Source organism: Semicossyphus pulcher, unplaced genomic scaffold, assembly GCF_022749685.1.
Source record: "Semicossyphus pulcher isolate SPU_LCO1_2020_fin unplaced genomic scaffold, fSemPul1.0.p SCAF_15, whole genome shotgun sequence".
Taxonomy (NCBI): domain Eukaryota; kingdom Metazoa; phylum Chordata; class Actinopteri; order Labriformes; family Labridae; genus Semicossyphus; species Semicossyphus pulcher.
The window spans coordinates 15,502,734-15,646,912 of record NW_027211659.1 but is presented as its reverse complement, the minus strand read 5'-3'; the positions used below and the strand labels follow the sequence as shown (position 1 = coordinate 15,646,912).

The 144,179-nt window shown below is 41.3% G+C and overlaps 6 protein-coding genes across 8 annotated transcripts in view; 4 read left to right on the top strand and 2 right to left on the bottom strand.

The window, feature by feature from the left end:
- The window catches only part of tmem198aa (transmembrane protein 198aa), an 18,604-nt gene extending 12,256 nt beyond the window's left edge, over positions 1-6,348 (bottom strand). Inside the window, exons 1-3 of the mRNA XM_069663733.1 lie at positions 6,210-6,348; positions 483-721; positions 176-388 (exon numbers count right to left, since the gene is read on the bottom strand). Of these exons, the coding sequence (XP_069519834.1) occupies positions 176-388; positions 483-721; positions 6,210-6,348 (591 nt within the window). The remainder of the gene's footprint in view (positions 1-175; positions 389-482; positions 722-6,209) is intronic.
- Positions 6,349-29,312: 22,964 nt separating this feature from the next.
- LOC138592274 (myc box-dependent-interacting protein 1) lies at positions 29,313-44,838 on the top strand. Of its 3 annotated transcripts, XM_069663017.1 has the most exons (19): positions 29,313-29,619; positions 30,577-30,657; positions 30,918-30,972; positions 31,112-31,206; positions 32,010-32,105; positions 32,550-32,660; positions 32,746-32,838; positions 32,926-33,011; positions 33,188-33,263; positions 33,717-33,772; positions 34,657-34,701; positions 35,662-35,731; positions 35,981-36,103; positions 38,472-38,492; positions 40,522-40,896; positions 41,410-41,463; positions 41,849-41,923; positions 42,031-42,132; positions 42,213-44,838. In XM_069663017.1, the coding sequence occupies exons 1-19, from the start codon at positions 29,533-29,535 to the stop codon at positions 42,312-42,314; spliced, it is 1,803 nt and encodes a 600-aa protein (XP_069519118.1). In that variant the 5' UTR covers positions 29,313-29,532; the 3' UTR covers positions 42,315-44,838. The 3 variants fall into 3 exon arrangements, with proteins under 3 accessions (XP_069519118.1, XP_069519119.1, XP_069519120.1); XM_069663018.1 differs by lacking the exon at positions 34,657-34,701; XM_069663019.1 differs by lacking the exon at positions 40,522-40,896.
- A 2,984-nt stretch (positions 44,839-47,822) lies between these two features.
- LOC138592424 (indian hedgehog B protein-like) lies at positions 47,823-52,480 on the bottom strand. The gene is made up of 4 exons (XM_069663230.1): positions 52,175-52,480; positions 50,802-50,959; positions 50,396-50,499; positions 47,823-48,586 (listed from the first exon to the last, which is right to left on the bottom strand). Exons 1-4 carry the CDS (start codon positions 52,478-52,480, stop codon positions 47,823-47,825), a joined length of 1,332 nt encoding a protein of 443 aa, XP_069519331.1.
- Positions 52,481-76,833: 24,353 nt separating this feature from the next.
- LOC138592295 (sorting nexin-4-like) lies at positions 76,834-86,589 on the top strand. The gene is made up of 14 exons (XM_069663047.1): positions 76,834-76,936; positions 77,744-77,868; positions 78,246-78,387; positions 78,475-78,624; positions 79,009-79,056; positions 79,305-79,360; positions 79,564-79,636; positions 80,547-80,608; positions 80,786-80,851; positions 81,002-81,091; positions 83,479-83,578; positions 83,762-83,907; positions 84,225-84,339; positions 84,536-86,589. The coding sequence occupies exons 1-14, from the start codon at positions 76,844-76,846 to the stop codon at positions 84,581-84,583; spliced, it is 1,314 nt and encodes a 437-aa protein (XP_069519148.1). The 5' UTR covers positions 76,834-76,843; the 3' UTR covers positions 84,584-86,589.
- Positions 86,590-88,196: 1,607 nt separating this feature from the next.
- LOC138592626 (protein TsetseEP) lies at positions 88,197-111,195 on the top strand. Its single transcript, XM_069663458.1, has 13 exons — positions 88,197-88,470; positions 95,331-95,449; positions 96,013-96,229; positions 96,397-96,497; positions 97,558-97,672; positions 97,813-97,847; positions 99,348-99,477; positions 100,870-100,962; positions 102,273-102,299; positions 102,887-102,907; positions 105,640-105,756; positions 107,566-107,625; positions 107,737-111,195. Exons 1-13 carry the CDS (start codon positions 88,407-88,409, stop codon positions 107,763-107,765), a joined length of 1,128 nt encoding a protein of 375 aa, XP_069519559.1. The 5' UTR covers positions 88,197-88,406; the 3' UTR covers positions 107,766-111,195.
- Positions 111,196-113,170: 1,975 nt separating this feature from the next.
- Positions 113,171-121,950, top strand: arsh (arylsulfatase H). The gene is made up of 11 exons (XM_069663124.1): positions 113,171-113,258; positions 113,804-113,956; positions 114,046-114,167; positions 114,272-114,394; positions 114,797-114,999; positions 116,500-116,720; positions 117,100-117,236; positions 118,031-118,168; positions 118,622-118,781; positions 119,312-119,433; positions 121,459-121,950. Exons 1-11 carry the CDS (start codon positions 113,254-113,256, stop codon positions 121,866-121,868), a joined length of 1,794 nt encoding a protein of 597 aa, XP_069519225.1. The 5' UTR covers positions 113,171-113,253; the 3' UTR covers positions 121,869-121,950.
- The last annotated feature ends 22,229 nt before the right edge of the window (positions 121,951-144,179 follow it).

Below are 144,179 nucleotides of genomic sequence, written 5' to 3'. Positions count from 1 at the left end.
AGACAGTGCCGGGAGGTGAAGTGTCGAAAATCATGGTGGTTGACAGCTCTATAAATATATAATATCATATCAGAGTATTTCTCTCTCTCATGCAAACACATGAAAAAGCTGCAACGCAGGCAAAGAGCCGAATACCAAAGTCCATGTAATTGTGTAAACACACAGACGAGCCTACCCGGAGTCTCTCGTAGACGTAGTGCACCAAGGCAAAAAGCTCTATAAAGTAATCCACGGTGACGGTGATGATGGCGGAGCCGAATGTGGCGGTGGAGAGGGTGACGAAGCAGCGCTGCCACTGAAGAGTGAGGACGGCGAATAACGTCCCGGAGCCCAGGAGGATACCCAGGGGAACCCACACGGTTCTCGGGTGGTAGAACTCCTCCATAACCTGTGAGAGAGAGGGGGAAAGAAATCTTTATGTTCAATATATTTGTATCCTTGGGGATTTATGCAATGACTATAAATCAACTGTGTTTCCTTACCACCAGTGAAGCCACTCCGACCAGCAGCCCCAGCAGCAGGCCCACCATAAACAGTCCCACACTGCGTACCAACATGGTCACGAGGCCGCACAGGGTCCCGATGCCCAGGCCGATGCCCACTGACGCCTCGACGCTGAGCTGCGTGTCCATTACCCTCTCCTTGTAGCACAGCATGAAGATGACCACGGAGCCGAACATGAGGCCGGTGAGGAACAACACGGCCTTGAAGCATCGATAGCCTGGAGGAGAGACGGGGAAACAGAACACTGAGAGGCCGTCACAAGCATACAAATGCTGATGCATGCTGGGATTCCTGTATCTGATGTTCAGTTTAATAAAGCATCCATGCTTTACCGTCTTATTATAAGCTATTTAAAAGAAAAGGGTTGCAAGGCTGTGAAGATAATTGGCTGATGTCTATCACCCTCCATCATGCTTACTTCCTGGAAACGTCTGCAGAGGATCTGAATAAGAGTGTGTTTACTTAGAACATCTTAAAGTTTTTTATGCATGCACACACACACACACACAGAGAGGCTTCTCCTTACTGGAAGATGATGGGAAGAGCAGATAAACCGCCTCTATATAAGCTGCTTAAAGTATGATAATCATCGTATTACAAAAGGTCATCCACATTCATTAGTCAACAGGCCGGCTGAGTAGAACAGCTGCTCCCCTTCTACTTTTTTTCTGCGCCCTTTCTATGCTCCCTCCTGTCCTTTGCTTTCTCTCTCACCACTTTTTGTGCATTACTGCGATAAAAACAGGACAAAAGACGCATAAGTATTAGAAGCTCACATTATCAGCAGTTCAAATCTCATTGGCTCGTGCGTCTGTGTTTATTAATGTTTGCGTTTTCTTTTATTTTCTAGCTCTTTATTCTTCCTTCTCTCTGACCGGACTGTGTCTCGAGGGGAGCCGACATCAGATAGTTATCTTTGTGTAATCAAGCGTTGCAGAGGCGGGCCACACAATACTCTTCCCCTCATGCAGCCCAGCGTCCATGCTCCCTCCCTCGAGACTACACCTCTTCCTCGATATCTCTCAGCCACCAGGCCCCTCGAATGAAGGCGGATGTTGACATGCGCTGTGTTTTTAACTGGATGGCTTCCAAAGCATCAACAGCCACCTGGGCATTGGTTTGATTAACCGTCTTGCCGCGCAGATTTTTCTTCCATATGATAAAGTTGATGAATACATTTAGAACTGTCATACTTTTTGGTCGACTTTTCCCTGACCAAATCTCCTCATTATTCTACTGCTCCACTCTTCCTCCTACTCCCTCTTTTGTTCCTCATTGCTTCCCTTACATTCCCCCCCCAGCCATCAAAACCTCCATCCCATCTGTTCAGTCTGGCTTATTCAGCTCATGTCTCCCTTCCCCTCCCTCTGCTTTTGCCTTGTCTATCTTCTCCCCATAACATCCCTCATCACTTCTACTGCATCATCATTTCTCGGATGACAGCTAACCTTTTCTTCTCAAGACCCTTCAACTAAACCGAATCCAATTGCAGGAGGCATCCATCAGCGCGGGGGAATCAATTCAACAACCGAAAAAACCAACAAGAAACAGCTTTTTCCCTGATGTCTTTAAATGTGACTGTGGGGTTTCTGTGAAATGTCAACAATATGTCTCATTTGCAGAGCAGTGATCTGGTTTGGTTATAGAGCAAGATCTGGCTCTGAGGGTGAAATGCTGTCGGAGTTTGCTGTAAAACAGACAGACACATAGACGGCAGATGGTGGAGAACTATTTGAAGTATAATGGTGCCATTCTCTCTTGTTGTTTGACACTTTTTTTGGAAGCGTACCAAACAAACATTTTAAGTTTGTTCTTTCAGCACTCGCGTTAATTGGACAGTTACAGAAAACAGTCATTTATTTACATGATAGCTTTGGCTCGCTAAATGCAATGAATCTTCTGTTAGCATCATCATGCAGTAGAGGAAGATTTAAAGGGGGAGACAACATTGTCTTCCACACTAGAGGAGAGACAAATGCAATGTTCCTACATTTTTATCCACCCTACAATTTGTAAGTTGACTGTAAAATAAAGTTGTTGTTTGCAATGCAGATACTGACGCTGCTGATGCCTTACCGGGACATATACAATGAATGTTAATGTCGCCTGTACGCTTCAGCGAATCTGTGTCGGCCGATTTGTATGCAACATATCTGCTTACAACATGCATCAATATTCATCCAAAAACAGCACAGAGAGCTTTCCAAGACTGAAATCTACATATTTTCTTCCCAACATTATTCTCTGTTTTTATAGCATGAATAATGACCTTGTTGTTTTTCTTTTTTCTTTCTGTGTCTGTATCGCTGGTTTTTAGATATTAACATAACTGTGCAGGTCTGCAGATACACGGTGTGAGTTCTAATGAATGTGATTTTAAAGGGATGTTTTTAAGTCTACATTACTGACTAGCAGTGGGTAAGGTAAATTAAAGTAATAATCTCAAAGATTTTCATTTAAATAATTGTCTGTTAAGTCACTATCTATCGCCGAATGAGGTAACACAATGGTGATTGAGCCTGTTGTCCACTGATGAAAGCCTTTGCATTTGCAGTACATATTATTATTATGGGCTGGGTGTCTGTGGCGACTTTTGCGGAAAAACTCATAAGCAGCGCCCAGTTAGTGACGTGTTTTCCATCACCCAGCAGTGGTTGGTCTAACAGAGAGGTTCGTTTGATTAGTGTGAACACTGTGTACCGTACTCGCTCTGGTTCGTTTATCCGTGCCGGGGTCCACTTGAAAAGGTGGTCTCAAGTACGGTTCATGTGTACTCGGGTACGGTACGCATCAGATGTGAAAGCTAACCGTACCAAACCACGGAAGTGGACTGCTTTTTATAACGTCTCCTCCGTATGCGCGCAGCACCGCCAGTCTCATCCTCTGAACTGCACAGCCATGGCTGACACTGTAGGAAGCGGCGTAGGTGGAGCTAAGCAGCTGCTTTTCCGGTCTCTGCTAGTGTTGCGAGTAAACAGTAGTCTACTATAATCGAACTTCAAAAATACATTAAATCCAAAGAAAAAGAAACAAATTTGACGCTCAGATGAAGGCAAACAGTCTAAAAAGGAAAGCGACCGTCAGCGAGGAAAATCAAGAGTTACAGCCTAGTAACTCCGCAATTACCGTTTATCGCCATAGGTGCCGCCGAAGAGAACGAGAACTGAGATCTTTGAGATCACAACTTTAACACTGAAGAGCGTTAAAGTCTCTATATGAATTATAAAGACGACATTAAAAAATGCATGTATAAGATCTTATGTGGCTGTTTGTTCTCACAGTCCCAAGGCCACAGCAAGATAAAAATCTCATTTTAACTAGTAAATAGCTGCAAGGCCATTAATACACATGCCTGTAAGACACCCCAGGGCAATGCACTGAAATCAATTGTACCTTTGAGCAATATTGCACTAAAAATTCTGAATGCAATGTCATTATTTGATATTTTTTAGAGGGATTTGTTATTCTCTATTTTAGTAGAAATAGAATTTTTAATAATATTTTTTTTGCAATTAAAACTCGTGTAAAATGCCTGTAACCATTTCTCCCGCTCTAATTATTTATTTTTACACATTCATGTAATGGCTTTACAGCCAAACTCATTAGAATGAGCCCTTAATACTTCTGATGCAATCACATGCAGTCACTCACAGGCACAAAATTAAGCCTCAAGTCAGGACTTTGTGTCTGAACATATGAATGGACCCATACAGTGTGTGTCGGCTCAGAGGGATCAAAATAAAGACAACGGGGGGTCCAGTAGATTAAACTCTGCGCTTCTTTTTTCTTGTTGCTGCTGCAAAATTAAGCAGGGAGAAACTGGAACATGTGTTTTAATAAGCAGCCGAAGCTAACATGTTTTTCTTTAAGAGTCAGCGGGCAGTCTGTTTAATACGTCTGACAGCTGTTGGGGATAGGGTGTAAGGGTTATGGAGATTTAAGGATTTGATAGGAAGTAATTCTAAGAAAACATCTGAGTCTGAAAGTGCAAAACACGAGTTAAACACAGTGTTCGAAAACAAGTGAAAGCTGCATGTTACAGCAATGCAACAGCAGCTTGGGCTGGAATGAGATTTCAATATTGATTCAAATTGCCAGAAACAAGGTAACCTCTTAGTCCACCACGGCTAAATCAATAGTATCATACAGCAGCAGAGCAGAATGAACTAGAAATGACAGAAAAATGATAAACAGTGGAGATTTCAGGGCTCTTTGGCTACATGTTTCAGCACTTCCAATTATTTCCTGGCACAAACACATATGGGAAATATATCTCAGCTTTATGCCCCCTTCAGTGTTTCCATCAGGTCCGTCATTTATGCTCCTGGCAGACGTCCCTTTTCTTCCTTTAGATTATTAGAACTGATGTCCAGCATCTCCAGTTTTTCGCTTTTGTAACAGACTAGTTTAGATTCACAAATATAAAATGAATAGCTTTTATTTTACTGAAAATAAAAGCATACAATGTATAAAACTTAAGTATAACAATTTTGATTGAAGATATATGTACATATTGGCTTTGTTCTAACAAGATAAATCATATGGGAATACTTTAAAATTACGCTAATTTGCTTTTTTAATAGTTAAGAGTTTATCAGTGTTAAGAGTAAGATAAGGAGAGAATGCCATATGTGCATGATGTAAACTACAGACATGGCAACACTCAAGGAGGTTACCTTTATGTTAATCCTGAGATCACAGCAGAATTTTGTGGACAATTGATCTCAGTGGCACGGTGACTGACAAAATTCCATAGCCAGCTCAGGCGAATGTTGACCGGTGCACACAACACATCATCTGCACCGTCCTCACTCCATTTCTGTAACATTTCCCTCCATGCACGGAGGTAACAGTCTCGAACTTGTTTCCATTTAGTTCAGCAGGTTTCTACATTGACTTATCTTGGTGCCAGATATTTTAACAGGCATGTTTGTCGCTGTGCAGTGGCAATGACACATCGTACGGATGTGGATAATTGCGGACTTGGTTTATCAGCTCTTCTTCAAAACGTTCTGCCACTGTTATCCCTGCTGCTGTGTTTACATGGTCACATCCCCTCTGCCTCTACACTGCCCCTACTGTTCATGTGCATACTGCACTAACTCACTAACTTAGATCTTCTTTATTAAAGTGCAAAAGCAAAGTGAAAAACAAGCTAGCAAAGAAGCACAGGAGCAGCAGAAGTTGATCAAAGAAAATGTCTTACTTGGCAAAAACACATTGTGGGTGCAGTAACTTTCTGGAGTCTTCCCTGTTTGCCTGGCAACCTCACATGGACTAATTAACGCATCAATTAGTGAGATTTTGATGTGTTGTCTGGGCAACTTTCATTTAATTTGCATGGAAGCAGGCTATCTGTTACCAGTGCGACCTGTCTTTTTGCTAGGCTAAGTTAACTAGCTGCTGGTGGTAGTTCATATGTACAGTGCATCCACCAGAAGTGTATTGATCTTTTGAAATTGAACTCTTGGCAAGCTTACATACTTTAATGTTCTCATATTGTCAAACTGTTCCTTTAAATGATAACTGTAGGTTTTCAAAACAGGACTATAATTAAAAGTCTCATAGATGCTAATAGTAAAAAAGCTTGCTATTTTTAGCATTTAGATTAGAGAATTGAGAGATTAGAGATTTTACATACATTACATTTTAGCGAGTTCAAGCTCAGGTGTCATGAGCAAAGCTTTGGCTACATCATCTCTTACCAAAGAAGCAGTAGATGATCCCAAAGAGGCAGCACATGGAGCAGACCACAGAGGGCACGATCTCATATCTCCTCTCGATCTCCTGGTCGCACTTCAGCCCCATCTCTGCCAGGCCCAGCAGTTTGCTGGTGGAAGTCATGTTGACTGACGTGAAGGGGCGGCAGCGTTTCGGAGAACACAGGAGGGCAGGGGTGGAGGGGGTGTGTACAGACGACTGGATCAGTGGGCCTCACCCATTGACACGTGCCTACCTACAAATGGGAAGTATGGAAAGAAAGAGAGAGGTAGAGAGAGGGCAGGAGTGAGAATGAATGCAAGAAAGAAAAGACAGAGGAGAGAGTGATTATTGATTACTCATTTTAAGTCCTCAGCTGTAAGTGCTGACTGAGCAGTAAGCACGCATTACAATGTTGAAAAAAAGAAACATCTCCGCTCAGCACAGCGACTCTAACAAGTTCTGCTGCAGATGAAAAGGCCGCATAAAGAAAAACTGCAATTCAGCTACTATCATTCACTTGGATTTACAGTTAAGAGGCTGCAACAAATTGTTGCCAACACTTTGGAAGTACTTGACTGGTAGCTGAGGATCTGCAGCACATACGTTAGCGTTGCCATGGCGAGATCAACAGGAGCATTTACATAAATTTGCATGTTGTGGGAAATCGTGGCACAAGCAGAAGACTGTTGATTTGAGACATAAAGTTCAGGTTGTTTCAAAGGATTAAAAAAAACCCTAAAGCATCAGTGCTCAGTCCTGATCTGCTGCTCACTCAAGTACGTCAGCACTTATACAGTCACTGCTGAAAGACTGCTGCAGTGTTGACCATGCATAGTTCACTTCCATTATGAAAGACTCATCAGGAATAGAAATAGTAGAGTTTTATGTGTTTTATTGTTTGGGCTGCAAATTCGGAATAAATGCATTAAAGGGGACATATTTTAGCTATGCAATCAATTTTCTATTATTCTAAAGTTTGTTCGCTTTTAATAATTGGATACATATTTTAATTTAATAATTTTTCGGAGCCTCTCCTTCCTCCTGAGGCAACAATTTAAAGGTTAGACCTTAGCCACGATTGGCTGACAGTATTTGGAGTGACCGTGTAGCCCCTGCACCGTCACTCCAAAGTTGTAGAAAACATGGCTGCTCTATGATCGGTTATTCAGCTTTATATGTACGAGCAAGAATCGCCAGGAGGTTTTGGGATGGTAAGTTGAAGTCTTGACAACAACTGAACTACAAACAAGCACAAGAAGGCAGCCTGAGGTGAACGACGGTGAATGACGATTGGCCAGTTTCAGCGAAAGCAAGGCCCATTTCAGAGGCGACCTTTATAAAAATGTAATTTTGGAAAAACACAGAATTATGCCGTTTTCATTTTTTCACTGTGAACGATAAACACCCAAAAATGTGAAACCCATGCAAAATATGAGAATGTCCATTCAAAACATACGGCCACTTTAAATACTGGGGCATCTAATGCAACACATGATAGACTTTTGATAAACCAAACAATACAAATAGAGAAATTGTGTTATCAGTCAAAAAAACAGAAAAAGGATAGTTGAGATTTTAATAATAAGTAAGCTAGAAAGGCTTTCGATGGAATCAGATGTATGTAAATATAAAGATACAACTACAACTAAAACACGAGCTAACAGAAGACAATAACATGGGCAGGAAAACAGCCTATTTTGGCTTTCCGTATCATTGGAAGTCAGGAACAATAGCTCCTGAGACACAGATCTATGAGTGCAATATGCAGGCGAAACCTTGCGCTGGAAGAACAAAAGAATACATTTCTCATTTTGGGAAAAACAAAGGGCAGAAGTTATGAGACAAGAGCAGCTGCACCAGAAACACATCGCATCAATACATAAGGAACAAAAAAAAAAATCTGTGCTGCAGTCTGCTCGTTTCACATGAAAACAATGTGTTCATTGTGACCTCAGGAAAAACAAAACACTGTGTTTATTTAATGCAACATTAAAATTAATGTCAAATGTTGCTTAAATTGCAGCAGTAGTTCTGTGTGAGAACCTCGCGTAAAAAATGAAGCCACTGACTTAAACACGAGCTTTTGCTATTACACTATTTGTCAGTTATTATACAGTTTATTTCACCTACACAGTGTTATGCAGAGATGTACTGTTATATTACACAGCCCAGTATTGATACTCTAGTCTTCATTGATCTCCTCGAGTCCTCTGGGTCACACAGAGACACAAAGAGATCAATTAGGAGAGAAGTCTCAGCTGCAGACCTGCTGCTTGGAAATTCCAATCCTTTGCTTTTTCTTAGAGGACTTCTGACGCATAAAAAAAGTGCTCGGGGCTTTTACTTTAAACCTCTTTTGCTCCCATCTGTGCCATCAGCTAATAAAAGTGATCAAAGTCACATCTTCTGTGTTAAGATGGCTGAGGGCAAAGTCAGTCAATCACTGTGTCACACTCTGTCCTAACATTATAGCATCATAAATACAGTTTCAGTATGAAAAACAGCGTTAAGAGGTTAAATAAATCTTGCACAAATGCCCATACAGCTGCAGTGTATGATTCCCACACTCAGCTCCTGCTTATTCAAGCAGTTAGGACACAAATTAGGAGCCACGATGCACACAGACTAACTCAACTGTGCATACCTGTAAAAGGAGGCATAATTTAAGTGGCATGAATGGCTGCCTTTTACTCCACATCATCATTATTTCACGAAACAAGTGCTACACTACATCTTTTATGCAGGCGTCAGGGTTGATCTCCGTCTTCATCGTGACATCTCGTGCTAAGTCGCTCATGCAAAGGTGTGAATGTGCGCTGACACACACACCGTTTCTTAGTCTTTATAAATCTGTCCTTGTACAACAGTTTCCATGAGCCATGTCTGATTCCCAGTGTCGTCTGTCAGGACCTGTTATATTTTCTACTCAAACCTGCATTTACACTTTCTTTCTTGTCACCCCTACAGCTTTGGAAAGGACATAACATCTTGAAAGTGGCTTTACAGATGTAAAAATTGTAGTCTGAATTGCAATTAATTTGCAATTCTATTGCCTCTGTTCAAAAGTGCATCAGCTGCAACATCTGCACAGCTGCATCTCTAGCTTTAAGTCAATTACATTCAACCTCAAAGGTATAATCAGTAGGCACCCCGCCGAGCTAACACAGACAGCATCACGGTTACCTTTGTGCTGGCATGCTAAGCGTCGGTTAGCTTGCTTACTGCCAGTTAGCTTGTCCTACCCGTCCTAACCTACCTACCTGTCCAACAAAAAGAAGGCCAGCTCTGTATCGCTCTTTCGCCATGTTTGTCGGTCTGAATGGGGCCCAGTTGCTAATTTGAACCACTCCCACACTCACCTATACGCTGTGATTGGCTCAGGGAACCAAGACAGCGCCCCTCCTGAAAACATCCAGTGTAAAGCAAAACAACAGAATAGCTGCAGACGGAAGGGTCTCACAAGGGTCTGCACACACACTCACCAACACGCATGTATAGAGGCCCATAAGTGATGATTTACATTATATTTGTAAAAGGCTATATTTTATTTTTCTAAGAAAATCCTACTTATTTTACATTTAAGTATAGTTTTTATACATCCTAAGCATGTTTGCATCTTCCACTGTAGTAAGAGAATGCACTTAATCCATTCTGCTCTTTTACAGTCTCTGTGGGTTGTAGGTTGAGTATTAATTTTTAAGTTCTGTGACTCTGGATCCATTACTTTTGTCTGTTTTTTACTTCAGGTCACTGCACTTGTCATGTCAGAGTACATACGACAAACTCACACACCCGCACTCTCTTTTGAGTTTACCCTTTTACACACACACACACACACACACACACACACACACACACACACTGTACACAAATACTCACCTGGATGATTGCACAGGGGAGGTATTGATTTAGATGCTGATGCAGTGTGGCTCTCACACACACACACACACACACACATACAAACCTGGATGCACATGTGCAGCCCTGGTGAATTTATCAATATAAAACCTCTTCAGTCACGCACAGCCAAACTCGAAATCATTTTTAGGATGACATGTTGAGCCGCATAAATCTTTTAACCATCGTAATCGCATTGTGCACACGTGCAACAGTCACATCACAGGACGAGCGACTGTGAGGCAAATTAACTGCAACACGTCAAGCTGCTACTTTATTGGTGCTTGGTGCAAAAGAAGTACTCGCCATTTTCTCGTTTTCCATCACCAAACTATAACAAACGTGCGTCTGATATCACATCAGTGCTGCCCTTTATGAGAGGAACTGCCACTGAGCCTGTGTTTCGTCTGCTTGTAAAGGTACGCACAACGATGTTGCCAGCACAGATAATGTCGGCGGGATGACCGATCGTTATCAGCGGCACCTCATACAGGTGCTTGTTAACGCTGTGGCTACATGCGGGCGGGTTACGGAGCAGACTTGCCACGGAGTGTTTACTTTTAGCAGCTACACCTGCAGCGCACAGATGCCTTGAAGTTTTGTGTGTCGACAGGAAGTAGGAGACGGTGAGCTTTCGTTTTCAAGTCACTGACACGGGGCTGGTCACGCTGATTGAACATACATTTGAACACCACTAGAAATGGTGGATGACATACCATATAAGTAACGTTACTGCAGCCCACAAGTCTATTTGTATTTATTTTATTTTATGTTCATGCGGGTGTCTCTGAACGAACAGTGGTAAAAGTATCGTGTGGCTCCAGTATAATGTGCTTTGAAGATGCGTTCAGGAAGAAATAAAAAATGTTTATATATTCTAGACTAGATTTTAAAAGGAGATGTAAAAATACAAGTTAAACATTGGTCAGAATGAAGCTAGGTCAAATTATAATGCAGGTAGCATCCTATTGAGGCTAGCCAAATAGGAGCAACTTGCTAATGGGCAGATTTCACTACGCCTTATTGGTCGAAACAAGAACGCCATCAGCACCGCAAAAACTTCTTTGCACTCTTATTGGAGCAGACGAGAACATCACCAGTTCTACATAGTTAAAGTCCAGAAGCAGTCATTTGCAATAACAAGTCAAATTACAAGGAGGGCAGCGTGGAAAGGGATGAGCAAAGTGAAATGAGAAAGTGTTGAGTTTAAGGGCAGAATTACCAATTAACATTCAGTGAGCTATGATCGTGCCAGTGTATAATAACCAGTGTCTCTATAATTAATTGCATCAAAGTCCCAGGTATCATTGAGACATCTAAATGTCAGCCGCGGTGGTTAATTACTGTGAAGCCCTCACCACACGATCTCTCATCAGATGAGTTTCTATATGTCAGCAGCACCGGCCTGAGTGCGCCTCTGGGCTTCCCTGTTGCTACCGATACAGAATTAAAAGCTTTCACCTAGATTAACATGAAGTATAGGCTGTACGATGATACGATGTAAACGATGCTGCCTGTGGGGGAAGTTTGGAGCACATGAGTCAGAGCTAAATGGAAAATGATTAGCATTGATTCAACTGTGTTTGCTTCCCTCAGTGGCTACCACGTTAGCTAAATAACTCGTACCATACAGCCATGTCAAAAACAATCATTACTATTACACAGGAAATACTTGATGCTATATTAATGTCTGAAGTCAAATCCTCAGACCTAAGTAAAGAGCAGCACTCCTACAGCAGGAAACTTCAAATGAACCTGTATCGACAGGAGAAACTCAGCTGTCTGCTTCATTGAGCAATCCACCTACACATCACAGCATCCCGCTGCCCTGCAGGCTGGTGATTCACATTTTAAGTTGCCGCAGATAAAATGTGCTGAATATATTTGACACTCAGAGCCAGAAATAAAGAGCATACCTTTGTACGATGCCCTAATTTTAAAGGAAATGTTAAGAAGCGCGTAATCTGCTCCTGGATAGATATTGAAATACATCATGTGATAGAAACTCATTGGATTCATGTGCCAGATGTTATTTTCATTCTGTTCAGTGCAGTTGTTCAAACAAAAATAGGGGAAAAAAATCCCAGAATCTGCAAAGCAAGTGGAAGATTTCCAGTTGTTATTTGTGTGTCTTGGAAAAGACAAACTACAGCGTGACATGATTGTGAAGGCTGCAGCTTAGTAACACCTCGGGCCTCCGACTCAGGAGGAAGATCCAACCGAGACTGCATGACGAGGGACTTTACCGCTCTGCCAAAAAGAAGAATGACAAAGTGAGAATGTGTTAAAATGGTTTGGTCTCTGGTCTCGTTTTGTTTTTGTCAATCAAAGCATCAAAAGTGATGAGGGATTTTACTGCTCCTCAAGGTATTTTTAACTTCAATCCGCAGTGATTTACCAAACAAACAGATAAAGAGAGGCTGATGTTGCATTAGGCGAGGAAGTAAAGTCTTAACAGCTGTGGGTGAATAACTACTGAAAAGATGATTTTTACTACAATGGTCATGAATTGTTCGTGTTTGGTTTCGTGTTCGTCCTACTGTCACAGTCCGGAGTTTGGTTTTTAGAGTTTCCTGTTTTATTTTGTAGTTCTTGCCCCGTGTATGTCCTCCTTCCTTCCTTTGTTTCATTTCCCGCCTTTGTGATTGTGAATTGTTTTCACCTGTGTTTGATTAGTCTCACCTGTCCCTGGTTCCCCTCAGTGTATTTGTCTTCCCCTGTTTCTCTGCTCGTTCGTTGTCGCCTTCTGTGTAACCGTCCTCGAGTCTCCTGCGTGTTTGGATTATTGGTCGGACCTTTTTTGTTGAATTTTGTTACCTTGGACTCTTGCAAGTAAGCCTTTTGTTCTATTTTTCTTTTGTACTGATGAAAACCAAACTGCATCTAATTGTTACTCAAACTCACATGTTGATGAAAGGGTTTCTAAGTTACACAATGCTTCCAAACAAGCGAGCTAGGAGCGACAATTTCAATCATTGAAATCGCAAAAGTAACAAAAAGACATGAAGGTTTGTGTTGCACAATTAGTTGGATACGAGTGGGACTTAAAAACATATCCCCTTGAGAACAAAGGGAAACAAATCTTTTTAATAAACCACAAATCTGATATCAGAAATGTGTTATTATAGCCACTTTGAGGATTCATTTCTTGGGGGAAAACAAACCCTGCATTGTAACAGAACAGAAATGTTTCATTGATGCTGATGCATGTGCACCATGTCCTCCTCTGCCCTCGCACTGCACCAATGTTTATGTCCACGACAGCTTCATCAAATCAACTCTCACAATGATCCTCAGTTTACACCTCAGGACTCAGTTTGAATGTTTTGCCAAATCCCGTTCTGCGGCGACCTGACGCTACCTCTGTTAAACTGCTGCCTCCACCGAGAGATGACATGATTAGAAAATAGCAAACCAATAAGATCAGAAGGAAGAGAGGAAAAATAGTGTATTATGCAACAAAGTCACGTCCTGTCTGTTGCTATAACAACCAGCGGCGGTACACGGACCCTGCAAATGGGAAGGGGCGCTCGTCTCCATGGGAATGTGGACGTTAAGAGCCAATCCTTGATGGTTTCTTTGAGGCCCCTGGCAGCAGATGGTCGTGACCTCTGACCCCATTCAGCTAGTGCCTCCTTAGAATTCACCAACAAATCAGGGCATCCACTGAAATGAGCGTACTGAGCGGATTTGTGCCAAAACAGTTGTTAAAGAATTTGTTTATATGTGGTATGTAGTGAGCAGTGCTAAAGACTGCCTCAGAAACATGCGGGGGAAGACGTCACACTGCGAATCAATATCAACACAGGAGAACAGCTCCGTTACTGTTGGCTTCTCTGCGTGACACAAACACCTGAAGGCTTCTGTTGAGGCGCAAAACACTATTATCTTCTCTGTGGCGCCATGTTCACGTAGAAACTGCACCTGCATGTTCGTACAGAGCGCATCAAAGTTTGCACTTGACTCCTGTCTCTTTGCATGTTTTCTCTCTTTAACTTGAGCTACAAGGAGATCATGATTGTTTCAGCGCAGGTCAAAGTGTTTCCACATCAACGCACACCCTCACAGATTTCATTTGAAGCTACGCAGTCGGGTTAAGTCTGTAACTGAACCAACATCTAAATGCTGTATCACAGGCTCGTTCCTCCTCCCCGCTGACAAACGAGGAGCACTGAATCGCAGCGCGGCATCTCTGACACAAATCACAGCCGCATCCTTGCTTACATGCCTCTGTCAGCCCGACGGGCAAATAATGTTCGGTTACATATCAAGCCCACTGGCAGTGTAATAACCTTTCTGCGTGCTGATGCGCTCTCTGTTGGAGGTTAGCTCCGGTTCCTCTCTCCACCAGATGAGTCGACAGTCTGAGGTCACAGATCAAATCGCAACTCTGCCGGCACTATAATAAGGCTTTCATGATTTGTTCTGCTGTTCGCCTGCGTGTATCTCTGGCCTCAAAGCTGTGTTTGCCGCCATGCAGTGTAACTTCACCTTCACTTTTATGAGTGTGCTGCCTCCTACAGAGATATGATCTTTGATCTGACCTATTGTCGAGGAAAGAGCCCTTAAAAATGATACAAATAGCTGATATGAAACATGCTACTCTCCCTGAATGACTGTAGAAATACATAATTCGGTGCTCTGCAGGAACATTTTGATTTCAAATGCAGATTAAAAAATAGGACTATCAAACTGTATTCTGCGTAAATTCAGACGGATGTGAAGAGGAGTCTCTCTGTGAAAGCACATGTGCAAATCTTTTTCTCCCCAAACCTGCTGCGAGGTAAATTATATTTTCTAATCTTCTATTGATACGTGCAAACCGAGAGGCAAAATATGAAAGGTTTGTGCCAGTGTTTCTCTAGGTGTGTGCGTTTATGTGTGTCGACATAAATATTTCAGAGGCCCCACGCTGAGCGGTGGCGACAGAGCATCGTCAGAACGAGGACACTCTGCTCTCCGGGGTGGGGGATTGGAAGGGTTTGGCAAAGAGCGAGAGAGGGCTCTGACTGAACGGAATAAATAGGAAGACTCAACACAAATACATGCGTTTTAACATAATGAGGAAGTGTCTGCACTTCTTTTTAAAGAGTTAGCAGGGAAATCAAAGTGAAAAAGAGTCGGACCTGACAGAAAAATCAGAAGAAAGTATTTTTTCATCCTCACCGTTTGAGGTCAACTTCCTGTCTTTTCAACCGGAGTCAAACCAAACTTCAGGTCGACTCTAGTTCCTGCGCCAAGGAAACAAAAGGGATTGCAAGCTCCGGAGGCGAAGGTATAGTTCACTCAAAGGAGCTACTGCTGCTAGGAGTGTACACTGCATTGAGCAGAAAGAGTCTCTGAAAGTCTTCCTCCCATTATTTCTTTCAACGTTACAAAAATCAATACAGCAGTAGGTATTTTGTGGGCTGCTCTTACTTGTTGTTTTGTGGAAGTGAAAAAGCTGACTTTGATTCATGCAAAGCTCCACTACAAGAAGAAAAGTTCTAGTAAAATCCATCACGCCGACGGCTTTGGTTTCATTTGATCGGGGTGTCAGATATTTGTCTCGGAGATTTCTGCCGCCGCTCCAACACAAAGACTTTAAATTGAATTCTCAACAGCTGTGTGCCTTCACAGAAACACTGGTGTCACTACTCTGGATAATAAACAGGCCTCGCTGTGTACTGCTTCACTGGAACTACTTTCTACTTAAGATATAATCACCAGACAACTCTCGACTGTGTGTTCTGTGGACAGAAATAGGGCAATGTTTTGAGCGCCACAAACAAAAATGCATATTCATACAGACTTTCGGGCTAGACGACCGTCTCTCTTTACTCCGGTATAAAGTGCTGTTATTGATTTTTAAATGCACCTAAGTGTACTCAGCTCATCAGATCAGACAGAATATTAGATCACGGCTGTAAATAATAAGTTAAAATTCTTGTGCGCGGATCCACTGCAACACAACTATTAAAAGAGTTCAGTTGGGTTATAGGTCAGTAGGCTAAAGTGGGATAGAGAATTAGCTTGGTTAGTCTGAGGTGAAGTGTTTGAGAGGTAAACCTTTCTAATACCACTAAAGCCATTACCGAGATATCAAGCCTGGTCCCCTGGTGAGGTCAGCAAGATACCACAGACGGGATCGCTGGAGGGTAAACACCGCAAGCTTTTCTCCTGTGTATCTCAATATTACATGTTGTGGTTTAGTCTATGTAGATTAGAAAAAAAGTCTGCTTTAACCGCAACTTTAATCTCTTCATGGTCCCAGAGAAACAATCCCAAAGACTTTAGAATTTTTATTTAACGCCACCATGGGTTTCACTTTTCTTACATCACAAAAACTGTTCAAACTTTTAATGCTTTTGGTTGGCAAGCTAATACCTGCATGTATAGTAGAAGACAAACTTTATTAATCCCCGAGGAGAAATTCAATGTTTTCACTCTGTTATTATTACAAACATAGGCCCAAAATACACACACGCACAAACAGGACTCTATGGGTATGCATTAATGGGAGAGATATCAGAGTGAGTGGGCTGCACATCAGCAGTTGGGGATCTGCTGCCGTGCTCAAGGACACTTCAACAGTGCTCAGGAAATGACACGCCACCTCTCCAGCTACCTGTCTCAATTTCCACGCTTGATCCATACTGGGACTTGAACCGGCCACTCTCCGGTTCCCAAGCCAAGTCCCGATGGACTGAGCTACCGTCCCATCAGCCTAGATTCTACTCGTGTCTCGTGGTCAGATAAGCAAATGTTAGTATGATAACATGTTGAATTAAATAGGAAACAAGGTACGAATAATACCTGCTAAACATCATGACGCTAGCATATATGTTAGCATGCTGACCTTAGCATTTAGCCAAAAAGACCAGTGAGTGTAACCTTGGAGAACCCTGGTATTTGCAAGGTAGTCTACATAAATTAAATATATATACTGTATCTGCAAAATACACTGCTGATGTGACTCAGTCGTGTGTATGGACCCCGCGTGCCCGTATGCACTCCCGACAACGTCTGGGCATGCTCCTGATGAGTCGGCGGATGGTGTCCTGGGGGATTGCCTCCCAGACCTGGATCAGGGCATCAGTGAGCTCCTGGACAGTCTGTAGCGGTACTTGGTGGTGTCTGATGCACCGATACATAATGTCCCATATGTTCTCAATTGGATTTAGGTCAGGGGAACGAGAAGTCCAGTCAATGTCATCAATGCCTTTCGTCACCCGGGAACTGCCTACACACTCTGGCCACATGAGGCCGGGCATTGTCCCGCACCAGGAGGAACCCAGACCATCACTGACCCACCTCCAAACCGGTCATGCTGGATGATGTCACAGGCAGCATAACGTTCACCACGACATCTCCAGACTCTTTCACGTCCGTCACATGTGCTCAGTGTGAACCTGCTCTCATATGTGAAGAGAACGGGGCGCTAATGGCGAACCTGCCAATTCTGGTGTTCTCTGACAATTAGTCAGGAAGTATCAGGAGAGAGCAACTGTCTGTGGCCACCACATGCAGAACCATTCCCTTTTTGGGGGTTGTCTTGCTTTTGCCTCTCCATTGCACTTGTTAATTTGCACCATAGCAGGTGAAAATGATTCACAATCACTTGTGCAATGGACAGATTGATATCCCTGAAGTTTAACTGACTTGGTGTTATAATGTGACGATTAAGTGTTCCCTTCATTTTTTTGAGCAGTGTAGTAACAACACAAACTTTTTAATGCAGAGTAATAAAACTAAAAATTCTCATGAGAAAGGGAAGCAGACAGCCAGTGAAAGACACAGTGTGTCTATGTAGCTGATGTATAATCCATAGACTTGGATGACTCCCCGTGTATCAGTCTTGTCTGACTCATATAGATATACACGTGACTTCCCTGCTGATGGTTTATCATGTCTTACGATTGGGCTCATTTTTCCGCGCCTTTGTCGCAGACTCTTATCCAAATACAATGTAGGCTTTTGATTCTGAGCAGAGTCAGTGGTGGTCATGTCATAGTCGCTGTCTGTCAGCACCGTCCCTCCTCTGTTCTGTTTCCAGTTTAGGGAAGACTCACGTTCATGCGACTGAACAACAGTGTTGCTGATGTCATGGTTACTAACAGGATGACTGTGTTTCCATCGAGCCCATCTGTCACTGGGGAGACTACTACTGTGCGTGCGTGTGTTTGTGAGAGGAGGGCGTTGTCGGAGACTTAGAGAGTTAGAATCTGCTTAGGATTCAAGATCGATCTGACAACAAAGACATAAAGCCAAACAGTCCTACCGAGCATCTGTGCTCATGCAGTCTGGAGAATAAAGACACTGAGGGATTAATTCACTTTAATTATAGTTACTCCACCGAGCAGTGAGAGGTAACATAGAATTATCTCAGTTGTACCGTTATGATTCAAGAATAATGTGTTAGATTTAAATAAGGAGCTTGGTAGTGATGTGACAATATACTATAGCTCTAAGGGCAGTGTTGAGAAAAGAATAGTATATGCATATTGGAGACCTTTGTTACACAGGACGATGCTCCAGGTTGTGATTATAGGTATGACAATGGTGCAGTAATGTATGCACGTGTATCACTGCTACTTCCTAGAATAGTTACCTACATGTGTGCTGTTGGTAACCAATAATCAGCTTAAAAACAAGAACTAATCATAGAGCAGGAAAATCACAATGTTTCCATTTGCTTTAAATTGCTTGTTAGAATAAAAACCCACCAAACTAAAGCGCAGAGGCATCGGGAGCTTAAGCACAGGCACTATTATCTGAAACTTAATAGACTAAATGATGAATTCATTCATTGACAAATACAATGATCTGCCTATTTCTGTGTATACACAGTCACAGGCTCCCTGGTCAGTTGGCATGGTAACAGGAAAGGCACATAAAGGCTTGTTTCACTGTGTGGGAAAAGCCTCCACTGTTGCATCTTTGATTAATTGACAGCTTAGCAGAAGCTACTGTATCTACTGTATGAGAGCTGCTTGTGCAGCAAACACTGCAGGTAAAGTGAGACTGAACACGTTAGCGTTATTTGCACAGATATTGGATGTTGACCCATTTTAAACCCAGTCGAGTCTTGAATCATTCATCACTTTGCCTCTTACTATAATTTTGTTTTACAAGCTTGAGACGATCAGATTGCTCTTGACTCTCTTGCTTTGCTACTCTGTTTCCAACTCAATTTCCTTTCAGCCCATTTCCTTTCCTTATCAGATCTTACTCTGTGAAGTTCCTAGTTAGAAAATAAACACCAATCCCCACAGACAAAATGTGACTGCTAAAAACATCATTTATATTCCTAAAGGTGACCTATTTCAGTTAATGTTTATGTGATGATAAACAACAACAGAGAATGAAGCTTAAAGAGGGGGTATTTTGCTGTTTCACATTTTAAGACATATATATAATTTTACAATGTTGGATGTCCAAACTAAACGGGGGTGAAGTTTCAGATCTGTACATAAAAGTATGTTGGAGTAATCCCCAGGCTTCTCAGCTCAGTCTGCAGGCTGCTGTGAACGCCAGGTTCCACACAGTTTTTTTCTTCTGAGAGCTGGCCAATCAGAAGAAGGTGGGCTAGTAGGGGCAGGGTTTCTTAAAGGGAGCTGACTGAGTCATTTCAGGCAGAGGCTGTACGAAGGCCTGCACAGAGCGCCAGTGTGAGAATAATGTAAATTATGCTGAACTACTCCACAGGTACCACAGAGTGAAATGTGAAGCTTGAAATTAGCATAGTACCTCAAAAATCCTTGTTTCTCTGAGGTTTCAATGGACACAGAACGTCCAGAGAGGTGGGAGCTGAGTTGCTAACGGCTAACGCTAGCTTAGCTTGTATCAGTCGCTCAGCTTGTCTCTAGGTTAGGATTCCTCCTGTGTTCATTGTTCATGAGGTGTGTTTTTTTTTTACTGAATCAGACATAACAACAATGATATTACACCCATAAAGGGTTAGTAGTTTATAGCTATCACACTAGAATCTGAGCAGTACCCGCTGTCGGCCAGTTTGCACATTCAGGTAACGGAATTGGAGTGGCGAAGCAGAAAATCATATCTGATCATCTCACAGTTTTCAGTCTTAAAGTTAATTTTGAAGATCTCAGTTTGGTTCTCTTTGGTGGCGCCTATGGTGATAAAAGCGTGCGAATCGCATACGCAGATTTTGGAGGAGACGTTATAAAAAGCAGTCCACTTCTGTGGTTTGGTACAGTAGCTACAGTACCTCATATCTGATGCGTACTGTACCCGAGTACACATGAACCGCACTCGAGACCACCTTTTCACGTGGACCCGGGCATGGATAAACGAACCGTTTTTTCCGTGAAAGTCGCCACTGACACCCAGTCTGCAATACTGCAAATGCAAAGGCTTTCATCAGTGGGCCATAGGCTCAATCACCATTGTGTTACCTCATTGGGTGATAGATAGTGACTTACAGACATTTATTTAAATGAAAATCTTCGAGATTACCACTTTAAATCAGTATGTCCTTATCTGCATCCACATAAGCTCTCTCTGCCCTCTACTTCCTTCCTACATCTATTTCATTGGCCTTTTTTTGTGTCCTACTCGAGGACACTCACAATGAATCAGCCTCTCCCGGGGTCATTTGCTTGCCCGGGTCATTAGGTTTCAATGCAGGAGGCTGATTAGTATGGGCGCTCTTAACTTTCTCCTCACACTCTCCCTCTCTCCTTTTGAGCGCCGAGTTTATTGAGATGTCTGAGTGACCTATAGACCCCTCACACATACACCCGCCCACACCCGCACACAGAGACGCATACAAAAACGCCAAGAGGGAAGAGTATGTACAGAGACTTTTTAGCAAAGTCGCAGAGTGTGGATATGAATAAGAAATGTTTAGTCGTGTTGTGACCTCAGGTGTGTTTTCAGGTGTTGCATGTTTTGGCAGCATCAGAGCTATTAAAGTGATCTAAAGAGTGTATTGGAGTTTAAGTGTGCGTGTGTGTGTGTGTGTGGCTGTATGCTGGTGGCCGCAGCATTGATCCCCCTGTAAGCCCTGGTCATTGCTTGTGGCTTGAAGGTGAGGTGACAGGGGAGTAAAGAGGCTTTCATCAGATTACAGCTCATTCTCTGTCTTTCACCGTCCCTTACCAGCATCATTTATCTCTCTGCTGCTTTCAACCACTTTGCTCTTTATGCCTCTTTCTCTCTTGCCAAACACTCCTGCTTTTAGCAACAGAGAGAATTTTTGTCTTTAACCCCCCGCGGACACATTTATCTCTTCTAAATGTCCACCATTCGCTGACAGTGGCTGATCAGAACTGCAGGACTGCACTTCAAATCTCACATTCAAAATGTGCAAAATGAACACTTTCAGAGAAATGTCTTTACAGGCATTAATGTCTGCAGTCTTTTCATTCAGGTAACTGAGGTCATTCTGTTCGACAGATGGATACATAATGTTTCTAACAGCGGAAAAAGATTTTCATAATCTATATGCTGCTTGATTTAGCTGGCTTTTCCAGGTGTGACTGCCGTGTATACACAAAGGGCAGACAGCTGCTGACCAACAATGTAAAACTAATGACAGAATGATAGTATTGATAGAAGTGGAGCAAACACAGGTGGTGAAAGGAATATTCGGAACTTAAACTTACAGCAGGCAAACTTAGCTGTATACAATTTACAAATACGCTTTAACAATGCAACACACTCAAAAAGGATTACCCGTAAAATGCACTGAAATTGTCAATAAATCACTTTACTATTCGACACTATTGGATTATAATCAATAATGCATTTAAACAGCATTTCAATGTAGTTTCTGGCTGAACCGGAGCTAACTACAGTAATTTGATACACTGCTGGTAGTCTTATGTGCTGAATAAAAATCTATTTTATCTTAAGGTGCTTTTCGACCAAAAGTACCAGGTACTAAATGGTTCCTGTGGCCCATTGTTGTTTGCGTTTCCACAGCGGTGAAAGTCCCGGGAAGATATCAGGCCGATGACGTATGAAGACACAGTAAGAGTAACTGCACTACATCGCCAGTGCAGTAGGTGGCGGTAATGCACCTGTAAGCTGGTTTGCCAACCGCCATTAACACTCGAATAGGAAGAAGGTATCATCATTTGTGCGACACTACAGTTAGCCTGTTAGCATGGAGGAGATTCAAGTCCTGCAAATGGATTCACTGAGCAAAAAACGCTGCGAGTGCTCGACCAATCAGAAACGATCAGCACTGCAGGCCCTGCCCTGAAAGTTATCGGACCTTTGGAAAGTACTACCCCCTGATGTCAGGGGGTAAGTCAATAACCCTGGAACTAAATTTAGACCCTGGTTCCTGCTGCCGAAACGCAGTTCCTCAAAAGGTTCCTAGTTCCTGGGGAAAGTTCCTGCTGTCGGAAAGCACCTTTATATGCTCATTATTGAAAATTAAAATCATTAGCTGTAAAGTAGCGCATAACCATCGCTAAAACATGACTGGAGCTGGTCTTTACAGTCTTTCTTGTATTGGGACACAGGGGGCAATATTGCCCCATAAATGTAAGTATAAGTAAACAATAGCAATATCTAAGGTAGGTACTTATCAAATATTAAATGGACTTCCCTTATAAAGCGCTTTTTTTGGCCTGTGACTACTTACCTGCTTCACGCTACATGTCACATTCAACCTTTCACACACACACACACACTCTAATGACAGAGGCTGCCATGCAAAGTACCAGGCTGCACAACTAATCTAATCATTCACACACGTTCATACACCGACGGGGGTTGAAGATCAAACCGCCAACCTTCCAATTAGAGGACAGCCCTCTCTACCTCTGAGCCACAGCCGCCACTCGGTTCCTTCCCATCAGTGGCAGACACACATATTTCGTCTGTGTGTTTGCCTGAGAGAGGAACGCACACACACACACACCTCACACACATTAATGCGCAGATCCTCTGTATAAATCCTCGCCTTCTATCCGTCTCTGTCTCTATTAGCCGTGCTGCTCACAGCTTTGTCTCCCCGTAGACCCGTCCTGAATTACTGCTTTCAATTGTGGCTCCGTTGGCTCCGTTCGCTGTCTTTGTTGATATTTGCCTGTGTGGGCACACTCATCCACAAACACACAGCGTTAGTTTACATCACAAATGATGAATGTCCAATTGACTGGATCTAAATTAAACATTAGTCACATTTCTCATGAGGATGGAGAAGTATTCCACAAAGCCTTATTGCTGACTATTTGCTTGAGCGAGAAAGCACACATATAGCTAATACATATCATATGCAACATATGCATCTGCACACACACATTTTTACAGATATTGTTTGTAGGTCTAGATAAACGTCGGCAGCTGCAGCAGATGCGTCCGCTCAGACGTTTCCTCCAGCTGCAAGCCAACATGACAGCCGAGTACACACGCATCCAGAGGGCTTTTCGAGGCCGTGAGTCAGATCTGGTTGAAAATACTGGCTCCAAAACCTGACCCTGTCCTAGTTACACTGACGGCGTTCTGAGCGCCATACATTTACTGTTAGAGTGCTCAAATCATTAAATGGACGTCCTAAAAGCATTATGGTGAGCTGCGTAACACACAGAAACATATCTGACCAGTCCTTTGAACCATGTATGTGTGTGTGTGTGGTGTGTGTTTATGTGCATAAGCCTGCGGGAAGGACAGCGCTGGTGTGCATTAATGGGATTAGGATTGACTTCACCCTTTCTCTCCCAATTTCTTTCACTCTCACCCTCTCTCTCTCTTTTCCGCTCGCAGTCCTTCCTAACTCTCTCTCCGTCCGCCTCTCACCCATCCTCCGTTTCCAGCTCTATCGGACGGAGAAAACCCCTGTAGACATTTTGTGCACGGTCTTGAGAAGGAGTCTCTTTTTTTGGCTGATGTTCACTGGACTTATATAACAAGTCGTCAAAGCAGTGCGCTGTAAGTGCGTAGCAACAAAGGCAATCCTTGAATTGTATGAATGAAAGTCTCTCCGGTGTCCATCCTCACCTCAACGCAACGCTTGTCTACCTTAGATCTTTCTTAATACAGATTGAACTACTGGATGGATTTACTTGACATTATATAGGATGAAAGCTTTCCTCTCTACAGATTTCTTCCATGTGTGAAATTAAGTGAATTGACATTTTTAGGAGGGTCAGATAAAAAATGGAGATACTAGTCTTAAAGCTGTTCAAATCCTCGGGCACTCTAACCGTCACTGGATTTTTCACACTTTAATCAGCAATGGAAAAAGCTAAAATTATATTCGGAGAATCATTTCTGACTTCTGGCCAGACCTCTCATCAGCTCCAAACCTGTTCCTTTGGCTGACGTCCTCAGTCTGAAGATGCTTGGCTCTTAGTTTCAGTTACATAACTATCAGCAGAGCACCATATGGGTGCCTCATTCAAACAGTTTTTAATTGATTTTTTGAAGGTGTTGGACTGAAACACAGTATGTTGTAAAATTTCCTTCCCCTCAGTGTCCTCCTGTCCGCTCACAGCCTCCTCATTATCTTTTCTAAACATGGACCTAACCAACCATGGCAATGAGACTGAAGTGTGATATCAAGAGATGCTATTATTTAAACGTAGGGGAACAGTGAAGGAAACAGTATTTATTCAATTGGGCCTTTTAAGGGAAAGTTTGTGTATCAAAAGATCCATCCATCCCTTATCTATACCGCCTATCCTGTTCAGGGTCGCGGGGAGGTTAGAGCCTATCCCTGCTGTCATTGGGCAAGAGGCGGGGCACAACCGGGTCTGATCGCCGATCAATCACAGATATCATTTGTCATGAAAGTTAATATGAAACCCTTTAATTTGGCTCAGTGTCTCCTGTATTAGTGCACTGATGGGTGGGTGACCCGACCCTAAGTTCTCCAGTCAAGCAGCACAGTTGCCAGCAGAAGAAGGCTTGATCCGCACTGTGTTGAATGTAAATATGTTACAGAAAAAAAAAATGATGTTAAATAAAAACATGCATGCTTGGACACATTTTATCTCATATATAACTTGATTTTTCAACCTCAGTCCTATCATGCTATTATGGGGAGCTAATGCCATTATGGTAGGAAAAAAATGCGATTTCGCTCTGTGCCTTTGGAGGACGCTATCCGCTTCTCGAATCAGCCCTGGAAAACCTCCACCAGACTATGTAAAACGCGTCATCTGGCGGAGGCCAGGCATCTTGCTGAACTACACTTCCTCAATCTAGGACGCCCGCCTCCGAGAAATGTAATGAAATGTACAAGATTTTTTTGCTGATCCACCGGTATATTCTCGTCGTATTTCGGATTCTGTACCGCTCTGAGCCATTGCCTGCAGCAATCAATGTCCTTGACTGGAAAATTGCAGTGTCTCTTTTCCTCTTGCTCTCCTTACACTCCGGTACAACGCAGGTGGACACGCTCTGTTTTTGTTTTGTTTTCAGATATATTTGGTAGAACTCTGTTTTACCAGCTGTTCTGGTCGAAAGAACGAACAAAGCAAACAGGTAGACTTTTCGCGCAGACCTATAACTTCCCTATGTAACCACGCCCTCGCTGGGCCGTTCCTTTCAGAGGGAGGGGCGCAATGCACGCTGGGTGTTGTAGGAATGCAGAATGGACAAAACCAAGAGCTGTTTGTTCAACTTTCTCCACAGCTATGGCGCCAATTTCAAATATTATTGCTTCTATCGATTACAGCGAACACCAGCTTTGACTGACAGTGGCTTTTTCCAGGGGCAAATTGCTTCTTCTTAAGGGCAGTCTGATTAAAAGATTTAACAGCACTTCAAAGTAAGAAACTCTGTGGATTGACACCAGTGCACTCTAACGGCACAGTGGTTACCTATGCACTTAAGTCTTATTCATGCTTCTTTTCCTCTGCATGCTCCATTCAGATACTGCAGGACCTTCAGAGCCTTTATTATATCTAAAAAGATGTTCAGCTGGAAGGTGTAATTTTGAATTCTTCCAGTGGACTGTGCCTGGTCATTTTTCATACTGTCAGAAGGCCAAAATGTTCCTTATACCTGACGTTGTACAGAAGATCCAGAGCTCATAGAAGCCAAATAACAGTATAAACACACTCCTCTCAAATATGCTCTCTGCATCTCCTGCTCTTGTATTTCTTCTCACCATTTCTTGTTACATTAAAGGCAGTATTTACAGCATGTGGCGTACACATATACCTTTCTGCATTACATAGACAGCTGCTCACACATACCCTCACACAGGCTGCAGTTCCAAACATGCATACATTTTTAGCACAGAAAACATGTGGAATGAAGCAGATAACTGCTCTCTTTTTCATGTTGAATTGTTTAGTTTGATCCACTTATGAATATCTTGACTGCAGAAGTGGGACAGAACTCGTGTGTGGTGCAAAGACAACATTTGCATGTCTAACAAAGGCAGTAAAAGAAAAATGCCTGCACACTTAGCTCAGCAGGCTTATTGCCGCCTATAATCTTCTTTGCTCGGGCAAAGTACTAATTATGACGATGTTTCATGTGCCCCGAAGAAAAGAGGAGATGAAGAGAAATAGATTGAGAGAAATTAATTATTTCACTGTTTTGTCTTTGGGTGAACTCATTAGATTTTCAGTGCAGGCTATAGATGTTTTGCTGTGTGAAAGTGGTCAACAGATAGATAGATGTGGCTGGGATGTGGATGCACGTGACTTTCCGCGACTGGAAATCAATTTGCCTCCCAGTGTTTACACGCAGTCCAACCCAATTATGCACACGGGTATCAAATTCAGAGTTTAGTCTTTTAAATTATTCACTCTCCCACACATCATGAAGGATTCATCTGCCTGCCACTGATATGTAACCGTTTCGGGGTCCGGGAGTGTTTTTGTCTCGTGTCAGAGCCCCAAATGGTCTGGTTTGAAAACAATAGAGGGAAAACAATGGGAGAGCTGAGGTACTCCTCCATGTGTCTAATTTTCAAAGGCAATTACAGTGACGGGCATACGGCTGCTGGCAACAAGGGAACCATTTTAACCATTCATTTTTTTTATTTAGACGGTTTTACGTTTAAAGCTGCTGGGTGGAGATAAAAGGACAAAAACGTTACACTTAAGTATTTGATGTTTATGGCACGCGCAACAAAAATATGCTAGGCTAACATCTAATTAATTGGAGGTGAACAAAGAAAATCCACTTACCTCAAAAATGCAACATATTCGCTTGTTTTCCTTTGTCCCCCTGGAGCCCAAAAGAGGAGAACTCCACTTCTCTGCTCAGTCAGCTCGAAAACAACATTATCCTCTCATTGAACCCGGTTCCGTCCAAAACCAGCGAGAAACTCCAGAAAACCCTGAAGCGGAGATGAAACAAAGCTCAACTCCTCTCTCCTCTCCTCCACTCTTGGCTTCAATCTCTCACTCACTGCCTGCCTTTACGTGTCCAGACAGACGCGCTGTTGTTAGCCAGTACCTCATGTAATATTGAACGCCGATAATGGACCAGCGAGACGGAGAATGGAAATGCTGCCTTGCGGTTTTTATTCCATGTTTACATCATGCTGTCCGATTATATCCCCACTAAAACGACCAGTGTGTGCGCTCCCTTTGTGCTCCCTGTCTCTCTATCTGAGGATAACGGGTTAAACCATTCCCGCGGCACGAGAGGGGGGTGCAGAGGAGCTGTTCACGTGAATGTATGGGAACGAATGGGCTTAGTGACTCGTGGCCAAATGTTGTTATTGTCGGGGATAAAGAGACGGGAGGAAGAGACGGGGGAAAGGGAAGGAGTGGGGTAAGGGAGAAAGTGAGGAAAAAGAGGGGTAAAGACAAAAAAAACGCTGAAGAGGAGCGTTTGAGGTACAAAATTCACGATAAATAAGTGTCAAATACAAAACAACATAGCTTATTTGACATATCTTGACATTTGAATCGAGTTTCTTGGTCGTTGCTTTGGCAGATTATGACATATACTGAAAACTGTACCACCATCCTCCACAAATCATTGTACTTTTCACGTGCAAGTAGGATTTCTGTTTAAATATGCCCTCATGTTAGACTATGCAACAGAGATATAATTACATGTAGTGTAAAAGCAGGGAAAACACAAGTACTGGTCTGGTCTATAGAGAGATTATTGTTCTGCTGTCTGTCACTTCCCTCAGCAACAGCAGAGTGTTAGTTCAGGACCTTGGACAGCTACCCAGCCAGCAGCCACCTGTGTCAACAAATAGCTGTAGTTTATGACAGAATTCCTTTATCGCAATCGAATATGAAAGCATTTTTTTATATAAGAAAATAGTTTGAATTGTTAAACACAACTTTAAGTCATGACCAGATCAAATAACGCCACTGCCAACAGTGTGATCTATGATGTTAACAGACTTCCCTCTAAACGTCTGCAGGGCCTCTGTCATCAGTCAGACTATTGCAGCATTTGAGCAATACCAGCCAGATTTTAGGAAATGAAAAAGAACACATAAGTTTTGGTACTGTTAGTATGAGGACATGTTATGGGGCAATAGCGCCATCTACTGGAGAGCAAATGAGCTCCTTATGGCGTTGTATGAACCATGAACATTTATGGAACCAGATAAAACCTGCTGTAATCGATAGTGGCAAATATAGTTCAGTGTTTCCTGAGTGCTGTTGGCCCTCCAAGATATGTTTATTTGATAAGGAAGCATTAATCCAAACCTCACCGTGAGTAATCGATAGGAAAGTGTATTTCAGCAATATATTTTCTTCTACTGCAGTTTGAATAGCAATTTAATCGTACTAATATTGTAATCTATAATTTCTTTACAAATACTGCCGAAAAACCACAAGTGTAAACAAGCGTTTTCCTGGACTGCTGCTCTTTAATACTCTCGTTGATGAGCAGTACTTCATGTCACTTTATGTTACGTAACGAAATAATATCAGACCGAGCAGATGTGTCTTCAAGGCGTTAGTACTGCGCATGCGTGGATGCATTCCAGGCCGTTTTTATTTTTATTCATACCATTGTTGGATTATTGGTCATTTGTGAATGCTCGTCAGGATATAGAGTCTATTTAACATGGATTTGAAACATTGATCTATTGACATTTTTTTAATTAAAACAACATAAAGATCAGCAAATGTTTTTGTTTTTTTTATAAATCCCTAAAGTGCTTTTTTTCCCGTCAAAAACGGCACATTTTTTCTTAATGTAATTCCACCAGTCGTTTAAGAGTCCAATGTATACTACGTGTTTTCCTGTGTAGACGTACAGCTGCATCTGTACCTTTAAGAGCATCTCTGACAGCATCCTCCTCTGTCACGGACGCGCACACAGCAGCTCAATATTTGAGAACACAGCTTAGCTCTCTGCACACACATCTCCCTATAGATACATCATATCATCACACAATTACATTTACCACCTTTATTTCTCCATCGGACATTGATGCATTGGCCTCATCGGTCGCCGTAACGGTCCATCCGATCGTTATTGCTTTTATTTCCATCCTCTCCGCATCCAAAGACTGATCTACGCTTCAAGATGGCTGAGTTGAATTTGGGGAAGGGTCTGACTGCAGGGAAAGTCGCCAGCAACGTTCAGAAAAAACTAACCAGAGCCCAAGAAAAGGTAAGAGCTGTTCAGTGACACGTAAATGTGTGGGGGAAATGGATATCCAGGCCTGCAAGCAGTGAGGCAGTAATGCCGCATCCTCCACCGAGGCGCAGTGTCGCATCACGACATGATAATAATCATGGCAGAGATGCTGTTTTTAAGGATGTCCACTTTAAATACATCGTTCCTCGTGTCAATGTCATTCAGCGGGCACGTTCATATTGCAGTAAGATACACGTTACTACAGGCCTACTCTTAATTTAACCCACGACTGATGCGTTAGTGGCACGTGAGGTCAATATCTGCTTATCTTAATGAGTATTTGTCAAACAAATCGTGACTGCAGACCCCCTCTCTTTCATTTTGTTGGCAGTAAGATAATAATTATCACCCATGCTGCAATTTGTATCGGTGGGGAGATATGAGGCCTAGTTTATGCGTCTATGCACCTGCGCGTTGGGCACTGAATAAATGACAGGGGGCGCTATTCGCCTATCATAATGCATCATGTTCACCATGCTAAAGAATGACAGGTGGAGACAAGACAGATGATATACCCATGAAAAATCCGTGTGCTTTATATTTCTGTTCATGCATCTGTATTGACAACATGTGTATGGGTTTATGTGGTCATAATGCAATGCATGCATACATTTATGTATGATTTTCTGTTTATCAATCAATGATGTTATGTTCCCAGTGCTCTTTATAATGTTGCTTACACAGTGTATCTCTTGTACTGCTTTTGCAACATATTCATTTTACCCACGACTGCAAAGAAATTATGTTTGATGTCAAACTTATAGGAAAACAAAAGATAAAGACATGGAAATAGGTTAATCTTCATATTCCAAATATGGTTGAGATAGCAAGTCTTTAGTTTCCTGTGGTAAAACTGAACAGTATAGACTGGTAACATTATGCTTGATATTGCCACTGATACTAATCCCTTATGACTCCTTTCACCTACAGGTTCTTCAGAAGCTTGGCAAAGCTGATGAGACCAAAGATGTCGCGTTTGAGGAGGGAGTCATCAACTTCAACAAACAATATGTGAGTACACTCCAGTGTGTGACACTGATGGATGCGAGGCAGAGTCAAATATTTAATTTGCCCAGAAATCAATGTGCTATCGACCAACAGCTGCATAACAGTGAACTTTTAAGATGAAGCTTACAAGACCTTTTCTGAATTTTGTATTAGCTCAAACAGGTTTCCATTTGTTCAAGCTCAACAGGCTTGTATCATCTGTACGTGTCTGTGCACACTGTTTTGTTTTGTTGTGAGCCTCATTTTTTGTGTTTCACCCCCAGACTGAAGGTAGCAAACTGCAAAGAGACCTTAGGGCATACCTGGAAGCAGTGAAAGGTGAAACACTCAACCACATACAGATTCACACTGCTGTATACAAAAACCACAAAAGATGCAAACAAAAATATGCACCTTGATCTGCAAATATCCGTACGCTGATGTTCCACTGATGTAGAATATGTGTGTTTGTCCTCAGCCATGCACGAGTCCTCCAAGAACGTACAGGCGTGTTTGGCGGACATGTACGAGCCGGAGTGGTACGGCAAGAACGAAGTGGATTCCGTCGTGGAGGTCAGAAACCCTTTTACATGAAGGTCTTCATAAATGTAGAAATTGCCTGCAGGTGTGAGGACAAGCTGGTGTCCTTATGGAGGTCAAAGCCACTTTGTTATATTGTATATTAGGTGATTGAGTAAGTGTGTGCTCTTGGCTGCTGTTCGTTTATGTATCGCAGCAGCTTCCTTTCCAAGGATAAACACAGCTGTCCAAGATTCTGTTCTCTTGACAGCAAAAATTATACCACTTTAAATTTTCCTCTGACTGTATCACTTTTGGATTAATGCTTCTCACTTGCCAAACTTCTACAAGCGAGCTGCAAGAAAATACTGCAATCAGCTAAAAGGGTTTCAGTTTATTCTTAATTTAGAAACAAGACTACAAGCCAAGAAGAAGAGCTGCTGCAATTGTCTCTAAATCGATGAGGAAATACACGCAGGGAGCATGCTACTGAAACAAAAAAAGCTTTGTAATCACCCTGTCTTATTTGATCTCTGACATTGTGTAGTTTTAATTGTATATGTTGGACGGCTGTGGCTCAGTGGTAGAGTTGGTCGTCTCTCAATCGGAAGTTGGGGGTTTGATCCCTGTCTGCTGCACTCTCATGTCGAAGTGTCCTTGGGCAAGACGCTGAACCCCAAATTGGTATGAATAGGCACAGATCTGATTGGAGATTGGCGCTAAGGCCTTTGCCATTAGTGTGTGAAAGGGTGAATGTGACATTTAGCGTAAAAGCGCTTTGACTGGTTGGAAGACTTGAAAAGCGCTATATAAGTACAGTCCATTTATTATTTACCACATGTTGACCCATGCTGCAGGACTGTGACGTGCTGTGGGATGACTACCACCAAAAGCTGGTTGATCATGCTCTCATCTCCATGGATACTTACCTGGGCCAGTTCCCTGATATCAAGGTATGTGCTCACTAAGACCCATGGAAAACTATCGGCATCTAGTGCTCACCTAGATTATGTGATTTTACTGAAGTTTTGTTCATCATGCTGTAGTTGCATTAAATGAATACAAGGAAGTTGCTGTTTAAAACATACAAAAGCTGAAATAAAATTTAGTTGAATGAATTCACCTGTTCAACACAGATCCCTGTTTGTATAGGTACAAGTATATAGCATGTAATCACGCCACACACAACATGATTTATAGCCTTAACTCATTTGCAATGCCTGTCCCTAGATGCTCATTTAAAGTACATAAAAACGTACAACAAATACACAATATACAGGAAACAGACATTATGAACAGAACATTCATTACATGACTGGGCTCTCTTTAAAAGCGGTTTCCTTTTGAGTTTCAAATGACCCCAAATAACACAATTTCTCCTCCTGTCTTTTGTTCAGGCACGCATAGCAAAGAGGGACAGGAAGCTGGTGGATTACGACAGCGCCAGACACAACTATGCCACCACGCACAAGACCAAGAAAAAGGATGGGGGAATTAAAATCACTAAGGTAATACAAAAAGGTTTTTTTGAGAGATGTATTTAAATTAATCTATTGTGACAGCATTTAATGTTTCTCTCACTGTCTCTTCCAGCCCTCGTCTTTGCTGGAAAGAGCCACTCCAGGTTGGGCTCAGGGTATCTTGTCTGCACACAACGTCGCCCAGAGCAGTCTGTCCAGGAGCCAGGTACATGGCAATCTTACACAGACATAAACACACACATAAACACACAGAACACACACTCACAACCTGCTGTGTATGTGTGTGTTTCAGGCGGAGGAAGAGCTGGAGAGAGCCCAGAAGGTGTTTGAGGAGATTAATATTGACTTGCAAGAGGAGTTACCTTCACTGTGGAACAGGTCTGTACGTGTGTACGTGTGGGAGTCTCTGTGGAAACTGATTTTCCTGTTGATGGATTGCTGCTATAATTAAGTTTCACTTACATCTGTGCTACATTTACCCTTACAGGACATTAAATTAAGTCAAGCCAGTAACACAATCAATACTCTCTTTCTCTGTTCTCTGCCCTCTGTAGTCGTGTCGGCTTTTATGTGAGCACCTTCCAGAGTTTGGCTGGCTTTGAGGAGAAGTTTCATAAGGAAATAAGCCGGGTGAGACTTGTGTATAGAAAACTCAAGTAATAGTGAATGCAGATAAAGAACAGACAAAACAAATTGACACATGTATCAGATAACTGTTGATGGAAAATGTAGACAGGGCCAGTTCTGCTGATTTAAGCAAGGGCAGCAACTCGATCCAAGAAAGTTGTTGCCTCCCTTTGGCTCTGTTTTTGAACCCTGATGCAAAGTCTGTTGAGGTTATTTTTTCTTGCCTGTAAAACAAAAATAGGACATTGTCTTTTCCCTGTATTACTGCCATAACTTAACGTTTTAAATACTGTCTCTTTAAATTTGGACACATTGAAACGCGGCCTCAATAACTGTCAAATAACAAAACACATCAACATGATTATGTCATACTTTGTGCCAGTGTAAGATGATGATATAATGCTGTATGTGTAAGGCGTAATTGTAATCTAGGGCCTTGTTTTTCCCCTTCTACAGTTGGATCAGGATTTGTATGATGTCTTGGAGAAATTGGAGGGAACAGACCCAACCAGGTTAGTGAGCAATGATCATCAATCTGTAATAGCTTCTTCAGTCTGCCTTATAATAGTCTGTGCAGCTTAATAACTTGAAAAAGCACGTAGACATCATTAGAAAACTATTAAAAAAAGAAGTTTGAAAAGAGTGATAACTGTACTTGGAGATTGTGTAAATGTTTGGCTGCTATTGCACTCATGAAAACAACCCAGCAACCACGGTTTTCACACTTAAATAACCCCCGAGTCCACCTGAAAACAGCTGTTTGTGTGAAGTCCTGAGAATCATTACAAACTGCTGGACCTCATCATCCGTCACTTTGATTAGTCATCTTAGCCAGAGACGAAAACACTTGCTGTGTTTAACGTCTGTGGCTGATTCTAGACTTGGGGGAAAAAAATAATCTTTTCACAAATGTTTGCAAATAATTGAACCTCTTAAGTGCACATAATTCATCATGCTAAAAGCTAAAATATCAGGTAAGCTAGTGAGTTTCACACCAAAAGGTAAAAAAAACCCCTCTTTTATTTTGAAGGCCCACTTGTATAATTAGCAGCATCTTTTACTGCCAGCACAACAGGCTTTAGAAGTGGTCCACTTGGACAAACTCATTCTCCTGTAGGAGGCAAACAGCAAGCTGCAGAAAAAGCTTGCGGGTAAAATATGCAATTATGTTGTTTTGTATAACTTGCATCTGAAGTTCTCTCGGAGGATAAATGGTAGGAAAATGTACAAAAATACATTTTTCTGATTTAAGTTGAAGGTGGTTTATCTTTTCCTGCTATATCTAGAAAACAAGTCCTAAATTAAGGCACTACATAACAAAACATGTTAAGCTACAAGCAATAAACTTACTTAATGGCATGCATTAACCTGGAGCCACCCCTGAACCCCCTTACAGAAAGACAGGTAACCGCGGCGCCTCATCGTCAGGAACAAATAGGAGGTAAACCTGGAAGAACATGTGGTAACCATGGTGACACAAATCTTGTCTGTCTGTCCAACTGACCTGTCTGTCAAGCTGTCTGTCAGTCAAGTCTGTAGGCCTGGGAGAGTTAAGAGAGAACTAGTGCTTGTTTTTGCAAGTGAATTAGGTTGACACACTAATCTATGAGATGTGCACCCGGAGCTGTAGATATTTAGAGTTGAGTTAACCTGTATGTTTAAAGCTGCACCAGGCAAGTAAACACACCGTAAACATGCTATTGGAGATCTGTACATGCTGGATAGTCCACCGGGGGGCGACAAGGCATAATTTAGTTTTTTTGTACTTTTTATTTTTCATGTACTATTTGCTGATTGCTAATCTTTTTTGAGACATATGCAACAAAAAGCTCAAAACCTAACTAAGAGCTAAAGAAAACGTCTCAAGATCAGGTAAGCAGGCCCCAATTTTGGGCCCTTACCATGCCAGTAGTTTTGTGCTTTTAGATTACATTCTCCAAGTAAGGTTACAAATATAATACATTTACCTGGGGGGCACTTTCTGTCATAGAAATGTTCATAGTTGCCTCTTGCTGCTGAATTACAAGAATGCCTGGTGCAGCAGTAAGTTGCAGGTTTCCCACTCTGTAAATATCTACAGATCTGGGGCTGCTTATGAATGCCTCTATCACTGCTCGCTTGAAAGGATTTCCTGGAGGCACAGATGAAGCCTGCTTGCATGGGATGGAGGGAGGAGAACGAGGGGAACGGAGGGAGGGGAGGCTCACTTTTCTTGCATGAAAGCTCTTGCAACAACTTTCGCTTGGACTCAAGTAGAGCATGCCTAGTAACTCTTCACGTTGTGTCTTTTTAACCTTTGCTAGATCTTTCTCTCACACTGTTTAGCATCCTTGTTACTTTCTCTGTAATCTGTCTGCGTTCTCTTTCTTTTGCCCTCCATTTCTGTCTCTCATTAACTCAGTGAGAAAGAAGCATCTAACCACACTCTCAGGCCAGCAGGACCACCGCCAATCCCCAAATCCCCATCCAAGGTAAACACACAGTCTCTCAAGCACAGTTAGGCTGTCCCTTGCAGTACTAATAACACATTTTCTTAAAGGCCTCTATCGCTAGTTCAGAGTCTTCTTTAATACACCATAATGTTCAATTTGTAAATAGTGTTCAGTGTAGAGTCAAAAAGGAGATTGACAACAGAATTTAAAAAATAAATCCAAAGCCCTGAATTTATATCTGTTTGTCTTATTGCACATCATCATTATATATCTTTTTCTAAATCCTAGCTAAGGCCCGCAGTTCCTCCTCCACCCAAGGTGACCCCATCTAAGGAGATGAAAGCAGAAAACATCGTAAACCTGTTTGATGCTGCTGCCGCGCCTGATATCAGCGTCACCTCCCCTACAGAGGTTAGTGAGCAGCTGCTGTTCACAAACAGCTACAGACCTTTAACTTTTCCCTTTCCTGCGCAGGTCAGAGCATTTAAACTTTCCCTCTTCTGGCCTGTGCCTCCTCCTACTTCTATTTTATTTTATTCTATTCTACTCTATTCTTTTCTGTTCTATGTTACTGTTCTCTCTTCCATTTCATTCAACTGTGCTCTACTTTATATTCTTTTCTTTTTTATACTATTATATTCTACTCTACTCCACTCTAGTCTACACTCCTCTATTCTACTCTTACCTACCCTACTCTATTCTATTCTATTCTATTCTATTCTATTAACCATATTTAGACAGCAGTCATTCTTCTCTGACATCATACTAAGGGTGGAAAGCTGTTATAATGTCCTTCTACTATTATCATTCCATCGCTTCCCAATTGATCAGCAACTGGCAAGACAATGAACAGTAAAAATCTGGAGGGAAATCTGGCCATATTTTATAACCCATTAGCTACGCTCACACAGCAGCTAACTTTAGCATTCAGCCATTCGCTAGCTAATATTACCGTTAGCTAGGAAGTAGCTGAAAGATAATATTATTAACTGGTTGTATTACCAGTAGAAAAGGAAAGGAGTAAATTCCTAGCTAAGGAATTTACTTTCTAGCTAATATAATGTTAGCTAGGAAGTATCTGAATGCTAACTTTAGCTGTTGTCAAAGAGTAGCTAAAGGGTTGCCAAATGTTTTTGCTTTGAAATATGGCCCCATATCCCCCTAGATTTTCACTTTACCTCGGCAATCAGTTGCTTATTAATCGGGAAGCTGTGAAATGTTAACAATGTGTCAGATTCCTGTCGTACATATGACTAGCAACCTGGAACACAGCAGTACAACATAATAACATTTGAGCTTTCCACCCTGAATGTTACCTCACGCAAACTGGCCGCTGTTTGAATATGGTCTATTATCTTCCATCCACTTCACTCTATTCTATTCGTATCTTTTCTATTCTATTCTGCTCTGTTTTCTCTTCTGTCCTCTTCCTAACCTCCCTCTGTTGCACCCAGTTAGCCAATGAGCCCTCCTATTCCTGTTGTTGTCAGTTTGACAGTCCAGCAGTGAGCAGCCTGTTGGATATGGACCTGGACTCTTTCAGTGCAGCAACCAAAGCCCCCACGATCACGGTCACACAGGTGGACTATTAATGGCATGAACATATAGAACATAGAAACCTTCCACTGCAAGAAATGCTGAGCTTCACAAGAGATTTCATATTTTATTCAGAAAGGTTTTTAGTTCACTTCAAGATATTTTAGTCCAGGAGAGCCCTCTCATCCTTTCTTCAATCCTACAAGACATTTCCAGTTGCTGTTGCAGATATTTGACTTAGCTTGATTTATTCTGGATAAAACTGAAATCACTTGCGATGCTTGGCATAGTTTGAGGTGTAACCTGCTCTGCTTCTTTCCAATCTACTAAACGAGAGGTGGATGATGGCATGATGATCTGTAGAAACCTGCTTTTAGTCACCACGTCTTCCTGCTTCAGCACTATCCACAGATCACTCATGGCATGAAGTGTAGATGAAGCCCTGCTCTGCTCTTACTTCTTTCTCTTCAGAACTGTGCAGTATAATGCAGATCCTGGAATGACATGAGTTGAATTTTATCTTTATCTGAGTGTACATTAAGTAACCCAAACATTGCTCACATTTCCTGAAAGGTGAGAAAAAACTGTTATTGAACTTTCCAGGTCAGTATGTAGCATCTTTTCCTTTTTTAGCCTCTTTCAACTTTGTATTGCCTCAACTCTTGTTCTGCTGTAGACCTACTGGTATGGGCAAGTAGTTTTATAGCATGGGACCTGCACTGGAAATTTCTTAATGAATGCAGCAGCCATTAGCAAGAGCTTTTAAAGGGGGGGTATTATGCTCATTTCAAGCTTCATATTTGACTCTGTAATACCTGTGGAGTAGCTAGCATAATTAACATAAAAAAAACCCTCCTTATTTTCTCACACTGGTGCTCTGTGCAGGCCCTCATACAGCCTCTGCCCAAAACGTCTCAGTCCGCTCTGTCCCTTTAAGAAACCCCGCCCAGCTTGGTCAGCTCTCCGAAGCCTGCTGAGGGGTTCACTTTGTGACTTCACAAAGTGTTGGTGTAGAAAAAACTGTGTGAAGCCTGGCATTCACAGCAGCCTGCAGACTGAGCTTAGAAATCTGGGAGTTACTCCAACATACTTTTACCTACAGATTTAAAACTTCACCCACGTTTAGTCTGGACATGCAACATTGTAACATTATATATGTCTTAAATATGAAAGAGCATAATACCCCCTCTTTAAAGAGTGTAGTTCTGTCTTCTCATTTTGTCTCTTCTTCTGTTTTCCACAGCCTGCAAACTGGGACTCATGGGTAAGCGAATCATCCTGATCTCACATATTTTACTTGCAAAAATATACATATACACATCATATTATCACCATCGTCTTCAGCATATTCATATTTGTGTTCACAACCATCTTTTCATTTGTAGCTGTTACGTTACCATTATACAACCCCACTCTTACCTTGCATGCTGCTGTTAAGTACCTTACCTAAGCTTGAATGTCCTGCACGATACATGCAGGAAATGCTGCATAGGGACTTCTATGATGGCCGCCATTTCTGAAGCATTTTCCATATATGGATCTCTTTCATTTGTCTGTCCCAAATCTGTTTGTGCGTTGTCTTTGTGTCTGCAGTGCTTGATGTGACAACACTAAACACTGAAGAGATTGTTGTACAGCGCAAATAGAACTTGGGAATGAGCGAGGAACAATTCAGTTTCAGATTGATATTTTACACAGTTTTATATCATCAATATATAAATATAAAGTAAAAGTGTGTGAAAATATTTGTAACTGAATTATCCTCCTTTGTTTCTGTTTCTCCTCGTATCCCTGTATGTTCACATGTTTCACTGACACATGCAGTCTTTACATGTGACACACAGGGAACAGTTTTGTTGTGGAAGTTGAGTGAAGTTGCTCATGTTTTCAGTGGGTACAGACTGGCAAACCAACAAGAGCTAGTGGGCAACTTCACAAGGCCTTTGCTTGCAACTCGGCATTCTGACCATTAACTAACCTTTTTGTTCATCCTTACCATTGTAAGAGAGATGTGTCTGAACGCTCGTACAGTTCCGCTGAAGCAAAGCGGTGATAGCTCAGAAAGGAACGACACCTCTACTCTTACAAAGCTTCCTTCCTCTTTCTCCATCTGAACATAGCCGTGGGAATACAAACCACGTTTGCAAGCTACGCATAGAGGATCCGACATCTATTTTCTGATGGGAAAAGGCTGACAGTTTGCATTTCTACCTTCTGCCGCCACCCTTCCCTATCTTCATCTACCTTTTGATTTTGTCCAAACCTTCTCTGTTAAGGTTTATCCTTTTACATCAATCTTCTTGGGTCTTATGATGATGATGATGGTGATGATGATGGCTTGCTGACAACTGCTTCTGAACTCCTTGGTGTCCCTGGCATCTTTTATCCTGTTTTCTTTTTTCCCCTTGAATATGATTAAGTTGGATCAAAATTATGCTTCATGCTAACTTCTAAAAACCCCTTTCATATTCGAGTCCCTCTACAGGCCATTCTAATGGGTTTGCAGGCTTTAGCCCTTTTGCTAATCATGCATGTTTCACATCACTGCTAATTTTCAAACAGCTGAACGTTTTGTGTAAAACGCTGACTCCATGCTATGACGCAAACATTACCATACTAATGGTTAGCAGGTAGCCTATAACCGTGTTAGCATGCTAACATTCGCTAACAAGAACTAAACACAAACAACAGTTGAGGCCTTAACCTTGTCATAGCGCTAGAGGAAAAGGCAGATGATCACAAAAGCTTGAGGGAGACATGAATAACAATACAAGTTTCACTGCAGAAAATAAAATAATTCTTTAGATATTTTAGTGGCCGACCGACCAACCCTGCTGCTTCCATGGCAACAAATATGAAACATGGTCAGGGTAATATAATAGTAAATGGGCTAAAGCACACAAATCAGTTTTGAGTGAATTCCCTTTATTTTTGACCCGCCATTCTCATAATAAACCCCTTATGCGCCCTTTGGGTCCTGTTTAATATTCCTAGCAATTTTCCTAATGCTTGTCCCTTAAAAAAATAATTTACTTAGTTCCTCATCAAACTCTTTTGTTTATACCCTGCTTATAGACTACCCCAAAGACCTGCAAGTGTCTTGTATCCTAGCATTTATCCCAAACCAATTAGCTCCCTGCCCTTTGAATCTGCCCTTAAACACCCCCTTTACCTTTCCCTTTTATTCCTTAGTTTTTTCTCAACCATTTGATTTATGATCCCCTTATAAAACACATAAAATAAAATATCTCTTCTGACCTCTGACTCCTTGAAACCTGACCCTTGCCCCTCAGCCTGAGGACAGTGGTGAACAGGAAGAGGACACCCAGCAGCACTATGACCCTGTGGCTGCTGCTACAGATGCCTGGGGGGATGACGGTACGCAGCCTGTGCGCTATGACCCCATAGCAGCTGCGACAGAGGGCTGGGGGGATGATGGAACCCAACCGGTGCGCTATGACTCTGTGACTGAGGAGGAAGAGGTGGATGATGACAGCCAGGAGGCTCATTATGATCCTGTGGCTGAAGCCCAGGAGGGCTGGGGCGATGACGGGAGCCAGCCGGTCACAGAGGTGGCCGATGAAACACCTGCAGCTGAGGCTCCGGCTGATGCCGCTGAGGAAGAAGAGACGCCAGCTGCTGCTGCGCTGGATGATGAAGAGGGTCAGGTAACCAAGGAGAGAAAAAATGGAGGGATGCATCTGGACGAAAAAGATGGATGCATCGATTTTTGTGGAGGAGGTTTGAGCATGGGGTGCTGGAAGGAAACAGATGATTAATTGTGAATGAAAGATTTTATTTAGGATGCATCTAGACCAGAAGCAAGGATGCATCAACCATGAAACTATGAGGGCTATTTGGAAACTTCCTGCTCAGGGAAAGAGATGAGTATATAGGCTCCTCAATACACATGGCTTATCCTAGTCACTGCTAATCAAGTCCACGCTTTGCAAAAGCTACCTCTATGGTTACTGTGTCTTTAGTAGCTTACTGTCCAGTCAACATACTTGTATTAGACATAACTTTGCTGTTTAGTCTGTGCGGCTTGTCTTATTGGCTGTCTTTGTCTGTCTTTGTCTCGTCTGTCTGGTCTTCTTTCTTTCATTCTTGCTCCCTCATTATTTAATCTTCCATCTGTTGCAATCTCTGACCTCTCTCTGTCATTATGTCTGTGCTCACAGGGTGAGTCTGCAGCGGCTGCTGCAGCAACAGAGGAAGAAGCAGCACCAGAGGAGGTGAGTGCAATCTTCTACTGTAACATGCAATATATTGTATATAATACTAGATAGAAGTCTCACTTAGCTTCAGTACATCTGGACTAAAATTGTTTTAAATTCAAGCATCCTTTCTCTTTGGGAATACAATCTGTCTTGTTTTGAATCACACAGATTTATTTATAGAAATCCTCCTTTGTACTTTGATGCATCAGGCAAAATAGTTCCTGAAACTCTTTGACAATACGGCCTTTGAATGTAAAATTCTGTTGGTAGATTATTTCTAAAAACAACAAATATTTTTTTTTTAGAAAGTAAGACTTTTATGTTTCATTTATGTCTCTTAAAAACATGAAGTTTACCAGTGTGTATCACATGACAGGATATCGAACCTCTATTTTTCCAGACACCTGCAGCAGTTGAAGAACCAACAGAAGTAGCATCAGAGGAGCCAGAGATGCCACCTGGCTTCCTATTCAAGGTAAAAGCAGAATACAGAATCTTAAAATTTCTGTGTTGAGCATCAACGTAACCCAAAAATAACTTGCATGAATGGAGATAAGTGAAGTTACTATTTATGTGGTATAGGTCCAAGTGATGCATGATTACGCTGCCAACGACACTGACGAACTGGAGATGAAAGCTGGCGATGTAGTGCTAGTAATCACATTTGACAACCCAGATGAACAGGTACACACACACTTTTCATACTTTTGTGTCCCAGTGAGGATGAGGAGAATATGTACTTATTTGCATGTCTTTGTTTTCAGGATGACGGCTGGCTGATGGGGATGAAGCAGGACGACTGGCACCAGAACAAAGAAAACTCCACCAAAGGAGTATTCCCTGAAAACTTCACCCAAAGGCTGTGAGAGAGGAGGACAGGACGTCATTCCAGCTTCCTTCTTTATGTCTCTCTCTTTCTCTTTGCCTCGATCCTTTCCTTCCCTCTCTCGCCCTGATACTGTATCTTTCAAAGGACTTTGGCCATAGAAGCAGAGCTGTCACAGCCCTGGCTGAAATCGTGCATTTCTAAGGTCTGCTACACTGTGCTAAAGGTGGATCTTGGCATTTCGGAGGATTTCTGCCATCATTTTCATAATACAGGTGTAGCCGTTACAAACGTCCCACTCTTACCTGCATTTAATACGAGAAGAATTGAATTAGAATAGATGCAGGGATGGGAACGTCTGCAATGGCTACGACTGAAAGTTTTATTCTTGTCACGTCTCATTCCTTACTCTCAAAGGCACCACCATAACAGAGAAGATCTACGACTGAGATGTGCTTTTGTTCATCTGATACTAAGAGATTCAGAACAGTAAAAATACAAAGGGTAGCAGTATAGTGTAATCCATACATCTGTTACTTAAAACTGAGTTGAGTTAAGGAACATTCACCCGACAAAGTAACACAGAAAAGGTTGAACAAAGTCCAGGATGGCAACTTCCCCCCGGTCAAATTTACATCATGCAAAGGGTGCAAAAGTTTCAGCCACATGTAGCCATCAAGTGTTTTTTTTCTTGGGCATGCAGGTTTGTTTTGTCGCCTGTGTCCATTTGATTATTTCATGGTGGCTTACTTTAATTCTGACCGCGTATAAGTGGAGTTATTTTCTACTTTTGGATAGACTCCGTGTGTTCAGCTGCTGACACAACCCGTCATTTATTCCTAACTTAATTATTTATTTGTGAAACATGGACCCTTGGTTGTTGTATTTGTTTGAATTGGTGGTATAAGTCGTACAAACATTGAATCCAAATTAAAGCATATGCAGTTAAATGGCCTTCTTACGCCAAGAAATTCAATATGGAGATGTTTTTAACAGAGCTACTGCTCTCAGCCTGTAGAGTAGAAAAACATGAATGTTTGGATTTTTGACATTCATGGTTTTTATTCCTTGTTGTGTGGATTTGTGTGGAGTGGGCATGAAAAGGACCTTCAGTTTTCGTTTCTCACAAAGGGACTCCAAATATGCATTAGCCAGGCTCGCTAAAAAGCTAGCCAACAAACTACAACAACCAGGAGCTGCTACTGGTAGTGTAATAGTTAGACAGATATGGTCACACCCTAATGCTAATCAAATATATATAACAACTGAGCCAGCCTCACTCTTTATGAAAAGTGTGCCGAAAACAATTCCTTCCGTTTGCAGAGAGAGACGACTTCACTCCAATGCAGACGATTCAGAATATGCACCAGAGCAACTTCTTTTATTTTTCTATGCTGCCAAGCAATGATTACATATAGCCTAATGTAACTATGTCAACATAATTGCCAACTTATGATGTTATGGAGTGTTTTGTACTTCTGTCAGGTTTACTGCTCTCAACATAGCCGCTTACTGTAGGTAGTTCAAACTGTCTCACATTCATTCAGTCGCTTAGTGAACGTGAGACGGTTTCACGTTCGGTCTTTCATTCAGTCACCACTCAAAAGATAGTCACAGTTCTCCTGATGTTATAAACATGTAATAAGCGTGAGAGTGTGCGATTGTTTGTGTGTGTGTTTGTGGGTTGTTTGGAAACATAAATTCTTTATCTATAGGCTATTGTTATTGGACGATGTCACCACCTACCTACCAGGCGATGAGCTCGTTCATGTTACAGGAGGTTTTTTCTGACTGGACAAAGACGAAAAGATTTGAGTCTTTTTCCACTGGCTGGTATTATGGTTCCAGGTGTTCTTGTGCATTTGTTGTGTATAAGTGTAATTTTGCCAAGCTGTGATGACAGATACATATTCTATAAAGACATTCATATCTGTATGTGAGTTAATGTGAGCATGCTGACTTCCCATGTGTTGTTGTGTGAACACCCTTAATTTAAGACGATGATACTTGGGTCACTTTTGAGGCAGTGAAAACAGGCTATTTTTATTTATATTTAATTTTTATCAGTATTTTTGTTAGTAAGAGGGTTGGTGGGCAGTTACATTTTCTTTGTTTTTCCACCACTCCCTCTTAAATCAGTCCTGATTATAATTGCTGGTTGTCCATCAGCCTTGCCTCAAAATGATGCCGGGGTATCGTGGTCCAAACAGAGTTTAAAATGATTGCGTGGAGACGGGACACTTAGAGAACATTTTCAAAGCACCAGACTCAGGTGGACAGGTTTTTGTAATGGTTTTCAGTATTTTAACCACTTGACATGTGCATGATTTTTTCATGTCTGCGTAATAAGCCTCACATATGAGAGCATTGCAACCTGCAAATGTATGTAAACAAATCACTTGCATATTTTTATTTTCAGATATGTGCAACATGGTGAGCGTTTCGCCTGGGTCTGGTTCTCTATCTGTCGGTATAGTTTGTCTCCTGCAATGAGCTATGGGATACGACAAACTGTTTTTCCTGTACCTAACTGACCAATAATAATAAAGAATACTTAGAATCTCTGTTGTTTATTGATCTTTGCTTGAACTTTGATTTTAGTGTAAGACAAAAAGTTAAGTATTATTCCCTTTGTTCACAAGACTCAGACAGACTCAGACCATGTGTCTGCAAATACTGAATCCTCCACCAGGTCGTGCTGTGTTCAAGGCTTAACTCTCCATCTTTAAAAGAGGAAAAAAAAACATTGAGACATCGTGCAGAGGAAACAGAAGCATTGCTGTGTGCTGCTGTCCTTGGTACTGAAACCAACCAGCAGCCCACCCTGTAACCACAGCTCATTGCTGCATCCACATTGTTCCAGTTGTTGTGACGCTTCACCATTAACACTGGGTTTTTTTTTGCAAATAGCTGTTCACATGATTCACCAAAAAAAGTTCTCAGCCCTCATTGTTTTTTTCCAATTTCAAGAAAAGGCAGGGCCCCTCTATCAGAACAAGCACGATGTAGATATAAAGTGACTTTATTACATAGAGGAAGCAGTATTACTTGGTACTTCAGTGACATATATTGTGTGGTAAGTGATCATCCAAATAAAAGTTGCTGATAGGAATGAAAGCACAGACTAGTTTTGGTTTTAAAACAAATTTATGTTTCAATACAAATTGTATGCAAACAGTTGTTGAAAATAATAATAGTTTACAATATTTTCTAAAAATATATCTTTAAATAGTCTCTCCAACAATAGCTTAATATACATATGTGACAAATCTTTTAGCGACTTATAGAATAATGCTTGGAGTTCCTACATACTCAGCAAGTGTCGACTGAGAGGATACTATGAACTACAATATGAACTACATGTTTATCCAAACTTAAAAAGCCACCTATCAAATCTGCTTCCTGTTTAAACCAGCGTTTCTGTACCTCTGCCACTTTGGTATTAAGTCTATACTGATAGATGGAATACAAAAAAAAGACCATGCAAAGGAGAGCTATCAAATAAGTTACTGTTCAAGATTAAAGAGATTTTCTATCTGTCATTTAATTCATCATATTCTAATGGTGGCCATTTTCCTCTGACATCACTCTCTCAGTGGGGAGCTCTCATTCTGTTATAATGTTGTACTGATGTATTCAAGGTTTGCTAATAGTTTGAATGTAGTAAATCTGGAGGGACATCATGCCATATTAAAAGTTACAACAACTTATTCAATAATAGGCTAACCCATTAGCTACTATTTGAAACAGCTTACGTTAGCATAAGACTCGTTCTTAGCTTAAATTACAGTTCAAAGGTCAATGTTTAATCTTAACATTCAACAGAAAGGTGTACAATTCCCACCTAACAGTTTTGTTAACCAGCTAAGGGTAATGTTATCTAGGAATTGGTTGAATGCTAGCAGTTGTTAGCGGTTGTGACTTAACTGTTGGCAACTAATAAGTTATCAGATACGTTGTTTTACTTTAAAATATTATCAAATGAAAAGTGGATGGACTTTGAAAATATTACAGGAAACATCTGGCCATATTTAAAGGTAAAACTCATTAGCTGCTAACAGCTAACCCACAACAGCTGATGCTTGTATTCAGTCAAATCCTAGCTAACATGATCCTTAGCTAGCTTACTTTACCATTTGAAAGGAATTTTTGGCTTTCCTATTGATAGTGTAACACTATCAAACGGTACTGTCAGTGACAAAGTGGTTAAATGCTAACGTTTGCTGTTGTTAGCTAACAGGTCATCATCATATATGTTGTTTTACCTTGAAATATGACCTGATGTCCCTCTGGATTTTAAGTATTTTCTTTTCAGTTGCTAATCAATTGGGAAGCATAGAGATGATGATTTGTTGGATTTCCCAAGTTTATAGCATCTGATCTTCCCATTCTGAGCGTTACATTAGAGGAAAATGGCCCCTGTGTGAATACTGTGAATAGAATGCATAGCGGTTGCTTGATACAGTAGTTAAATACAGCCTGAGTTTGTGGATGCCTTAACTAAATACAACTGACCTGAAAAGTGAAAACCTGAAACTATGAAAAACATGTCACAAAATTAAATTAATGTATAAATGCACCACATGAGTCAGCTTGAGACAATCAAGCTGACTGACAGCAGATGACGTAATTGGAAAACAGACTGACAGCGAGGCCATTCTACCTCCATGCACCTATCGGAACTTCACAAATACTGTAAAGCTGAAGTATACACACTGCAACACAGTAAATATGTATATCATAATTTCCTGATATTCAAAAGTTTTCCATCAAAGCTATAATGCAATGCTAGCATAAATGCTACATTGCATTCAGTAAATACAAATAACTTTTAACCACATTGTCCAGTTAAATATTATTTTGTAAATATATGTTGTATAGGCGCTTTAAAGAAGAGTAAGTAATCAATGGATTTGCAGTGATGAATTAGACAGTAAACAGCATCTGTATAAATACCATCACTAGTTTTCTCCATGCTATTATTTTCAAATAGTCACCTGAAGGGCATGATTGGCTCAAAAAAGGTGTCACCAAAGATGCCCTTAAATTTCTTCTGACTCTATCAGTGAGCCCAAAAGTGATCTAAGGATGCAAAAATGTGGGCAGATACAGTAAATACAGTACAAAGGATTAATGAAACCTGATCGTCTTACTGCACTGCCGACGTACTTTGATGTTTTGTTAAATAGTTTTGAGTCACAGTCCCTGATTGTGGTTTCTAAGTTGCTCTGAGTGGAACTTGCTGGTGTTCAGCTCTTGCTTGTGTGAGTATTTCTGTTGGAATTCAAGTTCGTATTCATCAAGAGCTTATAGAGCTGTCTCAGTTTTTCAGTACTTCTAAATCATCTGGAATTAAAGACACTGAATTTGCCAAAAGCAAAAGTACAAAACAAATCTTCTCAGCATCCTCGCGATAAAAAAGAGTTTATACAGCAAATACAGGCAAGTAGAGTTAGTAAAAACATATTTCCACTGTAAAAATCAATTGTCTTTGGCGGTCCCAGTCTGTGCTTTGGTTCCTCTGAATACAAGTGATGGAATGACATCATCAGTGTGAGACATGCCTGTGTTGCTCATCTTTATGTCCTTGCTCGATCCCCAAAGGGTGGAAGTGTCCAGCGTCCAGCAACGTTTGACCCAGCCTCTGTAGAAGCCGAGGGTACCAGTGCAGGCCGTCCATCTGCGGCTCTGAAGGTCCCATCAGGCTGTAGAAGAACCTCAGCGGGGCCAGGACCCAGTGGGCTAAATGGTGACTGTCCACGGTGGCGTAGCAGGATGCTAACACGCCGTTCACCACTATGGACCCATGCAGGGTTAGAGGGGCAAACAGCCCAGTGCTCCTCTGTTCTTCAACAAAGGTGACGACTGAAAGTGTTGCCTGTGAGCCCTCTTTGTCATGTGACGTAAGCACACATTGTCCTGGTAGGACGTCACTGGCAAAAACCGTCCGCAAACCTGCCTCTCCTCCAGGCCTGCCCTCTGATACGGAGCCTACAAGTGGCTCTTCAGTTGTCTTTCCCCCACTCAGCTCACCTGCGCAGTCTGTGACAAAGATCAGGTGAGCGGCTGTGAGGGTTATAGTAAGTCCTGTGTTGGTGCTGATGGTGTAGAAGATCTTTGTGACGTTGGGCTGGCGGTCCAGAAAGGATATGACCGGGCTGTAGAGCAGGGTGGCGTGAGGATCTGTTGATGAAGACGCCAGGACACGGTCCCCAGGGAGGAGGTCACGCATGTGTTTGGTAGCCCCGCCCTCGAGGATGACGTCAGCATGGCCAGGGAAACAACCACCGGTTTTGGCTGCCACAGAATGTTCTGGAAAAAAAGAAAGATAATGATTTCATTTTATTACATGTTTTTATGAAGATGAAGAATACAGGTTAAATTTGGAGCAACAGAGCAGCAGCATTTGGACTTCTACATGCATAGATGCATGATCACTGAGTGCTCTATAAAACAGGTGAGACTTTGACACGGACTCAAGGACAACTTTATCTCAGTGGATCGGTGGTAGATTGTTAACATATGCTTATAATGTGACTCACACTCTTATTCTTTGACCTCATTCACACAAACAGAAATGAACTTCAGACAAACATCGACAATGTTAGGAATATAGAAATTAATTAAACCTTAACTTTTCACTTTTACTTTTCTTTGTGAAAAAAAAAAGCTGTTTGAAAAACTCTTTCTACATTAGTTTGTGTGCTCACGATGCATTCTGCAATACTAAGGCCTGGACTTGAAATCCAATACTTTGTGGGGTCAAAGGAAAGGGCACAGAGAATTGACAGATTCTTGCAATTTTTCTATAACGTTTAAAGGGCACTACTTAGTTATGAAACCTCGCCTTTGCATGGTGACATCAGTAAAACACAAGTAATGCAGCAACACTGTTAAAAAAGCATGTTTGCGCCTGTTCTGTCGGCCTATTGTCATTCATTTTTGCTGCTCAAGATACCACAGGACATGCATTTGATCTTGAGAACAATTCCGAATATAAGTTGTCCCTTTAAGACGCAGTGAGACGAGGTGGCAAGAAGAGGCAGTCAGCGAGAGCTAATGGATAACCAGCTGATTGTATCACCACAGTCGGAGCACGGCCCGGGGTCAGAGAGACAGGAAAGCACACAGACTCAGACCTGGGTCTGGATTTTGTTTGGATTGTGTTTTAAACTGAGTCACATGCCCGCTCTCAATGAAAGCGCATTGGCACATTATCATGAGCTTCCTAACAATGAATCCTGCGAGAGCCAGTGGATTGACCTTAAAGGCACTGGAGAGGAAAGAATAGAAGTTCTACAAGGACTACAAAAATCACTTTGAAACTCAGTGTAAATGTGTGTGTGTTTGAGGGAGACTTGTCTTAAAGCAGTCTTAAGGCAGCCAAATATTTGTCCAAGGTGTGTGTGTCTGTAAGCCTGAGGGCTGTAGAAAAAGAGGGCTGTGACCAGGAGGTGATAAGACTGAGATAAGAGATCTGAGAGAAACCTACTGAAGGAAAAGCAACAGCAAAACAAAGAGAGAGTTAATCATTTCGCAGCCTACTAACCTCCACGCAGGGCTAGAATGTAGTTTGGCATCAAATAGCTGGTGGTACCAGACGTTGGAAGTATTGTTTGCGTACGGACTAGATTTGATTTCATAAAGTGAGCGTGTTGGAGTGTTTTAATTTGACATTCACAATGAGATTGGAGAAATTTAAACATCCAATCATGACATGCAGAAAGGAGAGTCAACTGTTTCTTATTACTAAAAGAAGCATCGCCTATATCCACGTAAGAAACATGCAGCGTACACTGGATCAAGCTGCACAATACACAGCTTAATACTCCACAATCATCACATTTCCTCTTGTCACTTTATGGTTATATCTTACCAAGACGTGAGACTAAATACAGCAAAGAGCACAGGTGCACACTCTGCTTTGATTGGCTTCCAATAGGCCACACACACAACCACACACACAGACTGATCGCAGTGGCAATGAAAGTTGAGGTAGACCATAAATGAATCACGAACAAAGGGTCTGACATCAGCCTCATTAGTGGTAATGACAGCTGGCCGCAAACACAGAAACGATTGTGCACACACACACACACAGTAGTTATATCCATCTCTTACCTGACTTGACGCTGCAGTGAATGTGGGCTTTGGACTCATAGTAGACCCAATCAAATCCAGCTTCTACGGCCAGCCGGGCCAACATGGCGTATTTATTTCTGTCCCTATGAAACACACAATTTGGTGAAGTCAAATGTCATTCAATCACCATTTTCCCACTGATATCGCTGCATTTATTATTATGATGAGTTCACTGAAAGTGTTGTAATTTAAGGAGGACTTTAGCCGCACACTCAAACTTACATTTGTACATTTTAAATCCAAATTTAAATCAGCAAAGTAAACAGAAAGCTCACTTGACTCATCACATTCCTGATAAGCTGATTGACTGAGCAACTTAAACCTCACACTGTAAGCAGTTTAAGACATTTTAACCCACATAATGATCCCTGTTTCTTCACCATACCTGTCAGAGGTGGTGATGTCCACCGCACGTCCCTCATAGTGCAGCGAGTCCTCCGAGTGGTGACCATCCTCATCCCAGCCCTCTGTCACTCTCAGCTTCACGCCCGGCCACATGTTCATCACAGAGATGGCCAGAGAGTTTAACTTGTCTTTACAGCGCTGCGAGAGGTAGACATAAAGAAATGACAACGGGAAAAAAGGTCAGTCTGAGGGTGGGTTAGGGCCATGTGATCAGCAGAGAGACATGTTAAGAGAAAAAAAGACTTGTGGACAATGTGTGCGGGACAGGGAAGGTAAGATGACAACAGAAACAGGAACAGCATATGGAGAAGACAAGAAGGAGAGGTGAGAATGGTGTAAAATAGTAATATATTTGCCACCCAGGTACCAGGAAAAAAATGTATTAGGACACAAAGTACCCCTAACACACTACATTACACTACAAGACACTATATTACAATTGTGTCAGCTGAATGGTCAAAGTACAACTATCCATGTGGCCTGCCTGGGATGATTTAGCAGTTTTTGCAGACACTTACATAAAACTTGAGGTCAAAATGCCTCTCAGCAGTGGAAAGCTATTTTTTAAATGCAATGTATTTCATTTCAAGCAATAAACTGTTAATACAGTTCATGTTATTGCCCAGCATTTGACTAATTGATGAATGAATTCATGCTAGAATAAGGTTTTTGTCTTCTGAGTTTTCAAACAAGGCACAGACGCTGTGCGTAAAGGAGCCATGCTCTAGTTATTACAATTACATGTGGGTGAGAGGTGCATACTTCATTGGGAGACACATTATTTTCAACTTACAAGTCAAGACTATAATATGAAACTAATATAAAGATTTATTTATTAGTTGATTATTTCTTCCGTATACTTTGATGTAACTGTAAAGTAAGTGGTGTATCGGACTTTTGCGTAAATTTCAGGATTGGCGACGATAGCGTGATTATTCAACACCATAAGGCCTAATTTAAGAGCGAAAGAAGTTCTTCCAGGCAATAAGAGCAGTTAAGTATGTGAAGAAGCAAAATCCAGAGGTGAAACGAAAGGCCAAGAGTCAATGAAATCAATCAGTTTGGTTTAAACATTTAACTGAGAGCAAACATTTAGCAGACTATTAGATGCATGTGTGGCTAATCTTGTCTGAATCTGATCTAGTTCATTCAGATTCAGGGGACATGTCTGCAACAGTCAGCGCAGTAAAACCTATAGAAGTTATTGTAAATTATTTTTTAAATCACTACAGCCAATGGAGCCTACAATACTAGCTTTCCAGAAGTAGCTCTCCTCGACGGTATAACTTTACGCATCTGCGCCAGATGTTTGCATCCATGCCCTCCGTGTATTCATTCACCTCGCCTCCTTACCTGGGTCATGAGCCTGTCTGCGCCCGTGTCCTCCTCATCTTTGAAGATTATATCTGTATTGTAATTCGGCGTCAGTTCTTTAAAGCGCTCGGAGTTGCGCGTAATTTTGCCCTCGGGTCTCCCGCTGGCGCCCAGGGTCTTCTCGGCAACGTTGGGGCTGAATTGCTTGTAAGCGAGCGGGATGAGCTTCTTCGGGAGCCGCCTCTTGCCGTACCCCCTCCCCGGCCCGCAGCCCTCCGAGGCAGGTGCGAGGAGGAGGACCAAGGCACACAGAGAGGCGGTGAGGAGGAGAAAGGAGATCCGCATCGCCCCGGGGGGAGGGAGGACTCTCCCGGGGGAGAGAGAGATGTCTTCAGTACCTCTCCGGTTCAGCTCCCGACTCCATCGTCCGTGACAGTCGCGGTATCACGTCCGGGAAACTCGGATAAAAGAAGCTCAGCACCTCGGCTGCACCGGGCACCATGAGGACAACAAAAAGTTTTGAGCTGCTCCAAACAAAATAGAGCCAAATTGAGAAACTTCGCTCCCTCCGCCTTACAGAATCAACAGTAAGTGTGCAAGGCTGTAAAGTCCGTGTATTTAAACAAACAGGTTCAAAGTCGATTTGGTGGGTGAGAGAGTTAAAGAGAGAGAGTGGTTACTGATATCCAAGTAGCAGTGTTGTGGTTTCTCTCCCTCTCTTTCTTTTGCGCTGGGAACTGTCACAACATCAGCCACTTTCAGCCTGCTCTTCCTCTCCACATGCGGCCAGTGCGCAACAAGCTGCAGCTTTCCAGTTGAATTGGAGGGATTTGAGTGATCCAAAACGATCTGTTGCCACTTCAGACCGCACCCTGCCAGTCCTGCCTTCCTCCTCTCTCCTCTCCCTCTCTCCCGCTGTCCCTACTCTGCCACCCACCCCGCCCCTCCTGGGCACCGGAGAGTCCTGTCCACACTCAAACACAGCAAACAGTAGCTTTGCCCTTTATTGCTGCCACTTCTCATTTCCAGCTGTTGTATTTGTCTCTCTGTGCCCTTGACAACTCTGCGTGCTGACAACCTTGTTTTTGTTTTTTAGATCGTAAACAACAGGCAATCACAATCAATTAAAGCAATCTATTTCCCGGAGTAGGTAGCCAATGGTGTATTTTCTTGTTCTCGGCTGCATTCCAATTTCAAATATGATCAAGGGTCATTGGTTGATTTGCTTGCTAGTGTTTGGGTGACTGACTGGGTAATGGAGTAATTTACTAGCTGTGAGATGGATTGTTTGGCAGGAGGATTAGCTGACTAATTGATTGACAGTCAAATAGATAATTTGACTTGCCAAGTAAATGTGTTAGTGACTTGCAGCCCCGATTAATCGAAAAGTATAATAACTTTATACAAGTTCCCTAAAATAGACAAATTACACCTTTAATTAAATAACTTTTGGCTGTCTGGCTCCCTGGCTGCCGGCTGCTTGTGGCTAACACACACATCCACACACACACAAACACTGTTCAACAGCAGCAAACCCAACCCCTCCAAATTAGCTCTTCAAATATTTGCCTGCAGAAAATCAGTGGTCTCACCCCTGTTTCTCGGGGCAGCCTCCTTTGAATGAGCTGGACTGTACAAGACTGAGGGTTTCCACAATTTATGTTTTATTATTTGTGAGTGTAAACACCATAAAGTATTTTTTGCAGCACCGCTGCCTTTCATGTCTCTTGATGGAACAGAGAAGAGCAAAGAGAGAGATTCACACACAGTAAACAGCCATCTATAGCTGTGTTTACCTTAAAGCTGAAATAGAATGTCAACTGACACTTGTGTAAATTCATTAGGACTTTCCCAGTATGGAGCATACAGGCCGCTTAAAAGATGTCAAAATCATAGAGGAGTCTGTGTTGACTGAATTTGTTTCAAGCTTTGTAAGGTTTGATGATTTATAATCACCTGATTGTACAAGGGGAGTTTTTATTGGTGTGGGCATGGTCATCGATCGCCTTTAGTGAAATCTTACAACCATAAAGTTGCCTTTCAGAGCTGTTAGCTACATCAATAGTTATAGTGCCTTGGGTAGCAGTTCATGCTGATCAATGGTTTGAAATTAGCTCATTCGCTTTCTGAGTCAGATGAAGTCAATACCACTCTTGCAACTGTCCAGTAAGTTTAAGGCCACAGCCAGGAGCCAGTTAGCCTAGCTTAGCACACAGACTGGAAAGTAGCTTTGCTCCTTCCAAAGCTAACAAAATCAAACTACCAACACCTTTAAAATGTAGCCAAACAACACAATAACATTATTGATTTGTAACAACAAGCTGTGGTTCTATAGGGGGTTAATGCCTGACTACTTAAAGTAACTACACTGGTTGTTTGCCAACCTTACCATGATGACCTCAGAAATAACTATTACATGGTCAAGAAATATATACTTTTACAAAATTGATGGTTAACTGGTGAACTTTTGAGATGTCAGGTGGATTGTGTTACCTTCAGACATAGCCAAGCTAGCCGTTTCCCCTGTGTTTCTAGCCTGTTTGCTAAGCCAAGCTAACTAGCCATTGGTGCTAGCTTCATACATACAGACACAAGAGTGGCATACGTCTTCTTATTTAATTCATTTAACATTTAACATATAAAATCATTCCATAAAGGTTGGTGGTTCAAATTCTGACTCCACTTGCTCTTTTACAGGAAGTCTTTGTTAACAAGACACTGAACCCCAAAAGTGCTAGTGAGCTGCCAGCGCATTGCACGGCAGTTGGGATGTGGATGTTGGCCGCCTACATGTAAGACGCCAAAGTTATTGATAAGTCTTCTCTCTTAGGTTAAAGGTCATTCACAATTTAGCTGGTATACAGGCGGCATTTCAGTTTAAAGACATAACTGTCGAGCTGACAGCAGAACCGTTTGTCTGCCTCATTTAACGTGGCTGTTTCAACACATGTTCAAAAGTTTGTGTGTCAGTGTGTGAGTAAAAACATATATGCAAATTTGTGTGTATCCACGTTTGCGAAAGCATATGTTTTCCTGTAACTATCAACATCTTGTGGTTGTGCGTGAGTGTGTGTGTGTGACATCTTCCCTTTGAAGATCATAAATACAGGCGTGGCTCCAGGCAGGCCGGCTGCCTATTCAGCATGGCTGTCGACAATGCTTCAGAAGTGGTCACATTCTCCCATCCATCCATCCATCCCTTCATCTATCCGTCTTTCACTTAATCTGCCTCAAAAAAAGGACACCATGGTCTTTTAAGCAGACAACAATCTGATCAGACCTAACATCACAGCCCCAAAAAAATCTTCTTTCTTTTTTAGTATTCATCACCCTGACAATTTCAGTTCTTACACCATTTCTGTAAGCCTCTTTCTGCTCTAATTCATTGGTTCACAGAGTTTAAGATATAAGCTCAAACACAAACGTGCTGGCCCACAAACACACAAGCAAAAATACACAAATCCAGCCATGTGTGCACAGTACACGCTCACATGCACAAGGCCAGCCGACACGCCAACCAAGCATCAGGCCCTGGCTCATTGATGTTTGTTAAAGTTATTAATTTTCTCTGTGAAATAAGAGGCCACGGTGGCAGGACAGAGGGAGATGGGTGCCAGCCCCAGAATCTGTCTCTGCTTTCATCTACTGGCACTGGGGCTCTATGAGTCCACAGAACTGGGCCTTCACATGGGCACCGGGGTTACCCACGCATACCCCGGGCCTTACCAACAAAGGCTCTGAGTGGGGCAAACAGATGAAAGGAAATGCTAAGTAGATGAATAAAAAGAGATGGAAAGGATGTGAAAAAGGATGATACAGAATGACAGAGAGATAATGAGAGAGGGTGACAAATTGTACAAAGGGATTGAGGAGAACATAACGGGAAATGAGGGAGCAAGATGTGAAATAAGGAGTTGATAAAAGAAAAGAAAAGATGAGGGTTGAATGAGTAAGAGTGAGTGAGTACACAGCACATTAGCTGGTAAACAAGCGAGTTTTGGTTGTTTTGCATTCAGTGGAAGCTAGCGTGTTTGTGGCTTGTGGTGATTCGCTGTAATGGGGGTTAAAGGCCGTTATGCTCAAGGTAACAACAGCTGGTGGCAAAAACCACCAACCCTCTTCCTTTTTCTCTTTCTCTTTCTGTCCCTCCACACACTCCAGCGTCCAACCCCAAACCACAATAAACACCTAACGCTAGGTCTCTCTACACTTGGGTTCTAAGCATTACATCGGTTCTGTCTTAAACCTTGTAAGCCTTAGGCTTTCAAGACAAGAAGATAAAACTTCCTGGATGTGTTTCCCTCAAATGTAGCCTTCACACATTTAGCTGTACATTTTTGGCAGTGAGCACTACTTGGCCTTTGTGAGCAGTTAAAGGAGCTAGCTGAACCGGGGCTAACATGGCAGCCTGTAAAAAACCACAAAGACCAACTCTGTCTATCAATGGTTGAAAGTTGCATCAATACTCGTCTCGCTGAAGGCCGATTCAGTGCAGTACGTTTGGTCAGACAGAAGGAAAATAAAAGCAGGATGATATAAAAGTGGAGCACAGGCTAAATGTGTCCTGGAGTTAGCGGCTAGGTTAGCCACCGCATGGCTAAAGCAAACAAAGAGCTGCCCAGGGGACTAAAGTAGGCTGTGCTCTGACACTAAACACTTATGTATGGAGAGATGGAAGCACACAGAAGAATACACAAGAACACAGGTATATGTACAGCTATAGGTCATCAAATATACGCACAAATACAAAATAATATTTAAATGCTACTTTTAGTAAAGCATTAATGCGTGAGTGCAAAATTGCAGTGATACAATCACACGCTCGCATATATGGATACAGACTCACTGCTCCTTTGTCAATCGTAGAACAGAAAAGATAAAGAAACAAATTTGAATTAAAAAGTTTATATATGTTTTTCAGTTTTTAATTGTCTTCCTGTTACAGTCATGGTGAAAATATTTGGGTCTTAAGCTATGACAAAAAAAGGAAATTCTTTGTGCTAACCATGATTGAGTACTGACACCAAGGTTTAAATGCAGTTGCAACTGGGAAATCATATATCAACCTCAGTGTGTTGTTGAACTTCCTCATAACTGCACATAAATTTCATATTTATTCATTATATTTGCATTGTTTTGTAAGTTCCTTTGAAAGACCGTCCTTAAATAAGACCTGAGGGCCGAATGTGCCCCATGCGCCAAAGATCGGAGGCTTGCTTGAAAATTGTTGACGAAGATTTGAGTCAAATTTGTATGAAGTGTCCTAATAACAAGCCCCACAGCTGGGTAATGCCAACAATAATGCAGTCAATGCTCCCTCTGCACTCTCTCCATGTCAAATGAGGGATTTTTCCTCCTCCCTCTCTCCACCCCTCTCTCTCCTGAGAGTGTGCCACATCTGTGGGCTCTGTGGTGATGTTTCTCTGCTCAGAATGGATTCACCAGCTCAAAAACGTCCTTATTATATTTATATTTTACTACACCACTAGAAAACCATGCCAGCTGGGCTGCAGAACTTTTGGGCAGAAAGAGGGAGGAGAGAGAGGAAGGAATGAACGATGGAGAAAATTGGAGAGAGACAAACAAGAAGCAAAACAGGAAAGAGAATAGAGAAAAACAGACAGGTAAATTCAGGAAGGGGAAATGATGTAAAGCATATTACAGCGAAAAGGACGAGTGGAAAAGCACAAGTGAGGCGGAGAAGTGGATATGGAGAGGTTGAGTGGGCACCCTGAAATAGGCTGTGACAATATGATTACACTGGGTGCTCAAAGGTAAACACAGAAATGGGCAAATGAAGAGATGGCGGGATATGAAAACAGTGTTGAGTCAAGTCACTCTCACACACATACACACTCACGCATAAACACATACAGACACACTAACCTGAATCAGATAAAAGCAACACGTGTTGGGACGAGTTGGAAGAAGGACAGAGGGATGTGGCTTTGAAAAAACAGAGGGAGGGACAAAGAGGCAGAGAGGCGGTGAGAGATGAGGAAGGGGAGTAAGTCCACAGACGAGGAGGGAGGAGGTCAGGGGAGGGTAAGAGGGATGACAGGGAAGAATTGGTTGAGTGGAGGGAGAAGATGTAAACACAGTGGGAAGGTGTGATGAAAGTGTTGGCATATTCAAAGTTAGGAATTGAGAGAGGACAAAAAGGTATATTTAATTGTATAGGGACGTTTGTGTGATCAGAAACGACTTTGTTTTCCCTTACTCCTTTGTCATTTTATTGAGGAGTCCATGCTAAACCCCTAAGCTCCACTACAATGTTTTCATTTCATTACAATATATCCATTGAGCAGACTCTTCTGTCTGGACTGCTGTTAGGAGCACATCCCTGGATGGCCTGTACAAAGAAGAACCACGATCAGAATGAGCATCATGGGTCATTGGTAGAAGCACTCACAAGTCCTAGAGACCCGACCCTGTAGCAGAGTCAGGCTTGGTCCAAATTATGTTCTAATTTGGTCGGGTTCTTTTCTGTTTTCCACAGGTCCTGGTGCATGTCATTACGTTCAATTTCTGTGGAAATCCAAGCAGAAAAGAAGTAATACTGCTTTAACGACATTTTGGGTTTGATCAACCCCCTGTGCCTTCACAAATCTAGTCTGAATGTTATCAGGTCCTAGTGTTGAATTGCCAGACCAGTTTCCCTATTCAAGTCTGGAACCTCTCAGTTCATTTTAGATTTCCAAAAGGGCCCTGACCAAAATGCCTCAAATTGGGTTCAAAATGTTATATTTATGAATATCCTTAGTCCTTAAGTTAGTTTTACCATGGGTCTAAGTTACAAATAAGTAGGCAAGTCAAAGCTGGTTCTCATTAAAGAGACAGGGGCTCCAGCAAAGAAAGAGTTTTAGAAATGGTAAAATCAAAGGGTAAATGACGGCAATGATATAGCGCTTATCTAGTCTTTGGACCACTCAAAGCGTTTTAAACTACTGCCACAGTCACCTTTTCACACACACAATTATACACTGATGGCAGAGACTGCTATGCAAAGTGTCAAGCTGCCCATTCGGAACTAATCAAATCATCTACACACATTCATACCCTGATTGCTATCTGGGGTTTTGAGTTTTACCCATAGAAACTTGAGCATATGGAGCAAACTTCTAATCTACCGATTGGAAGACTGCTTGCAGATAGTCCAGATGAAAGATATCAAGCATCTAGGTGAGAGCCTACCCCTGGAGGAAGTCCCGAATCCTGGTCCGGTTGTACAGGAGGAATCTACAGAAGTGTTCTATTGCAGTCACAGTTTGTACTTAGGGTCATTCTCAAGGAGTTTTAATCACCACAGTGTTGATGGACAGGTCTTAGTATATCCTTCTCTTGAAGACGAACAAGTCTCGGGATGACAAGGATAGATGGGTGTCGTCAGCATAGCAATGATAGGAGGAGCAATGTGAGTGTAAAACAGAACTTCTTTAGGGGAAGAAGATGAGTTGGGTGCAGGTTTCAGACAAAGTCTGTGAAGGTTCTCAGTCATCCTGGTCATGGTAATTCTAAGCTTAATCCAAAAGGCAACTGGACTTGGTTGAAGTTCTTGAAGATGTTTCACCTCTCATCTGAAAGGCTTCATCAGTTCTAACTGAGTGGTGGACAGAGCTAGAAATATAAGCCTCTGTAGGTCATTAGTATGCTAATAGATGTGTAATCAGCCTACTTCAACCAAGTCCAGTTGCCTTTTGGATTAAGTTTAGAAGTTTCATCTCTGAGATTCAAAGATTCTTTCTATGGAAGAAGCACCCCATCAGGTTAAGATGTAAAAATAGATGATGCAGAAACCGAATCCAACCGTGCAAGTTTAGATTGAAGAATCTCGTGGTTAACCATATCAAATACAGCAGACTTACCCAAGCATATGAAGATGGAGGAGAATCAGTTTGTTCTAGCAGTGTGCAAAAACAGTATAACCACGGAGAGGGTTATCTCAGTTTGATGCCTGCCTTGACACCAGGCTGTTAAAGGTTTCCAATTTCCCTCAATTATTCAGTAATCATTCAGTAATCAGTAATCAAATCCACATAACACAGTCACAGGGGCGGCTGTGGCTTGGTGGTAGAGTTGGTCGTCTCCCAATTGGAAGGTTGGCGACTCGATCCTTGACTGCTTCTGTCTTCATGTTGGAGTGTCCTTGGGCAAGACACTGAACCCCTTTAGTGTATGAATGTAGCCCTTCCCCTCATCAACCCAAATAGTAATCAGCAACGCCAAGGCTACCTGCATCAGGAACCCTGATGATGGGCAGGGGAACCATGTGGCTTACACTTATGATGGATCTATATACAAACAAATATTTATCTCTAAGTGTTTCTTTCCACTATATATCAATCACAGAAAGCCTCTGAACAGAATATCTCAACATTTTTGCCATCGAGAAAAGAGAAAACACTTCTGCAATTTCTTGCACATTTCTTGAATAACATGAAAATTTTGCTTTGTTCGTATTCTTAATATACTTAGTCTGACCCAAATCTAGCAACACAAATCCAACTGTTATATCATTCACATTCAGAACTTGCATCTGAATGTATTTCTAGAAATCTTCATCAGATTCCCTTTCCCATGAGGGTACCAGAGTGGAACAGCTACTACTGAGGAAGGAACTTGGGACATTGGAACAATTTTATTGAACAAACAGCAGGGTTAATAGAGATTGTTATCAAAAGGAAGTGATACCGGCTACTCCCAATAAAACTAAGGCCACAATAGTCACAGTGTCTAGAATGAGAGTATGGTTTTGCTACTCTTTTGATACCCAATCTTTGGTTAGCAGCACAATGCTACAAACTCATCAAAGAAATTCCTCCACATCTGAAAAATACAAAACATTTTTCGTAATAAGGTTAAAAAAAGAACTGTGGTTTCCTTTGTTGCTCACAGAAAACCTGTTTATTTACGCGAGTTTAGGTGGAATTGTGGGGTTGACTTTCTCTCATTTTGGACAAATTCTCACATAAAAACATCATCATTCATAAATCAGACACATTCTTGAGGAGCTTTGGCGCAACTACCAATTACAAAATTGCAGCACGACGAAGTTTGAAGAAAAAAGACTGAATCGGGGTAAAGACAGAGAGAGGCTGTCAGAGGACAGAAGCAGAGAAGTGACTGAGTTTATTGCATAATGGTGGGAATTAAAGAGAGAAAGGTAACAGAAATAAAGAGTGGAAAGTAACAGGAAGACTTTTTCCTGACACACTGAAAAAGAGAGTAATAAAGAAAGAATAGAAATAAAGAAACCAAGAGAGTGAAAAAGAGGGAGAGAAAGAGCAAAACGAGAGAGATGGATGGTTTTGAAGACTGGTACTGATCAGTAGCTCTTTCTGTGATGCGGCTTCCAGCTTCCAGCCCACTGATTGGTCAGCTGCCTAACTCGGAACATGCGTTCCCACAATCCCTCAGCACCACTTCAATCCCACCACACTGGTTCACCACTCTGCGGTTCAAAACAGTGCCTGCTGGCATGGGCAACATATCAATAAATTCATTACACATTTATACTTAAATATTTATACTGCAGCAGTGTTTTGCACAGGGATGGTATTTATAGTGTGTGTGTGTGTATGTGTTTGTGTGTCTATGTGAACTCATATTTATAGCACGGTGTCACATTGTAGCTCTGTGCTGTGGTGAGACAGCTGTCTGGGGTGGGGGTGGGGGGGCGTAGGCCTTTGGTGGGGGGGGTGCAGATTAACAGAGAACAAGTGGAAAGAGTGAGAGACAAGACTCTAATAGAGGCTTGTAGTAGATGAAGAATGAGGAAACCCAGTTGATGCACTTAGAGAAAGTTGAGAAGCACAAAAATAGTGAAAAACAGAAAAGGGTGGTACACAGTAAATACAAAAGTAAGAATCTGATAACAATCCATATTGCTGCTGCTAAAAAGTGCAACAAAGCCCAAAATGCAGAAACACAAAAGGGAAAATAAACCTAAAAATCTAATATTCTTTTATTGGCACCACCCATTCACTCGCCTGACCAGAGACAGGGAAATATTTATTTTTTGGAAACAGAATTTAGGGAAATTCCTTGGTGTTTTATTGTTCAACTGTTTATTGAATAAAGACATTCCCATTCACAGACCCTTTTAGATACTTCACTATTGTTCAAATGGTTACAATGGTTTTTATGAAGTCCATTCAAAGCAGTTACAAGAGACTACGTGCCATCTAGAACATGGCAGTGAGGGTGAAAAGGCCACAGAGACACAAGCAAAGCCTCTTAGCATAGAGCTGCAAAATAAGTTATTGAAGGACACACTGAGCATGGTGTTGGATAGGGGTATTTGAAAGAGGCAAGAAGAACCCATGCTGGAAACATAACATAGATTCTTCTGGATGCTTCATGCTAAAACTTGTGATCTTTCTAACATTATGAACACATAAACCCCATTGATGCTCAAAGCTTCTTTGTATCTACTTGAAACAAAAAGGTCATTTAAACCCAATTCTCTGGACTGTTTTTGGCTGACCCCCCAGTGCAGAAGCAGATCCTTCCGTGGCCAAAGTGCAGTGGTGGCAAAAGTGCTTCTTTACTCATATTTGGGAGACTATGTGTATCATGTTTACCAAGTCTGTCTTGTGCTGTTTAATGTGTGTGTAGGAGGACTCACTGAATCTACCAACATGTCCAAATAAAGAAACCTAACCTAACTATTAAACAAAAAATATTTAACTTCAAATGAAACAACAACTTACTCTGCATAATATTAACTATAAGAACTTCTTTCTGCTCTGAATCCACTCAGACATCTTTGTCAATGTTTGCTGATTCTGTCAAATCTGAGTCACTTCAAGTCTTTCCTGTTGATCACAGACAACAATAGAGGCCTCTTGTCTGCCAAAGTTTTGTGTCATTTTCTTCATGTTAGTTTGTTGTGCATGATATTGGAACAGTTGTCACTATGTACACGCTAGCTAAAATCTAATTAATATAATAGTGATGGTTTAATGTTTCAAATCTTTCTCTGTCCCTTGCTAGAAGAAGTATTTCTTTAGCAGGTGACTTATCTGTCTTTTTGGGAAACAATCTTGAAAAGTAAATCTTTCTACCTATCTTCCAGGTTTAATTTCACTTGTTGAAAGTGATTTGGTTGTCCAATTTATTAACTTTTTAAGCGCTAACAAAATGATGTCAGTTGTACTTAGTAGCAAAAGGAACATCAAAGTTTGCATTTAGTCTAATAGTCATAAAGGGACCACAGGATTGTAAATGGGGCAAGAAGGGCACTACTTTACACATTTGCCTGATCCAAGCTGAGCTCATTAAGTTAAGGAAGCTGTAGCAGAAAATGTTTTGTCATGCTGTTTCTTTGCTTACCCGAGCCACTTTTCTTAAGATGATGTCTCTATTTTGGCTTCAACCAAAGTCCTTGTCTGTGTCACAGAGGAAGCTGTTGCTGTCTTATGAAATTATTTACTGGTGTGTTGACTTGTTAACTACTTGCATAACAAACCCTGGCTGAGCTAGCAGTTGAAAAATGTAATGCTATTCACCATATTCACATAGCGACCATTTTCCTCTGACATCACGCTCAGTGTGGAAGCTGAAATGCTGTTATAATGTCGTACTACTGTGTTTGAAGTTATGATGAATCTGTCATTTGAACCTTTCTCAAATCATCAGCAGCAGAAAAGAAAAGGGACATTGAAAATCCAGAGAGACATTGGGCCATATTTCAAGTTAAAACAACATATTTATGAACCCAGCAGCTACAGCTAGCCAACAGCTAACATTAGCATCGAACCAATTCCTGGCTAATATTACGAGTACCTAGGAATTTGTTTTGTGTAACATTGTAAAATGGTAATGATAACTAAGAACTGATTAAATGGTACTAGAACAGCTAACCTGCCATTAGCAAACTTATTTCTAGCTAGCTCTAGTGTTAGCTTGGAAAATGTATTGTGAAATACTATCGAACGTTAATGTTAGCTCAGAATTATTTGAATTGAATGTTAGCTGTTGTCTAACTGAAGCTAATCAGGTATTAAATATGATGAGTTAACTTGAAATAAGTTTGGTATGCATCCTAGAACACAGCAGTATGACAGCATTTTGGCGTCCCAAACATGACATAAGAGGAAAATAAATGCTATGTAAATGTGGTGAATTGAATACTTCCACATCTTCTGTCTCGGTGTTGCATGTGCATTTACCACTCCCATGTGTTTCTGTTAAAAAACATGTCTGCATCACACATAGGCTATAGGCTACAGAACCCTTCCTGAGAATAACATCCATGTCAACAACGTCTTCATTTAACTTCATTCACCATCAACAGCCTCGTTTTACCGTCCCATAATTATACCTCATCCAGCCTGCGTTTCCCAGCAGCAACATCTGCACTCCATTCTCATCAGGCAATAAATGTTAATGAGCAAAATATCCGTCTTGGAATTAATCTCTATTTCATATTAAATTTGGATTGCGCTGACACCTGGAAATGATATGTTTCCTCGTGTTTTAGTGCTACTTTAAAAAAAAGCAACATATTTGAGTGTATGCAGCCTAAACATAGGTTTAAGAAGCCTTAAAAGCCCTTCTTTTTGTCCAATTTTTTTCTGATTAGACAAAGATCAGTCGCAGCATTAAAATATGTGCAGCCAAACTCAGCAGTGGCCCAAACGAGAGAGAGAGAATTAACATCTGCTGCAGTAAACCTTAAAACTTCCTATATCATGGTCAGTAACGTGCACTTTTAAGGTATCCCACTTAGAAGAAACATCCTCCAATGAAGCCTACAAATTGAGCAGGCTTTTGTCTTATTTTGTCATAAAACTCACAAGACTGTAAACAATCCATATTGGGGATAAAAGACAGAAGCTATGTCACAATTCGGGGGCTGCATCCTTCGAAGGACGCGGTCTACGGAGGATGAGTCATTCATAGTCTGCATGGACCGCTAAGGCTGAATTGAAATGAGATGTCTGGTCTACGGAGGATTTTCCTGTTTGCGTCACCAGCTGTTCCCACCCTTACACTTGCGTACCCAAACGTGGCTCCTTTCTCCTGGTAACAGGTAGCTGGCGGGCTAACTAGCTATCATAACTAACGTCACATAACTTTTAGTTTAAAGATAATTTGTTTCAAGGCCTCTTTCATTATTGAAATTTCGTATCGCTAGCTATTTGACTGAGTTGAAACCAAAAACTTTTACATTGAAAAGTGTATTCCTAGGCTGTTGGCCGCCATCTTGTTTGAATTGGCGTGCAATGAATCTCGGGATATTTTGGGCCGCGAAGGATGCACCTGATGGATCCTTCGTGGCCCGGGAAAAGGAGGACGCATCTGAAGGAGCCTTAGATATGTCCTTCAAAGGATGCAGCGCCTGAATTGGGACACAGCAGAGAAAAGCAGAGATCACAATGTTTCCCTTTTTTTTTGTTGACAGCTGAGTCACAAATTGTGCATTACTATGAATACAATTCATATAATTTGGTGTAAATTTTCTTGTATGACACATTTCAGATTTGTTCATGTATAGTTTTTTGGCTCAGGTCAGCAGACTGACCTGGACAAGAGGGCAGCAGTCTTTAGATGTGTGAGAGAGCAGCGAGTGAGATGATGTGAGAGTAAGCGAAGTTAAAAGAGAGACTGAAAGAGGGAGACTGCAACGGACAGACCGAGAAATTAGGGGCTCTACTGACCAGAAAGTGCTCTGACTCAGACAAAGTCAACATCTCTTCTGACATCACTGACCATCAGCTCCATCATTTCAACTTCAGATGCTTTGATGGCCCAAACAACCTTCATTTGTCTCAGCCCGCAAGAGTTTTACTACTGCCAGTGAGACAGGGGTAGCCCTGTAGCACTTTAGAAAAAAAGCCACCGCAGGTTTATGCTACATCCAAACACAGTAAAGATTTTTAATTAAAATGATTGGAATATTCTAGTTTTGGAATATAAACATTTACCGGCTTAAATAATGAGTTTGGGATCTCAACATGATGACAAAAACGTTTTCAGAATGTGTGATTTTTTTTAAAGGGACTGCATACTTGCTTACTTCTGAATAAGAGGACTGTACTGCGAGATGAGAGAGGTAGACAACCGACCACAGGCGTCCTGCAGGCACCAGTCAAATATACACCAACTTAATTAACTCCTGTAAAAAGCCTTAACAAGGCTAACAATGTGATCCATGATAGCTTCCATATATAATGCAACACTACATTGGGATGGGTGATTATGAAAGGGACTATGGATGTATGGAGGCATGTTAGATAACAGTAAAGTAGGGTAAAGTTCTTTAATGACACAACAATAATTTGGATCAATAAATGCTTAGAGTTTGGTTGAGGTGAGCTTCAAAAAGTCGATCACATCTGTACACTAGAAATTTATAAGAATTAAACAATATTTTGTTTTCAATTGCAAGACATGTTGGGTAAGAGGGAGGTTGGGGTTTAACGTTGCGGTTGTCTGCAGGCAGGAGAGGGGGAAAAGGGGGGATTGGGATGGGGGGGGGGTCGAGGTTTCAAACCAGCAGCTTCTAATCCTGACACGCTGCCTCTGCCAATTATAAGGGCTTTAAACACGGCCGGTGGGAGGAAAAAACATGACCAGGGAGACCAGACTAGCGCCGGGGCGTATTTAGCAACATACAGGCAGACTGTAATTACATATATGGCCAACAGAGAGATTTAATGACTTTTTCCTCCTTCTACTGATTGACAAGGCAGAAGGGTGGAGGGTGGGGTGGGGGGGTGAAAGAGGCAATAAGAGAGAAAGTCTCAGAGCTTCATGTTAGCAGAAAAATATATAACTTTGTGATATATTATTACTATGACTTAACAGCAATCAGCATGCCGTAGAGGAAACGCTTTTGTTAGGGACTGATGGAGTGAATTACATTTTTTAACTTTTACAGCCCCATATTACAGTTAAATATACAGTGCTGTGGGGATGTATTAAGAGCTTGTCCAGCTTTTGGGTTGTTTTGGTCGTGCCTCAATATCTTTTGATTTTAAAAGAAACAGGAATTTGTGATTGATCTTAATAATATGTGTCATATTACTATCTCAATGTCTTAAACACTGGAGCAAGCTTTATCAGGGAAATGAACTGGTCAGGTATCGTCACATGAAGCACTACATTGAGGTAAACCTAAAATACTGCCGTTTTCAGACAGTTTAAAAAGTTATTTGAATAACCTAAAAGATTCTTGTCAATAACGCCGTCCCCTTGTTTCGATTGTACCCTGCAGCCCTGTCCTCTAGAAAATACAATTGTGTATCACCAGCTATGTAGCACAGTTATTAAAAGTATCAATATTTAAAACTTTAAAACAGCCTACTCTTGATTCAGTCACCTTAGTGAAATATAAACCTATATCTAACCTTCCCATTATCACAAAGATCCCTGTGAAAGTAGTGGCTAATCAGTAATAGGCCTATGTCTTTCTTCATAACAATAATTTATTTGAGGATTTCCAGTCAGGATTCAGAGTCCACCAAAACACATGGACAGCACAGTTGAAAGTTACAAATGATCTCCTTATTGCTTCGGACAGTCTCTCTCTCTCTGTACTGGTCCAATTAGATCTTTGTGCTGCATTAGATACAACTGACCATCACGTCCTGTTACATCTCAGTTTGTACATTTTAACAATAAGTCCTCTATGCACACCAAAGTTAGTCATGGAGTTCCACAAGGGTCTGTGCTCGGACCAATTATTTTCACCCTATATGCTTCCTCAAGGTAAAATCACCATCAACTTTCATTGATATGCAGACGACACAATTATACTTACATATGAAGCCGATTGAAACCAATCCGTTAACTAAACCCAGGCATGCCTTATGGACATAAAGACCAGGGAGACACCATCGAGCGCCACCTTAAGGGAGTGCTATTATAGCAGGATATTTCTTCATTTCCAAATTTTCCATTTAAAACAAATTTCAAGGGTAGCCTTTTTTCCCCTATGTTACATTGCAAATTAATTTGTCTGTTATTGGCATGGTAACCAAGTCTGTAATATCTGTTGTTGTTTTTGTTGCTGTGTCTATGTCCCTCTGTATGTCTGTCTCTAGCCACCCTCTCCTTTTATCCCACTTTCTTGACCCATATGGCTGTTAATTGATGAGTCTTGTTCTGCTCTCCTTAAATGTGTCTTCATGGAATATTTGACCAAGCCTCAAGTTTTAGCAATATTTGACTCAGTGTAGTAACCATGCATTTCTTCTGCAGATTAGAAGTTTAGATTTGGCAGATGTTTTCTGCACTTAAAGGATCCTGAAAGACTCTCAAACATCTGGATGAAAAACTCTTCCACCCACTGCACAGATAAATAGATTTGAACCCATTTCCCTTGCTGTTACCCTGAATTGTTATCAGGTAACCAGCGAGCTGCCATAGTTGTTTGGGTATTACGATAAGTGAGCTGATTATGCCCAAATCAGTTCCCATGAACACATTTTATGATGACAGATTATGAATTTTTCTCATATCATCTGAGACTCAGAAAAACATGATGTTTTCCGACGTTGGTTGTAGATAGCGTGCCGCTCTTGTTTACTCCCTTGCGAGCATCTTACATCATTACAACCGCAGCAACATAATAATAGCGTGCACTGCACACACAAACAGACACACACACACACACCTCATCCCATCCTTTCATCGCACACCACATTCACACTTCCCGTAAAACCCTGGCTCCTTAAACGATGGGTCGGAACCCAAGATGGGTCACAGCCCTGCTTCCGGTGGGTTGCCACACGATAAAGAGCCCTCATATTGTTTAATGAGGCTGCATCCCGGCCTATATTTCCACTTTTGGTTTTAAAGGCAGAGGATGTGAAAGAAAGTGCCATAAACATCCCTTTTAATGCTGATAGATCTCTCTAACCCCATATCGCTCTTTTATCCATCAAAAAGGGCTAGTCTTCCCCTTCATTTTCTCCCTCTGTAATCATACACTGCCAAATCTGACCACAAGCCGATGGAGATGACTGCATCTTTGGTCATTCACAAGGTACAGTGTAATTATCATATACCAAAATCTGTCTGCATATTGTTCAGGTCTGGAACAAAGTTTGAAAAAGGACTTAATTTTTTTGATCAGCATTTTTGTTTGGTTTACAGGAATAATATTTCAGCTGGTATCTTCAAGCCATGCGTAGAAGATGAGTCAGACCATTATAAGCTCCTTGAAAAAGTATGTAAGTAGATCAAATAAATACCAAGACAGTGATATACTAACAATGTGGTCCAACAGCGGGAAACTAAATGGAACCTGTACAGTTTAAAGGGAAGGTAGGTTGTGTGGAAACAAAACAAAGCCCTCACAAAAACGTATTTGTATATCATGCGCTTGTGATGAATTTAAGTAAGGTTTATTTAAATGATCTTACACTACTTTGATCATTTCTAATGCTAGCAGCTTTACTAAATTTTAGCACTAGAAAATTTGAGATCTGAGTCTTAAAAGAAAAAGACGCCACAGTCTGTGTATATGGATCATCCACTTTCCCAGGCACCCTGAACTACCCACCATGTGGCCATGTGCTCATAGCTAATTCAAAACATGAATTCAGCGTTTTTAAGAGATGTTTTGCACTCTGGGAAAACTTAACACTGATGCAGAGTATTTATTGGGCAGGTATGTGTGCTGTAGCTAGTTTTAGCCACAGCTAGCTGTTTAGCATTTGTTGAAAAAAATAGCAAACATTAGCTTGCGGCATGGGCACATTTGTGATCACTTTAGGAACATGTGACTGCACTCACATTGCACCTTATTTTTTCAACAGTTTGTCAGCTGTTTAGCGAGAAAAGCTTTGATTGTTAGACATGCTAACTTTAGCTTTAGCTGCTCACTCAAAGAGTGGTAGGTATACCTCATCTGAACAGAAGGCTCATCATTGAAGACATGAACTTTTAACATGCAATTTTATAAGGTTTGGCACACCCCAAACCATTAGGGATAATATTTTATGCCTGCGTCAGTTACCAAAAGTCTAATCATTTAAAAACAGTAAGTAAATTTAGTGTAGTATTAACTTAAAATATATGCTTTTAAAGTGTGAAAGTGTTCCTTTCTACACATTTTACAAAGTCTTTTGTGATTGAAGAACCTGCAGCTTGTTATCGCATCTTTAGAATTGTCTTTCATTTTTTTTCTCAATAACTTGACTATTTTGCAAACACTCAAACAGATCAGTAAACTTGCACAGGATGCCAGGGCAGTGTCCCTGCATCATGCACACACTCACACACACACTTGCATACATCTTGCTCCCAGCAGATGTTTTGTCCACCGCTGCCTTCCCAGAAACCCACAAGTGAGCGTATTTTCCCGCCGCAGGGTCGGGGAGCAAAACCACTGAAGAAGACCGCTGCACCCCAACATAAAACAAAACACCAGAGGGAAAAAAAATGTACAGAAAACCTTTCAAAAAGGAAAGGAAGAGAAAAAAGCAAAGGATTTTCTAATCCATCCTTTATTGAGGTGGCTGGTTTTCGGCAGCGCAACCTTTTTTATGTGTGAGAAGGCTGGCCTGTAATTTGGCTAGCCACGGCGACCAGAGGGACTTGTAATAAAACGAGACTCTATTCTGGGATGCTCTGTAATAATGGACGCCACCATCCACTCCTCTTGTTAGAGATGGAAGAAGGACGGATGGAGGGATAGAGATGGATGGATGGATGGATGGACAGATGGCAGCATCACATAAGGACAGAGTGAAAGACAGATGGACGGTGGCGCTTTGAAAACAGGAATAAAAGGTCAAAGAGGAGGAAAACGCCTTAATCGATAGCTGGATCGAGACTTGTTTGACAAATAAAGACTGGATGGATGGTCAGATGAAAGGACAAATGTATCAGTGGATCAATGAATAAACAGTTGTATTAAATCCTCCATTAAACTTCTCTCAAAGCCCAAACTAACCTTCCTGATCGATACTTGGCTGGACGTGTGCCCGGCCATTATGCCCTTCAGCACTGTTACAAGTCCCTGTGGTCGGATTTCTGCATCCAGACACCTCTCTATAATCTCCACGCCATGTTAACAGTCACCCATTATGCAAAGGCCACAATTAGGAAATCACATTGGCATATCCATCCTGTCATTAGAAGTGTCTATTGCTATTGCATTGTAATTACATTTTAGTAGGTTGTTATTACACCATTTAGAAGCTGTCTGTCTTACCTCAATCTCCTCCTTAATTGGTTATGCTGGTCTGTCCCGCCCCCTCCTGGGCCCGCCCACCTCTTTGACGGAACATTCCAGTGGTCGTAGCATTTGAAGCCGGAGAGTAGTACAACTGAGTCTAATACGCCACAGAATGAAAGAAATGAAGAAGGAGAAAAAAGTGGGCAGAATCTGGTGAAAGAAAGACAGAAGTTGGGAGTAAGAAAAAAGGGATGGCGAAGAAATGAAAGAGGGAAAAAAAGGGTGAAAAACACAGTTTTCTTGTTGCATGACAGATTCCCTCCCAGCCAACCAAGGCTTGTCCTTTAATACCCAGAAGCCTTCATGTGGCTTCTCAACGATTGCACATGGGGCAACGCTGACCACATCGCTGCCACGCTGCTTATTATACTGCATTGCTCACACTCTGCATGTGTGTTTGCTTGTGTGTGTGTGTGTGTGTGTGAGAGAGAGAGAGGCTAAGTGCCCATGTACTGTAAATGCCCACAGATGCAAGTGTGCATGGGAGAGCTGGTTGGGAAGCAGCATCGGTCATGCAGAGAAGCGTTCAATGAGACTTGCATGTCTTAATTTGTCAACAGTGTGGTGATGGATGGGAGGAAGAAACCCAGAGGAAATATTGAAAATGTGAGGATGAGATGGGAAGGACGAGACAGAGGTGAAGAATATTTAGAATGTAGGTGATTTGGCTCCAAAAAAAAATTAAACAGATGTGATCCGCCTTATTATGTCCAAGTTTGCGATGAGCATTGTGTTGATACATACAGTCATATGGTCATGGCAGATGGCTGCCCACCAATGAGTCTGGTTCTGCAAAAGTTTTCTGGCTGTTAAAATACATTTTTTTTGCACTGTTGCCAAGTGCTTGCTCATCGGTGGATTAATGTTGGGTTTCTGTGAAATATACTATAAATCATATTGCTTTATGGATATATATAAGGCTGCACGGTGGTATAGTGGTTAGCAATGTCACCATACAGCTAGAAGATTCCTGGTTTGAATCCCGGTTTGGATGTAGGGGGCCTTACTGCGCAAATTTCCCTCAGAAAGCGTGGGCTCCCTCCGGGTACTCCAGCTTCCTCACACAGTAAATGGTAAAGGGACTGTACTTATATAGTGCTTTTACACTACATGGCATATTCAACGTTTCACACTCACATTCACACACTGATTATAAAGGCCTAAGTGCCAATTTCCGGTCAGGATCTTTTGGCATTCATACAACAAAATGGGGGTTTCAGTGTCTTGGTTCTAGCACTGTCGCCTGACAGCTAGAAGGTTCCTGGTTCAAATCCCTGTTCGGATGTAGGGGTGGAGTTTGCATGTTCTCCCTATGCACGTGCATTGGTTCTCTTCGGGTACTCCGACTTACTCCCACAGTCCAAAGACATGTTCGTTGGTGACTCTAAAATTGCCCGTAGGTGTGAATGTGAGCGTGAATGGTTGTCAGTGGTTGTGTCAGCCCTGTGATTGACTGGCGATCAGTCCAGGGTGTACCCCGCCTCTCACCCAATGACTGCTGGGATAGGCTCCAGCTCCCCGCAGCCCTAAACAGGATAAGCGGTATAGATCATTGAAGGACGGATGGTTAGAAGACTAGAAATATGAAACAAACAAACCAGGCTAAATATGAAAAGCTAACACATATTAACTGATTTGTAATCTGTATATTGGTGGAGGTCAAACGAGGTGAATTAAACAAATATTCTTAAACTAAGGGTCACTATGAAGAGTGACAAATGTAAAGATAAAGATTATTTGAGCCACATAATTTGAAAAAAAAATCTTCTTTAATTGTCGGTAATTCTAAATGCAGATGCAGATTACTATCAATGAGAAAATCTGTGATGGACATTCTCATAACAAAGTAAAAATAAACTTCATATAGCAGCTCCAGGGCTTAACTTCATTATGGCATTTCATACACATGCGTAGACTATACAGGCTGACCCACACAAATACAGGCCGAGTGGACACGCTGCATGACTTTTTCACCACTATCAAAGGCAAGAAGAAAAGGATGAATGAGAGGAAATTGAAGGCAAGGGCTATGACATGAAGCAGAACATGTGTTCCCTTCTACTGACCGCAGGGACTTCCTCTTTATGACCTTCGTGACCAGCCTTGTGTACAGCATGCACACATATACACACAGAGACACGCACATGGAGTTCAGCCTCTGGAGACTCCAAGATATCTGGTAATAATAAAGCTATTTTAAAATCATACAAAACATTCAAATCAAAAAATTGGAAAGGAAAACTAAACACACAAATAAAGTTGTCTAGTTTTGATAGTGGTCTCTGAGATATGTGAAAACAGGAAGGTGATTATCCACAGTAATGAAACTCAAACCGAAACTAAAGATAAAGATACATGTTCTGTTTTCTGCATCATTTTCTTTTTAATAAACTGAAAATTTGACATTTTAAATTGTAAAATTGGCTTGAAGTAAACTAACACATGTCTGAAACATGGCATACTGACCAATTTTTATGTAATATACCTCTATTTTCACTAATATTGAACAAGTCATAATCCATTATCCACACCACTTATCCTGTTCAGGGTCATGGGGGTGCTGGAGCCTATCCCAGCTGTCATTGGGCGAGAGGCGGCGTACACCCTGGACTGATCTCCAGTCAATCACAGGGCTGACACATAGAGACAGACAACCATTCGCGCTCACATTCACACCTACAGGCCATTTAGATTCCCCAATTAACCTAATGAGCATGTCTTTGGACTGTGGGAGGAAGCCAACGCACCAACACATGCACGGGGAGATCATGTAAACTCCACACAGAAATGCCTGCTATGTCCTAACCTGAATCAAAACCAGGAACCTTCAAGCTGTGACGCCACAGTGCTAACCACTGCACCGCCGTGCAACCCGTAGCTACACATACACTATATACTGTAAATGTATGTATTGCATAGAACCAAAACATTGTCAATGTCAGTATAAAATACAGTTGCTCTGTTGCTCTAACACGTCCAAATGTCTGCTGTGAAAGACACCTATTGTACTCATTCATACTCAAAGTACATTAAGCCTAACCTCCTCCTGCAGTGCTGTGCATTACACTGCCTCTCATACTGAGTTGTTGTGCACCAACTTTACTGGGTTTTTACTGCCCTCTGCTGGTCAATGGTCAAACTTCACCGGTCAGGTTAACCGTTTACTCTTACAAATAAACACACAAAGGAGATGAATAATTAATTTGATTAGAGACATTTTGACATTAGATCAAATTTAAATAGCTGGACTGAAAAAAGAAAACAGGCCTACAAGGTGCATACATTAAAAAGGCAAAAATTAAAATCACTATTATTTTGCTATATAGTTTTTAATTGGTAAAGTATTCGATTGATCAGTGTGATCAGTGACAGTTATTATTCTTGTATGTCTCCAGGCATTTTGCCCAAAATCTCCTGACTCAGTATACAATACAAACATACCCATCTGAGGTCACTGAGGAGCTTTTTAGGTCAGAACTTCCAAATATAGACAAGACAGGAACAAACACACACACACACACACACACACACACAGTGCATAACTTATAGTAGCTTGGTGTTAAAACTGTTTGTCTGAGGCTCTAAAAGTTGTGAAATACACAATTACAGTCGGCCAAATGGGGCTCGTGGTGTGTGTGTGTGTGCACATTCGTGTATGTGTGCGTGCCCCTGTGTGCGGACAGGAAGTGGTGGCTGCTGGTCTGAGGTCAGTGGCAGGAAAGAATGGTAACTATGCTGTTGCTGTGACTACGGCTGGTCACAGCACAGGCTTTGGGTTTCCTGACACGCTGCAGCCTGAAACCGCATCCCACCATCACTCCATCCATCCCTCCATACCTGCTGCATGTGTGCCATTGATCGTTTCACAATAAATGGAAATGTTAACATCACCTTTATACATTTTCTGCCTGTGTGCATTCCTTTGCTTCTCCCATTTTCTTCCATTTTTTCCTCCATCATCCCATCCCACAGCATCCCTCTCAGTGCCCAGTGGCATCTATATAAAATGCTTCCTTACTAAATGCTGCTCCACCCTTCTCTTTAAACATTAAACGCTGCACAACAGCGTGACCACAGGAACTAAAAGGCCGTGTTTCTGTGCTGTTTACTAGCCTGAGGCGAACCGCATCCCTCTCATTCACATCTGGGCCCACAACCATCTACAACCAATGAGAGAGGGACCAAATGATGTCAACACGGTGAAGAAATTAATCTCTTATGGCAACGTTTCCAGAATTTCATTTTTGAGCACCATGAAAAATCATGAAGACTCCGAAAAATTTGAATTTTGGTTATTTCCTGAATGCTGTGCTGTCCAATACTTTTTGATCTTAGGAAACATTTTAAAGGCAATCTCACATATTCTTGCATTTATCTAGGAACACTGTTATGTGTTGTGTTGAAGTAATCACTCAGATGAAAATAACATTTACAATTAATGTTCAATAAACTGACTGTACCGCATTTCACATTTATTTAAGGGTCATTCTTCATCTAAAGTTACCAAAAAATAAGAAATCCATCAAAATTAACAAAAGCTGGGGAACCAAATAGTAAAAAGGAAATCCCAAATCCCACCACTAGATGTCAACCCTGTCAAAGGAAGGAGTCAAAGGACGATTCAAATGATGCCAAACGAGGGTAACGGGTTCACCAATCCTGCAGGACTTCATGGAAACTCATGTGGAGTTTTAACCATCATCATACTCTGTGTCACATTTACATGAGGAAACTGCAATTTTGTGGCACTGTATTAGTAACGAAGCAAAACTTTATACCTAATATGATCTCTTGCAATGTTGTAGCAATTTGAGTACAAAGTAGTCATTATTGCATTTTAGATTATGGCATATTATTTTAATATATATACTTAGACTATATCTGGGAATTATTGTAATAATCAGAATAAATTGTTTTTACGATCGTAGATATAAACATTTGTTTAGTCATTTGTTTTTTCATGTAATTACTTTTTTATGTGTCATGTATTATGTAATGAAAATTGATATTTTAAAGCTACTGGGAGGAACCTTCAGTTTGTGTCGATTTTGGCACCCCCTGTGGACAAAGCCGTACCTCTTATTTCTTTGCTGATTTTGTCCTGTACATGCTTAATTCGAGTTTTTTAACACAAAATCTCAACCTGCTTTCTTTAACCGTCATATGTATCAATAACTTTAAATGTTTTGCCCTGGAAAATATAATCAAAGGAAGCATGCAATTGATCGCTTCGTCTGAAACTTACCCCCCCCCCCGCCAGCGGTTTCAGGAATTAAAAATAACAATATAGTAATAATCAATCTTAACGCTAATAGTCTGGTTCACTTTTGTAGGTCATATAGACTAATTCTTTTAACCAACTAAAAACTCCTCACAGGAGCTTTAGTAAAATATATTTAATTCCAATGGCCAATGATCCCTGATCTCAGCCTTAATCGCGCATGCGCAAAGCAGGAAGCGGCGGTCCCTTCTGCCAGCTCAGCTGACAACAGCAGCACCTCAGCAGCCTGGTGATGATGGCAGACTCTGGAAGTATCGAAGAAGTAGCTGTGATCGGTAACACCGATATCACTTCAACGGAATCTGAAAACAACCTTATAAACACGGTCGTACCTTTTGTTATTCTCTATGACACATATTTCTGGAGTTTAAAGCCTGCTTGCACTAGTGAAAACTTTCTCTAACAGGCCTGACGTCATGTAAACGTTAGCTGTTAGGTGGAGTTCGTGACATGTAGAGCAACGGAGACTTTCCACTCACCTTTTCAGAAAGTTTGTTGCAGTTTTTGGACGTTAACTGGCTTCAAAGCTAAACGTGGATACTATCTCTGCAAGGTGACGTTAAAGCTACAAAGTGGGTTAAAGTTCAGTTTGCTAACAGCTACAAGCTAGTTTGTAAACTTTACTCCTGACGTTAGCTTGTTAGCTAGCAGGTCTAAACACTTTGCCTAAAGTTTGGTATTGTTTAAACAAAATAGAGTCTTCTTGGTGTCCTGCATGTCCAGTCTTACTCATTATGGACTTAAGTGAGAGCAATTTGTGCATAAGCAATATCTTTTATTAGTGCTTTTGTGTAGGAAGTTGATTACCATCTTGTCTTGTGACCTGCACAAGCCTGCCAGAACCCTGTCTTAAGAAGCACAGTGCAACAGGGTCTTCAAAAGCAAAACAGCTGCATCTCCCTGATCCTCTTGTGTCATGCTTCTACTTGAAATAGAATAAAATCACTGTACCACTTCACTGGCAACCAGACTTTTTTGTGCTCTTCCTGTACGAGAATCACACCCTTATTTTGCATACACCTTTCTGCTCACCTGGTGTACATTTTTGATACATTATACTTATCACCACCTGTATGTCTTAATAATTATATACTTTCTTTTTCCTGCACTTTATCTTTTCTTGTCTATGCAGATGGTGGAACGAGGGACAGCTCTTTTGAGGAAAATGGAGATAAATGTAGCTGAAGCAGAGAAGAGAACGGGGAAGAACACGGTTAACATGCAGGAAACGTACACAGTCTATCTCATAGAAACACGGTAGGTCATACACTACAGCATTGTAACATTAGTTCTAGATTAGTTGTAGCTTATATGGGGGTTAAGAGAAAATAATAGTGACAAGAAGAGTGGAGGACTGGGACCATATACACCAACATGTCCTCAATATCAAAAGCAAACAGGATTTGTTTGCTTTGTGTTTCATAATTTTGAAACGCAAAGGACACTATGTGTGAGTTATGTAGTCTAATGTCTTGAGGGGATGTACAGACAGGTGATTATTAAAAGTAAAAAAAAAAGATTCTATAATGTATCTTCTGATGGTGGTGGTCTCCCCAGGATGACAATGCCCGCATCCACAGGGGCATGTCTCAAATCCTGTTAAATACCTTTTATTCACATGTGTCTCCCTGCAGGCCAGCTGAGACTGTGCCAGAGGGCGGTACGCCTGCTGCACCAGACACTTTGTGGAGACGTTATAGTGAGTTTGAGCTGCTTAGAACATACCTCCTTGTCACCTTCCCTTACATCATCATCCCTCCACTACCAGAGAAAAGGGTGAGTGAACTTGAAAGTTAATTATATAACTTCTTTATCTGATGTTGTTAAGTGACAGTTTTACTCTTTGGATTGTGTATATTATAGGCAGAGTTTGTGTGGCACAAGCTGTCAGCAGACAACCTGGACCCAGACTTTGTTGAGCGACGGAGAGTCGGCCTGGAGAACTTCTTGCTGCGAGTTGCATCACATCCCGTCCTCTCCAACGACAAAATCTTCTTCCTCTTTCTGACAGAGGTTAGCTCTCAAGTTTGTTCCACAGTATCTCACTAAAGTCCTTCACAGTACTTATTCATGCACACTCACGGTCTCTAACAGGGATTTCAAACTGACAGCATTATGGTAGCTGTAGTGCAAATAATGCAAGAGGTTGCAGTGGTTGGAGGACAGACAAAGAAGAAACAGAAACTGCTAAGTAATAAAATATTGTGTGCAGTGTCCACAACAGATATTCCAGTAATATATTTATTGTTCTCCCTCTAGCCTGTAGTGACATGCTCTGTTCAGTGCAGCCTCTTGTGGTGTTATGTTGTAGAAATTGTTGCCTGGAAAGTTTTTACACAGTGTAGTTGATAGTTCTGTCCATCATGTGTCAGTCATCTGTCAATCATGTCTCCTCAGGAGAAGGGATGGAGGGAGGCTGTTTTGGAGACGGGTTTTCAAGACAAGGTAAACGTTTAATTGTGCTTTTTCACCATCACAGTTCAGTTAGTAGATTGTACATTGTCTTAAAGTGGTTTAGAAACATTTAAGATAGCTACTCTTCCTAAATATTGAGAACTTTGTTGTTTACTAACACTGTCAGTGTCTCTTGGCTTGTTTTTGATTGGCAAATAGCTAATATATTAAAAGCATCTCGATGGATTCCTCTGTATGCTGCATGCAAAATAGCTGTGTGTCATTCTGTTTCCTGATAGGTCGACTCCAGACTAAAGTCTCTGAGCGCGAGTTTCCGAGTCAAGAACCCTGACAAGTACGTGTAAAACAAAAACAAATGTACTTTTCGGTGGTTTGCCCTATTAATTGATATTCTGCACAAGTTTTCATTGAGGTGACTTTATTTAAATTCACTGATCCCAGTGGTATTTCCTCTGGAGAAAACAAAAACAAACAGAAACACAGAGAAATGCTTAAAGTCAGTTAAACATTTTTTGAGTTATGTGTCTTTTTCTCCAGGCGATTCACTGCACTGAAACAGTACAGCGATGAACTGAACACTGTCGTCTCTCAGTTACTGAGGGTGCGGGCGGTAAGTTTTTGCCATGTGCAAACAAACACACACACGCCTTTATATTTAACTGTCTGTTTAGGTTGGCCAGTGATTTAAATGGACTGCACTTATATAGTGCTTTTCTAGTCTTCAGACCACTCAAAGCACTTTTACACTACATGTCACATTAAAGTGCTCGAAGATCTCAGTTTCGTTCTCTTTGGCGGCACCTATGGTGATTAATGCAGGAGCACATTTCCCAGATATCCAGACAGTGTTGCATGTGTGACGTCTGCAGTTGGCTCCGGTTGTAACTCTTTCTTCATCTGAGCGTCGAGTTTGTTTCTTTTTCTTTGGATTTTCACTTATTTTTGAAGTTGTATCTGTAGTCATCGATCTTTTCTTTGTTTGCTCAGCCATAGTAGATAACGCACCAGACATCCAGTCTGTAATACTGCAAATGGAAAGGCTTTCATCAGTGGGCCACAGGCTCAATCACCATTGTGTTACCTCATTCGGCGATAGATAGTGACTCAACAGACATTTATTTACATGAAAATCTTCGAGATTATTACTTAAATCCTTTCACACACACATTTATGCACTGATGGCAGATGCTGCTATGCAAAGTGCCCACCTCTAATCAGCCATTCTTACCATTCAAACCATTCACGCTCAGCCACAAACCGATGGCTTTGCCTTCGGGAGCAATTTGGGGTTCAGTGTCTTGCCCAAGGACATGTAGACTGAAGCAGCCAACCTTGTGATTGAAAGACAGCTGATTCTCCCACTGAGTCAAAGCCGCCCTAATTACTGATAAAAAAAAAAAAAAATCATAATAAAGTCTTTTTTTCACATCCTGCCACATATTCACTGAAGCCTTTTAAATAAGGAAACATCTGAAGCAGGAAACTGTTCATAATAAGTGATCTGATTGTCTTCCTTCTAGAGAGTAGCAGACAGGCTGTATGGAGTTTACAAGGTCCATGGTAACTACGGCAGAGTCTTCAGGTGAGAGACACCTTTCCTTTAAGTATATGTAGTACATCACATTCATTTTGTAATCTATTATTAGTATTTAGTGCTTTTTTTCAGCATAAAGATACATAGTTACACGTTTCTACAAGGAGTTTAAGAGATCTCGTCATAGATTTAACGTGAAGTTTGCCTACTTTTGTGTGTCTGCAGTGAGTGGAGTGCAATAGAAAAAGAGATGGGAGACGGTCTACAGAGTGCTGGCCACCACATGGACACGTAAGTAGTAGACTAAAGATGCACTTCAACAAGTTCACCCTCACATACTCAAACTTTACATTATACTCAAAAGTGTGTTTCTATTCTCTCACATAATCCTTTTTCTGCATTGCTTCACTTATGAATGTGACTTTGTGTGCATGTGCGCAGGTATGCTGCATCAATAGATGACATCTTGGAGGAAGAGGAGCACTATGCAGACCAACTGAAAGAATACCTTTTCTACACTGATGCAGTCAGGTAAGTGTTTTTATATATGACTTAAAAAAGAGAAAAACAGGGGTGCCAGTTTTGCCCAGCGGTTGAATCATGCGTCCCATGTAGGGCTGCACTGTATTGGAAAAAAGTGATATTGCGACTTTTTTGTTCTGCAATATTAATTGCAATTTTGGAAAAAATACAGGAAAATACCAGATAACGGTATCCTACTTCCTGTCAGCACACACAACCTCACGCCGTGTGTGCGCTGCATGTGTAGCTGATAAAAGTAAACATTTAATGTCTGTTAAGTGAACGGTCTGTTTATAAAGCCTCAGCGCTAACACGCACATGGATGAGGTGCCGCTGATGATCTGAATACACTCACTTATAATCCATCTCATGCAACGGAGCGTCTGCCTCATCCCGCCGACATGATCTGTTACCGTTACTGTTTACAGGCAGGTGATACATAGACTCTGCTGCACAGCGGTCAGTTCACTTTGTGCTCTGATGAAGAGCTGTTCTAATGTGATATCAGACAGACTTATTGCGTAGATTAATGATGAAAAACGAGAAACTGGCAAGTTTTTGTTTTGCACCGAGCAACAATTAAGTAGCAGCTTGACTTTTTTTCACTTAAATTGCTTCCCTATCACACGTCCTGCGATGTGACTATTGCACAAGCGCACATTGCAATTGCAATTGTTAAACGATATATGGTGCAGCCCTTGTCCCATGTACAGAGGGGAGGTCCACGATACAGCAGCCCTGGGTTCAACTCTGATCCTCAGCCTTCTCCTGCATGTCATATAATATAAGTGAATGTAGCTTAAGCTCTTACCCTGACAGATTATAATAGATTGCAAGTTGATACTCACATTAGTTTTTGAGGCATCACACTTTCTTAACACTTTGTTTGTTTAAAAAGTGTGACCATATGTGTTGAAGTGGAATCTACATCAAGGCATTATACATGTGTGTACTGTAGCAAAGTCTGACCTGTAAGGTCGGGTTCCAATTACATCAGTGTATGGGGGAGGTGATTCCTTATTTCTAGAGCTGCAGCAATAAGCCAATAAGTCAATCCGTTGATAGAAAAATCATTTCCAACTATTTTGATAATCATAATAATTTTCAAGCAGAAATTCCTGCATGCTTTTCACACAAAACAAGACATTAAATCATGTTGCCTTGGTCATTGTTAATATCTGGCAGAGGCAGTGTTAGCGGTTGCAGATATAAAACCATTAACTTCTCACACTCCTTCTTGCTCATATGTTTGGTAAAAGCTTGCCTGAGATGGCTTTGAGAGCTTTAAATGAAAAACTGCAACACTGCCTTATTGTGCCTCCCGAACGTGTTGCCGTTGTCATTTCACTTCATTCAAAGCAAAGCAGCATGCAGCAGAACTAATGCAAATCATGTTTTGCATATGTAAATCATTATCTTTCAGCAGAGCATTCAGTCCCTGCAGTTGTCAACAAGCGCAAGGGCTCCTTGCCTGGATGGAGATCAGCTTGTTCTTAGTTTATTAGAGGTTTATTATTATTAGAGGGAGTGGAAGTGTTATTGCAGTTTGTTGTAATGGTTTCAGGATGCAACTAGGTAAATTCCTGGGTTAAAATTTTGATCAGGTTTACATCTGTGACATATGAAAATCAGTCGTGATGTTCCACTTCAGAGAATTCACACAAATTCAGCCAATCCCCGCAATATTTTTGCGACCTCGCATTTCCCCCACGGGCATCAACATGTTCATCACCAAATGTACATTTTCATTGGTCTGCAATGTTTTATCAACATCGGAGAGAATCGTTTACTGTGCCTTTTAATATCTGCAGAACGCTGCATGCTAGAGCCAGGCTCCGGTGCGATCATCTGTCTTTCATGAGCTACCTTACCCGGCCTACAGAGCCTTCAACAAGACAATGAATCCATAATAACAAATCCAACACGCAATGTCTTCTTGTGGTTATTTATCCATGTTGAAAACTGTTCACTTAGCCTCTGCTCTGTGCCTTTAACTTTCCACCAACCAAGTGTTACAAATGTGAGTCAGTGTTGATCTCAAAGAAAGAATCACCCTGTGTCTTACCAGTGGTTTTAAGTGGAAATCGGAACACACAGTTGAAATTACTATTCTGTAGTTTCATTCACACACATTTTATTTGGCATTTTGAGATGGAAATTGAGCAGAAGTGACGTGAGAAGACAAACAGCTTGATCAGCTGATAGATTGCTCTGTTGGAGTGTTTCTCCCAGTCACTGACACTGTGCATGTTTAAATGTGTTACAAAGAGGGAAAAAAAGCCTCAAAACATCACAACTTTTTCAAAAACCTGCTGTATTTCAGGCTGCAACGATCACAGAAAAAGCCTGCGAAATCCTGGATTGACGTGTAAATGTGTGCTTGTGTTTGAATGAAGGTCAGTGTGCAAGAAACACGATTTGATCCAGTATGAGTTGGAGATGGCAGCTCAGGACCTGGCCCATAAGAAGCAACAGAAAGAGGAGCTCGCTACTGGGGTAAAACACTCTCACACTGGCTTAGTATCTCTCTCTTTCTTCTACACATTCTGGGCACATATAGAAGTGTTATATACACACACTGTGTCAAAAATTGTGTGTCATTACACCAGCACTTTAAACTAATCAACATATTCAGATGAGCAAACTGGAATGAATGTTTATGTGTTTGTTTGTGTGCAGACGGTGCGAGTCTTTTCTCTGAAGGGGATGACCAGTAAGCTATTCGGCCAGGAGAGCCCGGAGCAGAGGGAGAGCCGCTTGGCAGCCTTGGAACAGAGTATCCAGGAGGGAGAGCAAACGCTCAAGGAAAAGAACGCAGAGTGCCAGTGAGCTCAACACCAATTAATCATCCTCCTCCTTATTCAGATTTTTCTGTCTTTAAAATGTGTCCTTCTGGCTGTCTGAGATGTCTGTCGCCTCACTCCGTTCCTACGTGTGAAAAAACTGAATGTGAGCTGTTTTTTAGGCACATAACGACTAATTAAACCATAAAAACAGAGCACATGAATAAATACAGAGCAACCAAACTACCACATTATTTGTTCAGATTCTTCTTCCTCATCTACTATTCCCCCCCATGCCTCCTCTTCCACCCACCATGACTCACAGCAGCATGTGTCTTTGTTTGCGATTGTGTCCTCAGAGAGTTTATGCGAACAGCCTGGGAAGACATCGAGCGCTTCAAGGAGCAGAAGGACAATGATTTGCGCGAAGCACTAATCAGCTATGCGATTATGCAGATCAGCATGTGTAAGAAGGTATGGGCTTCTGTCTGTTTGCTCTTGTACACTTCCCCTGCCTAAGAATGCCAGGTGTTTGTGATGTTGACTCATTTAATTACGTTTCATTCTTCCGCAGTGTAGCTCCCCATCTGTTTTCTAGAAAATGATATTGTTTGTGCCGTCTCTTTCATAACCACTTCTCTGCTTCTCTCTCAATCCTCCGCTTTCTCAGGGAATCCAGGTGTGGTCCAACGCCAAGGAGTGTTTCAACAAAATGTGAGCCACTTTGCAGCCAATCACTCTCCTCCACCAAAGCAATAGTCAGTCAGATTGTTCAGAGTGGGACCTGCAGTCTTACGGAGGCGGCGGCCAGGGGAGCCCAAATACTGCCTTCACTTTGTTTGCTGCAGAATTGAAGCAACTAGGATTGATTCTCTGCCTCATTTTCTTTCTCACACACATCCAAACACAGACAAACCTTCCAATTAAGAGACATTAAGTTGACCGGTGCCTTTTAAATCCCAGTGTTTTTACATTATTATTGTGTTGCATTCTGCTGATGTGACTTTCTTAGCGCACACTTTTCCTCCTTTTCTTGCACAGCTGGCGTCATGCCCATGTGGAAAATCCTGCACTTATAATGCATGATAGTAGATGGTGGGAGTAGCTGTGCAGTGTATTCCAGCTGCGCCCTCTTTCTTGGCTTATCTCTCTATCAAAACTAGGACAATGTTGCCTTGCTGAGAAGTTTCAGTCAGTGGTTCACACTTAAACGACAATTACCGTAAAATCCAGAATATAGGACGCAGTCTATTCTTGGGAGTATCCCAGCAGGAAAAAGGTTTTCTATAACTACCAGCATTTATTAATAAAAACGTGTAAACAAGTAATCTCAACACTGTTTCAAAAACATTCAAAACACAGAAATGATTGCCTACCATCTCAATCTTAAATTTGCAATCCTGCTAGCTACTGGAGTGGAAGCTAGCAGCCAACATCAACGTTGACTGTTGCGGGGGTGGCAGCTGCACTGGCTTTAGCTAGATTATAGCGCCATCGCCTGGGTAAAATACTGTAACACAATACTTCTCTCAGCTTTTTATACTGCTATACACTTTTTAGATGAAACAAAAAAGGATTAAAAGTGCGACTTATACACAGTTTTATGGTAGTTGTCAGATTATTAAGAACACAGGGATTAAAAAACTTCTCATTGTACACTTTCAAACACTAGTAATTGTCAACCGCACTATAACATTTAACTTTCACGCTCATGATTAGTCTGCAAAACTTCTAATTGCCTCTTTGCATAAGACTGTGTCCTCAGGCCTCGTGATGTAGCAGAACTGAGCAGTGAAATAAAAGACAGGAAATAAGGGAATCATTCTGAGGAAATAGCTTTAAAACTACACATCCCCCCTTTGGGAATGTTATTTCATAAAAATATCAGCTGATAAATCCAACCAAAATAATCCGGATGAATGGCAGGGGGACATTGGCTGCTCTGAAGGAAATCACTTATCATTTCCTTTTCTTCCTTTCCTTGACTGACACGTCGTTCACGTCATGCTGAAGTCGGTCTTTATGCTGTAATTAATCAATAGCCGACCAAAGAGCCTTTGACCAGGTACTTGTATGGTACTTATCTTGGGTGGGGGAGCACAGGAGAGGGGATGTTTGGTTATTGATACTGATCTTTTTGTTTCGTGCTAAAAGCAAACGGCATTAAGAGAGACGCAGTCATGCAGCTTTTACTCTGTTTTGGTTACAGTAAAGCCTCTTTTTTTTCTTGACCTCGTTAATGGAGGCCTGAGACTTTGTGCCCAAACAAGCTGCCTGATCAACCAAGTGCAACTATAAGTGTAGTAAAAAGAACATCAATAGTTGAGGCTTGTCTTTGCTGCCTTTAGCCTTAATCCCAACATTGGTTTTTTACACCAGGGGCGGGATATAAACGTTATTTGAGCCTCTTTCTTGATGAAGTCTCTGCACTCAATCGTCAACCTTATTACAAGTATGCCTCAGGTTAATGTTTATGAAAAATAACGACCAAATCGTGGACATTTTTCGCAACAAATATGTTTGATTTTCTCAATAGATATCCTTCACATACACAGACTGTGTGCTTCTAATGCTTCTTTTTCTGATATTCATGTGAGAAGGATAAATTGATCTCTACCTTTTCACAATAAACCTAATCAGTTTAATGAAATCATCCAAAATAAAAGCTTGATGTATGTTTTTATTATAAATATGTGATTGTTTTTTATGTTTATGTAATCATTATCTAAGACACTAATAAACATTTCTTTTTTATAACTAGTTTCATTGTATTTTTACCACAAATAATGTACACAGGCATCAAAGACGATACTGGATGTCAGGATGATGTGACGCTGCAGGTTTCTCACCTTGTGATCACCGATTCAGCATGCTTGATGACTCATCTCGTATATGATCAGTTTCATGGCATTTGTCCCTGTGGCTATGAGATACAAGAATCTGGCTTTCAATTAGAGTGTTTTTAAATAGTGTGTCAAGGTAACACATCCTAACCCCTATGCAAGGCCTGTCTTTTTCCATGACACCTGTTTGTGACGGTGGGTGGAAATGAGATGGGCGTACCTGTGTCTCTGCGCTCATGTGATGGTGATGTGTTGATGCATGTCAGGCTCTTATATGCATGAATCATCAAATCACAGAGGAAAAGTTCGTTTTGGTTTTTAAAAAAATAATCACGACACTTTCTGTATGAGTCAACTGTTTGATATATGTGAGGCAGTGAAAACATAGATCATGTTTTCACTGCCTCAAACGGTGTTTGATAAATGTCTTTCACAAAGGCGATTCAGTTCAGCTGTAATAAATATACTTTTATTAAGTCTGAGGGAAAATTCATAGGCTAAAAAGTGTTGAAGTAAGTAAATAATGCAATATAGAGTATTAAAAATAGTCTTAAAATATTCATACTCAGCAGATTTAAAGGGTTTAATAAAGCCGTTAACCTCCGATGTGATTCACGAACTGAACGTCTGAATGAACGGCGCCCCCTGCCGGTCAGTCCCAGTAACAACATCTCAATCTGGCATTGAAGCGGCTCCACTAAGTGGTCAGAAGTAGGAGAGGAGTCTGAGGACGGAAAATAGCATTTTCTCCTCTCAGGTCCATGAACTGGTTGGTTTGCATGAGGTCATGTGTGGTTCTCTCAAATGGAAACCTAACATTAATTTAACATTAGAAACAGACCAAAGCCTTACATTTTCCAAATCCTGTCATTCAGTGTTCTCTTATTAAACTTGATATTTGAATAAGTCCAAGTAAATCACAGGCTTATTAGGCTGTTAGAGAGCAGTGAAGGCAACCTTAATCATAGGGAAAGTATTATTATGTATGGAAATGTTTTATAGGCCTAGGGCTGCCGATTAGGGAAGCTTTTTCATCAAAATTAGCCTAAATCCCTATGGGCATGTTAGCATAAAGGGTTGATGGCACGTCGGTGGGCTACTGGAAATGTAAGATAATCTCCTGTAATGGCAGTCTCATCCCCGCTAAAGGTGGACATCTTCTCTATTCCTTTATACCATTGTAAGGAAACAGCTTCTGTTACTTTAAATACCTAAAAGCACGACGACTTTAATGGAAGATGATGTTTCATAAGGAGTTTCGGGTTAATGAAGCTTTTCCTGAGGCTGATAAACACGGGTCCCTATCATAATTGCCGGCAGCAGTCATAGGATCTGAATGGTTAAACAGTGCTGATTAGTGGAGGGAGGGAGTAGCTAATGCCTCCACAGCCCTGCTGTCTGCCTGCCTGTATTTGGGAGAGGGGCCCCGCCCACCTTAATAAAGACTGGACCTTTTTCTCCTCCAATCCAGACAAAAGGAAGGGCATCGGATCCGCGGTGGCGCGCATTGAGCTGAGCATCTGAGCACCTTGGAGACGCCACGGGTTCTAGAATCGACGCGCAGAACGCACCGGCACACCGACGCACACGCCCTCCAAGATCCACCTGAAGCCCTCAGACCGGTTAATTGTCCTGTTTGAAGGAGAAGAAAGGAGACTTTGAGCCCCGGTTCAGTCGAAGCCAGAACACCGTGTTCCCATGATGTCATACCTGTGGATTCTGCTATTAGGAAGCCTGCTGGCTACAAGCGCCAAGGCACAAGGTAATGATTTATTCTCCAATTAATTCAGCCCAGTCCTCGCTTTTATGCAGATGTTTTTGCCTGTTTGCATGCGTCAGATATCTATATCTATCTATCTATCTATCTATCTCTCTAGCTGATGTGTCCTTTTTCTGTCTGTCTGTCTGTCTGTCTGTCTTAGTCATCTTCATTTTTCCTTCATTGATATCCCCCTGGCTCTCACCTATCTCCCTCTCCCTCTCCCTCTCTCCTTTCTCGCCTCTGCCTCTGCCAGTCTTCCTCACATTACTCATCCATACATGTCTGTGTCCGTGCGAGTGTGATTGCCAGTCTGTCTGCCTCCCTGTCGGCATGTCAATCTTACTCACCTTTGGTTTTCGTCTGCCTGTTTAAATCTGTTGACTGAATGCACAAAAGCAGCTCATCTGTGCTGTGATTGTTCATGGATCTGCAGCCCAGACGTTATAATTAAAATAGGTGTGTCATGTTATATAGCCATATCTTTTTGGACATGAGTTTTGGCCAACAAAGGGTGTGGTAAATCCATTGTTCTCACATAAGTAAATTCCCCCTCTTTTTCCCCCCTCTTTTCCCCCTCTCTCTTTGTCTTCATATCTGTCTTTTAGATCCCTGTTGCTCTTTAAATCAGCCTTTTCCTTTTTTTTTTCCTTCTCCATATCTTCATGCTTCATTATTCACTCCTCTTCCTCTTCCTTCTTCTTCAGCTGGCCCATGGGCCCCTGCCCTTCCCCGCGGCGCATGCAATGATTTCACTTTGTTCGAACCAGCAATAAAACTCAGATGCAGAGAAGGGAAGGAGTGAGACAAAACGCACACACGAGGAGGAAAAAGAAGGGATGTTGGACAAAGATAAAAGAGACATGAAGAAGAGGGAAAGGCAGAGATAAGGAAGTGAGAAGGAGATAGTCCAAGTAGCAATAATCTTATGCAAACAAACTTTCAGTTGAACGTTGGTGCGTGGACGTGATCAGGGGTAATCTCACTCTACCGGTTCACTTTTTATTAGCATATAAACCACCAGACTAACCACCTCTTTACACACACACGCACACGCACACACACATGCGTCCTCTTCTTTTTCTTCTCTTTCCCACACACACATTTCCTCCCTAATTGCTGAACTGTAACCTCGCTCTAATCCCGATGGATGCTGGTGAGGCAGGAAATCTCCAAGGGCGTGTGTGCTGCGCTCGCTCGCATGCAAGTTTCTTCACTACTTCTTCATAGTTAGAGCGAAAAAGATGGTGTGCTGGGTCAGCCGCGTGTGTGTGTACATCATGCACGGTGTGTGTAGGTTATAGAAGTGGAGGATAGGGAGTGTCTGGGTAACTAGATCCAGCTCCAGCTGTAGACAACACCCAGCAACACAACTAGTTTCAGCGCCTTTTTCTCCCCTTGGGCCCTCAGCATCTGCAGTGTGTGTGTGTGTGTGTGCGCGGGGGCGTGGGTTATAACTTTAATGTATAGAACATGTGGGAGTAAGGGAGAGCTTCATTAATGTGTGTGTGAGCGTGTCTTACAGGCAGATGAAAGAAGGCAGAGTTGTGTGATGTGTGCCAGGTGTGTGTGTGTGTGTGTGTGTGCAGACTTGTCTGTGTTTACACCTTCAACTCCCATCACATAAATCACTCTTGTGGTTGAGAAGTGAAACTCACACACATACATACACACGCACACATGCACGCACTCCCTCTCCTCCCTGCTCCCATGAGGGCTGTTTTAAGGTGTGCATGATTAGGGTAAACACAGCACTTTCTGTCCTACAAACCAACAATAGAACCATACCTGACAGAACAATGTGTTATGGAGGTGCTGTTGTATCACATGACAAACACACATTCGCACACACACACACACACACACACACACACGCACACTGTCTGGTTTAGTGTTACAGGGAAAGGCTTGGTTATCGGTTACACACGCATGCATGTACACGCATTATGACTCATCCAACTGCACAAAACAGACGATCTCACGACAGGAACCAAATGATGTTCCTCTGCTTTTGGCACTAAAGCCTCAAACTCCAAATGATGTAATATTCAATGAGGGGTAAGTAATTAGAAGGGAAGTAAATTTACATCTCTGTTCTTTTTTATAAACAAAACATAATGAGACTATTAACGAGAAGTGGTATCATAAGCCAAGTTCCATATTCCAGACTTTGGTTATCAAAACAGCAGCACCTGCATTAAGGCCGAAAACATCAAGTGCGAAACATGATTTATGTAAAAGTTCCAGCTCTCTCTTCACGCTCGATTGGCTGTTGTCACTTTAGATCGCCGACGTGATGCAACTTGCCGAAAGTGCTTGGAAGGAACATAAAATGTAAATTTGCTAATAAGAAGAACAAATTCTTTGAAGTAGTGTATCTATCATGTTACTTTCACGCATAGTCAAATTAATGACTCTGTTATGTCATTATAAAAACAGCTGCTCTATGTGAAAAGAGCCCTGTAATGATTTGGCTCTGTATAAATAAACTGACTTTACTTGACCTGACACGTACAAGAAGTCTCTTTGTAAGTGGTTTCCAACATAAAAAACAGGGAAACGAATATTAATGTTAACTAAGATGGTAGGTTATCAGGAGTGTTTTTCATGCATGCGTAGCTCTTATAAAATGTCAAGACATATCCTGTCTGTGAGTGCATCCGCTCTTCACTTCAGGTTAAAAATTCACAACAAGGTATACATTTAGCTTAGTCAGCAAATTGGTTGGAACGTCTTTGGAGAATGATTAATTTTAGTGTTAGGTATTTTGGCATTGGGTTTTTTTTGTGTAATTTTTTGGGACTTAGATGTGAGGATTGACACCACTTTGATGCCTGTTCTACAAATTTAAAGGGGACATATTTTAGCTGTGCAATCAATTTTATAATATTCTAATGTGTTTTTAAATCACGTGGGTAAAGTTTCGTTGTTGTATAAATTGTATACATATTTTAATTTAGTCAATTTTCGGAGCCTCTCCTTCTTCCTGAAACGAACAAGCCGTTTTGCCATTCAAAGGTTAGACCTTAGCCACGATTGGCTGACAGTATTTGGAGTGACCGCGTAGCCCCTCCCCCACGTGGGGCCGCGCTGCACTGTCACTCCAAAATTGTAAACGTGGCTGCTCTAGGAACGGTTATTCAGCCTTATCTGTACGAGCCAGGAGGTATCGGAATGGTAATTTTGTATCTTGACAACGACTTGACTAGTGCAAGAAGGCAGCCTGAGGTGACGATTGGTCGATTTCAGCGAAAGCGAGGTTCTATGTAGAAACCTGCGGCTGTTCTGAATGGCCAATTTCAGAGCCGACCTTTTTAAACATGTAATTCTGGGAAAACACGGAATTATGCAGTTTTCACTTTTTCACTGTGAACGATAAACACCCAAAAATGTGAAACCCATGCACAATATGAGAATATCCATTCAAAAGATACAGCCCCTTTAAAGCTACCTCCAGCGGCTAGTTAACTTAGCTTAGCGCAAAGCCTGAAAACAGTGGTTGTCAGGTTCAGACCAAAAGTAGCTCTAAAGCTCAGAAGTCATAAGTCATTTCTTTACCTCGCACTAAGACAGAAGTGTAAAACAATTTGTGGTTTTATATAGTGTTATGTGCTGGACTATTTCTTGGCGCTGACCAGTGACTCACTGCGATGCCAAGAAAACAGGAAGTGGATGTACCTGGCCAAGAAGTAGTTTGGCACAAAACACCCTGTAACGCCTCAAATATTTAAATTAGTGAGGTGCTAGGAAGTAGTTTTTGTTACATTTGGAAAGAGCCAAGTTTTCCCTCTCTTTTCCAGTCTGTAAGCTAAGCTAAGCTAATGCTACTATAGGCTTACTTGTATCTAGGGTTTTTGTTAGAAGCTCAAGTCTCAAACTAGACTCTTTCTCTACCAATTAAAGACATCTATATTCTACCTTTGCGTAGATAATAACTGTCAGTTTGATTGACGCCTTCACAGAGATACAGTCGAACCTTTGTGGCTGCAGTTTGCTTTGTTGTTGAAGTGGACTGCCATATATTGAAAAGTCTAATGTTTTGCCCACACCCTTTGCTAACATGGAGCGGGGAGAATATTAGAAACACATTTCATTGTAATGCAGTCCAGCGCAACACCACGACTTCACTAACAGACAAAGCAGAATAAACAATTCTTGGAGAGTTTGAACATAAAACAGACTTTATAGGCTCTGTAATAGTGTAACATATGGAAATGGATAGCTTTATAGGTGTGTAGGTGTAGCTAATGAAGTGGTCAGGGAGTGTATTTATTTATCTTTCTCTCCACTTGTTTTTAAAAGAACACAACATAACTGCCAGAGTGATTTTTTTCCCACATGTGTCAACTGGTTTAACTTAAGGCTTTTCCTGTGGGGACCTTTTCGCCGTTTAACTCCGCACATGCTGTACAGTCCCGTACAATCGCGTGCAGCCATGTCAGAGACACACAGATGAATCATCAGCCTCAAGGGAGAGCAGTGGCAGAGAAACAAAGGGAGTAAAGAGTTTGGGGGAGAGAAGGAAAGGGGGGAGGCATACTTTAAGACAAGAAAGAGAGAAGAGAAAGAGGGAGAGAGAGGTTTGGATGTGCAACAAATTGTTTCACTTCAGCACTAACACAAAACAGCTTCCTTAAAGAGCAGGAGTGAGCGCGCACCAAAACTTTATACGTGTGTGTGAACATGTGCTTGTTTGTATGTTTGGACTGAAAGGGGAGGAGAAGGTGTTTTTATGAGGTCGGACATATGCATGTGTGTGTGTTGGTGGGTGTGTGTGCTGGGGGGTGGGTGAGGTGGGAGGGGGGTTTATGGGAGTGTAGTGGAGGTAGTTAGAGGAGGAAGTGGCAAACTGATAGATGGGAACAGAATGTTCTATAGAGTGGCAAGAGAGAGAGAGAGAGAGAGAGAGATTGTATGGTGGGCAGTGTACCTCTCTCTGTCTTTGTCACACACACACACACACACACACACATGCACACACACACAAAGAGGAGTTACATGAGAGCCACATACCTCGCACACGTGTATGTAAGCATAATGCCATGAGGAAATGTGCCCTCATTTACTGTAAGGGGAAGCATAAACAGTAATGCACACACACACACACACACACACACACACTCACACGTCAGAGATCCTTTTCTTTCAAGTTTTGATATTCTGATGATTTAACGCCCTTCCTGTTTTATTTTGCTGTCTTTGTGAAGCACTTCTTTGACTTTTATTTTGAAAAGTCCTCTATAGATAAAGGCAAGATAAAGCTAACGTTCCACTGACTGTCATGTTAAGGTTCTAACTGTTCTGTACAATCACCAAAATCTTTGCATCCAAACTATGCTCAACCCTTCGAATGATGGTACACTTTGATAAAGACAGCCTGGTGTAACACACACACCCGCCCACACACAGCACACCTGCTCATACATGTATTCACACATGCAGTCCTGCTCCATATGAAGCTCTGAATGCTCTGTAATACAGTGACATTTACTGGAAAAACAGGGATTGAGAGAAACAAAGAGCGCTTGTTTTTTCGCCCTGTCATGTGAACGAGTGCATGTGGTGTGTGTTTCGTCATTTCCCTTGTGCACTTGCATGTGTGTGTATGATTTATTTTATGGTATGAGTTTGTGTTTGTGTGTGTGTGTAAGAGCGAGGGGAGCCAGGCTGTCACCGGTGCTGCTCACCTCCAGAGAATTTACTGTGTGATGGAAATAGTTGAGATGTGTTCGTGCCGCTCTCCCTCTAGGCTTTGCTGATTCTGATACGATCTCGCTTGGCAACTGCAATGATCCCATCTTGGAAACTCGATTGGCAATGAGCATAAAAAGATGATTGTTTTGTTAAAGCAAAATAAGAAAGACGGTTATGATAGAGCAGCAAAATCTTATTAACTCTTATTCCTTTCTGATATGAATTATTTTGAAAATCTGTACTTTTAAGTGCATGTCCAGCCGTTCTGAACATTTCTTCTTCAGTCCACGCAACACCATTATTTCTAGATGGCTCTGCCTCTTAGTCAATGACTGCTACTTTTATTTTGAAAGGATCTGCTGCCCAGATGAACCAGCATCAGGGTGCTGCTGAAATCAGCAGAGCAAAGCACCGATCAAGTCAGGGCCCAGTTTGCTGTTTCAGCTCCTCGCATGCAACAGGGGAATGTCACAGCGCTTGCTCAAGCACCGCGCTCATCTGACACACACACAATGACCTAGACGCACACTTTGTATTTTCTCATTAGCACGCAGCTGCTATGCCGCCGCTGAGGTCGAGGCCGAGTATGATGTTGGGGCAGGTCGGACTTTATCAATGTGTCCGTCATCCAGTTGTGGCTGGAGCGTTAACATCAGGCACCAATCAGAGCAGGGTGTGGCTCTGTGTATGTGTGTGTGTGTGTCGGTGGTGATAGACATGTAAGAGAATGTGTTGAATCCACAACATCTTTAACGACCTTTCTGACGGATGATTTTAATGGTTTTAAATGATAACAGATGGATTAAGGCATGCAGTTTTTAATTACCAATGGTTATACTAATCACTACCAGTCTTATATTCAAAAAGTACTATTTAATATAGAGTTTCCTCTTATAATGACACAAAAAACTGTCAGTATATTACCTTTTGAGGATGCATTTTAAGGATTCAAATTCAGGAGTACCTCCCTTTGAAACACAGAAATGGATTTTGGGTTGCCATGTCTGCCTCCTTTCTTCTTTTACAAAGTAAATCATAGCTACGCAGACTTCTGTCAGCTGTTTGATGTTTATTGAAGCAGCAGGGTTTTTTGAAATTGATATGTCCCTGAAGTGTGTGCTCTTCCTTCATTATTCTAAAACTTTCTTTCTTCACACTTCTTTGTTTAGATGATGAAGCCCCAACAGAGGAGGTGGCAGCTGAGACCACTGAGGCCCCTGAAGAAGACCTAACAACAGAAGCCAGCGAAGAAACTGCAGCGGAGGATGAAACTGAGCCCGCAACTGAGGTAAAGAATGGGAATAGTTTGTGTGTTGGTTTAGGATGTCAAAATAACGCCTACTCTTTTAAGAACTGGTCTTAAATACAGAAGAATCCAACTGGGTGAATAAAGTATGGTGAATATACAGTAGTTCAAAAGCTCAATTTCAAAGTGTTCCTCACGCAAAACTCCAATAAATGTTTAGCTTGCGAAGCTAGAAGCACGACTAGAAGCTCTGAAAATACAAATCTACAGAGCCTAACAACTTCTACCAGCTCAGGGCCTCCTGAATCATTCAGTGTTTCAAGGTAACGGTGCCTCTGTGTGACCTTGAACTCGTCAAGCTCACTGAATTCTGGAGAAAATCCAGTTCTAAATCCTCCGGCTGTCATTTGATAAGCTGAGACTTGGCTGCAAAACGTGTTCCTTATGAAAGCTGCATCTTGGTTGAGGGTTAGAAAGTTTGATGTAGCATATTTAGATAATAAGATGAACTTAATCTTAGCACCGACCACCTGAGGGGCTTCTTATCTATGGATGTGTAGAGATGAGTTTTTTCTGGGTCAAATCATATCATTATGTGAATACAGGAAACACCGGAAACTGAGCCTGAGCCTGAGCCTGAGCCCGAGCCCGAGCCCGAGCCCGAGGCTGACCCTGAACCCACTTCTGACCCTGAACCCACCACGGAACCTGAGCCAGAGATGACTACTGAAGAGGACGTAGAAGAAGAGACTACTCCTGAAGATGCAGAAGAGGTGACTCCTACGGCAGAAACAGAGGAGGAAACACCTGCAACAACACAAGGTGATTAATGGAAATTCGACGCTGTTAATAATAGGGAAATTGAAAATACTTTTTCAAACTCTCTGGTTTTGCTAGAACCTGAATCAATCAGTGCATTTAAACAAACCGCCCATGCCTTTAACACACCAGTGATCTAATACCTGCATTTGTCTCACTCTCCTGTCCAGAACCTGCAGCTGATCCTGAGGTGAAAGACACAGAGGCTGAGCAACCAGCAGATAAAGAAGAGGAGCAACCCATCATGACGACAACAACCGCTTCTCCCAAGGTAAGAAGCAGATTAAGAGAGTCATTGAAATATAATGACAAAGACAAAGAATAATTATAAGCATCTACATTATTTTTATTGATTTATTGATTTTTTTTAAATATACTGTATATGTATATATTTGTGCATAAATAGTTATGTATTATATATTTATTTTTATATGATGTCATTTGTTTATTTTGTCCCTTCATTTATTACAGAAAAACCCAACCACAGCCAGTTGATTGACAGCTTGGCCCTTTAAAGAATAACAATAGCAATGGGGAAATTATTGAGGAAAAAGGGATTATTTAAAGGTTAAACAAATCAAAACATATATAATAAAACATGTACAAATAATATATTAAAAATATTAAGTACATACAGAAATAAATTAAGTATTTATTGTGCAAGTTAAAAAAAATGCTAACGATTAGGGCCTGTGTCCACTAACAGCATTTTTAGCACTGGCAGCACCTTTTTTTCTATACAAAACCAATGCAGTTCAGCGTTAAGCGCAAAAACGTCCTCTGTGTCAGCTCACAGCACTCTTAGTGGAAAGATGGTTCAACTTTGAAACACTGCTGTGCTCGTCAATGTCAATTCTCCCTCACCTACCAATCAAAATCAAGAATGGGTGGGACTTCCGATATCAACTTTGTGAACAACAATGGCGGGGCAAAAGCTAATCCTTTCATTTTTTCGATTGTAAAATGTCCAGGTGTAGAGCTGCTGCTAATGCCAGGACACCATTCCTTTCCATTGTTTCTATGTTTACTTTGCAAACTTTCCTTGAATAAAAGCAAATATTAAACATACAGAGCAATTTAAAACAGATTAAACGGTCACTACAAAGGGAAGCAGAAGTGCCGCCAGACAACTTTCGTAACCCAGCAACGGTTAGTGCCGGTGGGTGCTGCCAGCGCGAAAAACACAGTTATTCTGACAAATAAACTATGGTCTAACAAACTTCCCCATTCCAATGAAATCAAAGTGCCAATAACCCAGGTATTATTCATAACAACTTTATATGTCTTTCCTCCATGTTTTTACAGTATGCTATATTTAACAATTTCAACAGGGTGAAGCTGATACAGCTGCAGCACCAGCAGCAGATCCAGAGGAAGATAGTAAGGAAGAAACTGATACAGATGTTAAAGAAGCCCCAACAGGCCCAGTCGTCCCCTTCCCTACAAGTAAGAATACAGAATTATGTGTGCAAACATCTCACACTCGTTCATGCATTGAAGGAAAGAAAGGCAAAAAGACCACAGCACAATCTGACACACACTGCAGTCATGAAAGCAAGAATTTACATGCATTTTTTAACATACAGAAAATTACCCTGGTACAGACCGGAGCAATGAGACAGTGGGTAGGAATTTATACATGGCTACATGCTCAGGCATTTTGGTAAGAGCGGATGCATTGTACATGTGTTTATTTTGATAAGAAAGGAACATATAGAAGCCTTAAGTGAAAGACGTAGTGAAAGTGAAACACGCGTTCTCCATAGATGAGCTCACCTCTTTGAAATGCGTGTCCTATACATGGGGAAACTGTACAAACTTGTTTGTAAAAGTTCATGTTCTGTGCCTTTGTTCTGGCACATTCTGTCCAATTATTATGTCATAGTGTGGTATGGTAGAAACAGGCTTCTAAAGTCATGATAAATCGCCTCAAATTATGTGAGACCTTAATATGCATGTAATTTAGTGTAGTAGAGCGAAATGAGATATTCCTCCTTTTTGAGCACTTTTTAAATAGGTGTGAAAACTAAATATGGGGGCTTTAGAGATTTAGGGGAGATGCATTCAGCTTATTTTTTAATATAGATATGTATTAATGTCTTTCCAGATATGACTTTTTATTTTCTAATTCTATGAAAGATCCAGATAACAGATTAGCGTTCCACATCTGCTCTGCCATTGATTCTGAAAGAGATAATGTATAGTGAGCAGGTTGTTATAGTGGGAGTAGCAGGACCACGATACGACGCCCTATACTATAGTGCTATACATTATCCCGCTTATTATACGGCTATTTACTAAGAAATCAAATATTTGGAACAAAATATTGATTTGGAAATTATTGTATTAATTTAAAAATGATTATATTTCCATTGTCTGTTTAAAAATAGTCCATTACACTCACATTAAGGGATGCATCCATAGCAACTGTTAACTTTGTAGCCTTCTTAAAATAAGCTAACCGAGCAGTTTTTACTGACATTAAAATTGGCTAAGCTAGCTGTTATTACTCACATTAAAATGAGATAAGCTAGCTGTTATTACTCACGCTAAAATGAGCTAAGTTAGCTGTTATTACTCACATTAAAATGAGCTAAGCTAGCTGTTATTACTCATGTTAAAATGAGCTAACCTAGCTTTTATTACTCACATTAAAATGAGCTAAGCTAGCTGTTATAAGTCACATCAAAATGAGCTAAGCTAGCTGTTATAACTCACATTAAAATGAGGTAAGCTAGCTGTTATTAGTCACATTAAAATTGGCTAAGCTAGCTGTTATTGTGCAGTTTGAGGTTTTCTGTCTCATCACTGTCAGAGTCTATTGACATTTTCTTATCCATTCACCATCTATAAACGCCGCCGTATCCCGCAGGCCTACTGTGTTTAAATTATTTTCAATGTTTATTTTATGTGCTCTCTTCAGTTTCTTAGCTCTCTCTGTTGTAGCCTTCAGTTTTTGCATATTTCAACCATTATTGCTTTTCTCTGCTGTTCTTGTCTCTTTTTTCCCCTCTGTAAACATACTAATCAAATAAGCATCCCTAGCAACAGTCTGTTCTTCATAGCAACGGTATGTTATCGAGAAATAACAGACCTCGGACTGTCATAATTAACCAATCAGAAATGTATAAGTTGTCACAAGCCGGGTCTTACAAAGTGGTGTTTACATGTTTCATCAAACAAACCATTAATCTGCTCTTTGCCTCTGCCAACAGATAAACCAGATGTCGCTGCACCAAAGGTGAACGCAGGTAAAAAGATTGCTTTTTTTTCTCCAATTCATTCTTTCACCCTCATTTGAATCAAATGACTCAACCACAACACCTAAACCTCAACCTCTTTGATGCCAAGTCTGTAACTAGATAACAAATTAATAAGGCGTACCACAAATATTTTCTTCACAGTATGACTCATATGTTCTTCTCATCATATAAGAGCACTTATATTACTTACAGAAAATATCGTTAAAACCTGTTTAGTTTAATCCCTAAAGTAACAATGGAATCACTAGGAAGCTGAGCTGTTTAAAATCCTACATAGCAGCATTTTAAAACCTTAATGAAAATGGCAACTGAGTGTGCTCAGAATGGAAAATAATTTTAAAGTCACTGCACAATTTCTGAAGAGACTTTTTGAATCTCTACTCTGGTCCTCCTAACGCAATATTTCAAAACATATTAGAGCTCCACTGTGTCATATTTTGACCCAGGGATGTTATTGATGGTGTTATCAGCCATTTGAAATAATGCACATGTCCTGCTTTCAAGAGCTATCATGTATCATTTTCTGCAACTCCCTAATTTCTGAACAAATAATAGAAAGCAGATGTGCTTTTCGTTTAAAGAGCATGTCCCTTAGGAAGGTCATGAGGTGGGAATCTGGCCTGTATAATTCTACCTCCTTAATTAGGAGATATGGTTAAAGGAAGATAGGGGAAGAAGAAGAGAGGAGAAGGTGATGAGTTTAATGAAGAGACCAGAGAAGAAAGTAATGAGCACAAAGGAATGAGAATATGTGGAGTGAAACTTGGCTCTAACTTTGGTTTCATTACTTAACATGAATGCACTCACTTGTGACTCATCCTGATTTAAACTCAGTACTAACTCATTATGATTAAAAGTCAGGATTATTTCATGCGAGAGAGCAGATCACTGGATAATTGCACCTCTGAGGTTCCATCAGCCCTAAGATAATTCAGCGATGCTACCTCGCCCCGCCCGGCCTCCAACTGTTTTGTGCTCTGAGTCACACATGTTGTATAAAGTCACTTGGGTTTTTCCCCAATGAATCTGGAGTCAGGGTAACGTATTGTTCAGGACAGATGATATCCTTTTAATCTAAGTCAGAAGATCACTGTCACACCCTTGGAGCAGGTAGTGTTTCAGGGTCCGTATCAGGGACGCCTCTGCAGGGCTTTCACTCGGGGACATGAGGGAGTGAACTGGGGAGTGCTTCCATGATGGTAGATGGTATCATCATATTAGTTTAATAAAGAAAGTGAAGTATAGTGTGATAGAGAAACTAAATGTTTGGGGTGAACATCTGGAGAAATCCCTCTTGGGCGGGTCGGTTAAAAAAGAGAATTTCCCTGCAGGGATGGATATTGCATTTCTGTCACCGATGATATGTTTTTGTTTTTTCAGATCTGGGATTCAACTTGGAAGATGCTCTGTCAGAAGGGACCGCAGCGGAGAACCCATCACAGCCAGGAAAGAGCCGCAGTTTGGAACCTGGGCGTAAGTAATTTCCCATAACAATTAAGGGAAAGAATTAAGAATTAAGGGATCCACACAAGAACAGTTGGCTTCAAAATTTGCATATCAAACAGGTACTGGTGAAGGGAGTTTCAGTGGAACTGAACAATGTTTCCTAAGTACCACATCTCAAAGATAATTTCTTGTCATTCTGCATCTCAAACTGTGAGATTAGCCTCGCTTGTTTAGACTGGATTTCCATGGAATCAGCAGCATCTCCACTCTAGGGACTTACATTATGCCTTCTTGAACACGGAGGGTTGAATACTTTGTGTTTGTTAGCCTGTCAACAATTGCTCATGTAAACAGGAAGTGGGTGGGATGTTTGATTTTATCAAATTTCTTTGTAAATGCTGAAAAAGGCTATTTTATAGCTATGTTAATCACATAAACATAGCTTTAAAAAACTAAACATAACTTTCAAAACACATTTTTGAGCAAAAGCAGCTTATTAACCAATAGATTCTTGTGCAATGAGCTAAAGCATCGGCCTTTCTGTAACTGGCCTTAAATAAAAACAGCATTAACACAGTCAAAAGAACAATGACAAAAAAAAATAAGGCAGCCATCTTTCTGTACTTGTTCTAATTTGGCATCAAAACCCTTTTGCCAAACGCTTTGTTGCACAAGGCCACTTACTCAGCGCCTCATGAACTGTTATTCTGTTGGATCTCTTCACCGAGAGTCTGCCATTCTAATTTAATGAGCTGCGTTCCCATGACACGGCAACAAATTGGCTCGTTTTACCTCCTGGGTTGAGAAAGTTTAATCACCAGCCACAAAGAAATTTGACAACTTAAACGCTGATTTTCCTGAAGCAGCTTTTCTCAGCGCTTACACTTTTATTCCCCGTCTGTAAGCTGATTCGTGTAGGTCTGTATAATCATTATAATCTGGTGAAAGACGCTCCTCTTTAGCGCTCTGTGATTAGCGGATTTGTCAAGTTGAAGCAGGTAGCCGTGATGTCACAGGCGAATACAGACAGGCAGAATGAGATAATAGGGTTGTTTGCATATTGATCAAGGGAGAGAGAGAGAGAGTTTCCCTCTCTTTCTATGAGTGGAAAAGAGGGACATTTTTTTGCAGAGCTCTGTGTGTGAGTTTTTCCAGACTGGTTGGGACAGAAACTCTAAACCTCTAATGCCTCAGAGGTATAAAGTACAACAAAGAGAATAATCTCGCTCTTCTTCTCGTCCCTTTCTGTCAAAGTGCTTTACATGCATCATTAACACATTAAAACTACAACCTATAATGCCTCCTTTAATCACATGCCTCTTTCTTTCCCTCTTTAGCAAAAGCTGCTGGCGCCACAGGCGATGGTAAGCCTTTTGTTTTACATTCATTTACAGTATATGTAATACCAACAATCACATGACGCTACCTTCAGTCCAAATCGCACAAATCCCAGTCAGAAGCTGTTGTTGTTTTGCAGCTGCAGCAGCAGTATTTGGGATTTTTATAGTACTGAAACTTGGTGAAACACAGGATATTACTTGCATGCTTCTGACAATAAAAACAGGATACAAGAGTGTATCCTCTTCTCTATTGTTTAGTTGAAACGATGCTTAAAACTGGCCTTCTTTGGAAGTATTTTACTGTGTATTCTCACATGTAGTCACGCTACTATTGTTGGCAGTGCCAGCTCTTACTTCCGCTCCCGTTTGTTAAGCTGGAAAGCAGATACTGCAGAACGACAGGTGCATGTTTGTGCATGTTTTAAGTAAACGTTTCCTTGTGTCACATTCAGTATGTAGCTCTCTTAGTTTTAATATTCAAATTACTTGTCACGCGGCCATTCCACAGATGTATCTGCTTTTCACTTCAAGGCACGACTGTTAAACCAGTTTGTAAATGCTTCGGTTTCATGATCCTAACTGTTTCTTTGTCTGTCATCTCTTTTAAACAGTCGACAAACCTGAAGCCCAAGGTGAGTTCTCCTTCTTTTTTTGTCTGTTTTGGACACATGAAGCCACCCTCCTGCACACTGTTCCAAACACACCTGCCACATAAGTGCTCCCCTATTTTGTTGTGTCATGCAAAGCATGACAGGTGTGTTGTTGCTGCAGCTGCTGCATGACATTTTCAAGCTTTTCTTTTTGCACTTGAACTTCCTTTCAAATTCTATAGGTACCCTAGCATAGATTGAAAAATGACACGGTCAGTAAAGGAGGAAAGTTGTACCTGTAAGTTGAAGAATTTAACGAAATACGTAAAAGGTTTTGGTCACCAGTTCTAAAATTTTTAATTGTATTAAAATAAAGAATATATATTTAAAATAAGGGAAAGTTAGTTGATTGCATCTCTCTATGTATCAAAAGTCATGGGTCAGCATGTTAAGTTTGACTACATAACGACAGGAAGTCACATACACATCTTGATGTATCCACAAGCTACTGTAGCACATTTTCCCCTGACCTCTGACCCATGCCATGTAGCACAAACAGTCATGTGATAGGGGTCGTGGCTGCTGACCACAAACGGTTCCCATTGTGTTTGTTTCCATAGCTCCGGAGTGTTCCGTCTTTTCCGTCAGTTTGTTTAAGACCAGACCATCTGGTGTGTCCATGTTTGGCGCTTTGCATTTGTGCACCTGCATGTTCGTACCTGTCTGAACTCCCCTTTACTTCCTTTTACTGACTCACTTTATCATCCTGGGTTTTTTTTTTTCCAATTAATTTCAGTGACTCATTCACGTTTTGGAATTCATCCTGACTCACATGAGCTCTCTGACTCATGCCGCTCCCTTATTTTTAACGGCTTTTATCTTTGTTTACAGCTGGATATATATTGAACTCTCTCAATCTCGCTTCTTACTCATCCATTCAACCCCAACATCCTTTCTTCCCGCCGTCTCTCTCTGTCTCCGTTATCACTTCAGCATATCCTGCCATTATTACTTAGTGTTGACTGAAACCACTGCAGGGACAAGAAAGGGCAACTGTTATATAAGAGTTGTAACTAAGAACAAGGAGTAAAAACAATAATATAGGACAATAGAGCAGAATAAAATCACTGAAAGTCAATTCACAGGGCTTTTCTAGCATGATGTTGCCATTAAATATTACCTCCCTTATTCCCTAGATTACACGATGATGCACATCAAAGCATGAATACTGCATAAAGTACAAGTAGTCAAACAACGTGTAGATGTCTTTCTCACATCTGCATTTAGTTACTTAAATATTTATTTTAACCCTTAGAAAAAAGACCTGTTATTCACATGTAAACTATGTTTAGGTTATTGTAATTACATCTTTGTATTCTCACTAGCAACACCGTAACAAATCACATGAGGGTCTCTGCGGACACTGGTGAAGATGCCGGGGTAAACGGCATAAACGACTTCCAGTCAAGACTTCCTTTTCGCGTGCTGCTTTGTTTACAGATAAATAAACCGTTTCTTCTTGTGATTTACTTTAATTAACGGGTCTTACCTTCCCTGAAATTTCAACATCACGATGCAGATTTATAAAAAGTAAAAAATGAAACTTTGTCAGGTCTGTCCTTAAGAGGAGAAGAAAAACTACTTTTAAAATGCTTGTTTGTTAAACGGAGGTCAGATAAATCATTTCTGATGGGAGTTTATGTCAAGTTGAATTTAAGATCTAGAACGGAGCTGTTAGCATGCAGGTGTCTGTTTATACAGATTAATACGAAGCTTAATCATCATCAGATAGCCGCTGATGGGAGCCGGAATGTCATTGCGATGCATTATTTTCCATCTGCTTTTGCTCTCCACACCGTAGCCTGCTGATGCGTGATTGGTCAATACTACTCGGACTACAAGCGAACTACAATCAGAAACCAGAACATATGCCGTCCCGGAAATCCACGTCCCACGTCTGTAAATAGTTGCCCTGATAGATACTTCTTTTCCAATAGCCTAGTTGTTGACAGGCGCCGTCTTGCGGGGGCTGCGGGGGTATACTTTACGGCAGTGCTTGCTAGCACTAGTAACACTACGCGTGCTCACTAACAAACTGAGTAATTCTCTGATAAGAGCACTAGGTGCACTATACTATAATCTTCTGATAGTACTTCATTATTTTTCTTAAATGAATACTTGTAGTTGAGTATTTAAATGTACTTAAGTTTTTATTATGATAATCATGAAATTATAGGCTGTATGTGTGCATCTGTTTTTATGCCTTTAATAGTCTATGAGACACATTTACTGTTATGACACAGCATGAAAACTATGCAGATACATGTTGTCATAGTAACTGGGTTACAGGTGCAGACAGATATATGTGCGGTGGCTGAATGCTATTTTGGATCTAAATTATAGGATAGGAGAGCGGAAGGGGATCAGAAAATACTTGAGCAAGATGCTGCATATCTCTCTCTGTTTCTCTCTCTCGCACACACAGACGCACCCTCTCACTTGCGGACACACACATCATGTCATGTCATTGAGCCTCGCTGCTGAGCTGCCATTCATTATTTCAACTGCAAAATGGCACCCAGTGGTGATACCGAACATTACAATCTCATTAAGTAGGTGTTACACTGACAACCATCCGCCACAGCACAGTCCCATTTGTGTCCTAAAGCGTGCTCAAGCTAATGTGTTCAGAGCCCTAATGCAAATTGACTTTGCATGTGCAGCTCTGACGCACAGGTGTCAATTATCTCTTTCTGTGTGTTTGTCTCCCACAGAGGGCGGCTCTGGCTCTTTAGCAGGCATCCTGAGTGCCGTCGTTATCGCTATTGTGGGAGCTGTTGCTGGATACGTCGCCTACCAGAAGCAGAAACTGTGCTTCAAGAACAGACAGGGTAATTATCTTCCTGGCTATTTAACCCAAAAAATCTAAGTGACATTTACAGGTGTACACGAGGTTTCATATTGGACTGAACTGCAGCACTTATTCAGGAGATGTCTTTGCACTTTTGGACTCAAGTGTCTTGAAACAAAAGCCTGCGAGAGATTTTGCTCCTGTGGCCACGTGAGCAGTCAAGCAAATGCTTTCAATAACCTGAGCCTGTGTCTTTTTTTAGGTCCATCCCTGGAAATGTTTCATTCACTCAACTAATGTTGACCACAATCAGAAGTTCAGATCCTTAAATAATTCACTCGTGACACTCCTGTAATAACTGTATATAAAGTCGGACGACGCGTCTCCATCTGCTCTCATTGTACAAAATTGAAGCCAAATTAGCCCCCTGCCATCTTGCGCTGGTGACATCATTTGGAGTCTGATCATTGCAGTAGAGATTGGCGGTTGGAGCCGACGTAGCCACTTCTGCTAACCAAAACACACACTTAACTTATCAAAAAAAACACAGCAAAGATCCCACACGTTGACGTGCTTCATGTGCTTCATGTGTTGGTCTGAAGCAGATATTCACAGATATGGAAACTTCAGTGTGTGGAGTGATTGTTTTAGTTACTTCTCCACTCACCGTTCCTCCTCTACTCTGTTAATCTGGAACAGATCGGCTGCAGGAGCCACATTTGTCACCAAAACTGTCAATCATCATTTTTACAGCATCATATAACTAATTAAAACTAAACTTTTCAGAAAAATGAACACTTGGACACAAATCAGCATGATAATAACTAGCTAAAATGACAGAAACCATGTTTGAGAAAAATGTATTCGGCGTGTATTTTGATTTTATAGTTTAACTCATGTCCCATCTGTTAACATGGAGGAGGCGGGCTTTATGACCTATACTGCAGCCAGTCAGCAGGGGGCGAATTGGATGTTTTAGCTTCACTTTTAGGGAGCTAAATGTGTCTGTTTGCGTTCACACATGCAGCCCAGGGACATTTTCAGAAGTGCAGTGCATGTGTGAAAAGGGCTTTAGTGACACCCTTCAGGAGAGTCAAATATGGGTAACTTTTACCATAGCAGAATCCAAGCCTCTAATCCAGCTACTGACATTTTTAGTAAAACATTGCTTTATTTATTATTTTGCTTTGGAGGTCAGCAGTCTGCCTTTGAGACATAGCAAAGTCAGCTTAATCCTTTAGAAAGTGTTGTCAATTACAATCAACTCACACACACACACCCTGCATACCAATACGACCAATTCAGCAAATTTCTATTTACTGTCAACATCAACAGAAGGCCACTCAGCTCAAGCAATGTCGGGCAGGAGTCAGATCCAGCTAAAGGTTTATACTGTGAATATATACAGTAATAGCTATTATTTATTAATGCTGAATAAAATTTGACTAAATGTTACTTTTACAGGTTCATTTCTCTTCTTCCCCCGCACATTTCTCAGACAGCTCAGTCAGTATTCATGAATATTAATGAGGAAGTGACATTAAATTAGCATGTCAGGCTCACGTAGCGCTATTGAAATGGACCGGGAAGGCTTGACTGCTCAGAAATAAGTAGTATTGAGGTTTAACACCAGAAAAAAAATCTGTGACAAATGTTCATGGTGGTGATAATGAGCAATTAGAGCTGAGAAATATTAGCAACCCAAGAACGTCCCCTAGGGTGCTCTTAATGTCACACTAAATGATATCACGAATTTATGAATTTATGCTCAGTTCATTTAACGCTTATGGAAACCAAACTGACATTGTCTTTCTGTGCTTTCGCATCTGCCTCTCAATCTCGTGATCAGAAGCAGATCCAGAAGCTGCACGCAAAGCTGATGCTGCAGAGGCTCAGTCAGATCCCCAGGGTAGGCCACCAAAACACACACACGCATGTAAACACACACTAAATGCATAAATCAAACGCAGTACTCTGAAATGTTACGACCTTTACATTGTATTTATTCTCCTCTCTGCAGTCCTTAGCAACCTGCTGAACTCCTCCTAGACCAGCAACGATCACATGACCGCCTGGAACAAACTACCGGCATGCAGAGTGGCAATCTCACTGTTCAGCTCTATTGTCTGTGGAGCTAAATTACTGTGAGGCCCCACAGTAGGGCTGTGTGTGTCTGTGTGTGTGTTTCTGTCTGTTTTTAATGTGTGTGAGGAAGTGTGTGCGTGTCTGTGTGTTTGAGCGAGTGTACGCGTGTTGTGTGTTTGCGTATATGTGGGGGGATTGAAAGGAAAAGCAAGTAGAAATATGTGAACCTTAGGGATTTTATGATTGTTAAAGCATAGGAATTTATGACAATAATTGGTCAAACTTTCTATTTTAAACCAAATCCAATTGTTTTCTTTAAGAGGGGACAATAAAGAGATTAAATCTCAGATTAAATATGACCATAAAATGGCTAAATTATAGAACTATCTTTTTTTATTTTATTTGTATGGCTGCCATAAAGCTCTAGAAAACCAGTGTGAATATAAATCAGTGACAGACACTTTGTACTGAATACTTAAAGAGGGGGTGTTTTGCTGTTTCACATTTTAAGACATATAATGTTACAATGTTGGATGTTCATGCTAAACATGGGTGAAGTTTCAGATCTGTAGGTAAAAGTATGTTGGAGTAATCCCCAGGCTTCTCAGCTCAGTCTGCAGGCTGCTGTGAACGCCAGGTTTCACACAGTTTTTTCTACACGCTTGCTGTCGGCTTTTCTTAAAGGGACAGAGCTGACCGAGTCATTTCAGGCAGAGGGCTGTACGAGGGCCTGCACAAAGCACCAGTGTGAGTGTTTTTTTAGCTGTAAATTATGCTTAGCTTCTCCACAGGCATCACAGAGTGAAATATGAATCTTGAAATTGGCATAATACCCCCCCTTTAAAGTCACTTTTTTTCTGCTCATTCTGTCATTGTTCGAGCCACTTGTTTGATTAGGAAAGCCTACTGGAAACTTAAGTGAAACATATTTTTCTTTTCATTGTAATTGTCTGCAGCACAAACGCAGGGTAAATGGAAAACAGGGGGCTTCAATAACTACCACTGCATCTCCCGGATTCTTGTAAAAACAGTATGATTATAATTCGAGGATTATGGGGATGCAGTTACATGGTCCAGTGTGTGTTCAGAGGGCCACTGATGTCACTGTATGTGTGTTTCTGTGTTATTGTGTGTGTCCTTTTTAATCGGTGAAGGGGCTTAGTTTTAAATCCTGATGGTCGACGAACACTTCTCCTCAGTCAGTTCAGTAAATTTAACGGAGAAAATCCTGATAAACTCATTTAAAGCTCCTGTGAGGAACTTTCGCTTTGTGTTGCTTTGGCGCCCCCTGTGGACAAAGCCTTACCTCTTATCTGTTTGCTGATTTTGTCCTGTACATGCTTAAGTGGTGGTTTTCAACAAAAAATCTTATCCTGCTTTCTTTAACAGTCATATGTATAACTCACTTTTAATATTTGCGCTGGAAAATGTAAACAAAGGCAGCGTGCAATTAATCGCTTCGTCTGACACCTAGCCAGCGGTTTCAGGCATTAATAATAACTATATAGAAATAATCAATTTTGTTGCTGATGGTCTGGTTTGCTTTTGTAGGTCATATAGAGGAAAAAGAATTAATTTCAATCTGTTTCATAACCAGCAAAAAACTCCTCACAGGAGCTTTAAGTCTTAAAAATTGATTAAAATATACAAAACAAATTTACTGAGTTGAAGTGAAGTGTCGTCCCGATCTGTTTGAATGTTCACCCGACATGGACAAGTTCAAAAAGAGGTCATGTAATAATGTATTAGACGATGTTCTGATGTAGTACGTGTCAGTCTAGTTGTGATGCAGTAATTTCTCCTCTATAGTGCCTTTCACTGACACAGCCTGGCTTGAACAATCTACACACACAAGAGAGCTGGGACAATGAAAGTGAAAACAGGCAACATAGTAGATGAATGTAATGAAAATATATTAGCAAGAGAATTGAGGAATGTATGATTAATAATTCAATCATAAAGAATCATTTTGTAGTTAAAAGCCTCACATTGAACCGCTCATGTAAGTGAAACTGTTACGTTAACGTGACAGCTGCTGTATATGTGTTCACAGTGGGCCAGTTTGCTGTTTTATTTTTAGTACTTTTATATTACCTAATAATGCATTCCAAACTCTGAACAGCCTCCATTGATTTCACTCCTCATTGTGTGTCTCTTCATTTGAGCAAGCCAGATGCTGTCACGGTGGTTTTGTATCATTCATATTTCCATCTGCCTGTGATTTTTTATAGCAATTTTACATCTTAGCAGTGGTGCCTCCGAGCTGACGCAGATAGTCTCGAGTCGACTTGTTTGCTGTGGTATTTTGTGAATATTATTGTGAAATGCCTCAGAAGCAGCGTTACTGCATTTAGAGAAAAAAAAAAGCCCAACGTTTTATTTTTGTTTCCTGCAGCCGTAGCACAAAAATATTAACTTCTGAATGTCTTTTCGTTGCCTTGCAGTTTTTTGTACTTGCTCTGCTCCCTTTAAACTTATAGGGTCATAGAGGTCGCATAGTGCTGCAGTTCATGTAAAATGTGTTACTTGTAAAGCACCATATAGCTGCAATACAGGACAGAGACTGTTTGCTAACAGCCTAGCCTCAAGCTGAGAAATATTAATAGTCTGTGATGTCACATATCAACTAATTCTACTGTATAAACTGTGGGCTGGACGTCGGATCAAAGCTCCGCCTTCTTATCCTGTAATCTGTGATAGACTGAGTTTCTCTCGACACAATCGGACCAAGTGGAAAGTGGGTCTGAAATTACAACATCTGCACAAAATATCCGTTAAATAATAGTACAAGCTGTCTAATAGAGCCACTGATGCCTTCAAAATGCTTCACAATAAAAGCACTCTGCTGTCCTGCAGTGCACATTAAGAAACCTTACTGGACTAAAACAACAAAAAATCTTAAAATAAATAAGGACTATTTCTGTTCTGTGCATGATGGTCCCAAACAGTCAGATTCCTTGTGAACACAAACATTTGGAGCGTAGCGTCCAAACCAGAATGTAAACCAAGGAAATTGAAGACTTTTTGGGTCCTGAAGTGCACACACAAGATAATGCTAAGGCATCAATAATGGCGCTGAGCGGTCCTGCCTTATATTTCCTCAAGAGATGAACAAAGAACAATATCATTATCATAAATAAACATTGAAACAAGCAGGTGGTTTTAATAACACAATATCTACAGGAGAAGCACTTTCCTATCCTGTATACATCTTGATTCATTAAACATATTTAGACAACTCATGTTTGATTTAGACTAGTGATTCTTCCTTTTTATTTAAATGTTCTGTGTTTTTTTGTGTGTCTTCTTGGTTTTTTGTCATCTGGCACTTGTGTTGTTCTTCTGGAAATGTGTAAATAATGTTTGAGGAGTCAATTAAACAGTTTTCGTGGGAGTTGGTGTCCTGTTTTCCGTGCCAAATATCTGTCTGGTGCGTGTGTGTGGTTGTGTTTCTTTAAGATGATATCAGCAATGAAATGACCTCATTAACGACACGCTTAACTCTGTGACAGAAGGTATTTTTACAGATATAACTCATCCCAGAAATACACCTGTGTGTGGAGTTTGTGCAGCTGCCTCTTGCTCATAAAACAAAACAAAAAGGTCTTTTTATGATCTTAGACGTGACCTGAAATGCTCGATATGTCAGGTATTTATAGAAGAGAACTCATACACACTCTTACCAGCGCGGTCAATGATTGATGATGACAGGTTCATAAGGATACGCCTGAGGCCCTCAGGAAATCAAATGAACCTGTATACATTTTTTTCATAGGTATTCATTTCAAAGCCACAAGCCTTTACACCCACACCAACTGTAAACAACTTGATTAAACTGAGCCCAGACAGCGGCTATGATGACTTTGATTTTGACTCAATAATGCAGTTCCAATTAAATCAGACTATAATTTGACTCATGGTTTAAACAATAAAACTGTGTTTGTGTCTGCGGGATCAGCACAATCGTAAAACACCAGAGATAAAAGATACTTAGAGATTGTAAAATCAGATAAAAGTTCCTATATCTCAGAGAATCATAAACCTACATTACAAGGAAAAGTAGTATAGATATAAAGGACAGTTCCAGAGAGTCAAATTATTGATTATTGATTAACTTAAACCCCAAGTTGTAGCTGGTCTAAAGGGCATCTGTACCAACCTTTTATTACTGTACTGCATGTACGTTTAGTGGGTCTCAACCATAGTCTCAACCTTTGGGATCAGGGAGCCAAACAAGGTCACAAAATGGTTAAAACACAAGAAAGAAGAATACAAACATTTCTGCAATCCTGTTTATTTTAAAATAAACATCCCTCTCCAGTGGCACTGCCTGCAGTCAGAGACTAATTATCACAACATCTATCACATAAATTAATTAGAGTGATGTGGTGTAATTTCCTTTTTAAATGTAGTGGAATGAAGTTGCTTAATCAGGAAATCATAGGTTCTGTACAAACAGCACATTTTTTATGTTCCACTCCTGGAAAGTATCCTTTGTACTGAATGCTGGAACATTTAATGAAATATATATTTTTTTTCATACAGTAGTAGAAGTATGGCTGCTATTAGACAATAGCAGGATTATAATACAGGTTTCCATCATTCACCTAAAGCAGACGAGGCCGACTATGATTGAGGAGAAAGACTCAGCGTGAGACTCATCCTGCTGAAGTACAACAATCGTTCCTAGAATGACACACTGTCTTGTGACCTCCAATCACAGGTTGTGACCTTTGTGTGTCCAAATCAGTATCTATATACCGGTGTATTGTGTATTCATGTTTAAATATGTAGCTAACTAATTACTTGCTTTGCTTACTTGAGTTATTAAATTGTCCATCAGACATTAACTCAACAAAACACTCTAGGACTTTCATCTTTTGTGTTGCTGGATTTCCTTTTATCAATATTTATCAAAGGGAATCATCTCTGGAATCTACTTCCATTAATACAATTAGCATCTATATTCCAATTATCATAAAAAAATCAATCTGATTTACAACTTGTAATGTATTAGGTTGCAATGCATTTAAACGTGTAAACATAAATACCTATGTAACTTTTTATATATATATTGTTTATATATATATACATTTTGATATTTATATAGGTGAGATTTCTTCCAACCTTTCCTACACAATATTAAAACTTTTTTAAATCCTTCTTCTGTTTTTATACAAATGTACAAAAAAACCCCATTTATCTTAACTAAGAGCATATGCACATACGTGAAATCAACATTGGTCCTGACATATTACATAATTGGAGGGGTCCTAACACTGGAATCGTTGTTTCCGGGTTTAACTTTTGTCGTGCGCATTTACTCCACACATTACGTCAAATGCGCTCTTGGGTTTATGAAACATACAGTCATGGCAGGAAGGCGGATCAGTCACAGCACAGTTTAAAGTGAGTGACGTTGTCGCTTCATATATCGGTGCATTGTGCAGGTATGAGGTGAGTCCCAATGAATGGTTCGCATTTGTCTTTTTAAAACTGCACATGCAATTATGGTAACTGTTGTTCCGTAAGCTGCGTAAACACAGAATGAGGAAGTAAACAAAATGATGAGTCCATCTGGTGTCGATGGCTTTGCTGCTTTAACTCCTTGCATACTGTGATACACTGAGCATCTTTTCTAGTTTAACAGTTGTATTGACGATTTTTTACTTTAGTTTTTGTAAAGCCAACTCAAACTTTGCACCTCGTGACGCTTCGCCTAAGATGAATAGTTGGAAAGAGTTCAATGGACAATCAACAGGCTAATTCCTGCTGTAAGAGATCAAAGGAAACATTTGGACTTCAAGGGGGAATGTAGCCAAAGAAAAATTAACCAAAGTCTAATGTTATGGGGATATAAGTGAAGATAAAGTGAAATAAAACAGCGAAACTAGCAATCTTAACACATTTAAGAAGCTAGATTAAGAGAATATTTAACATAAATATATTTCCTAGATAAATTAAGTATTAATCAAACCCTTTACTAATTTATTTATTCTTAGGGCCTCCCTGTTGCCACGTCTCCTCCTCCTGCTCCTGTCTGCAGGGAGTGATGTCACTGGGGAGGAGGTGGACAGGAAGCCCAACTTCGTCCTTATTATGGTTGATGACCTGGGCATCGGTGACATAGGATGCTACGGTAATGACACCATCAGGTGAGTACTAACAAATGTTCTCCAGTCTCTTGTTTACTATATTGCATCTCTGTCGCTGTTGTACATATTAAAGTGTGTTTTCTCTGTAGGACCCCTAACATAGATAGACTTGCCTCTGAAGGGGTAAAGCTGACTCAGCACATTGCAGCTGCTCCTCTTTGCACCCCTAGCCGTGCCGCTTTCATGACAGGGCGCTATGCAGTGCGCTCAGGTAGTTGATATCCTTAAAGCATCCTTGTTATATTTGTTCATCTATGTTTGACACAATGATCCATATTTGTTTGTTTTACGCACATGGATGTGTGTGTTGTTTAGGACTGGGCAGCACAGGGCGTGTGCAGGTGCTGCTGTTCCTCGGAGGTTCCGGGGGGCTTCCACCAACTGAGACCACCTTCGCTAAGAGGCTGCAGCAACAAGGATACACCACCAGCCTAGTGGGTGAGTTAATGCGGTGTGATCATGTATCCAGTGGTCCTCATTGTGATTGTTTCTCCAACCAGAGAAAGACCGTTATGGAGACCACTGTAGGTCCTTTTTACAGTCATATTGAGCTTGAAGCTGGGCCAGCTGCACAGAATGGCTCATATGTTTACACACAGCTAGGTGTGAGTATGTACAATATAGAGAGTGTGTGTATTAAATGCAAACAAGAGCTTGCACATATGGAAACAATTTGAGATGCATTTAGGTGCATGATTATTTTCACACTTAACAAGCATTGGCAGCAAACCATATGGTTTTACATCTGGAAATATAACAAACTTCATACTGAAAGGCTGACTTGTATTCATATTCCCCTCTGTCCTATTTGTTTTTCCCCCTCTCTCTTTCTCTCTGCAGGTAAGTGGCATTTAGGAGTGAGCTGTGAACACAGAGGAGACCACTGCCACCATCCCAACCAGCACGGCTTTAGCTACTACTACGGCCTGCCGTTCACTCTGTTCAACGACTGTGTGCCCGGACAGGGGAGTGACGTATTGGCAGACCTCCAGCACACACTCCAAAATCTGACCATGATGCTCGGGGCTGCACTTTTCACACTGGTAAGGGTGATAATGTGTCGCACAAGCTTTTATTTTCCTCTCCTTAGACATTATAACATGTCAAAGCAAATTAAGGCAGAAAATATTAGTCAAAGCTGGATGAGCTGGAATCCAACATACAAATATGAAAGATACGTTCAGGTTGCCAGACTAAAATGAAGGAACAAAGAGTTGCTGTGCTGTTCACCCTAAAGCAGAATAAATAATGAGTAATCACTTTGACATGAGCCACAGGCTTTAAAAAAGAAAAAAAAAGATTGGGAACAGAAGCTGCGATTGTGAAACTCACTCATGTCAGCCAGAAACCTGTTTTAGGGGATAGCACAGTGATGTCGAAACTGAAACTCAGCGAGGACTCTGTGATGGAAGGATGAATGGAAACCAGCTGTGTCCCAGGTAGAGATTGAAACTTCCATTTGTATCCTGGAGGAAGGATCACGTGAAAGTTATGTAGAACTCTCACATGTGGCGCGAATTTGGGGGGAAGTGTTTCATTAGTTTCTTCATTTCACCGAAGCAGAATGCACATTTTGCTGGAGGGGGGTGCCAAATGCTTGAGGCAGTGTGGATTTCAGGAAGCCAAACACTGGTGTATAATCAAGGCCCCTATGATGAGACCCTTCTGGGTAGAGTTTCATAAAGCACTAAAAACATACTAAACACGCCTGTGCCTGTGCAATTTACCACATTATTCTTAGAAGATGTACATATTTAGGCTACTGATGAATACATGTTTGAAGTGAAGTGTTTATTAAACTCTGAACCAAGTTGGTTAAATATGTAAGGCCATTCTGGAATCCTTAAAACAGAAATCAGTGAGGTTTGCTAAAGTAAGATGGCATTTGTTTCCGCTCTAGTCTCTCCCTGACGCACTTCCTGTTACTCTTGTCTCACTTTATCTCTACCAAGATCTTAAGAATGTGACGACAGCAGAGGGAATTAAGCCGGTTTTGTTTAAATGTATGTTTTGTAATATTAATTGTGTCCAAAAATCAATAACTAATAAGATTGGAGAAATGAATGAGAGCCAAATAGGACAAGTTAGAGTGCCCAGCAGGCGGGGTCTATGCAACTATGCTCAGATCTAAATTTAAATAGTGTACGGTTTGTCTGAACAAACATACAATGCACTACTTGTTTCACTTGGTGAAAGTGAATGACTTCTTTGGTTATGGTTTGTGATGCCATCTAGTGGCAAAATTAAGAACCTGCATCAAGAGCCAACTCAAATATGAAGTGTCAGGTTACCAAGATCTTACAAGTATATAGTCAGCCCTGCAATACGTCCTGTAGTTATGGAGATTATAATGTTAGATATTGGTTGAGACATTTTCATAGAGATGTAATTCAGCTGTTGAAATTTTAAGCTTTGAGTTCATGGAAAGTTTTTAATGCATTATATTACAAGCAATTCCTGCCCCTTCTGTTTGCTGTAAGTCTGTGGTTTTATTTACTTTATATCAAACCCGCTTACGGTGTGCGTGTGCTGTGTATTGTCAGGCGAGTATCCGTTTTTTCGGCCTCTTTGATGTCAACCTGAAGCTCCTGGTCGCACTTTTTCTGCTCAGCATCCTCGCAACCGCTGTGTGGTGTCTGCCCTTTAAATTCCTGCCGACGTGGAACTGCATCCTCATGAGGAACCAAGAAGTGGTCGATCAGCCGATGACAGTGGAGACGATGCCCCAGAGGCTGCTGGGAGAAGCACAGAATTTTATAAAGAGGTAGGAACAAAATAATGTGTTGTTTGTTTAATAAAGGCCTCTGGGTAGCTTGATCAGAGCAGTTTCAATGTTTACTTTCTTCTGTAGTGATTTTTTTTTTTACCATGTGGTACTGATTGGTCTTTCTCTTTCATCACATGAATGCAGCTGATCCCCAACAGGGTTTATACTGGGAATAATATCAGGCGTTGGCTACATATGCAACACTGATTTACAAAACTATAGACAATAGAGAAAATACTGAAACCTCAACTAACATACTAGACATAAACAAGGATTTATCTGGTTAGTATTTAAATAAAAATCATGGTTGATGCCAGTTTATCTCATTCTTTCCTCTGTTTCCCTCTCCTCTCTTACTCTCTCCTCTCCTCCTCAGGAATGTTGACAATCCGTTCCTCCTCTTCTTCTCATTGGCCCATGTCCACACGCCGCTCTTTAAAACTCCCGCCTTTGCCGGGAAAAGTCGCCATGGTCGCTATGGTGACAACCTAGAAGAAATGGACTGGTTCGTAGGTGAGTTTATTGGCAATTCAAGGATGCCAAACTGGTCTGACTGGCCGTCAACTACTCAGAGCAACATTTCTGATCCCCAAATTACTAGGTAGCCTCTGAAATGGGCCGTTCAGAACAGCTGCAGGTTTCTACGTAGAACCTTGTTTGTGCTGAAATTGACCAATCGTCATTCACCATCATTCGCCTCAGGCTACCTTCTTGCACTAGCTTGTTGTCAACTCGTTGTCAAGCTTTCAACTTACCATTCTGATACCTTTCTGGCTCGTACATATAAGGCCGAATAACTGATCCTAGAGCAGCCATGTTTTATACAACTTTTGAGTGACAGTGCAGGGCGGCCGCATGTGGGGGAGGGGCTACACTATCACTCCAAATACTGTCAGCCAATCGTGGCTAAGGTCTTACCTTTGAATGGCAAAACAGCTTGTTCGTTTCAAGAAGAAGGAGAGGCTCCGAAAATTGACAAAATTAAAATATGTATACAATTTATACAACAACGTGATTTAAAAACACAGCAGAATATTAGAAAATTGATTGCACAGCTAAAATATGTCCCCTTTAAATTTGTAGTACAGGCATCAAAGGGACTCACATCTAAGTCCCAAAAAAACCCAAAACAATGCCAAAATACTTTACCAACATACCAACGTGACTCAAAAACACATTAGAATAATAGAAAATTGATTGCGTAGCTGAAATATGTCTCCTTTAAGAAAGTCAGTCCGGCTGTGGTTTTAAAGTTTGAACTGATACTCATGCAACCATCTCTAAAGCAATATTTCCATGTATCCTAGGTAAGATTACAGAAACCGTGGACTCCCTCGGACTAGCCAACAACACTCTGATGTACTTTACCTCCGACCACGGTGGAAGTGTGGAGGACTCTGATTCAAAAGTTGGCCAGAAAGGAGGCTGGAACGGTATCTATAAAGGTACACATCATCTTACATACTGACAATTGGGCACTTTAGGTAGCAGCCTCTGCCATCAGTGTATGAATGTGTCTGTGAATGGGTGAATGTGACATGTAAAAGCAGCTTTGAGTGGTCGCAAAGACTAGAAAAGCGCTATATAAGGACAGTTTACCATTTCAGTTCCACCATAACAACATTCACTTTGACTGTAATCTCTGATGTAATTACAGCAGACATCCATGTGTTACTCTGCTATTTATATTCTCGAAACATCCATAAGCATTAGTTACACCAAATCCTCAGGAAGTAATCTGCTCGGGTTAAAATATTCTCAGCAGCATGTAATGATTGTATGTCATTGTAATAATTCTGGACGTGAGTCTATAGCTTGGTTTCATGGCCCTAATACAAAGTGTTTTTACAGCCTTTACTGCAATAATGGAGGTGTTTGTGTCGTGTAATTTCCTATAGGCGGTAAAGCTATGGGTGGCTGGGAGGGCGGGATCAGGGTACCTGGTATTTTCCGCTGGCCTGGCAGACTGCCAGCTGGAAGAGAGGTGGACGAACCCACTAGCCTCATGGACCTGTATCCAACACTGAAGTATCTGGCTAAGGACACACAACCTGACAGGTAAACACTCGCCCACGTGTTTGTTTGTTTGTATTGTGTGAACTCTCCACCGAGTTTTATTCTTGGAAAAGCTTCTGTATTTGTTGAATTCAATAGTGCGAGCAATTAGTGTTAGAAAAAGAGCATACAATCACTGTAAACTTGAGCATAATAAATTAAGTGTACTGTAGTCAGATGATTATGGTATGTGTACGAAACTAGCTCATTATCTGTAAACAACACAGTTTTTGTTTTGGAGAAGGCCACCAAGGGGACATTAATTCAGCTAATTTAGCGAGCATTGTATGTGACCTGAATAACATATCTACCTATTAATCATCCTGACATAACCAGCCTGTGTTGTTGTGTTTCTAAGATAATTACTTTTCTTTATATGGTAGAGATAATATTATAGTTTATCATAGGACAAAGGGTCAGAATCTAGTATCCCTGTGGATGTAGGGTTGTCTTAAAGCTTTCTTCCTTTATTTAAGGCCTATTTTTATTTTCTCTCTCCCTCTGTCTTTCTTCTGTCATTAAAATTTACCCAGACAATTAGACGGCCATAACCTCATGCCACTGTTGGAGGGAAGGGTGGAGCGATCAGAGCATGAGTTCATGTTCCACTACTGCGGAGTCTACCTGAATGCAGTGCGCTGGCACCCAGCTGGAAGTAAGTTCACAAATGCAGACACAAAGAAGTAATAAATAATCGAACAGGCAAATATTTTTGATTGTTAAGTGGTCTGATGTTTTATTTTGCAGAATACTGTAAAAGACCGACCATAAAAATTGTTCAAGCAGTCACAAATAATTTACATTTTATTTACACCATTTTCCGGTTGTTCTCTCTTTAGAACTCAATTTATTTAACTCGTTATCTTGATATAACAAAGCTGCCCCACCGTAGTGTCACATTATCATAACTCGTATCCCTGGAGTTGCAAAAGCACAAAAAAAAAAAATGAAATAACTTTACTTTAGAAATTAACTCACCTCATTAGTGTGGGCAATGACAGAACGACATGTCCTGGTCTGTAATATCACAGTGGCCAGCCTGTTTTATTTTCTAGATCACCAGAAAATGATCCCGTTATCTCAAGAAAATGAGAAAAATAAGTCGAGATTTACTTGTTCTCATGGGAAAACCAGCTTTGTTATGGGCATAAGTATGGATTTACGCCCCGCACCTTTTCGAATAAGTCAGAAGACTGGCAGCTTTCTCTAAGATTTTTTCGCATCTTTAACAATATATATACAGTATGTTTTTACTTTTTGGGGTCCTAATAATTCAAATAAAAACTCTGAAACAGGTGTTGTTTGTAGCTGTGGAGAAAATAAAATAAGCCTTAAAAAGTTGAAATAAGAACTCAACATGAAAAAATGAATCCCTTTTTTCTGTCCATGCTACCTAGCAGATTACTACCTTCAGTCACCTGTTTTTCAATTTAAAGCAGACATGCTAGAGTAGGTGGATAGCAAAGTAGTGTAGTAGCAAGTGAACTAGTATGGACAAGTTTCTCAAGAACACGCTGTTGTGTTCTGAAAGCTTATACTATTCCAGGCCACAGGGTGGCACTGTTGTGTTGCCGCTGTTACATGACTGTGGAAGAAATGTGCCAGAAAGTGCATGTAAGTGTCGTAATGTTGTTGTTAAGAATTATGCGCCACAGTAAAGACTGGTAACGTTACTCCTCCGTCTAGTGCTTCTTTTCTTAAGTGTTTTATTGCAGAGACAAGCCACACGCTAGTCAGAGCATGCTAGCTAGCAAGCTCTAGCTGGCTCAAAGTTAAACTGTCAAGCCAGCTAGCATGTATTGAAAACCCTCAGTGTTGTCAAAATTATCCTGGTTTGAGCACAACTCAAATCACACCATGGCCAGGTAAAGCAGGCAAGTTTGAACATTTCATAGCGATAACATTAAATATAGGCACTAGCTTGTTGTCTTTGTCTTGTTTAATTTTTACTTGTCCTTTTTTTCACCTTATTTCACTTTGTTAGTGTGTCATTTGCATAAGTTTAATTCATTTAAATTGGCTAAAATTTCTCCTAGAAATAAAGAGCAGGAGGCTTAGACCTGTTACATGAAACCCAGATTCTTCTATTCCACTGCAAGACAGTGAAGAGTGATTCATCACTGCACACTGCTCCACCGTTCCAGAGTCCAGTAGCCATGTGCTTTACACAACTCCAGCGAACGCTTGTCACAGCACATGGTGATATTAGGCTTGTGCACAGCTGCTCGGCCATGGCAACTACCATCTTGAGAACGGCCCGATGGCAGAGGCAGTTTGGAGCTCAGTAGCTAGTGATGTGACAGATGATGGGGGATATGTTGTGCTACATGTTTTAGCACTCATTGGCCTGATCTATGAATTTGCATGGTCTACCACTTTGTGTCCAAGCTGCTGTTGCTCCCGAGTGCCACCACTTTGCAATAATAGCACTTAAAGTTAACGTGGGGCAGATCTAGGAGGGCAGATATTTTATGGACTGACTGGCATACTATTACAGTGCTTCTTTTAAAGTCACTGAGCTCTGACAAACTTATTCTGAATCTTTGTCTATGCACATTTAATGCAGGATTTCATGAACCTGTTAGCAATGTGTGTTGCTTTTGGGCATAGAGTGTATGCGTGAATGTGTCAAAGTTAAATCTGCCATAAAAAATAAAATGTTTTAACTATTTCTACCCAGGTGACTCCATCTTCAAGGTGCACTTTTTCACCCCCAACTTCTCTCCCCCGGGAGCCGGTGGATGCTACGACAATAATGTCTGTATGTGTCACGGAGAACATGTGACGCACCACAACCCACCGCTGCTGTACGACCTTTTCCACGACCCCTCAGAGTCCCGCCCACTGACCGCTGACACTGAGCCGCGGTACGCTGAAATCCTCGAGCAGACTGCCAAAGCTGTGGAGAAACATCAAAATACCTTCACAAACAAGCCAGCGTCGGATGATGCTCCTTCACAGCCCGGCACAGATGCTCACAGTGTTCACAGCCAGATGACATGGGAAAAGATTCTGTGGAGACCCTGGCTTCAGCCCTGCTGTGGGACCTTTCCGTTCTGCGGCTGCAAAGAGGACACGACAAATATTTAATGTAGAAAGCCGCCAGACGTTCTTAAAAAGTTGGAAAAGCCAGCTTGGGCTTGGTGAAGCTCCTCTGGAACACGCAGCAGGGTTATCATTCATCATTTTCATGAATAATATAATAGTGTCCTTTTTGTGGTTCAGGGTGCATTCAGGAGCCTTAACAGTTCAAAGACTTGACATGGAAAGATTTGGCTGAAGACATCTGTGCTCTTTTGATGTTACCAACAAGTGTTCTGGCATTTTGAAACTCAATTTAGATCAAATGCACTGTGAATGAAATTAAAAAGTATTTGGTTTATATCAAAACAAAGAAAAATTTACCTTTTTAATATCTAAACTTGATTTAAATTGAGGTCAACAAAAATGTCATTCTCATTGGAATACTATTAAATAAACATTAAATAAAGCATTGACAGCACTTTGGCTGTCAATGCTTTATTACACTTTATTACATAGCTGTGTTAAATACTTGATTCTGATCAGACCTAATCAGGTCTGCTATTTCTTGATAACAGACTGTTGTTATGAAGAACAGACTGTTGTTAGGGATGCAGTTCTAATCACACAATCCGGAGGACTAACTGTAATCATATCAATCAGCTGAAAGAAGAAGAAGAAAGGTTAAACAATGCAAAAAATTAAGGCTACGACAGAGAGATCTACCTAACTGAAGACGGCACATGAAGTGAACATTAAACAGAACACAGTACGGGATACGGTGGTGTTTAAAGACGGTGAATGGAAAAGAAAATGTCAACAGACTGACAGTGACGAGATAGAAAACCTCAATTAGGTGCTGCACTGATTCCTGCGGTGCTATGGACGTAGCTCAGAGTATAACAGACGGAAATATAATCATTTTTAAATTAACAAAATCATCTCCAAATCAATATTTTCTGTTTGTAAGTAAAAAGCTGTGTAATCTGCGGGATAATGTATAGTGATGGATGTCTTGTCGCACCCTGAATGTGTTCCTCCGCGATAACAACCTGCTCACTATACATTACCCCGCTTATTACACAGATTTTTACTTACAAAATCTGCTACAGAGCCAAAAATTAGATGAATCTTTAACTACATGAAGCGTGAAGCATGAAACGTTAGCTAACTTCAGTAAAGGATTCTTTTCAAATGCTGCTTTTATATCTTTGATTTATTACAAAGCTTTGCATCAAATAAAAAATTTTGTTCAAAAAGTACACTGCATTTCTGTTTCATTCAAAACACAATTTATTGTTCCCTTGAATTCTAATACGTTTGTGTTTTAGTAAATCTGCTTAGAGAACAATAGCGAGCTCATTCTGCTCATGACTCTGTCTTTCATGCATGTCACTAAGTCAACTCCTCAACAAGGTACTTTAGACTGTGTGCCATTAGAGGGCAGAGTCAGACTGTGATTGGATGATGGTAAACTGCAGTGTGTTTGTCTGAGTGAGAGAGGGAGGGAGGGAGAAGATACATAGGTATGAGGTCGGTACTCAAATGAACATGCATGTGCTATTTAAAGCACCTGACATTTAGATTTAGCTGGAAGGAAGTATCAAATATTGCATAACTGTTGAATTTGAGTGCCTTCAGTTGTGCATTTTGTTTGTTTTTGGTGCTAGGGCTCCTTAAGAATACGACTCCTTCTGCCTGTTCTACTTCATTCTTCATTGTTCTTTTTCCCTTCCTTTTCTTCACCCTCCTTTTTCACTTCCTCGTCATTAACATTGTTTTAATTGGCAATTTAATACATGTTGAATTCAGATTAAAAAAAATCTATTTAGTCATTAGTAATCTGGAAAAATGCTGCTCAAGGACACAAGGGCAGGCTGGATGTTGTCCTAGATTGACCATGAGGACACCCTGTGGCTTCACAGATCTTTAATAGTAAAAGACGACTTCTCCATCATCAGTGTCATCATCATTGATTATCATCATCATCAACACTCTCCCTCCAGCAGTGGCTGCCTGTCAAAACATCAAAGTTTGCATCAGCCGCTGCTTATAATTGGTCCTGGTACTTCCTTTCCCGCTCTCTATTTCCTCTTCCTCCAACTTCCTTCTTTATCTCCTCCTCGCTGTTGTTCTCCCTTTTCCTCCTCCTCTTCCTCCAGAATCTGCAAGTGAGGAGGGGGATTTCATCATCGTCGTCATCATCATTGCTGTAATCGTCGCCATCACAGTCACATTAGTAAATTTTACTTCTCTCCCTCCAGCAGAGACCCCGTACATCAAACACACATCACGTTTCATTACAGTAGCCACTCCATTATATCTCTGCAGACAGTAAATCATGCAGTCGACCATACATAACGACATTTGGCTGTGCATCATAGTTAATGATGGCTGGTGGGATAGAACGCGGCTGGCTGTGCATCATATCACGCACACGTAACACACACTGTATGTGCGCACAGTATATCATGTTGTTTTGAACACTTCACCGCTATTCTGTAAAGGTCAGTGTTTCAGGAGACACCATAAAGCATTTTTATAACCCTCTGTTTGACACACATAAAAACACACACAGTTGGAAAGGATAAGAATATAGCCTGGCAGCTTAAACACACTGGAAATAGCTCCCCGGTATCAGACATGGTACACCAACACTTATAGCTGTGGTGCTGTTGTTGCATTGTATTGTGATTTAGCTGTGCCTATAGTTTGGATGAAGCGAAGAATAGAGGTTGTTATAAACCAGAAAAAGTCTTTTAAATTAACTTTGTCACTCAACCGTGTCAGAATATCTTTGTTGCGGGAAACTCTCTGTTTCCAAGACAGTCCTGGCAGTTATTTTTAGCTGCCATTCAAATTCACTGACAATGACAGGCTCCGAAAAACCTTTGTTGTGTTCAACAATTCAACAGTAAATAAATTCAAACAGACTACTAATTCCATCCATCCATCCATTATCTATACCACTTGTTGTCCTGTTCCAGATAATGTGGGGGGCTGGAGCCTATCCCGGGGTCTATCCCGGGGCGGCTGTGGCTCCCTCGGTCGTCTTTCAATCGGGAGGTCGGAGGTTCGATCCCCAGCTCCCTCAGGCTACATGTCGAAGTGTCCTTGGGCAAGACACTGAACCCCAAATTGCTCCCGGTGGCATATGAATGTGAAAACTGCTTGACAGTTGGCCACTTTACGTAGCAGCCTCTGCCATCAGTGTGTGAATGTGTGTGTGAATGGGTGAATGTGACATGTAGTGTAAAAGCAGCTTTGAGTGGTTGCAAAGACTAGAAAAGCGCTATATAAGTACAGTCCATTTACCATATCCCAGCTGTCATTGGGCGAGACGCGGGGTACTCCCTGGATTGATCGCCAGTCAATCACAGGACACATAGAGACAGACAACCTTTCACACTCACACCTACGGGCAATTTTATCGTCACCAATTAACCTAACGAGCATGTCTTTGGACTGTGGGAGGAGGGTCGGGAACACCACACAGAAAGGCCCTCTTCATCCTAACCAGGATAGATCGAACTAGGAACCTTCTAGCTGTGAGGCGACAGCGCTAACCACTGCACCAACGTGCAGGCTAGACCAATCATTAACAACTAAAGAAGTAGTTTTTGGAATGTAGGCCTATTTGCTTGGAAGTAGCACAAGATTGAAGCAACGCTCATGTCTGTGCCTTAACTGTTTAGCTTGAGCTGCGAGGCTTTTAGCCTAGCTTAGCATAAAGACTGGTAGCAGAAGGGAACAGCTAGCTTGGCACATTCCTAAGCTAAAAATACTCATGCTACCACTCCTAAAGCTCAATATTTATTTTTAACACATTGTATATCATATACTGTGTAGTTGTTAGTCGGTTGTATTGTCCGTCAACAGTCAGCTGTATTGACTTCCTGGATTATTGTTGTCAAAGTGAGGTTGCCAGAGACTTGTACTACAAAGCAGGATTTGCTGTTAGCGAGGTAGCTTCAGGGTTAACTCTGGGTTAGTGCTACGAACTGTAACTTAAGCTGAACACAGAGTGGAGGGCAATAGTGTTCTGAGACTGCAAAACACATGAAAGACGGTCACGAAAGATATTCAGTTGCTTTACAACAGAGACTGAAAAAAACACTAATGCCTTGTTTTTATTGCACCTTTATTGCATTTATTGTAAGATGTGAAAGTAAGCGCTCTTACCACTTTACATAATGTTTTTATATTGTTTTTATGTTTCACTTCTTCTTATTTGTGTAATATCATAGTTGGCTCAGAGTTTATAAAATACACTAATCTGCATTTTGATGTTTGTGATCGTTCATACACAGCTTACAACACCTCTTTTATGTGAACGCACTCTTAGAAACAATGGGTTGACTTATTGAGTCAGAACACACAGTGCATCGCAGTTTGTTGCGTATAGTGGAGTCCATGCCTCGACGGGTCAGGGCTGTTTTGGCATTAAAAGTTATACGTTTATTATATATATATTATATATATTAAGTTATAGTTGATAGTTGTATATGCTGTGCTTACTGACCTACCTGGCAACCTGCGCTATGACTCAAGACGCTGCTCAGAAGAGCCAGGCAGATAAAGACACTATTGTTCCTCAAGAAATATCGGCCAAACCATTATACAAACTCAAATTACCCCTGTTTGTGTTCACGTTTTAAAAATCAAGGTGCTTTATTGAAAGCCAAGCTAGCTGTTTTGTAGTTTTCAGTTAAAGTAGGCCATTTGTCTCCCAGTTTAAGTTGCACACCAATTACCTGTAATTACTTTCTCAAACCTGATTTTTGATGAGAGAAACTATGTGTCCACATAATTTCTACCACAAAATGAAAAATAAGAATCACAAGCTTTGCTGCCAATCAAAACTGAAAGTACTCAAATTGTAAACCCGCTACAACTTCTCATTGTTTGTCTGTATTTAGAGTCACTGAGAAGATTTACAAGATAATTGGAGACTTTAAACACAATAGCTGTTTGTTGGCTGTGGAAGTGTGGGAAGGAAAGAAATAGAAAATCTATTTATACACATGAAAATGAGGGCAGAGTGTCTGTGGCCAGTCGGTGGCCATAGTACGGCTCTGCTAAGCTGAGGTTTTGTTTAACCCACAACTGACCTTGGTGGTAAAGCCATCACATACCATTAAAATCTTCGCTCCGTGCCCAACGCAGCGTGCACTCTTTGCCCTCTTTGCCCTTTTACGCCTTTTGTTATTTTCTCAAAATGCACTTTAGTGCACCGGGTTGAAACGCCCACAGACACAAAACCAGGAATCTGAATAAACAAAACCCTATGTAATGTTTAACTGCATGCATATTGGAGGAAACGCACTTCTACTACTCTCTTGATCAGCCATTGCATCAATCAATCTACTTGCCAACCTATCTATATGCTGGTTTCACCCACCACATTACATTGCTGTGGCAAAGCTATTGCACACAATTACGACACTATTACATTAGGGAAGCATGGAAAAATGTGTGCGTGATGGAGAGAGTCTGTGTCAGGTTTGTCAATGAATGAGGCTCTTAGAAAACAGGACGGAGGTGTTCACGCTGCTCTTAGTGCCAGTTGGATTTATGTGTGTGTTTGTGCATGCAGTGTGTGCTTTTAAGTGTAAAGACACAGTACAGAGTAAGGAATGTATTAGCTTGTGTAGCTGTGTAGCTTATTGATATCAGAAGTGTCGGTGCAGCAGAGGCAGATTTTGCACGTGTGCGCGGTGTATTAGTTTGTGAGATTATATGTGTGCATGTTTGCAGCAGAACTGGGCCAAATTGTTACCGTGTGAGATATAGGCTGCGGGGGATGAAATGTTGACTCTGCTGGGGAACTTTTAATACACACACACACACACACACACTAATACTCCAACTGACTCTAAGCCTTTATCAATCTCTACATGTATGTACTCTGCTCTTATATCTAAATGTAAATCTGATTCTGATCCCTGGGGCCTGCGGGGGAGTTGTACTACATTAGACCTGGTGTGTTTTTGTGTATGTGTGTGTTTCCTGTGGTGCAGTATATGGGTGTATCATGTTGTGTACCATATGGTCAAGATTACCCCACTCTGCGGACAGGGCTTCAAGCAGGGAAGAGGGGACTTTAGGACGTGCACGTTGGCACACACACAGATATTCACCCATGTGCACCAAAAAAAACAACAACACAACCCATATAGATGCAGCGTAAAATACACACTTAAAGACAGTCCTACACACAAGCACACACACACAAACACCCTCATGCACATTCAAATCAAAAAGCAACACACCACCCCCTGCAAGCTTTAACATTCAGCCCCTCCTTGGTGACAGGAAGTGTTTAGTGAGGTGGGGTTTGATGTGAAACAGATAGCTAAATTAACCGGGCTAATGGGACAATTGTAGCCTATAACACACACACACACACACACAGACACACACAGAGAGAGAGAGAGAGAGAGAGACAGTGGGTTTAAGCCTCTTAAACTGATAGAATTTGGCTCTGACACTCTCATCTGTTTTCAGTGTAGCACTCGAAAGCAGCAGCTCTCGGGCTTTTGTAGCCGAGGCACGCTTTGATTCGAGGGTGAAAAAAAGAACAACTGCAGCGAAATGCTAAATAACTCTGGGTTACTGGGAAGCATCGGAGCGGTGAGTGTAATTTAGGAGAATTACAGGTTTTCAAAGAGAGACCCAGTCCTATATCTGACACCTCGACCTACATACAGTGCACACAAACATACACGCACATCCTGCATGATGTCTATTATAGTGCAGGCTAATAATGTCACAGGCATGTCAGCCGCCATGTATGTTAGGCTTCCTGTAAACTACACATATGACCTGCTCACTCATCCTGTTTAGTGGTTACAAAACCACTAAAATAGGGCGCGAGAGTTTCTGGGTTTGCGTTTTATTGTCCGAGACTTCCTTTGTTGAAGTCACTCAGTTTAGTCTGACATAAATTAGGTCAAAAAAATACCCCATGGGTGTTGGAACTCTCAGGATCAATTTTAAGGCATTTTATGTCTTCAAATGAAAAGCAGAACACCAACTATTGTCACTGTTATTTGTTGTTTGGATAGCTTTAACCAAATCCATGTGGCTTCAAATGTTTTCACTCTAAATTATGTGGCAGAGAAAGGAAAGAAGAAGAATAAAGCATGTATCCATACATTTTATTTACTCCATTTTACCGTAATAACGAGTAATTTCCAGTTGTTTTCTTGAGATCTCGACTTATTTTCCTAGTTATCCCAACATAACAAAGCTCGTTTTCTCAGCCTATTTCTGTTTGTTTTGTGTTTGCAGCTCTGTGGAACTTATGAACTTAAATGAACTCTTATCACAGTAAAACCAGCGTTGTTATCTCGAGGTCAAGAGATAATTAAGTCGAGATCTCAAGAAAACACCTTTTATTCGTTGTCAAGAGTAAATAAAATGTGGATACATGTCCTCTTACGGCTTCCGTACATTTGGAATTTTACCCAAGAAAATACAAACAGTTACACTCAGAAATATGTGACTATTTAGGGAACTCTGTTAACATTCAAGGCGCTCAAGCCCATTTAAGGAATATAGAAAGGAACTGTAAAATTTTAAAAAGTGGGTTGTGTCCCATATACAGGTGTGACCAGTACACCAGAATAAAATCTTTCCAGACATGCACCGTCACGGGCGTGCACCGTCTTAGCCGCCAGTGCAGCCGTTACCCTCACAACAATTAACATAACCTTAGGCTGCTAGCTACCGCACCAGTAGCTAGCTAGTCATGACCGCCAGTGCAGCCACTACCCTCACAACAATTAACGTTATCTTAGGCTGCTAGCTACCGCACCAGTAGCTAGCTAGTCATGACCGCCAGTGCAGCCAATACCTTCTCAACAATCAACGTTAACATAGGCTGCTAGCTACCACTCCAGTAGCTAGCTAGTCATGACCGCCAGTGCAGCCACTACCCTCACAACAATTAAGTTTACCTTAGGCTGCTAGCTACCACACCAGTAGCTAGCTAGTCATGACCGCCAGTGCGGCCGCTACCATCACAACAATGAACTTTACCTTAGGCTGCTAGCTACCGCACCACTAGCTAGCTAGTCATGACTGCCAGTGCAGCCGCTACCATCACAACAATTAACTTTACCTTAGGCTGCTAGCTACCGCACCAGTAGCTAGCTAGTCATGACTGTCAGTGCAGCCGCTACCATCACAACAATTAACTTTACCTTAGGCTGCTAGCTACCGCACCACTAGCTAGCTAGTCATGACTGCCAGTGCAGCCGCTACCATCACAACAATTAACTTTACCTTAGGCTGCTAGCTACCACACCAGTAGCTAGCTAGTCATGACTGTCAGTGCAGCCGCTACCATCACAACAATTAACGTTAACATAGGCTGCTAGCTACCACACCAGTAGCTAGCTGGTCATGACCACCAGTGCAGCCGCTACCATCACAACAATGAACTTTACCTTAGGCTGCTAGCTACCGCACCAGTAGCTAGCTAGTCATGACTGCCAGTGCAGCCGCTACCATCACAACAATGAACTTTACCTTAGGCTGCTAGCTACCGCACCAGTAGCTAGCTAGTCATGACTGCCAGTACAGCCACTACCATCATAACAATGAACATTACCTTAGGCTGCTAGCTACCACACCAGTAGCTAGCTAGTCATGACCGCAAGTGCAGCCACTACCTTCACAACAATAAAAACAGAGTGCGTCTTATATTACGTTTTTTACAGTATATAAATTAAACAAAAAGAGGAGGAACTGAAAGTAACTGAAGCCTGTCAGAATCTGTTGAGGTTGTATTTAAGATTGTAGACTAATCATTTACCAGAAAATAACATATTTGAATATTACTTCAACATAGGCATCCAAGCATCCAATTCCTGACCAACAATATGTATAGCGCTTAAACCAGTGTAAAGCATATGCAGCTATAGCAGCAGATAGTCCCTCCATAACTCATCCTGACGGGGTCTCGGCTGGTGAGGAGCAGAGCGATAGGACACAGAGCAGGAATGAATAATGGAAAAATGCTGCGATGGTCAGTGAAGGAGGGAGGGCTGATGTGTGATGGAACGAATGATAGTGGGAATAGAGGACGGGGAATGGAGGCATAACAATAGGAGAAGTGCCTGAGGTGTGACCAACATGATACAGACTGGCTGATGACAAATTGAACCATAGGAGGGTTAGAGGTGAGAGAGAGAGGAAGAGAGCTTCTGTTATACTGTTCCATGTTAGTGAGGGATGGAAAGAGAGACAAAGAGGTGGTGAAACTAAAAAACAAAAGGAACAACTGGGGAAGAAAATAGGAGGAGACAGACCGAAGTATGGATAGGAAAAAGAAAATAATCTCGAGATGCGGATCAAAACCTTAAGTGTCTCAGTCGAGGGGTGCAGGATAAAAAGTAAAAAAGTAGCGTGGCAGCAGGGAGGAGAGGAAGCTTTGGGAGAAATAGACTGAGAAAGTTTATCTCCTAAAGCAGCTTTAGTGATAGCATCCCACAGAAAAAAGAAGGGAGGGCGAGGGAAAGAGGAGACAGAAGGAGGTCTCACAGCTAGTATAAAAAACAGATACACTACACAGTACGACATATTTTGTGCACTATACTAATTACATTTGCTCAATTACTGTACCCAAGTCTTCCTTTGGTGGCGTACACCATGGAAATGTTGCCAGTCAATCACAGGGCACAAAGAGACAGACGACCTTTCACACTCACATTCACACCTACGAACCAGGAACCCTCATGCTGTGAGGCGAAAGTACCACAGTGTTACTCACATCCATCCATCCAAATATTAATCTGTTCAGGGTTGCAGCGGTACTGAAGCCTATCCCATCTTCCATTTGGTGAGAGGCGGGGTACACCCTGGAAGGGTCACCAGTCAATAACAGGGACAGATGACCTTTCACTCTCACATTCACACCCAACATGCCATATTTAGAGTCACCAATTAACAGTGTAGTCATCTTTGCTCAAGTCCCAAGTAAGTCTCCAGTCATTTTGTCTTGGGCAAGCCAAGTCAAGTCACAGGTTATGTCAATTCAAGTCAAGTCGAGTCCTTAGTTAAGGCAAGTCAAGTCACTTTTACTATTTTACTCTTACCTGTAGTATCCAGGTTTTATAAAGAGAAAAGACGAGGTATTAGTAGCCCGTCTAATAATGATATTATTGGCCAATTTATATAACCTGTTCAAAAAGGATGACAATGAATTGTATCTGTATTATCTTGACACAGACGCAGCCATGACGATGGTCTGGTCTGAGACAGTATTGAGTAGTACTGAGTACGACTGATGAGGCTTCTCTTTGCGGAAAAAACATCAGGTAGTGGGGGGCTTTGATGTTGCGTGTTGCCATAGCGAGGAGTTTTACTGACAGCCAGTCCTCCAATAATGACACATGAATCACATAAGGGGGAGCTTTTTGAGTCACCCAATCATGATTCCCAGTTTGCGCTGCATACATACATAATAGTTTGACAGAAACTTGACAACATTGAATTTTATCATTTTACATTTAGTCAAACTTATGAACACACTCAAGTCATCCGAGTCATCATGCCTCAAGTCAAGTCTCAAGTCATTAACTTGCAAGTCCAAGTTGAGTCTCAAGTCATTTATTTTTTGTCAAGTTGCAATTCATCAAAACAGTGACTTGTGTCTACTCGTGTCCAAGTCTCCAAGTCTCAAGTCCACCTCTCTGCCAATTAACCTAACAAGCATGTCTCTGGGAGGAAGCGGGCGTACCCGTAGGGAACCCACACAGACAAAGGGAAAACATGCTAACTCGACACAGAAAGGCCCATGCCGACTGAACCAGGAACCTTCTTGCTGCGAGGCAACAGTGCTAACGACTGTGCTGCCCACATATTATTAATTCTTATTTAAGAGTTTATTGATCCCCAGGGCAAATTAAGGCTTCCCAGCAGTTATTAAAATGACCCCATCTTACTGGCTGCCACATTAAAATTATACACACTGATGAATCAATAGCTATAATTCAATACTACCATGCATTTTAGGATTCTGAAATCGCCCATTTTGGACGGCACATACTTTTTCCACTTATGGTATTGCTACTTTAATTAAATAAAAGATCAGAGTATTTCTTTCTAGGCCTTGTATTTTCCAACAAAGGGAAAGCTTTATACTGCTGCATTCTTTTTCAGGCAACAATGTGCATTACTGAGAATTTGCGGCGATAGTTTCAGGGAACTCTTTCCTGTTTCCATATAGTGTCCCATGTGCACCTAGTGAGGTATATGAAGAAGTGTTTTTCTATTAATTTATTTTGGCGTGCAAGAAGTAGTCTTGCCTGTGCTGGGCCCAGAATTCCATCTTATCAAAGACCTTTGGGATTAATTGGAGCACCGACTCCAATCTCTGCCCAACCTCTGTAATCCTCTCGCAGCTGAATGTGAGAAAATCTTTGCAGCCAGGTTCCAAAACTGGAAAGCCTTCCCAGAGGAGTGGAGGCTGTTAGAAAAGCATATTCATGCTGTTGGATTCTCAAAAAGCACACACTGTTTGGGTGTTAAGTTTGGGTGAGTGGCCATTCATTTTTAGCCTCAGAGTATAGATGTGTGGGTCATTCTGTCTTGGGGAAATAAAAGGACAGAGAGAGCGGGGATTGATGTTCGGAGAGGGGCATCTCAACTTGAGAGCGAAAGAGAGATGACACGTATGATTGAAGGAGTAAAAAGGAGAGGCGGCTTTCTTGAGAGATGTCTCAAGACTGATAGAAGTATTTGTCAGCAACTGAGAAGCGAGAGGAGGGGAGTAAGATGAACCGAGGGACGAGAGTGAGAGAGACAGAGGGAGCGAGAGAGGAGAAGGGACATTAAGAGAGATGGAGAAGAGTTCAGGGGGCATAATAATGACAAAATGACAAGAGGATGATCGAAGCATGGGTCATGTTTACCCACAGGAGAGGGAGTGAGAGAGACGGCGGAAAGTCTGGAGGCGGAGAGGCGACAGCAGACTGAAGGGTCACTCTGTTTACCGGGAGGAGGAGAGATTGAGGGATATTGATGTGAGGAGGGAGGAGAGAGATGAGGAGAGACAGCTGAGGATGGAGAGAGGGCCTCTGGCGCTGAAAAGAGAGAAAGGGATGATGAAGCAAAGGAGAGACAGAATTCGAGAAAGCCTGAGAGGGGAGAACAGTCACAGGGGGGGAAGAGATAGTTGAGGGGAAAACAGAGAAAAAGCAGCTGAAATCCAATGAGAATATGAAGTCCAGTGCAAGCTTCTTTGATGTCCTGGATAGATGCTAGAAACATGAGGGATTCAGTCTGCAGCAAATGTACTCCTTTTTATCCTGATGAAGGGGTAATACAAAGAACAGACTGAGAAGCATGAAGGAAAGAAGGGCGATGAACACACCAAGGGAGAGAAATAGCTTCGAAGTTAGAGATGCCTCTGTCCGTAGTGTAGAGAGAAAAAGAGGATGGCAAAATCTGCAAAAAATCTGTCTTGACTTTGAAACAGGAGCAATGCTCAGAGCTTTTTATAAAGAAATGTCCAAAATAGATGATTTTTTAACAAACATATACATAGTTGTTCATATTTAGGACATATTGAGGCTGCTGTTACAGCTATTTCAATTCCACTGTCAATGCAGACTCAACATTCTGAACAAAGCACTGCAGTGTGGTCTTAGAGAACTGCCTTAAATTACCCTGGCCTGTTAATAGCACATAAAGTTGGGGTGAAATGTGATTGATGGATGGGTCAAACAAACCCAGGACTTTCACCCAGGAGACTGCAGTTATTTAACGTAACTTATGTAATGTATGGAAAGTAAGGTGCAAGCGACATAATGTTACTTAACTTAGTGGAATGTAGCGTAACATAGTGTAACGTAATATAATATAACACAACAGAACATAACATAACATAACACAACCTGACGTAATGTAACATAATGTCACGGGGCATAACATAGAGCAAGATAACGTAACAGCGCACTACAGAACAGAACGTAACATTACATAATGTAATGTAAGGTCACATAAAGTAACGTCACATCATGTAACGGCAAATAACGTAACGTCAAGTAATGTAACATAACATAATGTAAGATAACACAATGTAACGACACGTAACGTAATGTAACGTCACATAACGTAATGTCACATAACGTAACGACACATAACGCAACTACACATAACGTAATGTCACATAACGTAACGACACATAACGCAACTACACATAACGTAATGTCACAATGTAACGACACATAACGTAACGACACATAACATGATATAACATAACTTAACATTACACGAATAGAGTGTCCTGCTGACGAACCAAAACTCTGAGACCACCCAAATGAAATTTGTCTCAGAAACATAACAGACACTTACTGCCAAGCTGAATCAAGGCAAATCCCACCTTTAATTCAGGTCAAAAAATTGCTTACATTCAAAATTATTATATTAACACTGTGAAGACAATTCTTCTGCCATATTGTGTTTCATAATGTTCATGCAAAACCAGCAGATTGAAATTTGGAAAAAGGCCGAGTGAGGGAGACAGTGGTGGTGAAAATATGCTGAGTCACTCCATTGGGTGAAAAATGGTGGTATAGAGCAAGGGTGAGGCAGCTAGGAGTGGGTGAAAGATAAAGGGGACAAAGGGCAGAGCTTCGGAAAAACTAGCGCAAGAGAAAGAAATGGGGAATGGAGAGATGATGGGAGAGAGGATGAGGAGAAGAGAGAAGGAGAAGGGAGCGGTAGGAGTGAGGTCATACTTTTAGTGTCATGAAAAATATGTAGGTCATCCCTCACACCTGTTTCAAACTGATAATGACAACGTGTTGGAATGTGCCTCCTCTGTGTTTTGTGGTGATGCAACAAGTCCCATTTTTGACCAGACAATGTTGCTTTCAGTTCCAAACCCTTGTGGGTTCATGAAGGGGCTTCTGAGGTCACTGAGTTTTAGTGTTGAACACCACTTGGAAAAAGAAGAATTTCATTGATGTCTAAGGCATTTCATTGTGCTTGTGTTCCTGGTGTCATTCATGTATTCGCTTTACTTCAGTGCGTCACCCTTTTGGACCCTCCTCCTTTGCTTGCCAGTTATGACTTTGGACCAGGCCAATTCATAAGACATAACGGATGAATATACAGATATTTTCAGATGAAGACTGACTTCATGCATTACAACTCTTGTAGATGCCCATCTTGCTATATCGTTATGTGAAACCCAATAGTTTGGCACAATAGAGTGGTGGAGCTGTGGTGTGTCATGCTCATTTAAACCAGCTAAATTTCATCAGGGTGGGGTGTGACAAGCTTGTTGCGAGAGGAAGACAGCAATCAACCCAGAAAATACCAGAAAATTCATGAAATGTAAAGTTTTCACATAAAAATGGAAGGCTATTGCATTTCCAGAAATCTGTCTTTAGTCTTTAAAGACCCCTCCCTCTCTGTTTTCCAATGGTGTTGAAAAAACCATGGAAGACACACAGATACAGTTGTATTCATTTTTCATTGCTATGTTCAGTATGACCAAACTGCTTTCTATGGCCTCAGACAATAAGCATGGAGATACTATCCAGTCAAGACAGCTGTTTCTGAGATTCCCAGTTGATATAAAACACCTGCCACACTGAAATAATGGATACAATTCAAAGTTATGTAATGCTTATTCTTAAATCTACAATAATCAGACGTTTTTAAACAGACTACAAATGATGCCCTTTGGTAATGTCTGATTTTATAGACATGATGTGAGACAACTGCTTTCTAAAACTGGGGATATTGCCCACAATTCTCTCTGATTCTGGTACAAAGTCGGAAACTCTACTGTTGCTTTCATCAAAACATTAGGCTTGTTCGAGATGACTGCCGGCTCGCCTCGACAACAGGCGAGAGTAGCCGATTGCAGTCGGGGGAGGAGTCATAAAGTCGATTTTGAAGAGTATAAAGTCTTCATTTGTTATTATTACTATCATTATTATTTTAATTGGATTTAATATTAAGTTCTCGTACTTCATTCAGGGCTTTTGACAGTTATTTCGATATAAACGTCATTGTATTTATGTTTATTAAGACAACGTTCATGAGGAATGAGTAAAGCATTACAATGTGAATGGCAGTACTTTGATAAACCCGTTTGGTGTCTGTCTGACACTTCATTAAGTTTAATGAATAATGATGAATAAGACACAAGTCTCATCACCTTCTTGTGGGGGTGTCAAGGCTTTTTTCAGCCAATAGGCGCTTCATTCAAACCACAGCAAGTCGTTTCCCATCATGCACGGCGTTGTGCAGTCGGTGGAGAGCAACTGCAGTGGCTGGCACTGAAAACTGCGGCCGCCTCGCTCCCGCGGGACTCCTTAGCCTTGCGCATTCGGGTTCTCAGAGCAAGTTGGACAACAATCTAACTGTCATGCAATATGCTTGGAAAAGGCGGTGTTCGATTCTGCGCAGGTCTTGCTAATCTCGAACAGGCTTAATGTATATCAAGTGTACTGTATCATATGTTCTTATTCTTGTGCTGGCTTAGTCCTTGTCTGCTTTGCAGCCTTATGTTTAAGGCCTGTGTGTCCACACTGCGTTTTGGCAGTGCCCACAACCTCAATTTCAGAGCGCTTCTGACTGGCATTGCTGCGGTGTTGCTAGGTTACGAAAGTTGTCAGGCGGCACTTCCGCTTCCCTTGGTGGTAGCCGTTAAAGAATTTTTTACAAAGAAAACATAAAAAAAAGTAAGTAGTAGTAGTAAGTAAAGGAATCGTGTCCCGGCTTTAGCAGCATCTCTAGACTGGAAATTTTACCCACGAAAAAATGAAAGGGTTTGCTTCTCCGTCGCCATTGTTGTTGACAAAGGTGATATCGGAATACCTGCCCCATCTTGATTTTGATTGGATTCGGTCTGTGGAACAAGACTGCAGGCGTGCTGATATTTAGTACAACAGCACAACCTCTAGGTTGCTTTTATAGAACAGTTCTACAGGAGGCAATTATTAGTCAAAAGTAAATCTCCACTATCACTCAATAAAGTTGCAGAGAAGTTTAAAGTTATCTGGACTTTTTTGCAATTTGCCTGTGCACACAATCCCACTCACTTTGGTGGCTTGCATAAAATAATCAGAATCAGGAAATGCATGAGCTGATTTCTTTTTATTTCTCGTTTCATTTGCCAACTGAAATATATCCACAGTCTTTGTAACGGACCACCAGACTGGAGAAAAAGTTTTTTTTTTTGCAATTGTTCAGTCGTCACAACAGATTGCAGAAGCAGCCTGGGGAATATTTTGAACAACAGAGCTCTTTTCATTTGTGCTGCAACTAAAGGGTGTGACATAACTCGGAGAAAATCCATCATGCTCTTTCTGTGTCTCACTGTGGGCGTAATAGTATCTCATTATTACAGTGGGTGCTTCAAAGTGTGCATCACAGTAACTTGTTCCAAATAAAACCACACTGTTGTGATGCTCGCGGTTTCATCTGCCTTAAGTCAAGACCCAGATTTCGACTTAGACGTAGACAAAGTGTTTGGTTGGGTGTTGGGAAGCACAGTTTAGGGTCAAAGTGCAGATTCTATGCCACAGTCGGTCCTAAGGCAAGAGTATAAGTTCTGAATTTTTCCAACTTGAAATGTTTAGGAACGCTTGATCAGAGCAGCATATTGAAGTCGGCAGCAGCCAGTGAATCTGAATCAGTTTGGTGAGTAGAGTTGGCAGGCTGACTCCTCTGTTTGTCAGTCAGTCTAAATATGAGCCCAGCGCTTCAGGGGATGTTCCTCCCCCCCACACTCCTCCTTTGTCTTTTTGGGTCCCAGTGTCTGTTTCTCCCCTCTGTGGTTCCTCTTCCTCTCTTTAACTTTCTGTCTGGTGTTAGTCTTCTGTTAGTTATTCTAGTCATTTGTTAGTTTGTTCAGTCATCCTTTCTTGAGCCGATTCTTCCTTTTGGTTCCATAGCATCTCCCTGCCCTCTGCTCTTTCTCATCTTTCCTAATCTGCCTTGTCTATATAAATGTGGAGCTTCAAAAGAGGCTATTATATGCTATAAAAGCATACATTTTTATATGATGAAGCAGCATTGTGACATGAAATTACAACTTAGATTGAATATATATAAAAAGGTTTACTTCCTGATTATAATTTGGCAGCAATTTGTAATCATGAGCGTAGCCTTTTTCATTATATATGGTTCATATCAGATTTGCATAAAATCATCTGAATTTGTGTTTTTTATGGGCTGGCAGGGTTAATGCCGCAATGGCCCGCAAATTCAAACAAGATTCAAATTCAAAAACACAAACACAAACAATAATCCAAAACAAAAACAACAGAAACTATCTGCAAATGCCAAAAAAATTGTGACAAAAAGCCAAGCAAATTTTGAAATAGAAAATGCACAGCAAATACAGAAAATTCATGAACAGATAAAGCCTGAACACAAATGCAACAGAAAAAAGCTGTATATCCAATCACCACAACATAAGTGCTCCAGGCCTGTAGGGGGCGCAAAGGAGAACAGCGTTATTCTTGCTAGGGGAAGGAAAGAGACATGTACAAAACCCCCCACACACACACACAAATGAAGTCACTAATTTAGGGACACTGAAATATTATGGAGAAATGGTTTCTGGTGGACAGAGAGCTTTGCTAAAGTCACCAGTGTTGCTAAGTGTAGCTGCTGTTAGCTTGTTAGCACAGTTAGATGTGCTATGGAAGCTCTGCGCGTCAGGGGAGTGTTGGTGTTGAACCTCAAACGAGCACAGGAGCTTTGGACAGCCTGCTGGTCCAGGTTACCAATCTCGGGGAGGGGGGGAGAATCAGCAAGGGAAGATGACAGGGACAAGTGCCTGTGTCCACTCATGGCGGTTTTTGCGCTGGGAGCACCTACTTTCTATACAAACCAATGCAGTTCGTTCGCAACGTTTTCAGCAAAAAATGCCCTCCGCGTCAGCAGTTGAAAATAGTTCAACTTTTTCAACCAATCATTCCTTTCTATTGTTTTATGTTTCTTTGAAAACATTTCCATGAATAAAAGCAAATGTTAAGCATACAGAGCAATTTAAAACTTAAAGGTCACTGCCAACAGAAGCAGAAGTGCTGCCAGACAACTTTTGTAACCTAGCAACAGTTCAAACTGACATAATTGAATTGACATAACGGCACTCAGGTGATTAACAACAGCTCCAACAAGGACTTTTGACACTGGGAATGACAAAGACAGTCTGGACAGGAGATCGGGAGGTTGGGCATCAAGGCCAGCCCAAGGGTTGCCAGGAGCAAAGCCAGCAAGAAAACCACAGTGTTAGTTTATTCATCGTTGTCAAACCGACCTACGCTAGTCTCGAAGCTGTGTTCCTCCCGGCCTGGCCGTGTCTCCTCCACTGTCTTCAAACCTGTTCTTCCCTGTTTCCCTCTTTGTAAATATTTTCTCTCATACAATATGTTTCACCATAATCCTGTTTCAGTTAGCGCCCCCTGCAGGCCTGGAGGGTTTTGGTTTTCTGCTGCACTTTTTCAAATTTGCAGCATATTTCAGTTGTATTTATTTTGGACTTTATTATGTGTTTTTGAATTTGCATCATGTCTAAAATTGCAGCCAATTTCTCCCAAAGGAAAATCTTTTGGGCTGTTGCAGAGGGTTTGTCCTTGTCGACAGACATACATAATATGTCTAAAGCAACTAAGATGAAAAATTGTGACAGTGATTCAAGGAACGTGTGAGATGACTGCTGCACACCATAATCATCAGCGCCATCCTTTGCCCTTTCCCGTGTTCACATGTTGGACTCAAACTTGTGGCTCCTTCACACATGACATCACTCTGATCGCACACCCAACGCATCAACATCACACACACAAGCAAACAGCACCCACCAGTCGTGAGATGAGTCAGAACCCCTCAGGTTTGCTGACTCAGAAACCTCTTCTGTTAAATCTCTGATGGCATTGCCGACTGTGCACACACACACACTGACACAGACACACATCCTTTTGCGCACACACACAGTCTATGGCAAATTTTAATGTGCCCAAATTAATCTCTATATGCACATAATCTCAGGGTTGCATGCACTCACATAATAAAGCATGCTTGAATACATCCCACACTTAGGTATAACACTGCCACACACGCACACTTACACTAATTCATGCATGAAAAGTAACATGTACTATACATATATATATATATACACACACAAATATAACCATACACATATGCTTTGTTTTTTGTTGATCTAATAGATGTGTGGCGCATTTGTAGTCAGAGTAGTGTTCACTAATCACGTATCAGCAGGCTTTGGCTGCATGCAGGAAAAATAATCATGTGGATAGCAAAAGGGACGGAACGCAATCTGCTGTAATACCATCCCGGCTCCCATCGGCAGTAATCTGCAGCAATTTAGCTCTTTATTAATCTTCACAATAAGATATCTGCGTGTAAGCGCACAACGGTGGCACACCGACTTCCAAGTGACTTGATCTACCGAACAACATCAGAATAAAAGCATGTGTTAAAACAAGGGGAGTCTCTTCACTGAAATGCCAGATCAAGCTTTTACTTTGAAAAGCATACTGGTAAGCCGATAAGTGTTCTATATTTTCAATGCTTTTACATATTCTACAGATATATGTCAATATGAATCTCTACATATCATTTTCACCATCTGTTTTGTCAGAGAACTGTGTGCGGCATACGGTAAAAATAGGTAAGCCTCTTATTCTCTTAGATTTTTGTCATTGCAGCAGGGCTTCAACAGCGCCTTTGCAGTGGGCAGAATAACGGCTCTAATCTGTTAACACACACGTCGAAATGAAAATCACAAAGTCGACGACACCCACTTTAAGGTGGGCAGTGTTAATTAGTATACTTTGTATTTCAACTCCAATCTTGCTTAGCAGGAAGTCCTTTATCACCAATGGCTTTCCTTTATGGCTACACTGGAAGCCATGAAAAGTTGGCCGTCCCTTCCAGAGGCTATATATCGTAGCAGATGGTAGCTGATTAGTGAGCTGTCAAACACTTTGGCCCAGACTGAAAAATCTTAAAAAGCTACGTTCTCGACGAATTTTCTGTGGACATTCATGGTTCCCAAAAAAGGTCAATCCTACTGACTTTTTCTCTCAGAGCCTGACGCACAATTACTACAGTTGTGCACTTAAAGATAACTTGTTCATTTTACCCATGAAAGGCTGACGAAAGTAATTATTGTAGCGGCATTTCTCCAAAATAATTTTCCAGTTGTGTGTAAAATCCCGTCTACACAAAGACGTAACTTCAACACATTTTATTTTTCATACAAAAATCAAAAATATGGCGCTTTATGGGCTGTGTGATGGTAACAAGAATGTTTAGAGACATCGTAAAGATCTGTGCAGCTTTGACTACAAAGGCAGAATACCTGGATGCTGACGTAGTTCATTAATACCTGACGGATATTTCATTTGATGACTGTGATGCACTGCTCACTAATTATATCATTTCAACGACAAGAAGACTTGAAAATTACCGTTAATAGGCGTGAATGTGTGATGAACCTTGTGACAGAAATGACACTTTTTGAACCCGTTTTAAACGTCTTTTCAACGAGGGCCATAGGTGTCTTTTTAACGTCTTTTCAGATGTGCTCACTGGGTAAGCTTTAACAATTGCTTCTGGCTGTGGTGTACAGTGTTGTGTATAGCTGACAAAACCCACCTAACGTTGTGTAAAGGACAGATGTGACTGTCAGGCTCATAATCACTAGGCCTGAAGGCTAACGTCTGTTTTTTATTTTTCTTTCTTGATGGCCTAATTTTTACTTTCATGTCTCATGCAGCTCCTTTGGACATCTGAGTCGATCAATACACCACATCACACAGGGGAAAACGGAGCTGTGTTTTGATGCCGTCTGTTTTTGTGAGCTTTAATTAATTCCTTTGCACACAATCACGAGAGGATCTCATTATGTTCGGCTAACAGCGGCTTATTTTGGTTTGGTTACATATCATGAGATAATATACACAAAACACACTTGTTCAAATATACATTAAAGACACACATATAACCCAAACAAACAGAGATTCACTGGAGTAGATGTACTGACATACATACGAGGATCCTCATCCACAGATTCACATGCTTACACAACGCTTGATCCGCATTTTTACATCCAGAAAATGTGACTCACAAGAGGCTGCTTTCAATATTTTTTACTTGATCCTTCTTATCTGGCAGAGATAATCCTATTTGCGCTCCAGCCTTTTCAGCAATATACATACTGTTCAGTCAGACAGACTATGGCGTCATCTGCAAACAGTTACAAGCTGCGTATTAGAAGTCACTGCGGAGGATATAGTCAGCTCACCGACGGTGTAAAAGTATAACATTTAAGCTAGAACAGACACAAGGGGATGAGGGTATATTTAGTATATCTGATGCTCTGTCTATAAGTGATTGTGCAGAGAGGAGAATCGCTTCAGTGACTTTAATATAAATGCAGGCTGTGGCAGAGACTATAGGGAATAAGAAGACAACACCGATATTATCCTGCCTTTATTGTGAGTCTGTCCTCGTCTCTCTGTTTCCTCTAGTCGATGCTCTTTCTCCTCTTTTTCTCCCTTATGTTTCTCTCCCTTTTTATTCCGTCTCCGGCCCCTTAAAGAAGATAAAATTGAGATTGCATTAACAGCCCTCCTTTCTTGTCTCTCAGAGGAGGAGAGCATAATTACTGTGTCTGGGCCTCAGCCAGAGTCCCTCGGCCCTTTTTTTTGTGTTGCGAGAAACCTAATTTTCACAGCTGCAGCGTCGCACTTCAGTTTGAAAAATGGAAATGGTACGGTTGTGTTTACAGAAAATCTTGTATAGTTAATTTATAGCAGGGTTTATAGGATAAGTGCTGGACATGTAGGGGTATATAAAGATGCCTGCATCCTGAGAAAATCAACATCTGGTTGGATAAAGTATAACTGGTTACCTGCGTCCTTAAAATAAAACTCCAAGACTTCTGCACATATCTTGGACTTCACGACTCCTGCGTGTATTTCTTGGGGACAGTAAACCCTCAAAGTCTCTGCGACGAGCCTTCTGCCTCACTGAGATGATGTGTTATTACGGCTCCCTGATACTAACCAGCTCTCTCCGTGTCACCGTGCCTTTTATTGCTCCCTCACCGAGCTTTCTCTTTCATCTTTTATTATGGCTCCTTCTCTTTGTAGATATTCTCTCTCTTATCTGTCTGTTTTAATCTCTGACTCTTTCCATCTCTTTCTTTGTCTCACACAAACACACACAAACTCTAAAACACATTAGATGCAGAAATAGTCTCCCTAATGAGATACAACAATATCTAGAACAAGAGAGAGAGAGAGGGGAATTTCTGCAGCGTATGATAATGTCTGTCTCTTCCAATTAGGCACCTCTATCTCTGTAATG

Coding starts and splice junctions, on each gene's coding strand:
- LOC138592274 (XM_069663017.1), top strand. CDS start 29,533: ATGGCTGAGTTGAATTTGGGGAAGGGTCTGACTGCAGGGAAAGTCGCC. Junction 29,620..30,576: donor TAACCAGAGCCCAAGAAAAG/GTAAGAGCTGTT, acceptor TTTCACCTACAG/GTTCTTCAGAAGCTTGGCAA. Junction 38,493..40,521: donor CTGCAAACTGGGACTCATGG/GTAAGCGAATCA, acceptor CTTGCCCCTCAG/CCTGAGGACAGTGGTGAACA.
- LOC138592424 (XM_069663230.1), bottom strand. CDS start 52,480: ATGCGGATCTCCTTTCTCCTCCTCACCGCCTCTCTGTGTGCCTTGGTC. Junction 50,960..52,174: donor CAGACAGGCTCATGACCCAG/GTAAGGAGGCGA, acceptor TACCTCTCGCAG/CGCTGTAAAGACAAGTTAAA. Junction 48,587..50,395: donor TCACTGCAGCGTCAAGTCAG/GTAAGAGATGGA, acceptor CTTTTTTTCCAG/AACATTCTGTGGCAGCCAAA.
- LOC138592295 (XM_069663047.1), top strand. CDS start 76,844: ATGATGGCAGACTCTGGAAGTATCGAAGAAGTAGCTGTGATCGGTAAC. Junction 78,625..79,008: donor TCTTCCTCTTTCTGACAGAG/GTTAGCTCTCAA, acceptor ATGTCTCCTCAG/GAGAAGGGATGGAGGGAGGC. Junction 79,057..79,304: donor AGACGGGTTTTCAAGACAAG/GTAAACGTTTAA, acceptor GTTTCCTGATAG/GTCGACTCCAGACTAAAGTC.
- LOC138592626 (XM_069663458.1), top strand. CDS start 88,407: ATGATGTCATACCTGTGGATTCTGCTATTAGGAAGCCTGCTGGCTACA. Junction 96,230..96,396: donor AACACCTGCAACAACACAAG/GTGATTAATGGA, acceptor TCTCCTGTCCAG/AACCTGCAGCTGATCCTGAG. Junction 105,757..107,565: donor GTGCTTCAAGAACAGACAGG/GTAATTATCTTC, acceptor TCTCGTGATCAG/AAGCAGATCCAGAAGCTGCA.
- arsh (XM_069663124.1), top strand. Junction 117,237..118,030: donor AGAAATGGACTGGTTCGTAG/GTGAGTTTATTG, acceptor CATGTATCCTAG/GTAAGATTACAGAAACCGTG. Junction 118,169..118,621: donor CTGGAACGGTATCTATAAAG/GTACACATCATC, acceptor AATTTCCTATAG/GCGGTAAAGCTATGGGTGGC.